This window comes from Thermobia domestica, chromosome 4 (genome assembly GCF_964235325.1).
Source record: "Thermobia domestica chromosome 4, izTheDome1.hap1.1, whole genome shotgun sequence".
In the NCBI taxonomy this organism is placed as follows: Eukaryota; Metazoa; Arthropoda; class Insecta; order Zygentoma; family Lepismatidae; genus Thermobia; species Thermobia domestica.
The window spans coordinates 209,312,425-209,456,603 of NC_137457.1; the positions used below are offsets into that span (position 1 = coordinate 209,312,425).

At 35.0% G+C, this 144,179-nt stretch overlaps 1 protein-coding gene and 1 long non-coding RNA gene across 2 annotated transcripts; one reads left to right on the forward strand and one right to left on the reverse strand.

Annotated features, from left to right (window-relative positions):
- The first annotated feature begins 2,767 nt into the window (after nt 1-2,767).
- On the forward strand, nt 2,768-78,093 carry LOC145683434 (uncharacterized). The gene is made up of 3 exons (XR_014131095.1): nt 2,768-3,054; nt 50,849-50,936; nt 77,818-78,093. It is a non-coding gene; the product is annotated as an uncharacterized LOC145683434 (long non-coding RNA).
- LOC145683433 (uncharacterized) lies at nt 33,056-34,959 on the reverse strand. Its single transcript, XM_081754769.1, has 2 exons — nt 33,744-34,959; nt 33,056-33,415 (listed from the first exon to the last, which is right to left on the reverse strand). The coding sequence occupies exons 1-2, from the start codon at nt 33,812-33,814 to the stop codon at nt 33,076-33,078; spliced, it is 411 nt and encodes a 136-aa protein (XP_081610895.1). The 5' UTR covers nt 33,815-34,959; the 3' UTR covers nt 33,056-33,075.
- Nucleotides 78,094-144,179: the final 66,086 nt, after the last annotated feature.

Below are 144,179 nucleotides of genomic sequence, written 5' to 3' on the forward strand. Positions count from 1 at the left end.
GGCCAAAACCTCGCAGGCCAAAATCTCGCGGGGCCAAAACCTCGCCTGGCCAAAACCTCGCCACCCAAAACCTCGCCGGGCCAAAACCTCGCGCCCCAAAATATCGCCATACCCAAAATCTCGCCTGACCAAAATGTAAATGTTCCAACAGATGATAAGGATGACGGTATAAAAGACGCTGTTTCAGAAGAAGTATCACGGGTATTTGACCAAGTCCCGCGATACCATATGAAAATACTATTTCTGTATTAGAGGATTTCAATGTGAAGGTAGGGCGACAGGATGTTTTGAAACTGGTTATAGGGAAAGAAAGGAAAGTAATGACAACTAACGAGGTTAGTTTCGTGAACTTTGGAACATCCGAAAACTTAAAAGTTTAACAAAAATCTAATAATATCTATGAAAGTATGAAATAATATATGAGTTTTTACGACGTCCCTTGATTATGTCCTATAGGTTAAAGGAGACGTAGATGACCAGGATGAAGGAAATGATCGAATAAAGAAAGTGGGAGGAAACGGGAATAACCCGAAAAAGCCCACGCACACGATGTTTTGTATATTATTATTATTATTATTATTATTATTATTATTATTATTATTATTATTATTATTATTATTATTATTTGTAATGTGGAATTGCATATTAGGAAACACATTGGGTAAATTTTAAAGAAAAGTTTCATTCGCGGCGAGGTTTTGGCCCGGTTAGATTTTGTCCCGCGAGGTTTTGGGCGGCGAGGTTTTGGCCACGCGAGGTTTTGGCCCGGCGAGATTTTGTCCCGCGAGGTTTTGGGCGGCGAGGTTTTGGCCACGCGAGGTCTTGGGCGGCGAGGTTTTGGCCACGCGAGGTTTTGGCCCGGCGAGATTTTGTCCCGCGAGGTTTTGGGCGGCGAGGTTTTGGCCACGCGAGGTTTTGGGCGGCGAGGTTTTGGCCACGCGAGGTTTTGGCCCGGCGAGATTTTGTCCCGCGAGGTTTTGGCCGGCGAGATTTTGGGCGGCGATGTTTCGGCCGCGAGATTTTGTCCGTATACCAACGTAGACAGATCCTTAACACACCTTTTGATGCATTGAAACATCAGCAGTTGCCAATTCAGTGTGTTAATTTATGAAAAATACGATTTCCCTAGTAACCCCTTACAGGGGCCTCATCCGATTAGTTATCGGTGGAAATGAAAAATTCTTTTTTCTGCTCCATACTTTCCAAGCTACTCCAACTAAACAAACTGAAAATTAATGACAGAACATCCATACGTATAAGTTATGATTCAATTAACATATTTTGCAAAAAAATTGATTTACACCTTCGGTTACATGTAGCAACACTGTGTGGTTCCTAGTGTACTTCAATCTATGCTTCCTAGTTTAAAAGTATATACATGAACAAGGCTTCATTTTGGTATAACCATTATTCGTGTATCACTTCAGGTTCAAAAGTTCTACTATCCCAAACTCCGCGTTGCATTGTATATTGGATACCCTGTATATACATACATACATACATACACACTTCCTTCCTTTAAAGTCTTTTTATTTTATTTTTTATTTATTTATTTATTTTTTTTTTCGAAATCTACTCTGAAACGATAGCATTCGGTTTGCCACTACTCGATTTTGGTGTTGTTTGTCACAATATTTTCATACGGATTTATCAGATCATATTACAGTGAAGTTTAGCACATACCTAACGAAACAGCTAAGGGTTACCAGGCATTTATATTCATATTGATTTAGTGTGATTAAGTGGTATGTATTCTCGTCTTCCGGACAAATGAGGTATCATATACTAATTGCTAAAAAAAAAAAAAAAAAAAAACATCCTAAATTTTACGATAGCTTCGTCAATTGACATAATTGTTTAAATAGTAAGGTAGTTAGGGATCTCTTGCCTGTCAGATGTCAATTAACAGATTAATAATTTTTTTCTACAACAAGCAAGACTTTATTTTACATGAATTAAAGACCAAATACAAATTCAATTTATGCTCTTTCGCAGGAGACCAATTCGACAAGCTTGGAGCCTTATATAAATGACAGCGTTTTGGTACTAATGAAAAATACAACTTACGGTATAAATGTTAATTTTCGACCCATGTTGTGTAGATGCTGCAAAAAAATGCTCCATACTTTACTCCGATTACTCGACGAGATGCTGGTTGGTTGCTCAGATGATCCTTGGTCCTCTCCCTTACCTTTTTATATTGTATAAATTTCCTCAGTCAGACCCTGAGGTTCTCCATAACAGCCTTGTTTGTTCACTTAATTACTTTTTACGCTACGTGACTGCCGGAGAACCTCATTAGTCCACGATAAGTGTGACTGTTTATTCAAAAATTCTTTTGTAACCTAATTTAAGTACACATACATTTTTTACATATAATTACTAGAAAACAATGCTAGTTATTTCACTAAACTTTTTTGATATATTCCTTTTTGCAATATGTTGAGCTAACTTTTTTTTTTTCAACTCATGTCATAGTTTCAATACAGTCCCCCACTGATGAGGAACTGTTCCTGAACATCACCGTAGTGTGTGTCACTTCTTTTTTTTTTTTTTTCAACTCACAGTTGTGTAATGAAACTATGACATGAGTTGAGGGAAAAAAAGGAGTGACACACACTACGGTGATGTTCAGGAACAGTTCCTCATCAGTGGGGGACTGTAATGGAACTATGACATGAGTTGAGAAAAAAAAAAGCTCAACATATTGCAAAAAGGAATATATCAAAAAAGTTTAGTGAAATAACTAGCATTGTTTTCTAGTAATTATATGTAAAAAATGTATGTGTACTTAAATTAGGTTACAAAAGAATTTTGGATAAACAGTCACACTTATCGTGGACTAATGAGGTTCTCCGGCAGTCACGTAGCGTAAAAAGTAATTAAGTGAACAAACAAGGCTGTTATGGAGAACCTCAGGGTCTGACTGAGGAAATTTATACAATATAAAAAGGTAAGGGAGAGGACCAAGGATCATCTGAGCAACCAACCAGCATCTCGTCGAGTAATCGACCAGCATCTACACAACATGGGTCGAAAATTAACATTTATACCGTAAGTTGTATTTTTCATTAGTACCAAAACGCTGTCATTTATATAAGGCTCCAAGCTTGTCGGATTGGTCTCCTGCGAAAGAGCATAATCTGAATTTATATTTTGGTCTTTAATTCATGTAAAATAAAGTCTTGCTTGTTATAGAATGAAATTATTAATCTGTTAATTGACATCTGACAGGCAAGAGATTCCAAACTACCTCAATATTTTAACATAATTGTATTTCCTGTTTTAACGCAGTTCGTAAAATTACCTCATTTTATATAATGTAGCTACTATTTTTTCCGTTATGTTATGCGATTTAAAAACTGGCATTTATATACTTAAAGAAATGTAAAGATGAATCGAAAACTAGAACCACATTATGCTTATCATTATCATTATCATTATGCTTATCATATATAACTTCTTGACTCAAAGTGATATTATGATGTAAGTTTCATATTCACAAACATCTTGCTTGACCTTTCATTAACTTGTAATTTTCTTTGATAGGTGTTTTGTTTTAACAAATTACAGGCTATAATCAACGCACAATTTCAAAAATTCAGTTTTAATACTCTTAAATTTGACTTAAATTAAGAAATGTTCATATTTACTGTATTGTAACAGGACAATATGCCTTCAAACAGCAAACACATAATTAAAAGTAGAGGCTGCTCCGGAGGGAAGTCACCGTTAAAAAATTAGTTTTCTTTCTTCAAGTGAGAGAGAAAAGATAACCTAATGGAATTACAAGACGTGGGACTCGATTAGAAACACTATTTTACGGGCCCCAGGTTTCCAACTAACTTGCATATATATATATATATGAAGGGCTTGGAGTAATATAACTTTAAGCCACATTCATACGTATTGTGCAACGAAATTTATCGCTGCACTTAAATACAAATTAATGAAGGCAAGAACACCATTTACGATATTTACTGCCATCTAATCTCAATTTTTGCAAATTTGTCAACAGCAACGGGTAGATTTTGTTTTTACAAATGCGGCTTAGCACTATATTGCCCCAAGCCAATTATTTATCTATCTATCTATCTATCTATCTATCTATCTATCTATCTATATATATATATATATATGTAGGGTGCAAATTACCGGGAGAGATGAGGGGAATTTCCCCCTCAATCACATTTTCTTCCCCCCCCCCAAGAAGTCAGCTGAAGTATATCCACCGGGGATGCTCGCTTCTCCCCCAAACTATGCTCAGTATAACTCCAAATTTCTTCGGAATGATCGATGCAAAACTATTCAGTTTTGGTCATTTCTACTTAAACCTGATTGTCCACTATTTTCAACGTTGTTTAGTTGAACTATATTATTATGACTATGGTTGTTACTTGCAACTGTACCTTCGTACCCTTCAGTTCGTCATCGTTCGTGAATTTGAATGTACTAATTGCGTATAACAAAGCCACATATGGATTTATAAATGTTCTTAGCGGTTGGTCAAGAAGAAGTAAACAAATAGCTTCTTCCACCATACTTGGCGAAGTTCGGACATGCCATATTCATCCTCTACATTTGTATCGATTATCATCTTATTTTAATTTTTGTTATAACATGTTATTTCATTTTCCAGTGTATTCTTTGTTAGTACATGCTCTTCATTCCCTAGTAGTTTGTGTGTATGCAACTCAAAAGTTGCAATTAATTTGTGATAGCAATTTGTGATAGCATAGCAATTACTGCCTTTACAGCTTACGGAAATGAACTTTTGAAACTGTACTCAAAATCTGAGTACATCATTCGTCGTTATAGGTATTCTCTCGTAAGTATATGTTAACGTACACGCTGGGGATTCGCTCCTAGTGAGCAGACATGTTAGTGAAGGTGATTTTTAGGTGAATAAGCGCATAATTGAAGATTTGTTTCAGCATTTGTTAATACGACTGGTTCTCCGTGTCATTGTCCGTGTCTGTATCATAGGTGTCCAAACTCGCGAGCCCGACGCTCGTGAGCTCGGCACTCACGCTCAACCGGGCTCGGGCTCAATAATTGAGCGCGAGCCCGAGTGAGCGCGAGCCCACTTGAGATTAGTGAGCGCGAGCCCCAGTGAGCGCGAACCCAATCGAGAGAAGTAAGTGCGAGCCCGAGTGAGCGCGAGCCCAGTTGAGGGAAGTGATCGCGAGCGCGAGTGAGCGCGAGCCCAATTAAGAGAAATGAGCGCGAGTGCGAATGAGCGCGAGCCCAGTTGGGAGAAGTGATCGCGAGCCCGAGTGAGCGCGAGCCCAGTTGGGAGAAGTGATCGCGAGCGCAAGTGAGCGCGAGCCCAGTTAGGAGAAGTGAGCGCGAGCCCGAGTGAGTGCGAGCCCAGTCCAGAGAGATGAGCGCGAGCCCGAGTGAGTGCGAGCCCAGTTAGGAGAAGTGAGCGCGAGCGCGAGTGAGCGCGAGCCCAGTCCAGAGAGATGAGCGCGAGCCCGAGTGAGTGCGAGCCCAGTTAGGAGAAGTGAGCGCGAGCGCGAGTGAGCGCGAGCCCAGCTGAGACGGGTGAGCGCGAGCGCGAGTGAGTGCGAGCTCAGTTGAGAGAAGTGAGCGCGAGCGCGAGCGAGCCCAATGGAAAATGGCCATCTATGGTCTCTACTAGCCTACCGGCAATCGTGAGAGGTAGCCCGCGGTGGTCTGTGTCACACTATCTGTATCAACCAGTCTCGATGGACTGATTTCTAGTTTCTCATAACAAATGAACGTTTCTGAGAAAATAAAAATGAATTAATTAGGTTTTTAAAAAAATATTTAATTAATCTTAATTTTATTGTTCGTATTTACTTCTTCTTTACTGTCCATCACGTCCTCATTATTAATCTATATTTTGATTAGTAGATCACTAGAGATTTCAGAAATGAGAAGTAGCCCTCAAACCTAAGAAAGCCTAGCCACCCCTGTTGTAAACCTATTCAATATTGTTTTATTTTCAGTTCTTACTCTGGTTTGTCAATCAAGCGCTTTAGTGCTTATCTCATGTTATCAATTTTGAATTCCAAAATTGTATATAGATACTTCATAATTAAAATTTTGAATTTATTCTATAGCTATTTCATACTTACTTTACTTCTATATAAATTGTATCTTAATTTAAAATATCGTATTAAAATATTTAAACTAAAAGTCACTGCGTTAACCATTATGTTAGTCGAGTTAATCTTCTCCCTAGAACTTCTAAGATTATATGTAATAACGTTATAATGATTAAATGTGGGCATACAATAAATTAGAAATTTTATAATGTAAAATTCAATTAAATAGCAATGTACTTGTAATTATAAACCCAGCATTATATCTATCTGCCATTTCATCCTCTGTCAAGATGTCCACTGGCCACTTCCTCCATTAGTTTGGTCTGAAATATTTCCTGCTCTTTTGACCACTCTCAATAATATGTTTTGTTATTTTCTGTGTAAATGATAAGAAGTGACCTAGAAGAGGCCCTGATACCGTATGGTATGGTGAAATTAAGAAGCTGAGGAATGATTTGAAAGAGTGTTACACAAGAGGGAATGTTCTGGAGAAATGTTGAAAGATCTTTATCAAACATTGGATTGACTGACAACGCTTGCAAATAATAGTTATCATGATTTTATATATTATTTTTGATTCCCCAGATAATACAGATAATTCAAATTAAACAGAGTTGTTAGATTAATTTTCCATCTAGTATAAAATAACTTATGAATAAAAATCTATTGCCATTGCTTATAGCCTACCTGATTTGCAAATATATTACAGTACAGTGTTTTCTAGACGACCCCCCCCCCAAAGTTGTAGAATTCCTCCAAAGATTTTTGAAAATACCTGCAACAAAAGTTAAAAAGTCATGAATATCTTCTAGAGTGTTAGATTCTCCTCAAAATGAACAAAATTAGACAATACACTGCTGATGGTTATTTTACAACTTTATCTCACAACGCTTGAAGAGCTTTACATAGTTCATAGTTCATAGAAATGAATCGTCATAGTTCATTTCTATGCTAAAAGTTAATGTTCTAATTTGCAGTTATTCATTGAGAACCTAATACTGCAAAATTCTAAACTTCGGAAATGAAAAATCAAGCAAAATGTTTTGTTTTAAATAGATTATATCTATATCTATCTACATTATAACTCACAGCATTATAATTCTAATTAATGCGCTTATCGTAGTTCCAGTACTCGGTTGCAGGGGCGTAAATAAGGGCCCCGTGGACCCTGCATTGTGGGGGCCCCACACCATCATCAGGGAGCTCAAAATTGTGAAGTGGGACGTAGAGAAGGGGTCCAACTCCACACTGTCTGCGGGAGAGCCCCAAGCTTTTAGTTACGCCACTGTTCGGTTGTGCCATTTGTTTGTATGGCAGGAGAAATCAAATTTATGTCAAGATAAATTTGACTTCCAGTCCTGGTTTCGGAGAGTCGCTTGAGTAATCAATCACATTGAAATTAAGATCAATGTACTAAATACTATGAGGTCAATTCGGAAAAGGACTGCCGTTTGATATCAATGGCATATACTCGCAGATACAAAATGTTTATTATACACATGGGAAAAATATCACATTACATTACTTTTCAACATATTCACCATTCAAATTGAGGCACTTGTCATAACGATTTATAAGGTTTGAATTTCTTCTTCTTCTTCTTCTTTTTTTTTTTTAAGTGACACAACGTTCTTTCACAGCGTGAAGCTTAGGATTATTAGAAATAAGTCACCTTTATCTCTTAACGAAACAAAGAGCATAGTGCAAAATGTCACTATGGCATTACATTTCGTTATATAAAGAAATGAAAAAATAATAATACATTTATACTTGAAAATGTCGAAAATAATTTGACAAATATTATGAGCAATTCTATAATAGAATTAAGCAATGGTTTATAATGAAATAAACTGCAATTAAATGCAGGGTATATGAAGTTAGCAAAAATATTTGCCTCTATATGCTGAAATACAAATTTCTTGAATAGATAGGGAAACTTCACTTTAAAATATACACCATGAATTTGATTCTCGATAGAATCTGAAATATGTAAAGATCATGGGATCATTTATCATAGGATCATTATTTATTCCTCATTTTCTTCAGAGTAAAGCATCCTTTCCAACGGTACCACTCCTTTGTCCGTATTATATACCAGAAACTGGAAAATCGAAGAAAACCGGGAGATTTTACGATTTTTCGAAATTTTTGCGTCCCTCTGATCCGAGCCTGGGTTCACGTAGGGATATGATTTTTTAAAAAGAAAATACGAGTTATGCACACAATACGTGTGCAAAATTTAAATTATATATATAATTTACTGCATCGTTACTATTTGGCCTAGAGTCATGGTTCAAACGCCATTTTTTTCAGTATAACGAACCCTTTCCAACGGTACCACTCACATGTCCGTACCATACACCTGAACCGGAAAAATTCGGGAAAATCCGGATTTTTTAAAAGAATTCCCCCCGAAACACTTCACCACTTTGGCCAGTGGCGGATCTAGCCCGGGGCCGGGGGACCTAGATCCAGGATTCTCTTAGGGAGTGCACCAATAACTACCAGTACATTTGAATTAATTTTGAGTTTTTTAAAAGTACTTTAGGCATCTGTGATGTGAATGAGAAATTCCTTTGGAAGTGCTAAGTGTCTGGTCTCGATGAATTCTTTTCCTTCGAGCTTCAGAAAATTGACTTAAACTATTTATTTTGCAAAACTCACTGCCAGCTTCTGACTTTAGGTAGTGTATATTTACAACGAAATGAAATGACATTTTTGAGTTTTAAGTCCCACGGTTATGCCGGCTAGGCTAAAGGAGACGGTGAGAATGAGAAATGAATGAAATGGTGGAATGAAGAAAGTGGGTGGAAACCTACGCACACGGTGTTTGTCCACCACAAAATTCACTTGGCGAGAGCAGGGTTTGAACCCGGAACCCCATGCAGTAGAGGTGAACACTCTACCACTGAGCCACTGTGGCCGATATATTTACAACGAAGCGGGGGTGCACCTGCATCTTTGCACCCCCCTAAATCCAGCCCAGCCTAGGACCCCAGTTTTTTGAGTCAAAAAATATTTATTATTTATATATGTTTGAAAGTTTATAGTAAAGTCATGATATACCTATCATAGTCTGGGGTCTGGCTGGCTCCCCGATTTTTTACTTTCTACATCCGACACTGACTCTGGCCCGGCCCTGGGTTCACGTAGGGATCTGAAAATTTCTTGAAAATACATACTTACGTACACAATGCATGTGCAAAATTTCAATCTTGTATCTTGAAAACCAAGGAATGAAATTTTTTTTTTTTGAAAATCTGAATTTAGGCCACACACACACACATTTAGCTAACCGGTTAGCATACTTGCCTTTTGCGTGGAAGACCCGGGTTCGATTTCCGGTGGTAGCTCATGTGGTTTGGATTCCACGTTAATCAGTAGGTCCACGTCTCACATAGCCTCGCTGATGAACAGGACATTAAACTCAAAATCAACTCAACTCATATTATAAAAATTTACTGCATCGTTACTAATTGGCCTAGAGTCATGGTTCAAACACTATTTTCTTCAATATAACAAGCCCTTTTCAACGGTATGACTCACTTGTGCGTATCGTATACCTAAAAAAGAAAAACTGGGAAAAATCGGAAATTTTTCTTAAAAAAATAGCCTTCTCGGAATAGTTGCGACCCTCAGGGTCGGGCCCGAGCACACATAGGGATTTTAAAAAAATTAAGAAATACTCAAAGGTGCACACAATCCGTATGCAAGGTTTCAATCTGGTATGTTGGAAACTAAAGGTTTGAAAAAGTTTTGAAATTTCCTTAAGGATAAGTCACTTCCCTCCCTCCCCACTTGGCGTCACCAAGTTGACCATCTGGTTCCAGAATGCATCTGGGGTGTTCTTGACTTAACCAATAAAAAAGCCGGCCTAAATACCTGTTATAGAACCTAAATAAGCGGTCAAAGACAACACTTACGCCATGGTATCTAGATACCATGAATCCAAAAGGTTTAATGAAAAGTTGCGTAGTTATGGATTTTTATACGAGGTATATACAGATGGTGATCAGAAAAATGGAAACACCTGTAGTTGGCAACACGTCAGATGTATAGATCGGCAGTTGTGTCGTGGCGCCCGCAGCGCCGGACCGCTGGTGGCGGTGTGTTAGGTCGGTCTCCATACTACGTCAGGCGCAGTGGAACAGCAGTGTCCAGTGGCTGCAGCAGACGGAGGTAGTGTAAAATGAGAGACCTCTCAGAGTTTCAAAGAGGGCAAATTGTTGGTGCGCGGTTATGTGAAGTGAGTGTGACGGCAGTGGTTACTGTGTCAGGTGTGTCGCGTGGGACAGTGTCGAAGGCGATGACGGCCTACACAACACACGGGAAAACCACATCGGGGAAGCGGAACAGTGGGCGGAAGAAAATCATGAGTGACAGGTCACGCCGGCGGGTATTAAAGCGCATTGTCACGCAGAACCGTCGTGCCACTGCGGAGAAAGTGACGGAGGAACTCAATCATCACCTCCCCCACCCTGTTTCGACAATCACAGTCCGCCGCGAATTACATGACATGAACTTACGGGGTCGTGTTGTATGGGTCAAACCGCTCATCAGGGACCATAAAGCTTTCGCACGCCACAAATGGTGCCGCGACCATTCAATTTGAACCGTTGAGGACGGGAAACGTGTGATATGGTCGGATGAGTCATCCTTCATCCTATTCCCAACCACGGACCGTGTTTATGTGTGGAGAACACCCAAAGAAGCTTATGGTCTGCAGTGTCTCAGCCCAGCTGTGAAACATGGCGGCGGCTCGGTGATGCTGTGGACCGCCATATCATAGTTTTCATTGGGTCCTGTGGTCACACATAGCGGACGAACCACTGCCAATGATTATATCGCAATTTTAGGAGGCCACTTGCATCCTATGGTCCGGATGTTGTTCCCGGACAATGACGCCATCTTCCAAGATGATAATGCAACCATTCACACAGCTGGCGTTGTTGCATCGTGGTTTGAGGAACATCGGGAAGAAGTTCAACACCTCCCCTGGCCCGCCCAATCCCCAGATCTCAACATAATTCAACATCTGTGGTCCGTCTTGGAAACACGACTCCGGCGACGATTTCCACCTCCATCCTCTCACACAGAACTGGCCGATGCCCTGCACGAGGAATGGTGTAAAATTCCACTTGCTACCATTCACGACCTCTATGCCTATATATATAATATTATGTGTGTATGTATGTTTAAATATTTGGGGCAAGAACGTATATTTTATCTTTTAATTTAGTGTCTAAATAGGTAACACCGTTCTATATTTCTTTTCTTTTTTAAACAAACACAATTATATCATTGTCACGGACGTGATAATTGCAAAAGCCGCATAATCGTTCTTTTCCATTTCAAGCTCTTTATTTTACTACGGCGGGAACACAATACGAAGAAACAGGAATTGTTCTTTCACGAGTGACAGGTAAAAACGCGCGCGCACACACACACACACCACAACCAAACATCGTGTCCCTGTTTTTTTCTGAAATAGTTCGCATAACCTCCGAAAGATGTCAGAATCTATTGACCTCTGCGAGAGATATCTCCGAGCGATATCGCCGTGTGTGAATAGAAAATATCTCTCTTGCATATGATAAAAAAATCTCTACCCCTGATGATTTATCATCAAATCTAAATGCCGCCTTAGAGGCCGTTTAGACGTTATGATAAATCATCAAGGGTAGAGATAAATTTCAGAAATCATAACGTCTAAATTAGTTTATCTCATGATATCTCTCCTGCATATGATACGATGCGATAAGTTCGACATGTTCAACTTATCGCATGCAAGCCAGGTATAGCCCCCCGTAGAGAAACAAAGGAATGAATAGGTCACCGCTTCCAACCCTCCTTGGCTGCCAGCTTCTTGGAAGGAAAGTGGGAAATATCTGGTTAAAAACAGGTTTTGTTAAGAATTTGCTTATACCTGTCGTCCAGTGGTTTGTTCTGTTGACAAAAAGGAAAGAAATATCTTTTCCCCGGTTTCTGTTTATGAAATGCGAGGAGACTTCCAAACTACGAAAGCTACAACAAATTAACCGCTTCAATTTGGTTTGCTTTGATATCTGAAGTTTAACCTCGGCTAAAGCAAAGGTAGATCCATAGTTTAAAATGAGATAAAACCGACTAGCACCGGGAATTGAAACCTGGACCACATACATCAGAAGCGACACGTCCTTGATTGAAACCCTTTTCATGTCTTCGAAACAAGTCATTATAACCAACCAGAGATGGCCAACACATCAACCATGGTCTCTAGCCTACCGGCAATCGTGAGAGGTAGCCCGCGGTGGTCTGTGTCACACTATCTGTATCAATCAGTCTCGATGGACTGATTTCTAGTTTCTGATAACAAATAAACGTTTCTGAGAAAATAAAAATGAATTAATTAGGTTTTTTAAAAAAATATTTAATCTTAATTTTATAGTTCGTATTTACTTCTTTACTGTCCATCACGTCCTCATTATTAATCTATATTTTGATTAGTGGATCACTAGAGAATTCGGAAATGAGAAGTAGCCCTCAAACCTTAGAAAGCCTAGCCACCTCTGTTGTAAACCTATTCAATATTGTTTTATTTTCGGTTCTTACTCTGGTTTGTCAATCAAGCGCTTTAGTGCTTATCTCATGTTATTATAATCAATTTCGAATTCCAAAATTGTATATAGATACTTCATAATTAAAATTTCGAATTTTGAATTTATGTATAGTTATTTCATACTTACTTTACTTCTATATAAATTGTATTTTATTTTAAATATCATATTAAAATATTTGAACCAAAAGTCACCGCGTTAACCATTATGTTAGTCGGGTTAATCTTCTCCCTAGAACTTCTAAGATTATATGTAATAACATTATATAATATACTGTTCCATAATTCATGCAATTTCATGTCATAATATATATATATATATATATATATATATATATATATATATATATATATATATATATATAGATAGATAGATAGATAGATAGATAGATAGATAGATATAGATATAGATATAGATATAGATATAGATATAGATATATAGATATATATACAATGATTAAATGAGCGCATACAGTAAATTAGAAATTTTATAATGTAAAATTCAATTAAATAACAATGTACTTGTAATTATAAACCATCATTATATCCACCTGCCATTTCGTCCTCTGTCAAGATGTCCACTGGCCACTTCCTCCATTAGTTTGGGCTGAAATATTTCCTGCTCTTTTGACCACTCTCAATAATATGTTCTTCTGTTATTTTCTGTGTAAATGATAAGAAGTGACCTAGAAGAGGCCCTGATACCGTATGGTATGGTCAAATTAAGAAGCACTGAGGAATGATTTGAAAGAGGGTTGCCCAAGGTGGAATGTTCTGGAGAAATGTTGAAAGATCTTTATCAAACATTGGATTGACAACGGTTGTAAATAATAATTATCATGATTTTATATAATATTTTTGATTCCCCAGATAATACAGATAATTCAAATTAAACAGAGTTGTTAGATTGATTTTCCATCTAGTATAAAATAACTTATAAATAAAAATTTATTGCCATTGCTCATAGCCTACCCAATTTGCAAATATATTACAGTGCAGTGTCTTCTAAACGACTCCCCCCCCCCCAAGTTGTAGAATTCCTCTAAAGATTTTTGAAAATACCTGCAACAAAAGTTAAAAAGTCATGAAAATACCCTAGAGTCTTAGATTCTCCTCAAAATTAACAGAATTAGACAAAACACTGCTGGTGGTTATTTTACAACTTTATCTCACAACGCTTGAAGAGCTTTACATAGTTCATAGTTCATAGGAATGAATAGTCATAGTTCATTTCTATGCTCAAAGTTAATGTTCTAATTTGCAGTTATTCATTGAGAAACTAATACTGCAAAATTCTAAACTTCGGAAATGAAAAATCAAGTAAAATGTTTTGTTTTAAAACGATTATATCTATATCTATCTACATTATAACTCACAGCATTATTAATCTAATTAATGCGCTTATCGTAGCTCCAGTATTCGGTTGCAGGGGCGTAAATAAGGCGCATTGTGGGGGGGGCCACACCATCAGGGAGCTCAAAATTGTGAAGTGGGACGTAGAGAAGGGGTCCCACTCCACGCTGTCTACGGGAGAGCCCAAGCTTTTAGACGCCACTGTTCGGTTGTGCCGTTTGTTTGTATGGCTGGAGATATCAAATTTATGTCAAGATAAATTTGACTTCCAGTTCTGGTTTTGGAGAGTCGCTTGAGTAATCAATCACATTGAAATTAAGATTAATGTACTAAATACTATGAGGTCAATTCGGAAAAGGACTGCCGTTTGATATCAATGGCATATACTCGCAGATACAAAATGTTTATTATACACATAGGAAAAATATCACATTACATTACTTTTCAACATATTCACCATTCAAATTGAGGCACTTGTCATAACGTTTTATAAGGTTTGAATTCCTTCTTTAAAAAAAAAAAAAAAAAAAAAAAAAAGTGACAACTTTCTTTCACAGCGTGAAGCTTAGGGTTATTGCCATATATATAGTATGATTTGTGTCTTATTCCGTAGCTCATTGGGTCCGTGCAAATTCCCATTCCCGCGACCAGTGTTCCAGTTTTCGTTTTACTACTTTTTTTATTTTTATTTTTTCATCGATCAGATAGGACTCCAGTAAAGAGGAAAATATTGTTACAGTTAAAGGTGTGATTCGATATTCTGTTAGTATTTATTTATATATTTATTGTCAAGCGAACAAAATGAAGTAAAATTTTACAAGCGTAAAACTGTTCTAGATTTTACTATTAATAAGTTTACAGCTCAAAAATAAATTGAATGCTCTTCAATTATAGTCCATAATTAGCTATGGTCAAGAAGATGGATTTAAGTTGTTTTGTGTGTGGTCCGCACATTGGCATCCCTCATCTTTAATTCTGGAACTAAATATATAACTAATTTTATTTTTCGTTTAGAAATAAAATAGTCACTTTTAGCTCTGAACGAAACAGAGAGCATAGTGCAAAAGGTCACTATGGCATTATATTTCGTTATATAAAGAAATGAAAAAAAAAAGTATATTTATACTTGAAAATGTCGAAGATTATTAGACAAATATTATGAACAATTCTATAATGGAATTAAGCAATAATTTATAATAAAATAAAACTGCAATGAAATGCAGGTGATATGAAGTTAACAAAAATGTTTGCCCCTATATGCTGAAATACCAGTTTCTTGATCAGATAGGGAAACTTCACCTTGAAATATACACCATGAATTTGATTCTCGATAGAATCTGAAATATGTTAAGATCATGGGATTATTTATCGTAGGATCATAGTTTATATTTCATTTTCTTCAGCACAGTGGCGGATCGAAGGAGGCAGGGTGCGAATTACCGGGGGGGGGGGGGATTTCCCCCTCAATCACATTTTGTTTCCCCCCCAAAGAAGTCAGCTGAAGTATCCCCACCGGGGATGCTCGCTTTCCCCCTCAAACTATGCTTAGTATAACTCCAAATTTCACTGATTTTTGTTATTTCTTGTAAATTTAATCATCTAGCTGTATTTCGAAATGATCGATGTAAACTGTTCAGCTTTGGTCATTTCTACTTACCACCTAATTACCCACTATTTTCAATGTTGTTTAGTTGAACTATACTATTATGACTACGGTTGTTAGTTGCAACTGTACCTTCGTACTCTACAGTTCGTCATCGTTTGTGAATTTGAATGTACTAATTGCGTATAACAAAGCCACATATAGATTTATAAATGTTCTTAGCGGTTGGCCAAGAAGAAGTAAACAAATAGCTTCTTCTACCATACTTGGCGAAGTTCGGATATGTCATATTCATCCTCTATATTTGTATCGGTTATCATCTTATTTTAATTTTTGTTATAACATGTTATTTCACTTTCCAGTGTACTCTTTGTTAGCACATGGTCTTCATTCCCTAGTAGGTTGTGTGTATGCAACTCAAAAGTTGCATTTAATTTGTGATAATTAGCATAATAATCACTGCTTTTACAGTTTACGGAAATGAACTTTTTAAACTGTACTCAAAATCTGAGATATAGGTATTCTCTCGTAAGTATATGTTAACGTACACGCTGGGGGATACGCTCGTAGTGAGCAGACATGTTAATGAAGGTGATTTTTTAGGTGAATAAGCGAATAATTCAAGATTTGTTTCAGCATTTGTTAATACGACTGGTTCTCCGTGTCATTGTCCGTGTCTGTATAAGCATTTCAACTGGAGCGGTTTTTTTTTTTTAAAGTTAACCCTTCATTTTTCCATCTTTTCGCTGTACATTTTGCTGTCCACGCTAATAAAGTTATCTGAAAACCTTCAATGTTTTACTTTATTTGAGTAACGTAGCCCATAGTGAATCAACTCATCTTCAACCTAACAGTAAAGTAATTTTTAAGTGTTGACTTTCTGTGCCCATCACGGAATCGATATTTGGAGGAAAAAAAAAGTCGTGATGAGCACAGCTTTAGCTGGAAGTAGAAGCACAAGCTCGAAATTTGAATTGACAGATTTTAAATATTTGGCCTTCGATTTGACCTTGATGTGAGAAATTGGGACCAGCAACAATCCATTTATTTGATAGGCTAATAACTAGATTTTCTTAAAAAAAAAAAAAAAAAAAAAAATGTCCGGTTTAACTGATAATTTTAGTGGTTTTCACAAGACTGAAGTAGATTTCTTTTCGCAACCTGTATGTATTAATGCAAAGTGGAAGCTTTCAATATGAGTGGAAAAATTAACATATGCTTGTGATCATGGCTATCGCTCGAGCCGAATTATTAACTAAATAAACCTTAGAGAGCTACGGGGACAAGAGTGAGTACAACATTAAAACACGTTCAGAAAGGTTTAGTGGGGTGTGTGTATGTCAGACAATATATATGTGCATAGTTATTGTCGGTAGATTTATTAAATTAATAAATCTCTTATTTATTACAGATGTCACTCACTCACACACACACACAGACATATATATATATATATATATAATATGGGGGGTAGGGCATTTATTGTCTCATTTTGAAATTTGAACCTTCAGACTATGTCCTTTGGCCTAATTTTATCTCCCCCGAATATAGATTATTTAATTCGCACACTGGAAGGAGGGGCTACTATAGGGGCTCTAGCCCAGCCTTGACGCTCAGGTATACACTGGATAAAATGGGGTTCAATTCTGATTTACACTGGATAAAGCTACAAACTACGATTTAGTCCCTTTCTTTATCATATCCTGGATCCGCCACTGATAGAGCATCATTTTCAACAGTACCACTCATTTGTCCGTATTATACACCAGAAACTGTAAAAAATCGAGGAAAACCGGGAGATTTGTCGATTTTTTCGAAATTATTGCGTCCTTCTGGCCCGGGCTTGGGTTCAGGTAGGGATATGTTTTTTTTTTTTTTTTTTTAACGTAGTTATGTAGACAATACGTGTGCAATATTTCAATCCTGTATCTTGAAAATTAAGGTCGGGAAAAAATTTTTGCAAGATATATATATATATATATATATATATATATATATATATATAATATACTGTTCCATAATTCATGCAATTTTCTACAGCACTGGGAGAATATGAAGTTTTCACACTATTAACGTAAAATTTGGCACTCTTATTGAGAAATATCTTAATTTTTTGAATTTCTAAAGGAAATAAGAGAAAATTTCTGTTTAGCCCCTTTTGGGGGTTTAACACAAAAGTTCATTTTCCTTATGGGAGATTCAATGTTAAATTTTGGAAGCAGTTTTCTCCAATAATTATTCGTAAAGATTTTGGGGCAAATGAATTGTATTTGTTACAAAATGCAAAAACACTCATTAACAAAGCTAATAAAGCTGTCTCAAACATTATTTTGGGAAGGCCCACCTTTTGGGGGCAAGGGGCGTAAAAAGGTGGTGGGTGATGTGTTACCAAAATCCCAAAATTTATTTTCGGTGTGCCAGTAAGCGTCAGGTTAATCACGAATGACACATAATTAATGCTCCAATGCTCCTTGCATGTGCCAGGGACTTATATGGGGCTATAGCCCCCTCTCAAAAATATTAAAAAAAAAAACTCCATAAATATCCTTAGTAGGGACATACGACAAGAAGGTATTTTTTGTTAATTGATATGAAATTTGGCGTCACTGTGGCAAAAGAGTATGCGTTTTTCAAATCTGGAATGATATTTTGGTAACGCACCATCTTAGGGGGGCAGAGGGGGCGAAGCATAATTTGGTGGATCTTTATAAAAATTTCAAATTTTATTTTGGAAATTTCAGGAAGCGTTAGATTAATCACAAATGATACAAAATTAATATTCCGATGCTTTTTGCATGTACCAGTGACTGATATTGGGCTACAGCCACCCTTTCAAAATTCATGTAATTTACGATAAATATTCTTCGCAGGGACGTACGGGAAGAAGGTAAATATGCTTTACAATTAATGTGGAATTTGTCATTATTGTAGAAGAATGTTTTAACAAAAGAGACACTGACCAAAGCTTAAAACTTTACTTTATTTTAAATTATAATTTGTAACTGTTTCGGATATCTAGCATATCCTTCTTCAGACACGATCGAAATTAATCTCGATCGTGTCTGAAGAAGGATATGCTAGATATCCGAAACAGTTACAAATTATAATTTAAAATAAAGTAAAGTTTTAAGCTTTGGTCAGTGTCTCTTTTGTTAAAACAATTAATCCAAAGCCATGAATAGTCTTACTAAAGAATGTTTTGATTTTTTTTTTAAATCTTGAATCTAGTGTAAATGAATATCGTCTGTCAGTGTACCAGATTGAGGATATAACTTTGTTGTTTTGTCATCACCGGAATATAATCAAAGATTTTTGCGTTTTTATAAAACAAATTGGACTCTTTTTATAGCATAAAATCACACATACAAGTTACCTGTATATTTTCTGCCCACTTCAGCAAACCAACTCGAACACAAAATGACAATGGAAAATGCCGCGGGTATCACGAACGAAAAAATCTTAATGAGAAGTAATATTTTAAAAGTTAAAAGTGTAATAGGTGACCTTTAAGTTTCAATAATGTTTTCTTTATTCATAAAAAAAGCATATATTTTCCCTACTTCTTCCACAATAACTGTATGATCCCGCTTTCCACGCAGTAGCTTACTCGTATACTGCACTTGTAAGCACGTCAGGAAATCGTATACTACGGACACATGGTTCTTATAAACGTGTTTCTCTTTTCAATTTTTGGCTTTATCATTTCAAGTAATTCTTCAAATAATTTATCCGGCATTCTAAAATAGTTCGTGTACATTATACTGTCTTCAGTCCTGATTACCTGTACGAGGTTAGCATGAATCCCATGTCCGTATCGTCTTCTAATCCAATCTTTTACCCAGACTTTTCGATTTCTTTTCTTTTTTAAACATAAATACAATGATACCATTGCCACAGACGTGATAAAGCTAAAAGTTGCAGCATCCCTGTCTTCCATTCCAAGGTCTTTATCTCACTACGGCGGGAACAAATTAGCGAGAAACAGGAATTGTCCTTTTCTGACTGACACGGTGCTCACACATACACACACACACACTCACAAACAGCGTGGTCATCTTTTGTTTGTCTAGGAGACACTCAAAGTTTCTGAAGTAGTTCGCATAATCTCCGAAAGATGTCAGACCCTATTGACCATGTGCTAGAGATATCTACGGAAAATATCGCTGTGTGTAAATAGAAAATATCTCACCTGCATATGATAAAAAAAATCTCTACCCTTGATGATTTATCATAACGTCTAAAAAGGGCCTTATGAGGAGATTTGTATTACTTGCAATGCATGGTGGCGAATGAGCGGGATATCCTGGAAAAGTCAGGGAATTTGAAATTTCTAGAAAAGTTACGGAATTTTCAGAATTTCTGCTACTAGTCAGGGAAATTTCAAGCTTTGGAAAGCATAGGGCCATTCTGTAACAGCGTAGACATTTTTTTTTAATCACAATTTTTCGTCATTGCTTCTCTGCAGTACCGGTATCAAACATGCTATTTCAGAAACTGTTTTCTACTGCTCCTTCTACCTGTCATTTGGAGCAGACAGTAGTTGACGGAATAATGAAAGCAAAAAAGTTATGTGGAAAGAAAGTTCTGTTAACATTTGATTCAGCAGAGAATGAAACGCAAATATTTTAAAATATTTTGCAAGACATTATTGAATATGTACTTTTTATAATAGTGAATATGTGCTTTTTATAATAGTTGAGGTCATAATGAAAGGAAAATTGTTATATTTGAATGAACAGAGGAAGGAACGTAAATATTGTAAAATCTTTTCAATACTATTTTTCATTTCTTTACTCGAGATTTCTTCATAGTTTCTTATTAAAATACTTAATAAGATACCCTCATTTTATTGTCCTAACAAACGTTGCCAGTAAAGTAGTTTAGATTGATGGAGCTCCTGGGCCTCCAGTATTGGCTAAACGAACCAATATTCCAGTAAAATAGTTTAGAATAATTCAGCCACTGCTATGATGACTACAGTACTTCATGCTACGGACACCCCCCCCCCCCTTGTTTATGAAATCCTGGCTACGTGCCTGGTTCTTATGATTCCGGGACCCGCGCCACTTTGATTCTTCTTTCTCGGTAATTAAAACATATTTTACAGTATATATAGTTGCAAGTAAGAAGACACATAATATGAATTTTGTAATTGAAAATTTAAAAATACAGTATGATAGAAAGTACTAATTTTATTTCATCACTTTCAGCCCAACAAATGAAATTCAAACAATTCGCACCCTGGGTCTTGGTTATCAATACTGCGTCTTATTCTTTGTCTTGTACAGTCAAGTCTTGGTCCTGCATTCCGTAGACTTGGTGGTCTTTCGTGCTATACAAGAGCCAAGAATACCAGTCTCATCGGTACAAATGAAGATCAAGTGTGATTTTGATTATGGTCTTTCATACTATACGGAAAGCAAGAAAATGTGCTCATCGCTACTTGGGGATCACCAAGAGCAAGATTACTATGCACTTCGCCTTGTATATACAATCTTTATCTTGATCTTGTATCGATGTTCTTGGGGCTGGTGAAATGATATAAAATATTCAGTTTAAGGTCCCTCGATTATGCACCGAGCCTAAGGGAGATGGTGATGATGAGAAATGAATGAAATGGTGGAATGAAGAAAGTGGGAGGAAACAGGAGAACCCCGAGAAAACCCACTACACGGTGTTTCTCCACCACAAAGCCCACTTAGCACAAGCTGGGATCGAACCATGGACATCATGCACCAGAGGTGAATTCTCTACCACTGAGCCATCGCGGCCCCCCTTGGTCTTGGTCTTCCATATCCAATCTTTCTTTTGGCCTTGCTTAAACAACTTCTAGTTTAGTTATAAATTCAGAATCCATATTGGCATAGATATTAATATCACAGACGTAAAGTACACACAAGTACAAAAATAAGCACTTACCATAAAAACACTAGCTGCAAGTGTTCAAAATAGATTTATGGTTTCTACAAAATCAATTTAAAATTACTATTTTTAATCAGACAGCTAGTGAAAACAGCAGCTTTCGACTCCAGTCGAGTTTAAGCTCAACCTAAACTCAGTTGACCAAAGTGATCTTACCCGACTCGAACTGACCCGACAACCCGACCCGAACTGACCTGACCCGACAACCCGACCCAAGTGACCAGACCAGACAACCAGACCCGAGCTGACCCGAGAGACCCGACCCGACAATCCGACCCGTTTGAAAGCACTATTTACAACACATGTTTGGTACAAAAATTCAGTAAAGGACAGATTTTTCGCAATAACCAAACTTACACGTTTTAAGTTTATATTTCTAAGATCACAGATTGTAAATCTTAAATTTTCTGGCAATATGGACCAACACTTCTCACTTCCTTCCCCGACAAAAATATACTGTATTTCTCGAAATCAAACTTGAGACTACGAGCACAAAATCGTAATTATTTGATTCGGCTTGCTGGGAATCTCAGTTTGAGGTGATGATAAAGTACCAAATTGATTTGAGTTAGGAACTAGAGATGTCCACATTTCCCGAAAAAACGGAAAACGGAAAATATATTTTCCGGAAACCGGAAAATTGAAAACGGAAGACGGAAAAGTTTCCGGAAAAATGGAAGACGGAAAATTTTCCGGAAAAATGGAAGACGGAAAACTTTTCGGAAAACGGAAGACGTAAAGTTTTCCAGAAAACGGAAGACGGAAAATTTTCCGAAAAACAGAAAACTTAAAATTTACGGGAAAACAAGGGTATAAATTTATCTTATTAAAAGCAACCCACACATGTCACATGTATGTGAATCTATAGACCTACATATAAAAATGAACCGTATGATGCATATTCGCACATCACGCTTAAACGTCTGTACCAATCATGTTCTTCTTTGGTACGTAATTAGATCTTTATCTCAAAGAGGTTTATTACATTTTACTTTGAACACACAAGTACATAATTTGTCAGTGTTGGCAACCTAAATATATTTTTGAATGATTTCTGTACCATTGGAGGTATATACACCAACTTGGCATAAACATAATTCAACACTATAGGAAACATATTGTAGATGCACCCAGGTTCGTCAGTGTTGCCAAGCACTTTAAAATACATTTTTCCTGCATAATTATAGAACCATTTGTTTAATTTCAACTAAACTTACTACATACATGACTTACAATTAATATTTTCAGTTTGGGTACGATTTTTAAAGGTCCCTCGTTACCAAAATTTCAAATTGGACGACACGTTACTTTTGGGCTGCTTTTAATTATCTGCAAGTGATAACTTTGTAACTCTTATAAGTGCACTATTTTCTTATTTTCATATATAAATTCAAAAATTACTAGTTTTATATAATACAATAAAAGTTTTCTTCGTTGAGTATTCTTTTCATTAATGAACGATAGTTTTACTAAAACTAACAAATTCGGAAGTTTAATTCTTGTTTTATTACTATTCAGTCTCAAGATCTGACAACACTAAACTTTTATTAAGTTTACATTATCACTGAACGTCTTGTTGTCGCAATTAATGCTTAGGACTAATGGTTGTATGAACCTGTGTACACGTGAACATCACAGATTTAGAATAAGTGTTTAGTGTATTGTCCATATTAATATAATGAGTGAGTGGAGTGACAGTGAAAAACTTCCAAAGTTCATGGCTCCCAATTAAAGAATTTAGCAAATGAAATTAAGAATTGAGGAACAACAGTGAAAAGTCATACTGAAACGTTATAACGTGTATTTAAGAGCTCACAAAACCGACTGAAGCAAACATGTCTCCTTGGAAATCAGAAAGTTCGACCATTTTATACTATCACCGTTTGTCCAGTTCATTGCACACTGCAGTTCCACTATTCCTTTCGTAATATAGGGTTTGGCATAACACCAACGCCAACAGTCCGAAACCCTGATCGTCGGCAACCAAGACATCTCACGTATTTCCAACTCTAGGTGCTTTCATTAAATCGATATATAATTATCTATATATATTAGGCCTACCTATAGGTCTAATTATGAAAAGTGTATAGCTGCTAAATAATTCATTTTTATGTTTAGGCTATAAATAGTTCAAATCCGCTACTTTTAAAACATAACCTGGGGGGCAAGAAATACTGGAGGGTAAGCTGTCCTAGGAATGGGGATGGGAGGGGTGACATTTTAAAATTGTCAGAAACATCGATATTAGTGTTGAATTCATAATTTTCGGATCGCTGAGATGAATAGTAACAGTTTTCATGAAGTTCAAATTTATACCTGGAACGGAAATGGGAGTGGGAATATGTTTAAATGAATCACAAAGTAAAGTTCGGGTAGGAAAATTTTTGTCCGCGAGCTTTCACGTCGAAAATGGCCTGAAACAAGGCGATGCGTTTTCACCATTATTATTCAACTTTGTCCTGGAATATGGTATAAGGAAAATCAAAGATAGCAACCAGGGCCTAGAGTTGAACGGTATTCACCAGGTTATGGCATATGCTGATAATGTAAATTTAATAGGGGCTGACAGGAGAACAATAGAAAGAAATGCAGAGATCTTATTAAATGCTTGCAGGGACATGGGTTGAGAAGTAAATGCAGAGAAAACTAAATACATGGAAGTGTGTCGGGACCGTAATACAGCAAATTATAGATGCGTTAAAATATTAAATAATTTTTTTGACAAAGTGGATACTTTCAAATATCTAGGATCAATATTAACAGACGAAAATCATATTCACGAAGAAATTAAATGTCGACTGAAAGCAGGGAATTCATGTTATTATTCAGTTCAAAATCTCTTGTCGTCGTGAATGCTGTCGAGGAATTTGAAGCTTAAAATATATAAAACGATAATCATGCCTGTTGTTCTATATGGTTGCGAAACATGGTCGCTTACTCTGAAAGAAGAACATAGACTGAAAGTATTTGAGAACAAGATCCTGAGACGAATATTCGGACCCAAGAGGAACGGGAATGGGGAATGGCGGAAACTTCATAACGAGGAACTACATAATTCATACGGTTTAACAAACATTGTTAGGGTCATCAAGTCTAGGAGGCTTAGGTGGGCAGGTCATGTAGAAAATAGAAACGCTTTCAAAGTCTTGACTGGAAGACCAATCGGAAAACGATCATTAGACCTAGGCGCAGATGGGAGGACAATATTAAGATGGATCGCGCAGAGATAGGAATACAAAGTAGAAACTGGATCCAGTTGGCTAAGGATAGAAGTCAGTGGAGAGCTTTTGTGAACACGGCATTGAACCTCCGGGTACCATAAGCCATAGAGTTGGTTAGTGGAAATGGGAAGTGTGAGCTTCTAAAAGTAATCGAAAATGAGCAATATTAATGTCGAATCCATAGTTTTCAGAGACGCTAAGATGAATTGTGGCACTCTCGGTACTGTTTAAGAAGAAGAAGAAAATTGGTGAAGGTCCCTTTTGAGTTTAATCAATTTGAACTCATATACTAAAAAAAAAAAAAAAAAAAAAAAAAAAAAAAAAGCTAGGCTATTCGTCATCCAAACTGTAGGTGAAAGTATAGAGTTTTTTAAAAATGTGTTTTAGAAACATAACATTTCAACATTTTTTAGCAGCACAATGATATAGGCGCACCACAGAGAAATTTCCCGTGTTTTTTTTCAACATATTCTTAAACTTTTATAAGGATTTTGTTAGATTTACTTACAATTTTAATTTGTTCTGTCTATATTTATTTATTATATTACAAGAACACGTAACTTTGTAAACCCATGAACTTCAAAAGTAGGCCTATATTTCGGACTGCCGTGGCTCATTTGTAAAGCGCTCACCTTCGGTGTATGGGATTCCCGGTTCGATTCATGCTCGTATCATGTGTGCGTTGTGGGGTACAAACAACGTGTGTATGGGTTTTCTCGAGGTTCTCCCGTTACCTCCCATTTTCTTCATTCCACCAATCCTTCCATCATCATTCGTCAGGCTGAGACAATGATTCAAAGTTGCCGAAAGAACTTTATAAGTTCGAATTGAAAACTATATTCAATATAAGTGAAGAATATAAAGCGAACATAAGATAGACACATAAATGGAAACAGCAGTCTGATCCAAGTGTCCTGAAAGCCAAGCTTCTCTTTACTTTTACCATACCACTGTAACCACATTGTTCTTCCAGAGGAAGATAATGTAGCTATAACAGTCTATTTCTTTCGTCAGCTCACTGACAACAAATTAACGAATAAACTAAATGTTTGCGTTAGGTCCAGGAAAATACCTTTCTTATACACACACACACACACACACACACTCATATATATATATATATATATATATATATATATATATATATATATATATATATATATATATACAGTGGCGGATCCAGGATATGATCAAGGGAGGGGCTAAACCATAGTTTGCACTTTTATCCAGTGTAAAGTGGGGTTGAATCCCATTTTATCCAGTGTACACTTGAGCGTCAAGGGGGGGCTATAGCCCCTGTAGCCCTCCCCTTGGATCCGCCTCTGTATATATATATATATATATATATATGAGTGTGTGTGAGTATATATATATATATATATATATATATATATATATATATATATATATATATAAACAAAATAGGATGATTTTAAGAGGACAAGGTATTTAGTAAAGAGTGAAGGACGGAACGACAAGGGTAAAAAATGAAGACATATAATCCGAAAGCAGGGCGTCTGGTAACCTGGGTCAACGCTTGGCTCACCCGCGACCAACCGCGTGACAAAATGGACTACAACCAACGACGGGTTAAGAAAAATAAAAAATGCTACGCGAAACCAAGCAAATGAAGTAATGCTCTTTAACATCTATTGCTATAGAAACGCAATACAAACTTTACAAGGGATAGGAGAGCACAGGTCGAGCAACTCAGCGTAGGGAGCATTCGGATCATTCATATGGACCGGGAAATTCCCAATCATGCGTTTTTCGGGGAATCCCTGATTATGGTGTGTCTGAGGGCAGATCCCTGGCAGGAGTTAAAAGAACTTTAGATTTCACACAGTTCAGTGATCGCTTGTTGAAATCTCGTAAGGTAATAGTCATACGTAAAAAAAAGTGGGGAAGTCTAACATTTGGAAGCATTTCAAACGTGAGAAGAATGCTTTAACTTCAAAATGTGTATACTACTTTTCTGCAGTTAAGTCCAGAAACAGTACTGGTAGTCAGTCTATGGTGCCACATGAGAGCAAGACATCTAACTATAATAGAAGAAAATACAGGGATGGCACGGCCACATTTTCTCAAGATGAAAAAGTTGATGTCACAGAAGTTGTTGAAGTGCGAAGACCTCCAGAATAGAGATGGCCATATTTTCCGGAAAAACGGAAAATATATTTTCCGGAAACCGGAAAATTGAAAACGGAAGACGGAAAATGTGATTTCCGGAAACCGGAAAATCATTTTTCCGGAAATGGCCATCCCTATTAGGAACGTGAACGGAAAATGGAAAACGGAAAATTTTCTGGAAAAGCGGAAGGCGGAAAATTTTTCGGAAAACGGAAGACGGAAAATTTTCCGGAAAAGTGGTAAACGGAAAATGTGATTTCCGGAAACCAGAAAATCATTTTTCAAGAGGTGGCCATCCCTATTAGGAACGTGAACTGCATCAGAATTAAAAATCAGTTCAGCAGCTGATGGCGATGAACTGTGGCCGCCATCATCTTCAAAAGTATAGGAAGCAGACTCTTCTGCTTCAGACTGGTTATGACATCGACTTTCATCCTCTCTTGCTCTTCTCATTGCCCTCCATTCTAATATTTGCGCAGTTTGGACATCCAAAGAGCCAATTGCCATTTTTGTTTCAGTTCTTTAATCAAATAAAAAAACTGACTTCGTACAAGGGAACCTTTCGTTCTTTCGTGCAGTTACTTCGAATAAGCTCGACTTGACTAAACTCGCCTTGCATGTGGTACTTTATTTTGTTGATAACTAACGGCCTGATCAGAACGAAATTTTGATGGGCAAGTAGTCCATCCGCTAGAAATTAAAGATCAGCATATTACGGGACTAGGCTTGGCCAGGAACAAACTCGGTGGACAACAGAGACTGTTCCACAGCTTTGCACACCGGATGCTTGTAAGTCGATTTATCTTAGCTTGCAATGCATATACAAGCACGTATGTATACAAAAGCGCAAGTCCCTGGCCTCTTACATCTCTTTCAGCCTATGATCTCTTCGATAAAATCACATTGAGATATGCCAAGTGAACTGTGTGGATTTGTATACCAGACCAAGAAACATAAAAGCAAATATATATATAAGAAATCTCCATTCGTAGAACTGTGTTCTCTCAAAGACATATCAAAACAAATCTTCTGTATCCACTACTGGGATGAAGGAAACATACGTTGGTTGAAAGTGAGTAATAACAGAAGAGTTACAGCTATTGAGACGAGAAAGTGGTAAGAAATTGTAGAACTCATATAAATATTTCTACCATACATTCACATGGGCTACCTTTTCTACTAACGTATCCTCAAAGCATATAATTAATACCACCATAAGTCATGTGTACCACAGTGTTACTCGCACTTCAGGTTGAGAAAGCCTGCTTTAGAATACGTAACAAATGAGCGCTCTACCATTAAGCCAAGTTGTCCACAAATCAAAGAATGGTACACTTATACTGTGAATTTGGTTCAAATGATATCTTCTTTGTTTCACTACCTCAACTGAGATTTTAATTTTCAAGTGCAAATTTAAATCCTAGCCATTTTCCACTGTTATTAAAAAATGTTGTGTAATGTAATAAATAAATTGATGGCTTATTTAATTCTCTTATTGATAATCATTTCGAAGTTTCCATTTTAAACTTTTAGCTGTAGCATTTGCATAATCTACAATACACGTTTCTATATTTTGATTGTAGAAACCTAAGAAACTGAATCTAACAAAAATTTTTCGCCTTGCCGTGCTGTTGCTTGCCATCAAAAGGACTGAATTTAAACCTACACCCCAGTAATATCTTTAGATTTCTTTGTATTGTTTCAAAACATATTTCGTATAGCCTGTTACACCCTTTCTTTAAATTTTCTGATAATAACATACAGAAATATTTTGTTCTCTGAATATTGCTGGAATTTTCAGCTGTAGTATTTTTTCCATAGGTGTTTCCAAGAACTTTTATAGGGAAATATTACGACTTATTTCTATATGCATGTGCAATATCCAAAAACACACATCAGCACTTAGCATTGTTACATCGAAAAAAACGTGACAAGAATCCTGGCTACTGGACATGCGACATGCTCAATTATTCAATCTTCTGCCTTGAAGATAGAACGTAATTATAGTTATTTAAATCTAATTGAAGAGTAACATGTTATCTAGTTAGGCTTACACCCATGTCAATTATGCAGGAAAACCGAAACAAAGTAGCTTTAATTAGTAATTCTGAGGACCACCAACAAGGATATTCTTTCTATCCGTATGTGCCTTTACGACACACTAATAAACATAGTACTAAGAATTGAGAATATAGTATGTATGCATTTTTAGTATTCACTTCTTGTTTCCTACTAGTCATTCCATTTTCCAGTAATAAAGTTTTCTGATTTTTTCCCCCTGAAGAACAAGCTACATTCTATAGGGAGATATGTGTATTATTTATGTTCCAAGAACAATATCTTATTCAGATAATTTTTCTTTATTATGAAATGTCATTCGAAATGAATTATTTGAATTTTGTGTTTTGTTTTATTAAAAATTTTAGTGGTTTTTGGGCTAATTAGAACATAGATACAATCTTTTATTAGATTATCCTCGAAAAAAAAAATCATCCTCAACATTCCCCTATACTGTTAAACCAAACGTACTGGAAAAAAAAAGAGAGAGAGAGAATACTTTAAAGCAGGCAGTTCAGCAATGGTTTTCATAAATAGGTAATCTATTCCAAATATTTTGCAGGATTAGAGTTGTACAGGTACTTTTTTTTCTCAGAAAATCATAAGCATGTAGAAGTGGAACATAATATCATACCAGTTCTATCATCAAACATCAACACCACCACACGACTTTTAAGTGCAATGTTTAAAATGCTGTCCATCTCGTGTGAAGCTTTACATCTCTAATCGCTATACTAAAGCAAGTCATATATAAATCAATAGAAATGTCAATAAATTGTCTCAGTGTTCTTTCTTTCAATTTATCAACGTTGAGGGATTTGCCCTTGTATGAAAAAGACAAAAAATAAAAAAAAGAAAGAAAGAAAGAAAAGGAAAAAGAAAATCGATCTACGACCGACGATCGCCACTGCAGTGGACCTCATCTCCTATGGTCCACATGTCCAATCGTTCTCTGACACACAACACAATGTGATGGTGCACTGTGCTGCTTTAAGTTTGAACTTCAATGTCATATACTATTCTAACCCACATTTTGTTTGTAAGACACGTAGTAATTATTAGGATTCATAGTGCCAGCCATAAACACTGGACCAATTACATCCATGTAGTAACTGGTATTACCGTAGTAATGTCTTTTTCCAAGAAAATGCATGAGTTTACATTGCTGTAATGCTCTCAATTTTGACGATTGGTATATCTGTTTAATTCAAACTCCATTCAACTATCATACCTTGATTGGAAATTCTTATGCAATTTTACCAAATACATTTTACAAATTGCTGTTATTTTGTTTATATCTCTATCATGCAATAACAGCAGCAAACATCGTTCGTATTGTTTGATTTTCACCTTCTCCAAGAGCAGCCGAACAATTTTGTTATTGTATCGTGTTCCCCAGGTAAGTACTTCTTATAGATATGTTCGAAAGCTTCGCATAATTCTGCAGGCTTTTCTTGTGTCGCCTCTGAAATTCGTTTGCTTCCACATTTTTGCATCACGCGTATTTTGCCGTTTATCTCAAACTTCCTAGGCTTTTGATGTTACGACACCGTATGTTCAATTCTAAGTCAACTGGGTGAGAAACTCCTTTCGGTGGTAAGTTTTGCCTAAAGCGAAAAAAATCTTTAAAATAAAAACCTCCAATATAGGCCTAGATACTCTTCATTCCCCAATTCTTTAACATTTTTTATCAGTTTCATAGAAAGTATAAAATACTAAACTATCATAACTTTTGTTTTGAGATGTTTTTCTTCTTGTCCTGTTCTTAATCTAAACCTATAATATCATAATTGATTTAAAGACGTATTTTTTGACAGGTAGTATCATGTCAAAATTAAAACCACTTCATTGGTAAGTACTAAGTAATTCTACAGAAAAATGTTAGTATTATTCTTTTACTTTCAGAATATTTTGAAAATTGTCAAAAAGGGGGGGACAGGGTTGATAAGAAATCTACGTATCAGGAGTACTTATGTCCCTGCAACGAGAACTTATTTAAAAAGAAAAAAAACTTCTTAATAATAATGCTCTAGTTTTAATATCAACGCATATTTAAATATTAGTATTAGTCTAAATATTGTGCTTTCAGTCACCACTAGTCGTGTGAAACAAAGCAATACTGTTCCTCCTAATTCTAACTTAATGATCATTAAACCTTTTAGGGTCTACATCCCAACGATCATTTTTTCCTTTATCAACAATATTATTAGCGAAGTGTGTCACATACAGATTCAAGACATTATAGTCAGTAATTATATTACTTGCATTAGCACTCGATGCTCTGATTTGAATTAATTGAAAGAAAAATTACATTTGTGTTGTTTCCTAAATGTGCCATTAAATATTTTTAGAAGAATTTTCACGCTCGTTATCCTAACATTCTATACGTATTTCTCATTTTTACTTTCGAGTGACGAAAGGAGACAGGGAACTTTGTGAAAAAAAAATTGAATTCGCGATTTCAACGGATTTTCGTTTCATGGCTCATACATACCGAAAAAGTTATTTTTCGCCTTCTGTCCGTCCGTTCGTCCTTATGTGCATTTACCTGGATCTAGAGATGCAAAAAAGCCGGCTTTTTTGAATCGATGTTTTTTTTTTTACATAAAAAGCCGGCTTTTTTGGGAAAAAAACGAGAATTTTGGAAATTTTGGCTTTTTTCATTTTCATGAGTTTTCTATCTAAATAGCTTTCTTATAGTATATTCTATACTTAGATAAGAATTTCATGACCTAAATGCCATATTTCGCTCCAAAATTCACCATCAAGATGGATGGAGCACATGTTTTACGAATTAAAGCTAACATGAAGAATATTTTAACTTTTGAGTTATCGATATTTTTTCTTCTCGATATCATTTAAGTTTGTCGTCTATTTCATTTCTAAGAGCTTAGTACTCTAGCTTCTAACGCAGAAGTTAAACTTACGTTTTTTCTATATATCCGTCAAAGCGTACGTTTTTCAATATATCCGTCTAACCGTACTTCCACATTTCTGTTATACTGTAGCTGTGCAACGATTTAGCAATAATTTTCCGGATACAACCTTGAATACTAATTTATACAAATAATCAGTAGCGGATTTAGAAACGTACTTTGGGACGGGTTTCTCTGATTGTTTCATTTTCTAAAATCTCCTAATTTTATTTGGGAGGAGCTTGAAGTTTATGAGTACAGGCATAACTAATACTGTATTTCGTTTCGTTTATATATTTACCTTGATACAACCTTGATCATTTTATACTGAGAATCAGTGGCGGATTTAGAAAAGTATTTTGGGAGGGTTTTTTTTTCTTACTAATGTTTAGTTTTTCTAAACATTCGTAATTTTTATTTGATGGCAGCTTAAAGTTCATGAGTAAAGGCATAACTAATAGATATTTCGTTTGTTTTAGACATTCCGTAATTTTAGGGAACAGGCTTCAGTCCGAAAGACCGCCCCCCCTAACCCTCGCAAAACCGTCACTGCTGGTAGTTAGTAATAATAACGATTTAAAAACAATAAGAAATAAAGTCAGCCAACTCACAGTACACGCACTATTTCTACTTCATAGATGGAATGAAGAAAAGTTTTGTCAGAATGGTCGAATGCTGAGTTGAATTCCGGACTTCTCGATAGAAGCGCAAAAGCTCCAGTCAATCATGTTTGTTGTGCAGTTGTATTTATCTTAACTTAAATATATTCCGTAGTCCTTTTTTTGTGTGTGTGTTGGTGGGGTGGGGAGAGTTCCATAATGATATGAAGGGTGTGAGCCAAGAACATGGTAACTGACAAAATTTCAATTGCTGAGTTACGCAGCATCAGATAGGCAGCAACGCATACCGCTTCGTTTAATCCCTCATGTATAGACTTATGTGAAAAATCCGGTGCAACGACATTGCGCAAATTTTTCTAAAGATTAGATCGTTGATAATCTAAGTAATTTATGTCTTATTAACGAGGAGCAGAAAGTGCTGAAATTGCGCAAATTTCCGCCGCGACGTTGCCAACAACAGGATTTAAGGAATTGTGTGAAATTTTGCATCGAAATGAAATGTATAAAGCTATTCCTTTATGAGATATATTTTATTGCATTCTAATATTTACAAAGCAACATACTTATTTACAGAAAATTTCATTTTACAGTTTGAATGCTTGAAATTTAAATCCTACAGCTTTTAAAAATGTCATACGTGCCTTCTCATAGTTTCTCTGCGAATTCCTGAACTCAGCATACTTCCTCATGACAAACTCGCTCCTTTTGACTTCTGCTGGTCTTTGGGCCTTTGAAATTCCTTTTAATATGGACGTTATTTTCATGGCAGTTTCCGTTTGGATCTCTAACAAAGCAGAAATCACCGTATGAATATCAGGAGCAGGGAAGTAAAATTGACTATTATAATGTCTGTGAAAAGCTTCTGGTCCATTTGTCGTCCGACGCATCGTGGATGGTATAGACGCCCACATGACAGGTGGATACCTAAAATTAATAAAATAAAAAGATCCTTAGTTCATGCACACAATTATTGACAATTTATATAAAACACTAAAACATTTATAACACTAGATTCAAGAAATATTTATAGTCTTGGTCCGTAATTTGTTTACAACTATCAAAACCTGCATTTTAATCTACGTCTTACATGAAGACAGAAGAAAATTTCACTATAATTAAGTTGCATTGAGAGAAAATACCATATCAGCACAACCATTAATGTTGTGTTCAAACTAGGACAACAGTTTTTGCAGTATTAAGAGTTATTGAAGCATGTGCTACTATAGATGAAATTCAAAAGGAAGCTACTTACTTGCAACCGTCTTCTATGTAGTTTTCTAGGACGTAATCGGAAAATTTATGCCCTGTATCATCCGGCGTCATTGATATTAGTTGAGTAAAGGCATCTGATACTTCTGTTGGATGTAAATATGGCAACCCAAAAAATGCCTTTATCCATGAACCTGTAAGAAAAGCAATAATAATAATAATAATAATAATAATAATAATAATAATAATAATAATAATAATAATAATTTGTTAGAATAAGCAAGCATTGGGAAAGTAGTGAAATTGATGGATCTTACTGTTGGCTTTATAATTTCTTCATTTCGTACATTATTAGAACAGCAGTTTATTTGCTTTTAAGAATGGTGACTGAATTAAGATTCTTCAGTCAAACAGAATAAGATTCTATTTTCAACTGTATTCTGTATTAATATATAACAAAACAAAGTCCACATGGTATTATTAAATTAATAATAAAGAATAATAGACCATAATAATATCAATAATACCTAGTTCAGATTTTGGATCCATATATGCTTGTCGCAGATCATTGTCGGCTTGAATCCTCCGCCACCATGTTTGTCCCAAATGGAATCTGCAGCCACGAATGTCACAATTTGGAAACACATTCTTGATGGCTTCGTGAGCAGCTGTTTCAAAATCAACGTAAATGATTTTCAAGTCGAATCTACTGTCTAAGTTTCTTATCATCTTCCACATGGCCACATACGTATTCTTGTCTTTCTTCGGCAAAAATGCAAAACATAGAGGTAGATAATATCCATTTTTATATGCATGTATTGTATATAACTGTGTGAAATGCTTAGGAGCATAAGTGAAAGTTCCATCTGCAAATACTTCTAACCCGCTGAACTCACACAGAAAACTGAAAAGAAAATAAGATTAGTGTCAGAAAAGAAAATAGTAAACAAGACTGTAGTGTCATATCGTTAGGTGAAATGCTATGTTACGATATATTTTGTGAGAATCAAAAAAAAAAAAAAAAAAAACTATTTTACTATAATTTGGAAATAAGACGGAAAAAGGAACTTTTCTGTTCAAGCAACTACTTCCTATTCTACTTCTTGATGCTGTAAATGAAACTCATTTCAAAGTTAATGGTTATAAATGAAATTATACTTACTCGATATTTTTCTTACACGTGAAAAGAATTATATTAGCTTCATCATCAACAAAGATGAATCTTTCTCCGTCAATTGCTATATCATCCTGCTTCTGAACCATTTGCTGTATAGCCTCTACGGTGTTTCTGGGTAGACGAGGAGTCACCTTTCTTCGATTTTTATAAATAACGTCTCGGCATCTTTTAATTTCTTTATGATCAAGTGTGTCATGATGTTCCAATTTTGAAACTTCCTGCCTTATAATTTTATTTGGCTTCTCGTTCAATTGTTCAGTGGCTCGTCGCTTACAATTCTCTCTAAGAAAATGCCGTTGAACACCATCTTCATCTTCACAATGATTATGAATATCTTTCCTTTCTAAAACTTCACTTGTATTTTCATCCATTGTTATACTAGCATTACAGCTTTTCTTAGTACATCTGAAAGAAAGGAAATAATAATTAAATCGTATCACGTGTTCTAAACTTACTATTTAAAGAAAAATGTATTCACTATTTCACTGGCAAAAATGTTATATCTTCCATCACCTTTTAACAAAGTATAGGTCCAATTGACTGACATAAATACTAATGCAGGCTTACTTATTCACTTACGAAAGTATAGGACAAATTGCCTGGCATAAATATTAAAATAGGGACTAGACACATATTTTAACAAAATATAGACCCAACTGACTGACATGGATATTAATGTAACTTTCCATTACTTAACAAAGTATAGAAGCAACTGAATGGCATAAATATTAATATAGGTTACATCACTTAACAAAATATAGGTCCAACTTCCCGACATTAATACTAATAGTGTGTTACATCTTTTAACAAAGTATATATGGATCCTATTGACTAGCATAAATACTAATATAGGCTTACAGAACTTACTAAAATATAGGTCAAGCTGACTACTGAAAATACTAATGTAGGCTTTGCATAACTTAGCAAGCTATAGGCTTATATACATGCAAAAATTATGTACTACATTAACTTACCTCCAATTTGAGCCTTTTTTTCCTTGGCGAAAGAAACGATACTTAAAGCCTCCCATTAATACACAAGGTACACCTTTTTCTGTTTTCGTCAATGTAAACTCCATTCTGAAAGTTTCACTTATGTTTCTCCAGTTTATTGCTTCCTGTTTATATTACCCTCCTTACTAAAACTTGCGATTAATTCTCGATCCTGATTGGCTCGTTGTGATTCTCGTTCCTCATTGGCTTGTTCTATTATTGGTTTATTATATCCGCAATTCGTTCGGGGTTTTAACAGAACCTGAGGAGGTCTGACATACAGTTGCTGGTGACATTTGGGAGAGTGCACAACGGAGAAGAATAAGCTTTGCAGAGAAGAATTGCTGAGATGCATTGCTTTCCTGAAGAAGGTGTTCCAACCACAACCAACATAGATACGAACATCAGAGATGCATTAAAACAGCAAAACGTACAGTTCACGAACCTCATTCGTGTCCAAACAAAGGAGGGACCAGCACCCATCTTGAGAATGTTTTCAACATTTGCTCTGGCCATATACGTTGAACACGCTTTGCCGACAGTCGGCTAACGGAAACGCTTTGTTATCTCTCTGGGAGTGAAGCAAATACACAGTAATTAAAGAACTGAGGCCCTTTTCAGGCCCACAAACCAATTTCAGGTCCAAAACCTTTCTAATGTACACTGTCCGGTAAATATCTTCAGGATAAAACAGTTGAGAATGCTCTAAGAGCATTGCCAGAACGAACTTTAAAAGAATGGAGAGATCTAGCGGGAAGGATAGCTGTAATTGTTCCTAGATGTAAAGGTAAATCTTTTTATCCGCACCCTCTTCTCTTTCTCGCAAAAATTAACAAAATATCATCTCTTTATGACTTATAGTTCTCGAGATATGACTGCTTAAATATCTAGAAATTCGAACTTTTTTAGTCAGTATCACGGGAACGGTAAGTCATAGAGAGATGATATCAGTGTTAATCCCTAATAGAACATTAAACATTTTCGTACTGATATTAATTGATGGCCAGTTGCACAGTGGCCACCGGTTACTATTTGCTACCAAAATATTTACCACCCTTTTAGATATTGACCAACACCAATATGACCTCTCTATGACTTACGGTTCCTCAAATAATGCTCCTTAAATCTCTGGAAATCGGCCATTTTTGGCCAATATCATGGGAACGGTAATTCATAGAGAGACGATATTGGTCTTAATCAATACCTAAGAGGATGGTAAACACTTTGGTAGCAATATTAATTGGTGGCCATTGGCCAAACCAGAACTCTTTAAGTTCGTTGAAAACCGCGGCGAGACACAACATTCGACATGCTGCTTTAGAATTCTAACTGCATGTAGGAGGTACACGTAGATATAAGTTGCTGCATCACTCAAGGGGGCGAGCTTTCTTGCCAAGGGGCCCTATTTATCTCTAATACACTGACCACTCATTCTTGTAACAATTTATACGATAATACCTAGGTAATATATAACAAATGTTTCTCACAGCACCTAAGAACAACTAAGACGCAAATGCAAATCTAAGTATCATTTATAGAAAGGTGAAAGGATAGTTATTAAGATATGTGGTAGACACACCTGAAATATGTATACAAGTGCTTGTTTCTGATTGGCCAAAACTGGAAGATATAGACAAATCTTTATTTCTGATTGGTCGAACGTCTGTTCACGATATTTCAAGAGAACTTCTAGAAATATTTATATATATTGTTTATTTTATATATGTTTGTTTTCCTTACAGTATTTCAAAACTATTTGCTTTCAATAACTATATTCTTACAGTTTTAATCTTACAGTTAGATATGATACGGAAAATGAATGACTGGGACACATTCCCCAGTCACCCTCTCTAACGACGCCATTGCACACATATAATATAGATGACTGAAAATGCTATTGTTATCCATTACTTTGTATTTTTTTTTTTTGTTAAAACGACTTGCATTTTGGTGACTGTTTTTATTAGTCGATATACTTATGGTAATGATGGCAACGTTGCACAAGATTTTTTTCGCAATTTCCAATTTTGTTGCCTGCTCATTAAGGCTTTATCTGTGTCAACAGATAAGCGTGGGAAAATTTGCGCAATGTCGGTGCACCCGAAAAATCAGCTTTCCGACTTTCAAAATGGATTGTGCAGCAGAAAATTTCTAATTTCTTAAAATAGTAAAATTATGGGTTACCATGTTCTTATCTCACACCCTTCATGTTCAATCCCTCTTGTTAAAAATACAGAAAACTTGAGGACTGAATAAACCGTGATGGTGCTTATATAAAACTGTAGAATTTCAAGAATATACAAAACCAAAGCTCTAGGTGTGCAGCCTTTAAGTGTATCATATAAATCTAAGTATTTTTCTTATGTTTTATTTTAATTTTATTTTGTTCCAAAAAGAGGGTATGGAATATTTTGAAGTGAAAATACTACGTAGAATTTTGCTACTTATTTGAGTATTTTTTTAAAAGAAGTATTCACTTTTAGGGTTGGTTGGTTTACACCAGCTGCTTTTCTTCTTTTTTTAAAAATAAACAACTGGTTTAAACCGAAAAAAAAATAAAAGGTACGAAAAATGCGAATCGTGTGAACTTTATGGTGACGTTTCCATATATCAAACCATCTGCATTAGTTTTATTCCCTTGCATGCTTATGTGACCTCTTCCAGCATAACCCCGTTGTTGCATAATAACACCAAGGCGAAACAAACTTATTTCTGTCAATATGTAATATAAATACATAAAGCAAAATATCTAAACCTAAAAAAACCTGGTTTAAACCAAAAAAGCCTAGTTTAAACTCCCCCCAAAAAACGGGTTTTTGGCATTTTCAAAAACAACCATGGCTCTTGCCAACCCTGCTTACTTTTGTATGTAGGAGGTTAAAAAAAATCTTATTATATACATTGGTTAATTCTTTGGAATTCATAATGTAAATATGTTGAGAAGTAAAACTGTTTTAAATATCTTTTCGAAATTCATGGTTTATTTTCGAGGTTTTATATTATTATTGGCATGAACCACTAATTAAATGACTTTTTGTGTTGTAGAGAAGCGAAACAAAATCTGGTTTATCAATTTAAAGCAGAATTTTCAAAAAAGCCCAAAATTTCCCAAGCAAAAAAGCGAAGCAGAAAAAACCGAGTTTTTTTCCAAAAAAGCCGGGTTTTTTCCGAGCCCTTGCATCTCTACCTAGATCTCATATCATCGAACGCATCGAGACCAAATTTTAAACTTAATGACTCTTCCTATCCCTAAAATTAAGAGTAATTTACTGAAGGGTGAAAATCAAAATTTGTATGCACTTTTACCCACAGGTACATATGAACTTTTTCTCTTATTTTGATGTGAGGAATGTGAGGAATCATCTCTTAGAGTCTGTTGGTATAGTTCATCAATATCCTATATATCGTCCCTCTCGAGACAAAGGGGCATATCTTATTTTTTTCAACTTTTCCAGAAGACAAGTTTAAAGATCTTATCATAAATTTATTTTATCGTGTTCTATCAAAATGTAATTTGATCTCGTAAGTTACATACCTGACACGAAAGATATTAAACTAAATTTTAAAAGAAGACGATATAATAAATAATCAGAAAAGGTTTAAACTTATCTCCTGGAAAAGTTAAGAAAATGAGATACGCCCTTTTGTCTCGAGAGAGAAGATATGTGGGTGAGAAAATGTTAAAGACCCATTTCGAAGAAAAAAGTGGAAGTGGAAATTTTCCCTTTGGAAACTAAGCTATTCAAATAATAGCATATACTGATTTGTATCGTTAATAGTTATAAGAAGTATCAGTCGTGCAGATATTCAGTTTGTGGAATTCCTGGTGTTGTTTTAAAGTTTTCAAAGATAAAACTTCTATAAGGTATAAATTGTTACGATTACGTATGTACAAAGAAAAATAATTATAATTATAAAAGTACTGCCCATTGCACTAAACTTTTTTACTCGAATTTCTTTAACTAAATCATGTTATGCTGTTATCATACTTGAAACATTTATTTGTCAACTACTAATGAAATTACAAGGCGTTTTCGGAAACTTTCTTTCGAAGGAGACTCATCTCTAAAAGCAACCTACTCCTCGTACATACATTTATTCATGACAAATGGCTTATACCGTTCATTATGGTTATTAAAGAAATGAGGCTCCTAGTTTCAAAATCTGCCACATCCATTTCGCTTAGTTTCGAGTAATCTCGCAAAACATGCAGTGAACCTCCATATACACGCATCCAAAGTCCCATATTTGAACTAGTTTTTTAGTATGAAATATTAAGCTTTTAAACAAAATTCTTTTTCCATGGAATTCCTTTAGATCAAACATATAACAAGCAATATATAACTCAATTTCGGTAAAAAGAAAAAAATTAAAAAATGGATTGGCGGCTTTTGATACTAGGCGCTCCAAATATGTGTTTATGAAATATCAACAAAATCGGATGTGTTGTATTTGAGGAAATTGTCAAAAAGAAGTAAATTGCCCCATGTGGAGACTTGCATGAGAAGTGGTTTGCGCAACATTATATGGTTATCAATAAAGTATTTACTTATGAAATAACAACAAAATTACATAAGTTGTATTCGAGAAAATCGTCCGAAAGGGACGAACCCTCAAGAGTAAACTACCTCTTCAGGATTTTTCACAGAGAAATTACTTATTTCACAATTTAGAGTTATTGGAAATCAACATCAAAAAGTCGGAAGTCATGAGAATATCTTGAGGAAACGCGCCCCTAGGTCAGAGTAGAACTAAAATAGCTTGAAGAGTCGAGAATTTCAAGTATCTGGGAAGTATTTTGACAAGAGACACTTACTGCACCAAAGAGGTCAGGACAAGAATTGTCATAGCCAAAGAAACATCCAACAAGAAAAGATCACTCTTAACTAGCAGGCTCAGAAAAATAAACACACTGCTGAACAAGATCCTCATTAGAGACAGTGTACGTCTGATGAGGATCTTGGCTAGAAGATCGAAACGTCACGTGTAAATGTGTTTTTATATTAAATAAGTGCAGTCTTGTTCAGCAGTGTGTTTATTTTTCTGATTTTATTCGCAAGACGTTGACTATGAGTGTGTGTTAGCAGGCTCAATATTGGACTTAAGAAGAAATTTGTCTCAAGTGCTATATTTGGAGCATTGGACTGTATGGTTCAGAGACTTGGACATTACGGAAGTTAGAGAAGAAATATTTAGAGCTTCGAAATGTGGTGTTGGAGGAAGATGGAGAAGATAAAATGGACAGAGAGAGCTACAAACGAAGATGTTTTAAAACGGATACGAGAGAAGAGGACACTTGTAGCCAGCATCCTTCGTAAAAAGGCCAATTGGATTGGACAGATCTTGCGAAGAAATTGTCTTCTTCATACCGCCATAGAAGGAAAGATGGAAGGAAAGCGAGGAATAGGAAGAAGATGAACACTACTGATCAATGATTTGAGAAACAGAAGAAAATATTGGGAGTTAAAAGAGGAAGCTGAAGATCGAAAAACATGGAAGAAACATTTCCAGGCCTAAATCTAAAATTTTAAAAAAAGAAAGAAAAAACTCTTTAGTCCCAAGACTTGCCGAAAGGCAGAATATTTAATAACAATAATAATAGAGTTATTAATGAAATACCTATTGTCTAAGAAAATCATCAAGTTAACTACCTTTATTTCGGGGGGATAGGAAGAAAATTCCTAAAACTCCTTGGATAGTGTAAAAACTTTAAGTTTAAAATTTGATGCACATACGTTGAATGGTATGGCTTCTAGGCGGATATCCATAAATCAGAATAAATGTATGGACAGACATTCAAAAATCTCTTTTCGGCATATATGACCTATGAAACATGTAAATCCATTGAAATTTCGAATTCGACTTTTTAAATCCACGATTACCATACTATCTTCTCTCGCAATATCGTTGCTCGAAAATAAAAATTTTAATTAATAACTTCTTAGCAAAATTCATCCTTAGTAAAATATCGTGGTCAAATAAGTCGAAAGCATTTGGAAAATCTAAAATATGTAGACTATATAGAATTACCCACTTCTATAAAATTCCTCTTCAAAATCAGTAATAATGCGAGGATGGCAAAACATGATGTATTAATTTGCTTGCCTGTAAAAATGGGTTTTTGCTGCTCCCGTATATTTATGGATTTAGATCTTTTTTCAAGATATCGTGCTTGTAGTTTTAGACACCAAGCTATACGTCCGCGACTTGCATAGAAATGTGCATTAGAAATGTATCCCATTCATTTGTTACACACACACAAACACACACACACACACACACATATATATATATATATATATATATATATATATATATATATATATATATATATATATATATATATATATATATCCTCCCCGATAAACACCACCTTTACGAAGACACTTAAGTGTCGGGTGGGGAGGATTGCGTGCTACAGTGAAATTTAGAGCTGTGTTGGTGGTAGTTCACTACCAGAAGGGCCACCCCTACCGAATTGGTCTAAATGGAGTAGCCAGACGAAGAGTGTTCTGGGAGAAGGCAGCAGTTCTCCAGTAGCCAAGTTGGCGGAAATCATAGTGATTGGTACGGCAACTTGGACATTAGTCCCAGGCGTGGTCAGAGTGACTTTAACGGCTGGGATACTGCGGGGTGGAAGGCAACGGGAAACCACCACTCTATTTTCCCTAGTTTGCTAGCAGCGAAAAGAGAACATATGAACAATGGTCTTTCGCAGGTCAAAATGTAGTTCCGGAGGTAAAATATCCCCCCATTCGGATCTCCGGGAGGGGGATGGCTTGGGAAGGACTATTGGACGAGAAAGTAATAATGCGGGGAAGACAAACAGAGAAAGAGAGACAAGGAAGAGCAAAAGATTTAGGATATGGACATGGAACGTACGTACTATGTTACAGGGAGGAAAATTAGAAAATCTTAAAGAAGAAATGAAACAAAATAATTTAGATTTGGTAGGAGTTTGTGAAGTTAGATGGGAAGGTAATGGGGTATTGAACAGCGAAGGATATAGAATGTTTTACTCAGGTAATGAAAAGGGCGGTCATAATGGCGTAGGAATAATTCTTGGAAAGCGCTTAAAGGAGAAGGTAGTGAAAGTAGAATTTATTGATGATAGAGTTATGATGTTAAGACTTAAAGGAAAAACAAAGGATCTAGTGGTGATACAGACATATGCACCGACGACTTCGCATGCAAATGAAGAAGTAGAGGAAAATTATGAGAAAATAGAAGAAATTATAGATAGGGAGAAGAAGGGTGCATGCTTAATTCTAATGGGAGATTTCAATGCAGTTGTGGGAGAAAAACTGGAAGGTAGTATCGTAGGCAAATATGGTTTAGGCGAAAGAAATGAAAGGGGAGAGGGACTGGTGAATTTCTGTAGACAGAATTCACTAGTAATTGGGAACACTTGGTTCAATCAGCATAAGAGAAGAAGATATACATGGAAATCACCAATAGACGGCGGAAGATATCAGATAGACTATGTTATGATTCAGGACAGGTATCGGAATAGCTTGAAGAACGCGAAGACCCTTCCCGGGGCTGATATTTTCTCTGATCATAATCTTGTGCTGGCCGAAGTAGATATTCAACTGAAAAATGTAGGCAGAAGAAAACTAGGTAACAAAGTGTTGAATACTGAAAAGTTGAAAAACGAGGAAATAAGAAATCTTTTCGCTGAAAAATTCGAAGAAAAATGTTCAAACGAGGAAAGGATAGGCGCAGATAGTAACGCACGGTGGGAACATATTAAACGTTGCTTACAGCAGGCTGCAGAAGAAGCAGTAGGTTACCGCGAACACAAAACTGCTAAGAAACCATGGGTTACAGAGCAGATGTTGCAGAAAATGAGGGAGAGGAAGATGTGGAAACAGGTTGATACAGAAGAGGGCAGAAAGATGTACAGAAAGTTAAATAATGAATTACGAAGAGAAACAGACAAAGCGAGGGAAGAGTTTTACAAAAGAAAATGCGAGGACATAGAAGAATTAGAAAGAGTTGGGAAATATGAGGAAATGTACAAGGAGGTGAAATCTATGGAATTTCGGAGGAAACAAGGGAGTATCATGATGGCAGTAGAAAATAAGAATGGGAAGGTAGTCAGCGAGAGAAATGAGGTCATAGGAAGGTGGAAAGAATACGTTGAAGACTTATATGAGAGTAGGGATAGACCGTGTAGCCTAAATGTTGAAGTGGAAAATGAAGTAGGCGAGGATGATAAAGGATTTAGTATTCTTCGGGATGAGTTTGAAAAGGCTATATCCGAGATTAGGAATGGAAAGGCAACGGGAATAGATAACATACCAATTGAATTCATTAAAAATATAGGAGACAAGGGAAAGAAAGAATTGTGGCGACTATGCAATGAAATATATAAAACAGGAGAATGGCCAAGAGACTTTCTGAAAACGATCATGATACCGATGGCTAAGAAATCGAACCCAAAGAGATGTGAGGATTATAGAACTATTAGTCTCATATCTCATGCAGCTAAAATTCTGCTCCGAATACTGAACAGAAGGTTATATGGAAGAACAAATAAAGATGTTGAGGAAGAGCAGTTCGGGTTCAGAACAGGCAAGGCCACAAGAGATGCTATTGGATTATTAAGGGCGATCGGTGAAAGATTTATAGAAAAAGGGAAAGAGGTGTATGTTGTATTTATTGATCTAGAAAAGGCTTTTGACCGCGTGAATTGGGAATTGTTGTTGGGAGTTCTAACAAAGATAGGGTTGGAATGGAAAGATAGAAGACTCATAAGAAACTTATACATGAACCAACAAGTAAGTGTTAGGATAGGGGAAGAACTGACGGAAGAGAGTGCAATTGGAAGGGGAGTTCGACAAGGATGCTGCCTCTCGCCAACACTATTTAATGTCTATCTAGAAGAGATAGTGAAAAAGAGCCTACATGATGATGATGGCATTTCGGTAGGAGGTAGAATGATTAGATGCATTAGATTTGCAGACGATATGGCCCTTGTTGAAGAATCTGGAAAGAAAATCAATAAAATGTTAGAAAAATGAGAAGGGGCTTTGAAGAATATGGGATGAAAATAAATGTTAGAAAGACAAAAGCCATGGTGATTGGAACAAAGGGGTCTGTGTCAAATATAAAAGTAGGAGGGGAGAAAATAGAACAAGTGAATAGTTTTCGATACCTGGGTAGTGTTCTTAGTAATGACATGAAATGTGAACGTGAAATAAAAGCAAGGATAGGAATGGCGAAAGAAGCCTTTAAAAGAAAGAAAAGTCTGTTTTGTGGGACCTTGAACAAAGAGTTGAGAAAAAGACTCATAAAATGCTTCGTGTGGAGTGTTGTGCTGTATGGGGCGGAAACGTGAACATTACGTAAGGGTGACGAAAATCGACTGGAAGCCTTCGAAATGTGGGTGTGGAGAAGAATGGAAAGAGTTAGTTGGGTCGAGCGGAAAACGAATGAGAGAGTGTTAGAAATGGTGGGTGAGAAAAGAACACTTTTAGATATTATTAGGAAGAGGAAGAGAAACTGGTTGAGACATTGCCTAAGAAGAGATTGTATCATGAGGGACGTCCTAGAGGGTATGGTGGCGGGAAAGAGAGGGAGGGGGCGAAGGAGACTACAATTAATGGATGATATTAAAACAGAAAGATCATACGCGAACACGAAAAGAAATCGAACCCAAAGAGATGTGAGGATTATAGAACTATTAGTCTCATATCTCATGCAGCTAAAATTCTGCTCCGAATACTGAACAGAAGGTTATATGGAAGAACAAATAAAGATGTTGAGGAAGAGCAGTTCGGGTTCAGAACAGGCAAGGCCACAAGAGATGCTATTGGATTATTAAGGGCGATCGGTGAAAGATTTATAGAAAAAGGGAAAGAGGTGTATGTTGTATTTATTGATCTAGAAAAGGCTTTTGACCGCGTGAATTGGGAATTGTTGTTGGGAGTTCTAACAAAGATAGGGTTGGAATGGAAAGATAGAAGACTCATAAGAAACTTATACATGAACCAACAAGTAAGTGTTAGGATAGGGGAAGAACTGACGGAAGAGAGTGCAATTGGAAGGGGAGTTCGACAAGGATGCTGCCTCTCGCCAACACTATTTAATGTCTATCTAGAAGAGATAGTGAAAAAGAGCCTACATGATGATGATGGCATTTCGGTAGGAGGTAGAATGATTAGATGCATTAGATTTGCAGACGATATGGCCCTTGTTGAAGAATCTGGAAAGAAAATCAATAAAATGTTAGAAAAATGAGAAGGGGCTTTGAAGAATATGGGATGAAAATAAATGTTAGAAAGACAAAAGCCATGGTGATTGGAACAAAGGGGTCTGTGTCAAATATAAAAGTAGGAGGGGAGAAAATAGAACAAGTGAATAGTTTTCGATACCTGGGTAGTGTTCTTAGTAATGACATGAAATGTGAACGTGAAATAAAAGCAAGGATAGGAATGGCGAAAGAAGCCTTTAAAAGAAAGAAAAGTCTGTTTTGTGGGACCTTGAACAAAGAGTTGAGAAAAAGACTCATAAAATGCTTCGTGTGGAGTGTTGTGCTGTATGGGGCGGAAACGTGAACATTACGTAAGGGTGACGAAAATCGACTGGAAGCCTTCGAAATGTGGGTGTGGAGAAGAATGGAAAGAGTTAGTTGGGTCGAGCGGAAAACGAATGAGAGAGTGTTAGAAATGGTGGGTGAGAAAAGAACACTTTTAGATATTATTAGGAAGAGGAAGAGAAACTGGTTGAGACATTGCCTAAGAAGAGATTGTATCATGAGGGACGTCCTAGAGGGTATGGTGGCGGGAAAGAGAGGGAGGGGGCGAAGGAGACTACAATTAATGGATGATATTAAAACAGAAAGATCATACGCGAACACGAAAAGGCTAGCGGAGGACCGTGGAGCATGGAAGCTTCTCAGCTGCGGCAACTGACCTGCCAATAAAGGCAGAATACCTATGATGATTATATATATATATATATATATATATATATATATATATATATATATATATATATATATATATATATATATATATATATATATATATATGTGTGTGTGTGTGTGTGTGTGTATGTGTGTGTGTGTATGTATATAGAGAATGAATGAGATTTAAAACGTTTTACGGAACTTAAAAGTAACTTAAATATTGCAATATCCGTGCTTAACACCTACGTTACAAGTTACAATAAAATCTAACGGATGGGTGTGAATTTCTTTAAAACATTTTCCTTTAGTTGCCATTTTGATTTTTTGCTTTGACTTCACAACACTATCAGTTGCTTCTTTCTGTATAGCAAACGTCTTGTGGAGATGTATTCATATAGATGCACCTGAATATAAAAGACAAGTGTTAAAAGTGCTAGAATCGTGTTACTAAGCATAATAAAACATTGTGTGGTTTATGGTAATGTTATGCTTCTGTCACCTGCTGTTGATACTCTAGAGGAAACGATCATTTAAATATTCTGTTTTAATGGAATCTGAAGTCAACGTTCTGTTTTATCCTAACTCGTGGTATGTGATTGCTAGTGCCACTTTTTGCTTTGTTGATTTCATGAAGAATGCGTCATATGTGAGAAACGTGACCTTCCCCTTGGACTTAACTCAGTTGATTCTTGGGGAAATCCTTAGTTTAAATTTATGCAGGGAAAGAAGGAAAAAACATGCAAGTTAAAGCAACAAGATACAAATATAAATAGTTCTAGACGGACACTTGTTCGTACGCATTTGAGTCATACCAGAAGTATTTCCGTTTCTAGTGATACAATCATAAAATGTTTAATACATTCTTTAAGGAAACCGTTGTATTTATAAAGTATTATCGAAAGTTTTAGGAACGTTTTGTTTTTCGTGTGATGATTTTAAGAAAACTTCGCCCTTCTGTTGAACCATGATTAAAGCATTTTTCTTATTATTACAATACTACAGAAAGGAACACACCATTTTTATTTTATTATCTTCAGGCGTTCGTTAACTCTGCTGCTTCAGTCTAGTTGTGTAGCCCAAAATTCTTTATGACCTTTCGTCGCATTTCGTGTCTGTATGCAAACTTGAAACTAGAAAGAGCTACTAGACTGAAAATATTCGAATTATTTTGTTACAGATTATTTTCCTTTTGTTGATGCCAAGTTCCAGTTAATAGGAAGAGAACGTGCACATGCGTTCCTTTACACTATTTTCTTTTGATCCTAAAACCAGGGTCGAGAAGGAGGCACCTGGATACATACTCTGGATTCAGTGTTAATGTGGCCTTAACTAGCATTACTAAGAAAAGTTTGAAAGTTCACTGGAAAAAAAAAAAAAATACAATGAGCATAATACAAATTACAAAGGTACTGTATATCGGAAATTCCAGATATATATACAGAAATATATACTGTATACATATAAATGTAGAGAAAATGTAAGTAAATTATAGAATTACAGTATAATAAAATGTAAAATATTTTAAACTAACATTACAGTTTACTACACGAGAAAAAGGAGATTCATATCTTTATTTTCTGAGCTTATGCTCTTACTGTTGTTAAAACTGTCGCCTCTTTATTTCGACTATTTTCTATATGTTAGCGCAATAAGTATCACATAACACTTAAGCCCATCAAAGAGAAATTTAAAGTGCATGCGTCCCCTAATATGAGACATATATTCAGCTGAAACACATACGCCATATTTGCATACTAGGCTTCTTCTTCTTACTATTACTATTACTATTACTATTACTATTACTATTATTATTATTATTATTATTATTATTATTATTATTATTATTATTAGTAGTAGTAGTAGTAGTAGTAGTAGTAGTAGTAGTAGTAGTAGTAGTAATAATACATAAATAGTGGTAGTAGTAGTATTTATTGATTGGAACTTAAACGTCTCTTTTCACCACCGACGCTATATGAGAGATGGACCTATAATTAAAATGGGAACCAAACACATGAGCGCCCATTGGGAACCGGATCCGGTGATCACTCGTACCGTGAATGCAGTGAATGCGGTTGAAGGCATGAATGCCAAGCACATAGCTCTATTATTATCATTATTATTGATACTAATTAGGGGCGTACAAGAGGAGATGCACCGAGTCCGGATCGCCCCAAACTTCCTAACTCAACATGCATTTGTGCGCTTTCTCAATAACACTATACTTGTTTACCTGGGAAATGATTAATGTAGGGAGAAAATTTGATCTTACGCTTCCTCTGTGTTCTTTCTTTTATAAAAACAATCTAGTTCTATTTTTTTTTTTCTGAAAATGTAGGTAGAAGTATTTTACACTTACTTATCGTCTTTTGGAGTGCAGAATAATACTCTTTCAATACTACATAGACGTAGTGGCTTTTAATATTGGACCCCTCATACAAAAATTTCTGGGTGCGCACCTGACACTGATATTGTGATCTACTAGTGATTTGGAATCTCATTCTCAAGGAAATGCTAAGTATTTGTGTCTCTGAATTAGTCATCATTTAATCGATTGACTGTTGCTTTTAGGAGTGCTAAATACGTGCGCTTTGTTTTTCAGTCCATTTATTTACTGTATATGAAGAAGTGCTTTGTTTCGTTTGAAGAGAACTGGAATTTTAATGGTTTGATTTTACTGATTTTTTCTTCAGGTCTATGTCTTAAATATCTTTCGATTTCTGAAAATTAAATTATATGACCCATAATTTTAATATTTATAAATCAATATTAACTTAAGCAATATTAAATATAAAGTAAACACATTGTGGCAAAGCAAGAAGACTTGAAGAAGAAAGTAACGAAAGTTAAACAATTAGAATTCCAGTTCATTTCAAGGAAAAGAGGATACTTTTTCATATAAATCAATTAATTGAAGAAAGGCACAGGTACTAAACATCTTTAATGGTCATACGGCGTGCCCTAATACGATTGGATGTCTATGTGATGTCCATCAATATTCAGTACTTCTTTTTTATGTGTACAAATACTATGTGCATAGTATTTATAGCTGTTCAAACGACGTATATCTATTCAATATACAGTCCTTAGCAAAGATAGGTATACACGACATTTTCTTCTTCAAAGACGCAAACCTTTATATGAGTGTTTGAATCTCATATAATCTTATCTAAAATAACAACAATTCTTGATGTTCTTGATACGATGCTCTATTAAAGAATTTCGAAAAGAAGTTCATATTCCGGACATTGGAATGAATGCACGTAACTGCAATTATAGCACATTCAAAATCAGAAGTATACAGCGTTCTCTCGCGGCTAAGTGATTAGCATGCGCACCTTACGTGCGGGAGACCCACGTTCGATTCTCAGTGGAAGCTTATAGGGTGGGATCGCACGTTAAGTCCATGTCTCACATAGTCTTGCTGTTGAATGGGATGCTAAACTCCAATCTAACCAATCAGCCAGCGTATACACAAACTGTCTTTTAATTACCATAAATTCCATTTTTGAAATGAGGAGTATGTTTCCTCCAAGCTCCACCTAAGTCATTTTTTGTAATTTTACAGGAGCGTGTATCGCTCTGGTTCTACATTTAATGAAAAATATTTGAACGATATCTTTTATGTATAGTGGTACATAACAACATGCTAAATTTTAAGAAATGTCTGATATTAGATTTAGGCCTAAATGGCGGGAAAATGTTTCATTTCCGTCCAAAAACCACTTAAGTCAGATGTTTTCCTCAGAAAAAATCAGCTACTGCTCAATGATTACACTCTATTATCATTATATGTTGTAAAACATATATAATAATAATAATAATAATAATAATAATAATAATAACTTATGTTTATATTTAATTATACTATGTGCTTATTTACACTAACATGTAAGATTAACATGATTTGTGTGTTTTTAATGATTTTTTTTATTTATTTTAGTTCTAAGATTTATATTTTAGACTTTTATTTTTTTAGTTTACTTTTATATTGATTATATTTTAGTATTTCTTTACCAAGTTTCCGGAATATCTTGATCGCTTTCTTCCCTTCTCTTCCTTCACAGGCTCTAGTAATCCAATTTCCGTTTTGCAGTACAGCTGTATTGTTTTCAGCCAGTCCTAATAACAACGTAGGACTCTCTTGTATACACGGTATATACTTTTCTTTAAATACCTTCTTACTGGTCGTTAACTCTTACAATAACTAATTGTTTTTAAGCAAATTCTAAACTATAGATTAATTTTCGCTCCTAATCTAAAAGTAAACACTAATCAGAGAAATGGTAACAATGAATATCAAACTTTCAAAGCAGATAAATAATACCGACTTTGGAATTAATATTTTTAATGGCTTAGGCACATTTAAAAAATGTGATTTTTTACATTTAATTTCAAGACTACTTATGTGAGTTTTGAGAGGTTATATAGTCAGGCATGTGTATCTATTCCTAATACACAAATAAAGCGCAAAAACCGAAAATTGAAAAAAGTGACTTAGGTGGTGTTTTGAAACAAAGTCCTCAAATCAAATGCGCACTTCGTAACGTTCTCAATCCGGTCTTACTTGAGCATTCTCCAAAACCCTATCTTTCAGCAGGTTTAGCGTCACCCCATACCGCTCAAGCAACCTAGCGTTTCCTACGCCTTTTACTCCGTCCTGTTAGGTCATCGGACCTAAGCCCTACTGTGCCCGTGTAGGACATTATGGGGCGACACTTGATCACCAGCCCAGCTCCAGCAACAACCACCTCAAGAATTACATCGAATGAGGAGTATTCATTATGAGGAGTATTCTATTCCTACTCTCATATACGTTCTCAACATATTCTTTACATCTTCCTAAGACTTCACTTCTCTCGGTGACTATCTTCCCATTCTTTTTTTTTCTACTGCCATTGTAATATTCCCTTCTTTCCTCCGAAGTTTCGTAGATTTCACCTCTTTGTACATTTCTTCATATTTTCCAACTCTTTTTAATTCTTCTGGTCCTCGCATTTGCTTTTGTAAAACTCTTCCCTTGCTCTGTCTGTTTCCCTCCGTAATTCGTTAACTTTGAGTATATCCTTCTGTCCTCTTCTGTATTAAACTATTTCCACGTCTTTCTTTTCATCATTTTTTGGAACATCTGTTCTGTAACCTATAAAGAAAAGGTTTCTTAATTACTCGTTTTTCAACTTTTCTGTATTCAACATGTTGTCTACTTCTTCTCACTACATTTTTCAGTTGAATAACCACTTCGCCCAGCACAAGGTAATGATCAGAGAAAATGTCGGCCTCAGCAGAGGCAGTCGTCTATTGAGGATTTCCAGGTGTATTTTCTTCTCTTGTGCTGATTGAATTGTTTCCAATTACTAGCGAATTCTGTCTACAGAAATTGACCAGTCTTTCTTGCCCTTTAATTTCTTTCGCCTAAACCATATTTGCCTATGCCACTATCTTCCTGTCCTTTTCCCACAACTACATGGTTTTCATAAAGTATGGACGGATTTAATTCGCTTATAATTTACATAAAAATGCTCATATTGAAATCAAATAAAGTGCAAACGGTAGCGGAAGGATTAAAGTTTTACCTGTAATCTGCACCAGCTCAGTTCATTCACCGCTACACCTCCAACTGGGCGCCATTTACGTCCACACATTCGCGTAGGCGGCGCTGGAATCCACTCGCAGCGTTCCGCCGTGTTTGATCCAAAATGCCAGCCACAGATTTTGTCCTTTAAGTTCTCCAAACCACTTGGCTTCTTTGCATAAACTTCCGTTTTCACATGACCCCAAAGCCAGAAATCGCAGGGGGTAAAGTCGGGTGATCTTGGCGGCCACTACGGCCAATCAATCGGTTAGGGAATTTCTTGTCAAGGAACTGTCTCACCTTGATTGCATAGTGAGGGGGTGCCCCGTCCTGTTGGAACACGATGTCGTTCTGGATTCCACGTGCCTCCAGTTCCGGAATGAGGTATTTCTGCAACATATCCAGGTACGAATCTCCATTCCCGGTCTCCTCTTCATAAAAGAACGGTCCAATCAGATGATCATAGGACACAGCGCACCAAACGTTCACTTTATGGCTATCTCTCTCATGTGTCTCAAATTCCTTTGGGTTTTCCGTGCCCCAAACGCGACAGTTGTGTCGGTTAATCTTCCCGGAGACATGGAAGGTTGCCTCATCTGAGAACATGATGGCTGAAAGGAGAACGTCGCCATGTTCCAACTGCTTGAGCATGGCGTCACAGAAGTTGAACCGGATGTCCAAATCTTCATCATGCAGATCCTGGACTATATTGATTTTGTAACCTTTGGCCTTGATCGTCTTCTTGGCTATCTTAAACACGGTTGTCTGTGGAATTCCGAGTTCCATGGACCGTCTAGGAATCGACTTCTGTGGGCTGTTGATGATGCTTTCCCTTACCCTGCTCACTGTTGCAGGCGATGTTGGCGGCCTCCCACTTCGAGGACGGTCCAGGACGCTTCATGTCTCCAAGAACTTCGCATGCCACTTTCGGATTGCACTCTCAGTCGGTGCCGGCTTTTTGAACTCTTTGGTGAACTTTCGACACACCAGAATTGGTGATTTTAGCTCTGCGTACCACAGAACACATTGCGCTTTCTCTTTCACCGACGCCATCTTTGATACGGTAAAAAAAATAGTCTTCTCAGAGGAGTTTTTCATTTATTTATTTCTTTAAAAGACACACACACCAATACAGCTTACAACTTACTTTTAACAGTCAACATTGAAACAACAATGAAAACAACAATGGATGGAATTTGGTAAGAAACTGACCCTTGCCCTCCCTCTCCCTCTCTCAACGTGTTCAGAGTTGCCGCTTATCTAACAGTGTTGCCAAGTAAAAATTTAATCCTTCCGCTACCGTTTGCACTTTATTTGATTTCATTATGAGCATTTTTATGAAAATTATAAGCAAATTAAATCCGTCCAGACTTTATGAAAACCCTGTACATTGAAATTTCCCAGTATAATTACGCATGCACCCTCTTCTTCCTGCCTACAATTTCTCCTATTTTCTCATAATTTTCTCTTACGTCTCCAGTTGTATGCGAAGTCGTCGGTACGTATGTCTGCATTACCAGTAAATTTTTCGTTTTCCTTTAAGTCTTAATATAATAACTTTATCATTTAAAAAATTCTACTTTTACTACCTTCTCTTTTAAGCCCTTTCTAAGAATTATTCCTAAATCATTATGACCGCCCTTTTCATTAGCTAAGTGGAACATTCTATATTCTTCTCTGTTCTACAACCTTCAACAACAACCTTCCGCTCTAACTTCATAAACTCCTACCAGTCTAGATTATTTTGTTTCACTTCTTCTTTAAGATTTTCTAATTTCTCTTCCTGTAACATAGTATATACATTCCATGTTCCTATAAACCATTTGCTCTTGCATGTCTTTCTCTATCTATATTCTCTACATTGTTACCTTCTCGTCCAATGGTCCTTCCCAGGATATACTCCTCTCGGAGATCCGAATAAGGGGATATTTTACCTCCAGAACTATATTTTGACCTGTAAAAGCCCATTGAACATATGTTCTCTTTTTGCTGTCAGCAAATTAGAGGAAAATAGTGTGGTGGTTCCCGTTGCCTTCCATCCCGCAGTGTTCGGAGATCAATTAATCGAGGAGAAGTATATTAATCTATCCTATTACAGAGAATTAGAATGCAGCATGACTGGTAATGTTGGATTTCTTCTCAACGAAAAAACTGGAAAGCAATGAATTGGAGATAGATAGCATATCTAATCGAGTAGCAAGGCTTGTCATCAAACTATTCCGTATACGAAGGAGCTCGAAACATTTTCTTCTGACTTAGGCGCTATTCCAGAAACTAGATGAAACAATAATACAAATCAATTTATTACGCAATCCTATATGTTTAGGGTTGAAATATCTGGGCGCCAGACTTGTACTTTCAGCCGTTCTTGCCCATGAAGCATCGAGCTCTATAGGTCTATATGAGAATAGTAAGTTCGAAAAAGTAAGTATATGAGAATAGTAAGTATCGAAAAATCAAAAATGAAATGAAATGAAATTTTTGAGTTTTACGTCCCACGGTTATGCCGGTTAGGCTAAAGGAGACAGTGACGATGAGTAATGAATGAAAAGTGTGGAATGAAGAAAGTGGGAGGAAACGGAAGAACCCCGAGAAAACCCACGCACACGGTGTTTGTCCACCACAAAGTTCACTTGGCGGGAGCTGGGATCGAACCCGGGACCCCAAGCACCAGAGGTGAACGCTCTACCACTGAGCCACCGTGGCCCCCCTCGAAAAATCAAGTAAGTTTAAACTACATCTTGCCCCCTCCTTCACTTCCTGTAGATCCGCCAATGCATTGAATATTTTTAGAAGAAATTAATTAAAAGATGTGAAACTATTCATGAATGTGAATACATTCTCTCAAACTATTTTATGTCCCGTGTTTACTGCCTCCATTCTTCTGTTGCCAGTGTTTTAATAACCACTTCAAAGTTGCCGACTAAATTAAGCCTAAAGTACATTCTCATCTTTGTAGAGTGATATATGAAGATTATTCACCATTGTGAATCTTGCTTGTTTAACTGACTATTGTACATGATTAGCTTTTATGATCACATGTATTAAAGTATTTCTTCTGCTTAAAGTCATTGATTCCAATAGTGTCCGCTCTTCGACATGAAAGTATTAATTTTTGCACCAGTCATAAATTCTGCAACTCAATTGCTGTAATTTTGCAGTTGCGTCAGTTTGTAAGCCTCGGGAATGCGTAGTCAATGTGTTTTATGTAGATATTTATAGGTAATAAGAGCTATGTTGTTCTTTGTTCCACTAACATGCTATTTATTCTTGCGTATGGTCCATCAGCGTGTCGACTATACGCAATAGTAAAATGTTGTTCCCACTCTAAGATATAAATATACCCATAAAATATATTGTCTCTCACTTCATAATAGACACTTGACACGCAATTTTGAAGAGAAAAATAATATTGACGTTGTTTTCAAACATTCAATTACGTCATAATATTGATGCTCCTTCTGATAGTTTCATGTAAGATCCGGTTCGTAAATTTTGCATTCTTTTTTATTCTAAAATCGGACAATGACTACTTAATCCAAAAACGTCTGCAAATTCAGTTTTAAAGGGTTTGTTCCAGTGGCGCAGGCAGAAGTTCGTCAAGGGGAATACTTCAACCTCCAAAGCTCATATATTTTCAGGTGTTTGTACAACAAAATCTTAATGGACATACAATCATATCTTAATGGAAATGTTTATTTTTACATATGTTGCTCAAAGGCGGCACCTCGAAACCCCCGTTGCGTATACTACTGGTTTGTTTTCTGTATTTTCTGAATTTATATGTATTTTTCATAAGATAATATAATATATTGCGTTGAGTCCAGATAATGTGTAATGTGCACAAAACTAATGCCATTTTTTAAGAAATTAAATGTCGATTAAAAGCAGGGAATTCGTGTTATTATTCAGTTCAAAATCTCTTGTCGTTGCGAATTCTGTCGAGGAATTTGAAGCTTAAAATATATAAAGCAATACCATGTCTGCTGTTCTGTATGGTTGCGAAACATGCTCGCTTACTCTAAGGGAAGAACATCGACTGAAAGTATTTGAGAACAAGATCCTGAGATGAATATTCGGACCCAAGAGGAACGGGAATGGGGAATGGCGGAAACTTCATAACGAGGAACTACATAATTTATACGTTTTACCAACCATTGTTAGAGTCATCAAGTCTAGGAGACTCAGGTGGGCAGGTCATGTAGCCAGGATGGAAGAAAGTAGGAACGCTTTTAAAGTCTTAACTGGAAGACAAATCGGAAAACAACCATTAGGAAGACCTAGGCACAACGGCGCCGACTCCCAAAAATTTATGTGGGTGCATATCAAGGGCGGGACGTGTTAGTCTATATGTTTACAGGGAAGTATCGATGTTTAATTTATTTACTTTTTAGTTAAGATCTATTAGGAACATTATCATAAGGGACTGTGCTGTGGTAAAGTAAAATATACAGGTACTATAAGGATAAGTTGGGGCTGCCCTAGCTCATTCGGTAACACGGCTGACTTAAACGCTAGAGAAACGGGTTGAAACACAGGTTCAAACTAAAAACTTGTGGGTGCAGCGCACCCACAAGATTATTTGTGTGGGTGCCGGAGCCCCGGAGCATCCACGTAGTCGGCGCGCATGCCTAGGCGTAGATAGGAGGGCAAAATTAAGATGGATCTCGCAGAAATAGGAATACAAATTAGAAACTGGATGCAATTGGCTAAGGATAAAAGTCAATGGAGAGCTTTTGTGAACTCGGTATTGAACCTCCGGGCTCCATAGGCCATATAGTTAGTTAATTTTCGAATAAATATCTAGCTCCTAGTTGATCTAATCGTTAGCACTCTCACTCTCGATAAGAGTAATTCTAAGTGCGATTGTCATTATGGGTTGTGATGATGATGATCAAAGTTGTGACGATCAATGAACATAAAAATAAATCTTATGTTGTTATTATAACGGAATTTCGAAGGTACAGAGTAGGGGTTAGGGTGTGAACTTGGACCCACCCAGTGTAATGTAACCACCCCGTATAACTTTACAGTTCTTTTCTGTTGTACTCAATATGTGTTTAATGTTCAGTTATTGTTTTATGTTTATGTTGTCTCCCTTATTCGATCAACCTCATCATAAATTGCTATACAATATACATCTTTCTTTCTTTTTCAAAAGTACTGGTGCGTGAAGATAACTAAATAAGGCCATACAAAAAGAAAACATGAAATTCTAAATTGATTAGAACTATTCATATTGTTGAACTAGTCATGAAATTTGCTCATGAAAATCTGATAATTTTAGTAATCAAGATCAAATTTCATTCAATGAGATGAGGAGTCACTCTTCAATCCTTGATTGAAGAAAAAGGAGGCAAGTGATTGGTAAAGACGAGTAAGGAACATAAACTAAATACAGAGAAATCTTTAACAAGCAGGGCGAATTGAGCCAACCAGCTATTCTGCAAATGCAAGGTGGGCCGACCTTGACTTTGGAGAAATGATTTCATTAAACAACTGGGAGCAGACTATCTTGAAAAATATTTCTGGCCAACTCTTAGGTTCCAATAACTGTTACCTGTACGAAAAATAAATCAATAAAAAATAAATTTTTGAAACAGGACATTTTCTTCTTCACGTTTATCGAGAGGTTTCATAGGCGATTGTGTCCTACGACATAGAAATGAGTGTGGCTGTCACAACATAAAAGTAGCCTCATTTGACGAGGCAATATTTTTCTGTTTCTTTGAACTGTCCAACTTTGAGGTCAATAATTTATTTTATGTATTGTGAAATTTTCATGTTTTGTTGTTTTTCAGTAACAACCTCACTTTTCCACATTTTTGAAAATATTCCGAAGGTAAACATTATACCTAAAATTTCTCTACATAATGCAGTACTTAGAAAATATCCTAAATGGAACCGTTTGTGCTGTCGGTATGTCTTCCATTCTGAAAGATTAAGTGTTGAATTCGATTATGATATTATTGGCTAGAGGGCAAACAAGCAAAGACGAAGGCCACCTCAGAAACATTGATTAGTCTATTAAGTAGTATTTTATTTTCTCTAGAACAGGGGTCACCAAACTGTGGTCAGCGGACCAACACCGACCCGCAAGCACCACCAGTCAGTCCGGCCCACTACGGTTTACTTTGATTAAATTGTGAAGTTTACTAAGTATTATAAATCGTACAAAATAATAATAAAATGTTTTTATACGACCAATTCCTAAGAAACACAAAAAATTACATTGATCATTTTAACTGTAATTAAATATATGAAATTTACCCAAAAATCTTATAATAGGTGGCATATATAGGTAACTCACGTAATGAAATTAAATATTATAATTATGATTAATGATATTTATGTAACTATTACTTTCCACTGACAATTGTTTGCTGTTGCTTATCAAATTTACTTGTGGAAATTATCAGCAGGGACTTCAAATGATCAATTAACTTAGATCTGTATGCATTTTCTTTTGTATATTTCATTTTGGAGAATGTGTAAAAAAAAAAAAAAAAAAAAATCTCCAAACAGAAATATACAAAAATACTTACAGAACCTGTAGAATTGTATTTATTTATAAACAAATGTATAGTATTCAACTAATAAATTTAATTAAAACAATTTTAATATATTTTATAGATTTTTGTTTTAAAAAGTTGTTAATCACCTAAATAATTTATTTTATATGATTGATTATGTATATTACGCATGTATATCAGATGAAATGTAAAGACATACAATATGGTATCTGAACCATAGGACTTCACATAGAAAATTGAAAATTCATCTCCTGTTCTATGGGATCCGAATCAATGACTTCATATACAAAAATCAAAACCACACCTCGCGTTCTTACGATAGGAATGCGAAAAATTCACCTACCAAGAAGCAGTAACAACAAATATATTTATAGCATATCAGTGTTGAGAGTGACCCTCTCTAGCAATGAGCGAATATTCACATGCTGGAAAACTGTTCTATGAACGACTGTGAATGAAGTTCTAATTAACACGTATATTGTTCATGTTATAATCTAGTTTTTTCTTGCTATATAACACAATTTAAATTTTAAATTGAGAGGCTGCTTTTGATCATGAATTCTCTACAATTCATTTTCTGCAATTACGCGCTACAAATGATGGGCATGAAACAAATTGCCAACTATGCTATCATTGCACTTGACAAAGAGGAGAGGATGATAGAATCAAGGGTATCATAAAAGATTTTCTCAAAGAGTCAAGCGTTCTCGACCTTTCTATGATGAAAGAGGCGCACGTACTATACAAGATGCATATACGAAGATGTAGAACTGCCCCAAGTTATCCCTAACCTTGACTAAGGCGTTGACCTGACGTACTTTCCTTCATTAGAACTCGTGTGACCGACATTCCTGTGGCGGGGCTTCTGTCATAACTCAAGATATCGTGTGCTGGTATACAAACACGAGCTACAGAAGTTTTTCTTTCCTCTTTTATTTTTCTCGAGTTTGTGCGTGTTATTTCGCCGTGTACACAATGACACAGACATTGTGAGACAATGGTCGTGATTTTAGTGAGCTTCATTATTCATTGAAAATGTTCTGCTTTTTCTTTCGTCTGCCACTTTAATGACTGTAATAGAGAACACCATGCTTGCTGATGATAGGGGGGAAATATTACATTACTTTGCATTACAGGAGAGGACAGATGTGGCGATATCTAGTTTGTGTAGCGCTTAATGACTAAACATGCGAAACTAGAAATTACTCAACATGCAATGGCGTATTTAGCGGGGCTTCCGGGCTTAATCCCCCCCCCCCGAAATCTTACTATAGAAAGTAGTATATGAAATATCTTGCAGAATTTTCACATTTTCAGGCAAAGTCCCCCCGAAAGTTAGCAAAGCCCCCCCCCGAAACAAAATCGTAAATACGCCACTGTCTATGTGTAAATCTCCAAGTAGGTTACTCATCGCAAGTATTAAAGAAGACACCAACAGATTTCTCACGAAAAAGACACATTATCAAGAGATCTATAGTATTTAAACCATGTGTAACAAACTAATTTAATTGCCAAAAATACTTGATTTTATTTTTTGGGGCTTGCCAAGGATTGAAAGATTCTACATTTTTCGTCGTTGCGTCTGTAAGAAATACAGCCAGAAGGGTTTAAATTTGATAACATGTGTGCGTTTAGCAGGGATGTAATGGGACATATACGGGGTATACGGCGTATAAGGCTCGTAGCCAGCCCAAAAATATAGGGAGGGCGATAGAAGTTAGGGGCGGCCTGATTCAAGTATATTATAGTTCATCACCATATTATAGTTCACTTGCAAGCCTACCGTGAAAATTTTAGGAAACCACTAAAACTTTTGGGGGGACTGGCCCCTCGTCGATACGGATCTGCGGCGTATATCCACTTCATATTTTTTCATGATCCAGCGTATGGCCACCTTAAATTTACGAAAGTATGAGCGCATGAGGGCGTGAGTATACGCTATATTTCTGCAAATGGTCAAGTGTATACTCAGCAAAAGTTCTAATGTACCCTCCATTGCCCCCTTTTGTAAGGGTAATGGCTAACCTTCTTGCTTTCTATGCGCATATGGACAGAGCTTCCCTTCCCGGTAGAGGTGGTAACCCTGTAGATCTAAGTAAAGGCTTAGATCCGGTTTTAGAGAGTAGACAATTGTCTCATTAGTAATGTAAGCTTAAATTTTTGGTAAGTATATTCTATCTTGTCTAAAATATAGAGTATATTCACACCGAATACTTTCTTCCTTTCGTAGTCTAAATTTGATGTGAGAATACGATAAACTGAAAATATTAAGTGGGTATACACCCTATTATATCCTTCCGTCTCATGTACCTTTGGCAATGAAAAAAAAAATTAAAAAAAGAGTTCCAACCAATCCGTCATTGTAATGATACGCATCGAAATCAAGTGCTCTTGTTCTAGCCATTTTACTACAGTACAGTGGCAGCTTCAGAGTTCTATAGGAGTAGAGATGCAAAAAAGCCGGCTTTTTTGAATCGATGTTTTTTTTCACATAAAAAGCCGGCTTTTTTGAAAAAAAACGAGAATTTTGGAAATTTTGGCTTTTTTCATTTTCATGATTTTTCTATCTAAATAGCTTTCTTATAGTATATTCTATACTTATATAAGAATTCCATGACCTAAATGCCATATTTCGCTCTAAAATTCACCATCAAGATGGATGGAGCACATGTTTTACGAATTAAAGCTAACATGAAGAATGTAGTATTTGAGGGCAATTTTAGAGGCTATTTAACTTTATTTTAACTTTTGAGTTATCGATATTTTTTCTTCTCGATATCATTTCAGTTTGTCGTCTGTTTCATTTCTAAGAGCTTAGTACTCTAGCTTCTAACGCAGAAGTTAAACTTACGTTTTTTCTATATATCCGTCAAAGCGTACGTTTTTCAATATATCCGTCTAACCGTACTTCCACATTTCTGTTATACTGTAGCTGTGCAACGATTTAGCAATAATTTTCCGGATACAACCTTGAATACTAATTTATACAAATAATCAGTAGCGGATTTAGAAACGTACTTTGGGACGGGTTTCTCTGATTGTTTCATTTTCTAAAATCTCCTAATTTTATTTGGGAGGAGCTTGAAGTTTATGAGTACAGGCATAACTAATACTGTATTTCGTTTCGTTTATATATATAGCGATAATCTTCCGGATACAACCTTGAAGATCATTTTATACTGAGAATCAGTGGCGGATTTAGAAAAGTATTTTGGGAGGGTTTTTTTCTTACTAATGTTTAGTTTTTCTAAACATTCGTAATTTTTATTTGACGTCAGCTTAAAGTTTATGAGTAAAGGCATAACTAATAGATATTTCGTTTGTTTTAGACATTCCGTAATTTAGGGGAACAGGCTTCAGTCCGAAAGACCGCCCCCCCTAACCCTCGCAAAACCGTCACTGCTGGTAATTAGTAATAATAACGATTTAAAAACAATAAGAAATGAAGTCAGCCAACTCACAGTACACGCAATATTTCTACTTCATAGATGGAATGAAGAAAAGTTTTGTCAGAATGGTCGAATGCTGAGTTGAATTCCGGACTTCTCGATAGAAGCGCAAAAGCTTCAGTCAATCATGTTTGTTGTGCAGTTGTATTTATCTTAACTTAAATATATTTCGTAGTCCTTTTTTTGTGTGTGTGTTGGTGGGGTGGGGAGAGTTCCATAATGATATGAAGGGTGTGAGCCAAGAACATGGTAACTAACAAATTTTCAATTGCTGAGTTACGCAGCATCAGATAGGCAGCAACGCATACCGCTACGTTTAATCCCTCATGTATAGACTTATGTGAAAAATCAGCTTTCTGACTTTCAAAATGGATTGTGCAGCAGAAAATTTCTAATTTCTTAAAATAGTAAAATTATGGGTTACCATGTTCTTATCTCACACCCTTCATGTTCAATCCCTCTTGTTAAAAATACAGAAAACTTGAGGACTGAATAAACCGTGATGGTGCTTATATAAAACTGTAGAATTTCAAGAATATACAAAACCAAAAGCTCTAGGTGTGCAGCCTTTAAGTGTATCATATAAATCTAAGTATTTTTCTTATGTTTTATTTTAATTTTATTTTGTTCCAAAAAGAGGGTATGGAATATTTTGAAGTAAAAATACTACATAGAATTTTGCTACTTATTTGAGTATTTTTTAAAAGAAGTATTTACTTTTAGGGTTGGCTGGTTTACACCAGCTGTTTTTCTTCTTTTTTTAAATAAACAACTGGTTTAAACCGAAAAAAAAATAAAAGGTACGAAAAATGCGAATCGTGTGAACTTCATGGTGGCGTTTCCATACATCAAACCATCTGCATTAATTTTATTTCCTTTTCACCTTTTAATCAAGGTGTCCCATGTTCAATTCTCGGTAGAACCACAACCCTTCTTTCATGCGTAAACAAAGTAGCGGTTCGGATGTCACTTTAAGCGAAAGTCTTCTCCTCGATAACCTCGGTATTACGTAAGGATGTTAAGCCTGAGCATACGAAACGAAACTAAATTGTATATTTCTGCATGCCTGAATGCCTGTTGTTTTATAAAGAAGCCAAGGTTGCTTAAATATACTGATATAAATTGACAAAATTTATCGATTGCCTACGTAGCTTCCAAAATTAGCTTGGATTGTACTTTCAATGATATGTACGCACTAAATTTGTAATTTAATACCTCAGTTTTAGCGTACTGATTATGATACGTTGACCTTTAAATTTTACATGCAGAGCAATAACAGGATTTTTTCCGTTATTGTGTTACATTTAGAGTAATGACGGGATTTTCCCGATGGCTAGGGCGGGAGTTTCTCAATTTAAGAAATTTACTGACCGGACTTCTTTAAGCTTATGTGACCTCTTCCAGCATAACCCCGTTGTTGCATAATAACAACAAGGCGAAACAAACTTATTTCTGTCAATATGTAATATAAATACATAAAGCAAAATATCTAAACCCCAAAAAACCTGGTTTAAACCAAAAAAGCCTAGTTTAAACTCCCCCCAAAAAACGGGTTTTTTGCATTTTCAAAAACAACCATGGCTCTTGCCAACCCTGCTTACTTTTGTATGTAGGAGGTTTAAAAAAATCTTATGATATACATTGGTTAATCCTTTGGAATTCATAATGTAAATATGTTGAGAAGTAAAACTGTTTGAAATATCTTTTCGAAATTCATGGTTTATTTTCGAGGTTTTATATTATTATCGGCATGAACCACTAATTAAATGACTTTTTGTGTTGTAGAGAAGCGAAACAAAATCTGGTTTATCAATTTAAAGCAGAATTTTCAAAAAAGCCCAAAATTTCCCAAGCAAAAAAGCGAAGCAGAAAAAACCGAGTTTTTTCCAAAAAAGCCGTTTTTTTTCCGAGCCCTTGCATCTCTATATAGGAGGGAAGTCACCTTGATAGTAGCAGCGAAACCGGCTCCCTCTCATCTCCGCTTTAAGGCTTCTATTATTATTATTATTATTATTATTATTATTATTATTATTATTATTATTATTATTATTATTATTATTATTATTATGATTATCTTACTTTCAATCCAATTTTTAAAATTTGATGTGAGGCACACATACGAAAATTAAAGCAATAACGAATTCCATTGCAAACTCATATATCCGGTATATGTCTTACAGCACAAAGAATTGAAGTTATTTAAGAAGTGGAAAGCAATCGGCATTGCCAACACTGCTCAGAATTTTTCGCAATTTTAGTGACATACCCGTTAGCATACATACTTTTTGCTAGAATAATTTCACGGAGATGCAAAAACTAAATAATAGTGAAAAGTTAATTAGCTTCATTTTTCGTATATTGACGCAATATTTATCGTCGTGTAAAATAGAGACACAATAATACATTGGTGTTCAAAACTTAAGGACGAAATAAATAATTTAACATAAAATATTGCTTCCTCACTGATAATGAACGAAAGCTGTACAGCACATTTAGTGATGAGCAAATGCAAGACCAAGACCAAGACTGGGGTAGTCTTGGTCTTGGTCTTGGTCTTGCACTGGAATCTTGGTCTTGGTCTTGGTCTTGGTCTTGCACACCCAGTCTTGGTTTTGGTCTTGTTCTTGCATGCAAGAGTCTTGCAATTCTTGCATTTAAGAAATCTCAAGCTTTTCATAGGTAAATTTTACTAAGGATATAGGGGATAATAAACTCTACAATGCGCCAATAGTAACGTAAATATAGTACGGAGATATGTTTTTAAATGTAATATGCGTAGCTTAACTTTCTGTAGGCTAAGTATCATTATAGTGTACAACATAGATCCTTCCTTTTTTAATGGGTGCACACGTTTCACTACTTGGAATATATGGCTAAATCACGTTTCTTAATCTGTTTATATTTTTTTAACAGATCCAACACTCCACTGGTTTCCAAACTGGGGAGGCTACCCCTGAGACGCATGAAAGAAAATCAAGACGGCACAGATTATTGAAATACCATGAATTGCAAAATTACTTTTACACTCTAAAGGCGTCAGATTTTTCTTTTCAACCACGATTAGCTAATCCTTGTATTAATCAAACTTCCAATTAAATATTGAGATTTTGTTTTACTGATTCCAATATGTACTTTATGGGGCAGAAACATTGACATTACGCAAGGTGATGAAAAAATTGCAGGCTTTAGATATATGGGCATGAAGAAAAAAGGAGAGAATTAGCTGTGTTGAACGGACAACGAATGAGAAGGTGTTAAAAAAAATTAGCAGTAGAGAAAAAAGAAGAATTTTAGATATTATTAAGAGGAGGAAGAGGAACTGGTTAGGATATTGGCTGAGGAGTAACTGTATTATGAGGGATGTGCTGGAGGGTATTGTGGAAGGAAAGAGAGAGAGAGGGAGAGAAGGAGATTAGTTGAAGAAAGGTATTAAAACATAAAATTGCTACGTCAAGACGAAGAGACTAGCTGAGGACCATCGAACGTCGAAGCTTCTCAGTTGCAGCAAGTAACCTGCCAATAATAGCAGAAGAGCTATTATAAAGATGATGATATATTTAGCAATATTGACTAAAAAAGAGATAGAGAAAATTAAAATAATAATTATTATAATCAAACCTCTTAATATTTTAGAATAATTTGAGTAAAAACTGAAAACGATTTAACTGTTTATGTCTTTTGTGTAAATTCAATCTATAAAATACTTTTGACCTGCATTGGAAATACAAAATTACGGCATCAAGCTCCAAGTTATTTGAAGTCTCACTTGTGAATATGGATTACTAGTATCAATTACCCACTTCGTTGGGTTAAACTGAAAATAATAATAATAATAATAATAATAATAATAATAATAATAATAATAATAATAATATATTTCGTTAGTCAGTCAATTTTTACTATTAATAGAGCGCTCTCTGATATCGGTCATTTTCAATAAACTTATATATCTCCTTCACCCCCATGTTGTGTGGTACAGCATCGGAAGTGCCATTGTTCATCTCAATGACCTCAAAAACCACGAGTTCAACATTGATAATGGTAACTTTTGATAATTTTATATATCTTGTTCTTCTCCCAAGTTGCGGTGCTGAATTTGCATTTAAACGGGATCGGAAGTATCAATGTTCACCTTTAAAACTATGGATCCGACACTAATATTTGGTCATTTTTGATCATTATTATGTATCTCCCTCTCCTCAAGTTACGAGGCTGAATTTCGTCGTAAACGGTATCGGGAGTGTCAGTATTCAACTCAACGAATTGGAAAACTATGAATTCGACAATAATATTTGTCACTTTCGATCGTTTTTATATATATATATCTTCTTTTACTTCCGCCAAGCTACGGGGCTGAACTTGGATTTAAATAGCATCGGAAGTATCCATTTTTATCTCAGCGACCCCCAAAAACTATAGACTCAATTTTAATATCGGTCATTTTCGATCATTTTTAAATATCTTTCATTCCCCCTCCCCTAAACTGCATCGTCAAAGTGGTATGACAGAAACCACCTCAGGTCCGATCTTCATCTATGTTGAAAATGAGATCGAGTTCGGTCGGGTGGCTCAAGAGTTATTATTTATTTTTGTACATTTTCCATCCCCACCTTCTACCCTAAGTTCTACCGTCAAAGTGATTTGATAAAAAACACCCCAAGCCAGAACCTCATCTATGTTGAAAATTTGATTGAGATCGATTGGCTGGTTCAAGAGTAATGAAGTCACAAAGACAGCACTTATATTTTTAATTATATATATTCCTCCTCCCCTTCCCCTACGTTGCACCGTCAAAATAAAATGACAAAAATCACTCCAGGCCTGAACTTCATCTATGTTGAAGATTTGATCAAGATCAGTGGGGTATTTCAATAGTTATTAAGTTTTATTTATTATATATATATATATATATATATATATATATATATATATATATATATATATATATATATATATATATCCCCTATCTTCTTCCTGCCCTAGGTTCTACCATCAAAGTGAAACAAACTCTAAAAAAAAACTTTCCAGGACCGAACCTCATACATGTTAAAAATTTGACTGAGATCGGTTCAAGAGTTATTAAGTCACAAACTTAGTAATTTTTATTTTTATTGATTTTTATGCATCTCCCCCTCCTCCCCTACATTGCTCCGTCAAAATGAACTGACAGATAACATTCCAGGCTTGAACCTCATCTATGGTAAAAATTGGATCGAGATTGGTCGTTTGGTTCAAGAGTTAAGTTTTATTTATTACTTTATAACTCCCCTTTTTCTCTCCCATAACTTTTACCATCAAAGTGAAGTAATGAAAACACTCCCAGGTCCAAACTGCATCCATGTTGAAAATTTGATCGAGATCGGTCCGCTGGTTCAAGAGATTAGGAGTCACAAAAATAGTCACTTTTAATTTTATAATATAAATTTATGGTAGTATAATGTTATATCGTTCAATCCTCGATGGGCCGTATACCTAAGGAGGCTAAAAGTTATATTAATAAACAATTATTCAATGTATAAGCATCCGCCCATGAAATCAAACTTGCGGTTACATGCACTAAGTTTTTGTCAATGTCATGAAAATGTTATTTCGATATTAGTTTTAAGAGCTCACATTGAAAATTTCCAACGGATGCTTGAGTCTCGGAGCTAAGGCCATACCCATGTAGACCACACCTGTGGTGTACGGTATTACCGATGTTCAATACTACATTTCTCTTTAGTTTTGGAAGAAGAACACCACTAATATCCTTTGAAATGAAATGAAGTATCTAGTTTAACGTCCCACGATTGTGCACCAAGGCTAAGGGAGACAGTGATGATGAGAAATGACTGAAATTGTGGAATAAAGAAAGTAAGAGGAAACGAAAAAATACCGAGAAAACCCACGCACACGGCGTTTGTCCACCATAAAGCTCACATGGTGTGAGATGACGCCTATGTAGCTTGAAAACGAGTAATATCTACAGAAAATGCTAACAACCAATTTAGAAAACGACATACTGTTGCTATAAGCTACAGGGGCAGATCGACTCACACGGATTGCATAAACTACTGGGAACACATTCACTCCAGCAGCATTTTTACTGAAGCCAAGAAATCCATCTCCTTCTTTTTTACATTATATAAAAAAATCAAGTAGTGCCGGTACTTGTGCAAGACTCTTGCGCAAGAGTCTTGGTCTTGGTCTTGCAGGTATGGTCTTCGTCTTGCACCCCTTGGTCTTGGTCTCGCATGCAAGACTCTTGCAAGAACTGCAAGACCAAGACTCTTGCGCTCATCACAAAGCACATTGCCAGAATAGTCTGGGTACAAATGGTGTCCCGTGGGATATATTATGAAACAAAAGTAGTTTATCACAAACATCGGACCAATTATCAGTGATTACTTTCGGTGAATTATCAGTGTATTTCAGGTATTGGTATACACTATGTTATAGGGAATACTTTCCCCTCTTTTTTTGATAACAGTGTTTTCCGGATGTTGATAACGATAAATATGAACATGATAAAACGGAAGGGGGGAGTTGTATGTTGTAGATAAGTATACAATGATAAATGTTATTAGGATGTAGTTGAAGGGGAGTCAATTGCATAAATATTATAATAATAAATTATATACAAAGAATGTTAGATTACGAAAGATAGGACGCCCGGTGCCGGAAACGCGTCGCGTCGCGGAAAAGACTGCTAAGGCGGATGCTTACGCGAATGTTGACCTTGTTTGATTGCACGCACACATGATTACAATTCTAGGAACTTTTTTCTTGTTGATAAGCAGTGATTGATTGTGAACCTTGAGTGGAAAAATAATCTTGAATGTGATGGGAGACTTCTATGAACTTGATATTGTTTGGACGCCATTTTGTTTTAACGTAAACGTATAAATACTTGGTGTTAGGACTATGTTGAATGTATTTCCCTATGGCAGCAATACGAAAGCTATGACAACAATGAAGAAACTTTCCTTTCTCCACCATTGCCACGTAAGAAATCTAAGACTGAATCCCTGAAATCACCTACGAAGTCTAGCAGTTTCGACTCTGTAGAAATTGAATATTTATCATCTTCTGATGATAAGAGCACAGAATCAGTGAAAAAGAAACAAAAGTGTTTAGAAGTTGTATACCTGTCGTCATCATCATCTTCCGATGAAGAAGAGATTAGTTATGCATCATCAGATGAAACAGATAGTGAAGAATCATTTTCACGGGCACCACCCTCATCTCCATCGTTATCATCCACAACATCAAGGTTTTGGAGTTTGAATTGCTGTTGTACTAATTATAAAGTAGATGTGAAGTGAATTGTGAAATCGATTAAAGAGTGGGAGACAGATAAAATTTTAATTTGCGAGGCATGTGCTGAAAAGGATGAGAACCAAATGGGACATGAGTGCCTTTTTGTCCACAAAGAACTAGAAGAAAGAGTAGTGAGGATTTTAATGGATGTTGAAATTGATGAAATTTTTATACGTATGGCAAATTGCACTTGGCATTTGCACATAAGAAATTTTTATGAGACCTATTTTGACATACTTCAAGAAAGAGCTGAAAAATTTATGAGTGAACTGATTGACATTTATGAAACTAAATACAAAAAGAAAGCATATGCGAAGGGATTGTGTAAATATTACGTGTTAAAACTGCATTTACCCATTAGTGAGTTGATAATTTTTGAAATACATGAAAAAAGTATATGTGAAGTGACTGTAAATAGTTACAAAATGTTTTTATATTAGTGTTCTTGGTGATAGTGAATATATTTTTGATGTAATAAACAATTTATTAGTGCAGTTTGTGTTTTACTCTTTAATGCAATCGTAGTGAATCCTGAAAACGTTGATGATTATGTAGTGCAATATTTATCTAATGAAATAATTCGTATTGAGTTGTTTGAAGAAAGACAGTGAAATCTCGAGTATAAACTTTATAAGAAAAACGCGTGAACACTGAATTTGTTGGACAAATTATTCCATTTTTGAATACATTATCCACAAACAAGTTTTTCATATTTCAAATCATGAATTTATTATTCGTGAATTTTGTTTAACTGCATGCGATGATACAGTAAATTTGCATTGCTTAATAAAATCACCAGTAGAATAAAATTTACTAGCGTTAGTCTGTCAAAAACAAATTGATTGTTTAACATTAAACTTACACGGACTAAGTTGGAATAATTTTTAATACTTTCATTTAACTATGTTAATTTCGTGTAATATTATACCGTATCACACATACGTAACCTTGTATATGAACTTTGTAAACAAGATGCAACCTTTTACTGTAAAGGTCCAGAAAAATCAATTTGGATTAAAAAGATTTTTGCATTAGATAATATTATTGATTTAGAAAGTAAACAATGTTTATCATTAAACACATTGCATGCAAACGTGTTTAATCATTTGTGTTCGTTTTATGAACAAAATAGAAAACTTGTGAAAATATCAGGGTGTGCATTTTGTAATGCACAAGAATTATTTTTGGTGGAAACATGTAAGATTTGTACCATAAATTTTTGCATTCGCAACCTTGTAATACTTTGCAGTTTTACGATTGAAAAAAATTTGTTATTAAATGATTTTGTATATAAATAAATAAACTTTTTTATTTTAGATAATTATGTTGTTTTTTAAAAAAATGTTTCTCATCATTTATATAAATATTAAAAATGTTTAGAAAAATTTTTATTAATAGATAAAATGATGGAAAGTAATAGAGTTTTGTAATTATTTTGTTTCGCATTTACATATATTACCTGTTGTCTAGTATTGTTTCATATGTATGCATTATTTTAATTTTATTATCTCTTTTCACATTTTAAGAAATTATTTAAACAGGAACAAAAAGACTTACGTGCGAAATATTTTGAAGAGAAAAAATGAAGATTGTATAAGTAGCACACTATTTGAACTTGAAATATATGTTTTTAAAATTTGCCGAGACAGTGAGACTGGCTTAGAAAGCAAAATACACGTTTGTTTACTAGAGGCAACAGTTGCAACGAAAAGAAACAGTTTTTATACTGCGTGTTATTTGTTGAGAATATTTTGCTGTTTGAAGGCGTGCATTAGTAAAAGTATGAATTGTGCGTGTGAGAAGTCAAGTATTGACATTAATTGTATTAAATTAGCTTTAATTAAGTGCATAACAAACAAAGTTTTAATATGCGGCGGGTACTTTGATGACAGTAACCACATGTGTATTTTAAAAAGTAAACATATGTTGGACTTGGAAGCTTTTAGTATTTTGTCAAAAGATGAAAGTGGAAGGAAATCATGAAAATATATAAGGAATTATAAAATATTCATAGTAAGAAGGATTATATTCTTTTGCAGTATAATTTTCATATAGTTTATGAAAGCATTATATCTTATATGTTAATGTACGATTGTGATTTTCCAAGACAATTAATTTTACATAAAGATTTTTTACACGGGGCTTATAGGATTACAAGTATATAGTTTTATTTCGTTTGTAGAACAGAAATTGTATTGCACATGAGTATTCGTTGAAACTTAGTACGCATGCGCAGTTTGTAAATTTGTAGGTAATTATTTAAGTAGAACAGTATTTGTGAAAATGTGTAGTAGGCGAGTATTTGTTTGTGAGTATATTTCGCCGAGAGAAAAGGAAAAGAAACGTGTTTTACTACAATCATCTCATTCAGATAAATGGAAAATATTATATTCTAATGATGAAGAAATTCAGCCGTTTAAAAGATATTATAGATATGACGATGAAATCTCTTTTGAAAGTGTATCCTAATTCACATATTGAAATTCCTGAATTAGAGAAAATGAACTGCAGGTGCAATCGTTTTAAAGTAAGTGAACTGTGCATAAAAGAACTTTTTGAGAATTATAAATTGAAACAGCCACAACTTTGTAACTCTTGTTCATTAAGGATTCCAGATGGAGAAGTTCATTTATGCCAATTAGCATATGACAATACATTGAAACGTACTGTTTGGGAACTTCTAATTAAGAAGAAAACACTGCCATTGTGTTTGAGCTTTATTTAAACAAGCATTTACTGAATAAAAGATATAAAAGCAACAGGACTCTTTTAAATGGATTTAAGTTATCATACGAAGGTATATTGTTCTCGGTTGAAGTGTTTCTTAAAAAGTTAAAAATATATACGCAAAATAACCAGTGTGTGTATGATTGTATTTCATTTTCTGTAAATGAACTGTGTGTGTTGGATTGTACTTCAAGATGGAAGCCAGAACATAAAGGTTTTATATTATGAGTGTTTTGAAAATAGTAGTGTTTTAGATGAACATGAATGCATTATTTTAGACTATGAAATGTAGTGTTATAATACATAGGGAATTATAGTACACACTGAAACATTTGATGAACTGTATGACATTTTTTCAACACATCATGATACTGAAATAGACTATTGGACATTTAATTATGCTTTATATAATAGTTTATTAAAACTTGAGAATATTCAGTTGATTACAGAACTTTTCTTAGAAAAAGATCTCATTTATAATTTTTAGTTTGTTTCTTTGTGTTACTGAAACCTATACAATTGAATGAATGAAAAACTCAAGTAAAAGTGATAAATTGGAAACACATTTACATGGTATAATGCTTATTGGAGTATCAGAAATACAAAAAAAATATTGTGATAAAATCGTTTACATCTGCGCACATTCAAAACTGCAAAACCAAAATAGAATATAACATTGTATATTTCTTCATCATATATACTTTATTATAATTTTATTCATGATATACGTATTCATTTTTAACTTACGTATATTATCTGAAAAAATTCTTTTGTAAATAAGACATTATTCGGTTAAAAGTTATTATGGTTATTATTTCCTAAAATGTATTTTACCTTTAAAATGTAATCTTGTACCCAGATGCTTTGAAAATATTTTAAAGTAATTAATAACGGTAATATTACGAAGAGTGTTAGCTATATTACATTGTAATAACCACATATTAATTTTGTGAATTTTGCAGAACATTACAGAACTTAAACAATATGTTGCGACACATTTAAAGAATCATCAGATTGTTACATGTTTAACAGAGAAACCTTTCAATATAGTAAGTAAATGCATATGAATATTAGTTCGTTCGTTTCTTGTCTTTTATATTCTCCTTTCCTATCGCTTCGATAGGAAGCTCTGCGAGCAACATAGTTGCGAGTATATTTAAATTCGATAGGAATCTCTGAAAAATCTTTGATTGTGAACCTACAAATAATTCGTTTCTTCCACAAACTTAGAGAAGCTACGATGTGAACTTATTTGTTCTCTTTCGTATTATTTACAATAATACTCCATGTTAAATGGAAGAGCAAATTTTATTTGCGAAAGAAGAAAAATGTTACACAAACTTATCTTTTTATTTACTGGTTTGCTTTCATAGGAAGCTCTGAACAATGTATTGTTGTGATTATTTTATTAGTTCGTTTAGTACGTAAACTTGGATTATTTTTCTTAACATAACACTCTGTGAGTGTGATCATATTAAAATTCCATAGGAAGATCTTAACAATCTTTGATTGTTATTATATTAGTTGTTTCGATTTCTGTTGGAATCTCATCTTATTTTATAAAAGAACAGTAGTAGTGTGATTATATTAAAATTCCATAGGAAGATCATATTTAGTGGATGGTGTCTTTTATTTTCTCGTATTATTTTATGGATCGCTTCCATAGGAAGCTCATTAGAACACATACAGTGTGAACCCGTATTAAGAATTCGTTGTTAAAATCTGAAAATACTAAAGTTGTGATCCTACTAAAGAGGTGACTGTACAAATCACTCTATTACTAATAACTTGAAAGATTTTTACCTACTCATGAACTTTTAAGAATTGTGTTACACAAGCTTTTTGCTTAGTTAAACAAACTTTGACATTTGTTTACGATACGTATAACATTATTTTTCTTGCAGTAAATGGATACAGAAAGTAAGCAACACACTTGAGTAAACTTTAAAAAGAATTTCTTATCAGCTACTAGTAATAAATGAATTGCAAGATAAAAATATTTTTTAAGGCGATAAGAAAAAGACTTTACTGATGGTAAGGAAAACAATTTTAGTACCCTCACAGAGGTTTCGAGTAACTTATTATGAGGGAAATAATTTAATGAAAACGAGATGTTAAATAACGAGTTTCCAAAGGAATTTAACATATGGTGGAAGTAATCAAAAAATTCCGGAAGGAAATTACATTTATGTCAATGTGGAAGAAAAAACTTTACTACCGGTAGGGGAGAAAAGAAAAGAAAGGAATTTCGGAGATTAAGAACTTTTGTGTTGGCGTTAAAGAAAATAAAAAACTTTGAAAAGAATTCTTGCTCAAAGAATAGTCTTAAGAATACTGTGGGGAAGTACAAAGAAAAACCGCCTTCAATAAAATTATAAGGGAAGGAAGTAAAAAGAAATAAATTCTAAGGTAAAAGGATGTTCTTAAAAATAGGAGAAGAAATAATGAAACATTGGAGAAAACAAGATTGCTGTTGCTGTGAAAGAAAAAACTTTGCTGACAGAATGGAGAAAAGAAATTATGTATTATTTCGCAGCCCTGCTGCCCTACAATATGTAAACGACCTTTTATAGGAGAGTTTTCGTAAATGAAAAAGAAAGAATTCTAAGGGAAAAGGATAGTTTTAAGAATCAGGAGATGAATTCAAAGTTATATCACTTCAGTGGGAAAGGAAAACAAAGTTAAACTGTTTGAGTGGGAGAGGAATTCAAAGTTAGTCCGCTTAAGTGGGAAAAGAATTGAAAGTTATGCCGCCTGCAGTTGCAGAGGAAAGCACGGTTATGCCGCCTGCATTCGGAGGGGAAATCAAAGTGACGCCGTTTCACTGTAAAAGGAATTTAAAGTTATGCCATCTGTAGTAAAATGATAAGGGAAGAAAAAAGAAAGTGAACACATTCATTTCGACATCAGGAATAAGAATATTACAATAGTATGCTTGAAAGGATCATAGGGACTATAGAAAATTACAAAAACAAAATGTTCTAATCTTAACCAAATGATAAAATTTTAATATTAGCTGGGAAGTTAACATTTTAGTTTATTGGATAACGTCAGTGATACTTGCCGTTAACATTTTATTCCGAGTTCCCCTAATACATTTAAAGGGATTATTAACTGTGAATCTTAAGGTAAATAAATCATTGGCAATACAGATACTACATGTGTAAGATGGGATATTTTCACATTTACTAACTTTTATCCAGTATACTGTTCACCGCACATATTTCTTATACAACCCTTACAAACCGACTAAAATATATTGACAAACCTTATACTAACTACCAGCCATCATGTAAGCTAAGCACTGTACGCCAATACACATAATTTGAAAGTCAGCCATGTTTTTTTTTAATATTGGAGTCCATTGCCTACTACGTATCCTAACATCCGTTTTGTACTTGCTGTACATCTCTTTTACCCGTCTATACGCACTAATGGATGCTCTCTGTAACATAACCTCGCATGCCGGTAATGCTATGTCATTCTAAAACAGTAATGTATGCTATATGTTTTCATACGCATACTGTGAGCAAGATAACGCCATTGATAATGAATTATTTACGCAGAAAAGAAGAGAATAGCTACAATACTGAGAGTCGTCTTTATTAGAGTTTTCAATCAGCGCCATCTGTTTCCCAATCCATGCGTCAGCATTAGTGTGGCGCGGCACGTATATGTGCCATGTCAAATTCCCACACACAGTTAAAACCGGATTCCGGACGGTCAACGCAACCCGGCCTGCTCCGCGCCTATTGTTATTTCTCGCTGTTCACGAGCCGGGACCATAAACGGGTCGCGGAAAAATGGCGCGCAAAACGGTTTCACACTAACATTTCTTTGTTAACGGCCATATTTATTTCTTCGTACACACAAACAAGTATATTCTACACATTTCTACAGTATACTATGTGCAGTGACATTCAAATGTTCCACGATAGTAGCCGACAATAGGTAAGTTAAAACTTTATAACTTACAAACATTAGTATATGTAATGTGCAAAATATAATATAAATGAAAAGGTTTATATTACCGTACATATACCCTATTGTCTTGTAATACCATTCATATGACTTAATTTTAAATTTTCACGATATTCTGTTACAATTCTACTGATATGACCTATTTTTTAATTTTGATCACATTTATTTGAGATGCTACTGATATGCCTTCTTTATGATTTTGATGTCATAATTCTAATGATATATCCTATTTTTAGTTCACACTAATCATATTATTTGTAAATATACAAATCAATAGCAACATTCAAATATGTTTGTTTTTACTATTTATATTGTTATATTATCCTATATTCTTTAAGTATTATGTGAAGTGCCTTCAATTCTGTTTGTTTTATGCTGAAAAGAAAATTGCCACTTTGGAACTTAAAAACATCCTTAACTTAGATTTTAGGGGCTTTGTTATTCTGGCAACACTGAAATTTCTATGGATGACAACACTGAACATTTTCAGGTTCATATTTTCTGTTGTAGAATAACATTATCTATGATTGTAGTAATTTGCATTTCATTATCTCCTTTCACTTACGAAAAACAAGCAAAAGAAAAATTGTAAATTTTGTATTATTTTTAGTAAGGCGGGCTGTTAAACCTCAACCTCTATCGCGAGGTCTCTTCGGTATGTCTTTACCTTTTACCCTAAGAAGTGGTGTAGACAGGGGAGTCACCCGGATCAAGCCCTCCATTAGTATTGTGAGTTTGAAAGTGGATTCTCCTTACATGCAGTATGTTTTATTTCTTAGCATACGGGGCTTGTAGTTTTACTCCGGATGTAATGCAATTATGTATGTGTGTGTATGTAGTTCTTTATTTCTCGGTAACTGCCGGCTAAATTTAAACCAAATTTGATGTACAAGTACCCAATCACCTAAAGAATAAAAATCACTACATGTGATGGCCGAGTTCGACCGGTGACAGCTTCGGCTCGGCTTGCCTTGTATGGTGTATTTTGTTTCTCGGTAACTACTGGCCGAATATCATGAAATTTGGTACGCAAACAGCCCATTGTCTAAAGAATAAAGATCAATATACCCATGGCCTAAAGAATAAAGATCATTATATATTATGTCTGGGCTCGGTCGGCGACAGGTTCGCCTCAACTTGCCTTGTATGTTCTAGTTTATTTCTCGTAACTACTGGCTGAATATCATCGAAATTTGGTGGACAGGTAGCAAATTGCAATCGTGAGATCCACTGTGTGTTGTACACAAAGGCCCTGAAGGTTGTGTTGTTTGAAATGTAAATATATGTAAATAAAATGGAATTTGAATATGCTAATGAAGTTATTTTTTGAAATGTAAATAATCTTAATGATATGCAAATTTACTAACAAAGTCGGTAGAGCAAAAGTTAGTTTGAACTGATGAAAATATTATGCTGAACAAAATGAACTCAAATTACTTTAGAATTTCCAGCAAATATGAGTATCTAATTTTCAGGGTCATAAAATGCAGTTTTACTCCAGGTGTAAGGAGTCAATACTATCTCCCACTCACGCAACAACATAAAGATGTTGGTCAACCATGTCGTACTGGACTCGGACAACTCCAGGACAGCTGAAAAGAATACATAATATTGGCACAATTTCTACATACCTTAATGGACTTCCTGTGGAGAATGATGCACTCTGATTTCATTGGGATGAATAAATTTTAATATGCCGTAAGCACACGTTATATCACACTGTACACTTGGTTTACAGATGGAAAGAAAAAATATACTGTACTTTTGAATTTTGAATTTCGAGATTGTTTCACCGAAAAGTTCTTTATACTGATTTAGGCCTATCTTTACTTATAATCAGAGTTCGTGCACGTTACCTCATACATTCTGGTCCTAGTTCCTTGTGGTTCCTGTGGATTCCATGTCCTCTTCTTCTTGCGTTGGTCTCACTATCTTCCGTTTCTAGTGAGACGTCGGTCCAGCGATGGCCTTGCTCCTCTTCCAATTGGAACAAGACTTTTCTGTCACACTCCTGTTTCGCCTACGCCTTGTCTTTTAGGGAACAATTGACATTTTCCATTATCTGGTGCCCGCAGTGTAGTTTTCTGTAAGCTGCTCGTTTCGCCTAACTAGCGTGATCCAGCCCGTTAAGTGGCTATGGTACGACTATCTAATTTTCATCAACCTAATACCAAAGGGAAGATGACACTGGCTTTAAAATAACTTGCAAAACGATAGTTCGAAGTTTCCGCTCATTGCGAAACGTAAAACAAAATACAGTTCTGTACCTAAGGACACAGTTGGCTTCTATGAACGTTTATATTGTTAAATGACGAATAGTCTAGAGCATGAATAATATTTAATTGCACATGCAATGTCTATATCTTTGCAGATAGCACACATCACTATTACGAGCAATAAAGCACAGAGAGTATAAGTTCTTCGCGAAAGTCAAAGGTGCATATTGAATATGCTATAGGTGCGCGAAGACTAATGTTTCTTCACTGAAGACCAAATCCGAATTCTCGAAGAGCGCGAATAGTGATATTTCTCCTTCGAAGTGTAGACACGAATTACCTCGATTCTTCCCGCTATTCTCTTTTAACAAACCCTTCTTGTTGGCAAAAGCCTGGGCTCGCTTTCTGCCTACTGCGAATCTTATGGCGGAGGAGATTGCGGTAAGAGGGTGTTTCCACCACAGGGCATTGCACTACCTGACCTCATTATTACACTTTGCCTTGTTCTCACTTTAATTACATGGAACTGGTAAACATTATTTAAATTCTGACACTTGCACTGTCAACTAGAAAGATCAGGCTTTTATTTGATATGCAGCACCTCCTGAACATTTCACAAATAGATATATAAATTAGTTTTAAACACAACGTGCATGCATTGCACTTGAGTTATCCCCTTCCTCACACTTCCTTTATCCGGTGCTGCCACCTGTCGGGATTACTCGTAGGCATTTCACCTGCAACTGAGATTTTCACCTATTTTTCATTGTTTTTAGGTGATTGCACTAATTGTCAACACACAGCATATTAAAATATGTATATACACACAACAATACACATAATATAAACATATGACATGCTGTCATATCATAACAACTTAATATATCATGATTTTATTCGACGTGGGTGCTGTTTTTCTCCGCAGGACGTCTGTTTCTCCGACAAGAACTTTATTGCTCTTACATCTATTATGCATTCCCCTCAGGTTTAGATCGTTGGACTTGCCGTTCTGAGCCGAAATAAGCCTTTCTTTATTTATTTTCTTCTACAGGGAATGCTCTTTTCTTTGATTTTTCTCCTCCAAGTGGGGGGAGCTTCAAATTGCTAGGCCGGCACTGAGCTGGCGAAAACTTCGTTGGAGATGATGCTTCCGAGGAAATAGGTGTTAGATCTGGTCAGCTTCTCATTTGTTCACACCTCTTTGTTTTCGATATTTTCGCATGTGCCTCTCAACTCCAGCAAGCGTTTTTGACAATGACTGTTCTGGACTCGGTGTCTCCGGCTGTCAACGTATCCGACCGAAGTAAAATTGTCGTCCATATCTTTTGTATGTCCTTAGATACTTAAAGTTCAGCCATATGCACCTATACTATGAACAATAGAGTTAGCAATGATGTACCAGTTGCTCAAACTCAAGTGTGTTCTCTTCTTGCAGACAAAGAATCTTGTCTTTAAACTTTTCTCTCTTTTTCTCTGTGCTGGGTTTCATGAGAGCTGAGTTCCCACTTTCCTATGTTTTCCATAAAGGATTTTAACCAGAGCTTGGCCTTGCAATTAAATATCGCTTGCAATCAATATTAATAAAATTCTATCTTATTTCGATCCTTTGCATATTTGAAATGATATCAAACACGAATAATAATAATAATACACATAAAAATGAAATTAACTCTACACTATTACTTCTACAATTAATCCTTTACTTACTACTTAAATCTAAATAAAAATAATTATACATAAACAACACATTTTATACGCAAATTAGGCAAAATAATTATATGCATAAATAAGATCATAATAAGATCATAATAGGGTTTAGTTTACCTGAATGGGAGACATGTTATCATACATTTCAATCTTCAATAAGAGAGCAAAAAGTCTTCCCTGTGCTCATCCAACCGAGAAATGTCTTTGGAAGAAATCAGATAAGGAATTTTGCAGGTGTCCACTCAGCCGTGGACCCAACACCTCTCGTTATCTTTAGATCAGAGTTTTCCTAAGTGATTCCTTGTCACGCATTAAAAATAACAGGGAATCACTAACTAGTTCGTTTTTAAAATACTGGTTCCATCTCGCAGGTTATATTCCTTTTTTAATTTTCTTAATACTGATCATTGGGAATAGTTTATACAAGTATACAAATGTATTTCCGTTCAAGTTAGACTTTTATGTTCTGTTTCTTAGTCCGATTGAAAGTTTAACTTCTCTTTTCAGCACTGACGATATATGTATGTGAGATGGGACCTTAGTGGGATCCGAACCACTACTCAGGTTTGCATTTTCCTGGTTAACAATTTTAGACATCCAAACTATACTATGCATAAATATCAAAAGTCGTATAAAAAGGTTATGTCCGTCCGTCTGTCCTTTCAACGTTGATCGGCATTGGAACAAAAACGATAATATATAGCAGTGATCGAAACGACAATACGTATATACTAGTAGCTCCCGGGGACATTTTCAGTAGATCGCGTTAACGCTCTGGTTGCTAACCTTGATATTCTTCCTTCACTGAGCTGATGCAACAAAGGTAAGAGGCTTTTTTTTAAAAAAAAAGAAAAGTCGGTAGTTCTTTTGGTTATAGCTCACAGTAGGATTTAAAAACGGTAGGTCAAAGCTTCATATCCTTGGCGACCACTGATATATAGCGACAAGCTTTTTTTTTTATTTAAAGAATTGATTTAGGTTTTCAAAGAAAATATGTCATTTTTGCTTTTAACATTCCACTAAAACCAAAAATGGTTGAAGTTTACTAGTACTTCTGGTTTCAATATTGATTTTCATAGAGCAACGACGGTAAGAGATATCGAGAATCGTTTTCCTGTAATCGATTAAGCATACCAGAAATATGTTCCATCTACTCTGTTAACTCTATTCAAATCTGAAGTGGTTAAAATCAACAATTTCTGATTTCGACGTTGATAGCCATAGAATAAAAACCATAATAAATAGGACGTGCGTTTTTGGAAATCGATTCAGTGTTTCAAGGAATCGTACGATTTGCACTTGTAGCAATCTTAAAAACCGGAAGTAGTTATTTTTTCTAGTTCTTCCGGTTTTAATTCCATCACCAAAGATTAGAAGCGGTAAAATATCATGAGTAATGCCTCTCTAATACAAGGTCCTGATTTGAAGAGGGTACAGGAGCAATTGTTTTCCGTTAAGTTTGAGAAACACTTTTTTTTTTTTTTTTTTTTTAAGGAAAATAAATTGTATATTAATATATTAACAAAGAAAGTACAACTCTTGTTTGTGGACATTCTTGACTTCCTGACAAAATCTGAAATGACTCTATTGTTCTCACATGGATTCAATGTTCCGAGATTAAGTTTTATCTGTAATGAAACCAGAAGTGGATGTTGGTGCAATGCTTCTGTTTCCTTTTATGAAAAGCTCAGCATACTGGAACGACATGCTATTCGACTGGCGTATCGAATTAAACTTCCATATCCGACGTGGCTCACGTATGAATATATAGACTTTCCTAAGATCACCGAGCATCTCGCACAACTTCGCCTTAGGTACATAACCTCTCGCATTCAAACAGGCCATCCGCTATTCTTGGATATACTTCACACCGACTCACTTACCGACGCAGCATATCGATACAAACACTCACCTTTAAATATCTTCATATCTATGTATGTGAAACACGAACATCTTCCTGCGGCTGAAAGGGAAATATATGAAGTATATGTCATTGATCATCATCTTCCTCATCTCTTTCCATCTTAGCACAGAGATCCTCATCACTAACAAGGGCTTCCCAATGTGTTCATTAGTTCCGAGCCGCCCCGGGACAGAAGATTTAACCCTGCATCTGTCTTGCTAATATAAATCTGTTTGTGACGTGTAAGCACCTCACCACATTTTTCATAATCATCATTATTCTTTATTCTATTATATTTATTATGTATTGTGATTTCTATTCGTATCTTAGCACCTCAATAATATATCTGCACTTTTCTGTTATATATTATTTCAGAAACAATTTATGAATTTATTATGCATTTAATAATATTTGTGTTTATGATTACTGCACTTTGCCCATATATAATTACCTTGAACTCAATAGTGATACTCTAAACTCCATGCCAAAGAGAGGGCGTAACCCTCTAATGGCTGGGAGTGGGAACATATTTTCTACATGATGAAACTTAATTGATGAATAATGATTTCACTATGTTACCCTATTCTCGTACCCCTTAAAAAAATTAAAAAATAAATAAATAAAAAAGAAGTGGATGAAATATACTTTTCTGATTTCAGCGTTGATCATCATACTGAAAATCATGGATAGCAAGAAACAGGTTTTCATATATATATATATATATATATATATATATATATATATATATATATATATATGAATTGAGGGCCACCAGAATAGTTTTTATCTCCGACTTTACTTCTACTCGTATATTGCAGTGCTGTGCTGAAAAGAGAAGTTAAACTTTCAATCGGAACTAAGAAACAGAACATAAAAGTCTAACTTGAACGGAAATACATTTGTATACTTGTATAAACTATTCCCAATGATCAATATTAAGAAAATTAAAGAAGGAATATAACCTGCGAGATGGAACCAGTATTTTAAAAACGAACTAGTTAGTGATTCCCTGTTATTTTTAATGCGTGACAAGGAATCACTTAGGAAAACTCTGATCTAAAGATAACGAGAGGTGTTGGGTCCACGGCTGAGTGGACACCTGCAAAATTCCTTATCTGATTTCTTCCAAAGACATTTCTCGGTTGGATGAGCACAGGGAAGACTTTTTGCTCTCTTATTGAAGATTGAATTGTATGATAACATGTCTCCCATTCAGGTAAACTAAACCCTAATAGGGTATTGTATGTATATTACACCATCATCCAAATAATACAGTTTGCTAAACTTGGTGGCCTCTGCCAAGGAGAGGCTCGACTCTGATTGTGTACGGTACTTTATTTCTTAGTAACTATTCGCCGGATCTAAAGGAAATTTACTGGACAATTAGCCCATTGTCTAGAAGGAAAGATTACTTTCTTTGGTGGCCAAGCCTGGCTATATAAGGCTCAACTCAGCAACAGAGGCTGTGTTCTACAGCTATGCACGTTGGGAGCTTCCGAATTCGGTTCCCCTTGTTACAATTTATCACGAAGAAAATTAAGGATTAGTCATGTTTCAAAAAAAATCTTAGAAGCTCTTCATTTATCCCTTCATTAGATTTCAACAAATTATTACATACAGTATCCTTCAATCTTTACGATTTCTTCTTCTGTGACATATGTATAAAAATTTACTAACTTCGATTGCAAATAGAGAGCATTAGACAACAACAAAAAAAAGTGTATGATAAATTAAATGTATACTGTTTTTACATTGCTGAACTCCAGCTTTCCCGAATTGTTTGTGTGCTCTACTTTGATGTGAAGGATCCATTACTCCTAGTGGTAGCACTAAAATTATCCATTGTTAATTCAGTATCATGAGGCAATTGGGATACTATCTGAATCAAGAACTATCAAACTCCAGTCCAGGAAGTCAATAATAATGGCGTCTGGGCGGTGATTGGCTAACTATGCATCACCGAGTAGACAGAGCGCTGTCTGGCCGGCCAGAGATTTTTACGGACTGTAGCGAAAGGAAGTTCACAACTTCCCGCTACCTGTAAGTAAATTTCATCAGTTTCTCAATACCGTGCAACTAAAAAAACTGAAAATAATATTACTCTAGACAACCATATGGTGCACATAAGTACTAGTGATAGTGGTCAGGCTTAATTTAGCGCCTAGGCTCCAACCTAGGGCCACATATTTGACTCCCTCTCACCCGCTTTGCATATTACAAAATAAATTGATCCATTTTACTAGAAATTTCCTGTGTGGGCGTTTCTGTATTACATGTTATAATACACTGTTATCTTATAGAGTGTTCCGACCTATAAACGTGCATTCAAGGTGAAATTTTCTATAGTCGTGACCAAATACAGAATTCATTGTGCCGAAAATTTGATCATTGCAATTTACAAAAAAAAGAACTACGAATATATTTTCTTTGACGGAAGGGTCAGGGGCTGACGTATAGTCTTGGGTGTGAGAATATGTTCATTTGGTCTTGTACATGATTATTTGCTTCAAACACCATATTTCTGACCTTTTCAAGCCGGTATATGTAATGACTTCTATATATTGCTTTGCTATATATTATAGGCACGCCATGAAACCTGAAGTCTAAATCCAGTAACAAGATCATAGAGTTTTGTTGCAAGGTATAATTTATGCAAATGTTTATCGCAAAACTGAAATATTCAATCACCAATGGCGACCTGGCGATCGAAAATTCCAACCTGGCGACCAATTTGGTGCATAGGCGTACATGGTTTGGTCTTAAATTAGTTAGGCGCCAGATTCGTATTTGTAGCTGCCGTGGTGACCTGGCACTCCGGATATTAATACACAATAACACACTGTGCAAGGCTATGTGATAATATGCAAAAAAAAAAAAAGAATCACGTAATAGTTTCAACACAATAACTGTGTCTTCATCAGACTTCCACTCCTTCTAGCTACTTGGAAGTTGGTCATCACTTATATACTCTCCGGAGATCAACTTTTAATTACGCTCCGCCCCTTCATTAAAAAGTAACACTTGTGCGGCTTTCACTTCCAGTTTTTAGTTGCACACGTGTCCAATTAAAAGTTTACTTTTTTCGCTGGATACATTCGGTGCTCTAACTATCCTTATTTTCCTTATTAATTTTTCTCTTTCTTTCTTCTTCCTTTTCATTTCTTCTTTTTTAAGCAAAATCTTCTCCCACTCTTTACTTACCGAAAATCCTGCATTCCAATTCATCACCTTGTCTCCTGCCTTCATAATCTCTCTGTCTTCTTTCCGTTCTCTCCTTCTATGACCTCTGCTCCTTCCCACCCTATCCTGTGGTTTGTCTCTTTCTGATGCTTATATATCGCATTATTGTCCCTTTTCAATCTTACATCATCCTGGTGCTGTTTTAACCTTTCTTGCAACTTCTTTTTTGTTTCTCCTATGTAAATTTTGTTACACTTCGCGCATCCTACTCTATATATTACTCCCCTTTGATCTTTGTCCGATATTGCTTTTCTCTTGGTTCTTCTGACTAGTTCAATTATTCTGCTTCCTCCTTTCCTGTACATCCTAATTTCTGCTTTCCGAAGCATTCTCTTTATCTTCTCTGTTTCTTTGCCTAGGCTTTCTATTCCAAACCACTTTTGTTCTTGTCTTCTTCCTCTTTCTTTCTCTCTCTTGCTTTGTCTCTTGTGATCTTATCCTCTTCGTAGTATCCATTTCTCCTTAGTTGTGTCCACAACTTCTTTAATTCTGTTTTCCTCTGTTCTTCATTTGTGTTTAGGTCTCCTATTCTTTCTTCCATGATTTTTATGAAATTCTTCTTTGTACCCTCATCCACATCACTTCGTTTGTGGCAATGCACTCCCGCTGCACACTCTTTTTGGTACCAGGATGTAATAAACTCTCCTCCTTCCGACTTCTTTATTTTCATATCGAAATAGTTTATATCCTTGTCTACTTTTATTTGTGTGAAATGGTATATATATATATATATATATATATATATATATATATATATATATATATATATATATATATATATATATATATATATATATATATATATATATATATATATATATATTAATGCTTGTGTGTGAGTCCCCGTTGATGAGTTTCTCGCTACGCCACTGACATTAAGGCATATCCCAGAAGCGACTCGCAGACCGATCGCTTTAAGGTCGTGAGAAGTAAGTAAGAGCTACCCATTAACACTTTCAATCCTAGGGTTATTTAAATTGACAAAGTCCTGTGTCCTGGAGAAAATAAGGGTTATTTTTAAAAATCACATCTTCTTAAGTTTTTACTCTAAACGTTTGAGACTTTCAGAAATTATGAATAATACTTTCAGAGTATTATGAATAATAATGATACACCTTCTTTAGTTCTCTTTCTACAATGACTGAAATACATTCTTGGATCAGATTCGTCAATAGATAATTTACAAAGCACTCAAAATTACTTTCTCAAATAAAAGAGCGTACAAAATTCAATTTTGGTTGGTATTTTAAATTTTAAATGGACGTGTCGTTCCCGAACGACACTCGGATTTAACGTAAGTTTACAGCCTGTCGTTCCGGAATTACAGTAGGATTGAAAGTGTTAACAATTGGCGGGAGGCTAAAGAAGCGAGTTCGGAAATGGCAAAGATCATAATAGGAATGTGGAATGGAAAAAATGAAATGAAATCTTTGAGTTTTACGTCCTACGGTTATGCCGGTTAGACTAAAGGAGACGGTGATGATGAGAACTGAATGAAATGGTGGAATGAAGAAAGTGGGAGGAAACGGTAGAACTCCGAGAAAACCCACGAACACGGTGTTTATCCACCAGAAAGTTCACTTGGCAGGGGCTGGGATCGAACCCAGGACCCCAAGCACCAGAAATGAACGGAATGTGGAATGGAGATCTTGAGAAGTAGGAAGTAAAACTTATCGAAAACACTGACAAAAGCAGAGTAACATAGCATGTAGCCAAGAGACTAAATGGAAAAGTACGATATCAAAGAAAATACGAAATGAATAAAGTTTACAATACACGGGGAACAATAACAGAAAGAAGACGAAGAAATTGTCTTTAGATAAGAATATGGATAAAGTGGCGGACGAGAAGAGAGTGAGGGATAGAACTATGATAGAGAAGCTTGTGCTAGGGGAAAAAGAAACTTTCAATATAGTCAGTAGTTATTCCCCACAAGTTGGATGTGATGAGGGGACAAAGCAAGAATTTTCGATGGGACTGTTCTACAGAATTGTTCGCTACATTAGTTTATCTTAGCACGAGATTTAATCGGACGATCGAGTGTAAGACGATCAAGATCAGGATATGAAAAGAACACATGGAATATATAGATTGAAAGACAGTAATGAGGGAGGTAAGAACATACTACAAGTAATGGTAACGTTTTATTTTATTACCCTGAATGTCTTGTATAGGGAAAAAGAATAACACCTTATTACATATAAGAAAATGAAATGAAATCTTTGAGTTTTACGTCCCACGGTTATGCCGGTTAGGCTAAAGGAGACGGTGATTATGAGAAATGAATGAAATGGTGGAATGAAGAGTGGGAGGAAAGGGAGAACCCCGAGAAAACCCACGCACACGGTGTTTGTCCACCACAAAGTTCACTTGGCGGGAGCAGGGTTTGAACCCGGGACCCCATGCACCAGAGGTGAACGCTCTACCACTGAGCCACCGCGGTCCCGTTATTACATATAAGAGTAGCACCTCAAAGTCTCAGATCGACTTCATCTTATGGAGGAGACAAACGTATGTGATGCAAAGAACTGTAGAGTAATACCAGATGAGAGTCTAACAGAGCAATACTACTTCGTAGTAGCCAATATCTGCATTAATGAAAAAGCAGAAAGAAGAAGACTCGATTTCTGTCTCATTAAAATTGATTATTGATTTAAAGAGTTGTAAATTACTTCAATAGGAAGTTAATTCCCGTCCACTCTGTTACCAATGATAGTATGACAAAGTCTACACTTGCTCATTGCAATGCAAAAAGTAATGTATTAATATTTTTGGAATTAAATATTGATAATAATTTTATGTATTGGAACTAATTTTATTGGTTATATTTTAAAATTAATTTTATTGGTTATATTCTACAATTACAAAATGTAATATGTTTCTCCAAGAATGTTAGAATACCCCAAACAAATGCTGTGTGGCAAAAGATTAATGTGCATAATAATCGGGGTTCAAACTCAAGTAGAGGTATTTGCCTAAAAAATAAATCCGAGTAATGATCCAGTAATGTGAATCCATTCGTAAACAATAAGATCCATCTGGTTTGATCTACAATATGATCTCTAATTAATCCATCGATTGAATCTTTGAAATGATAAATTTTACCGAAGCTGTTTTGGAGAATATTTGCAGGAACGAAACACAAGTTTTATAATTGCTACCTGTATAAATTAACATTCTTTCATATTATTATGTCCTATATTTCTGATCTGTAACAAATAAAGTTGTAATACACCATCCATGCTTTCTTACCATTCATTACATCTTACAAATAAAATTTATGAAACTCTTCTAAATATTCGAAATTCGTCTAAGTATTTATGTAAAACTTTCTGACATCCCAAATATTGATATTCAATTCATATTCATAAGAAGGCATTGATCGTTTTGGACTTGCCTCTAGTAAATAAGTCGTGATACCTCTATTAGCCCCCTCGAGTTAGTAGTCACGTTTCAGAAAGCCATTTAAACAAGACGAGTTGCTATTTTTGTCAGGTCCTTTACATCTCATACCCTTCATCTCTTTATTTGGCAGTGTCGTGTAGCCCAAAATCTTTAACACAAACTAACATGTATACAAGAATAAAAATAGAGAAAAAGAAATAAATAACTAAATAGACTGGACGATAAGTATGCTGTTATAGGCTCGTGGCGTCTGCTGGACTCTGATGTAACTAGCTGTAGGGTTCCTCTTGGTGACTGATGAGAAAAGTAGTCTGAACTTCCCACATTGGATATGGGCTGTGGGTGGACTACTTTTACAGAGAAATGGGAAGCAGAAAGTGGAGATCTAAAAGGGAAGGCCACAAGGAAAGTAAAGTATCAACATGAGGAAAAGTCAATGCCGCACCTTGACTCACGTCACAACAACAAAACAACAGTTATGTGGTTTTCCTTTACTGAATTTTTATGATCAACATCAATATGTCAACGATCTATAAACAAAGAGTGCTTAATACTTTCTGTCAACTAGGGCAATGTGCTCTTGATATTTACTTTGTTGGTGAACTGGTACTTGTATGAAAGCTCAACAGGATTGCTGTTAGATGTAGACGCACAAAAAGAGACATATACGCATGTCGCGTGCACATATTACACATTCAAAGTCTTGATTGTAAACTATGATTCTGTGTCTGGTCGCTGGTTCTTCCACAAAAGGATAATTGGCTCGTGGATATCAATGCAGACGTAGGTGTTGAATCGTGAAACAGGCCAACGACCTCTTCAGACGAATTTTGTTTGCGTACTTTCTTGACGTAACAGAAGTAACTCATATGAATTATACCCTAGACCATGACTACTTATACAAACAGAGAAAGAAATAATGAGCAGAAGAGCATATAAGAACATGCGTAGAAGAGTTTAAAAAATCAAATGCACTAGAAGTTGTCATGGATCATTGGTAGAGCGTTTACTTCCACTGCAAGAAGTATCTGGTTTGATCCCAGGTCATGTAAACTTGGTAGACAATAGTGAAATTTAGACAAATGTGAAATTTTACCTTCAAATGTACTATGCAATCTATAAGAAATATTGAGAACATTGTATATACTAGGCAGGCTATCCTTTATCCCTCCCTTTTCTTTCTCTCTCTAAAATAAAGTTCAAATCGGTGTTTTTGTAGAATTTTTGGGGTCGCGTTGGGTCAGCGATAAGGCGCTCATCACTGGAGAGTGGGGGTCCCTGGTTCGATTCCAGCTCGCGCCAAGTGGGCTTTGTAGTGGGCAAACACTCTGTGCGTGAGTTTTCACGAGGTGCTCCCGTTTCCTCCCACTTTCTTCATTCATTATCATCGTAATAATCACATTGCGTTGGCCTTATTTTCCTTCACTACTTCGGAACTTCGGAAATATAAAGAAATTATTAAAGTGTAACTGAAGAACGTGTGTAGTGTGTTGTAGAGGCATGGCAGAAACTAGACCTTGTTCTGTTCATGACAAGAAATAAGATCGCTTTTCTTTGCATTTGCTATCAAGATAATTAAGCAGGAACGCTTTTCAGAGAATGTGGAAAAATCCTTGAAAGTCTATGCATTTCATTTCTTCGAAAGCTGTCCCTTAGACTATATATACTGTATATAATATGTATAAATATAATATAAAAAATAGCTTATATATGTATGCGTATATGCGATAGTTCTGTTTTACCTGTTTGTTAGTCTACTTGACAGTTCTAGCTAGAAATTATATGCAAATGAAGTCTTGAAACGAGAAAATGGTTATCAGAACAGAAAATTAAATCATGCTTAGCCTTAGAGAAGCTATAACATTCCAGTTATCTCCGACATTCGATTAAAAAATAATAAAATAAAAAAAAAGAAAATTCAACCCCAACTAAAGTTGCTAGAATTATATGGCAGCTAATATTCAAATAACCTTTTATTTTCTGAGCTAAAATTAATTCATTCTTCGAATAAGATCGCTATCATTTCTTCAACCTACTCATTTAGTCACCTCTGTTGGAGGGAATAATTACACAATATTTTTCAGAATCACAAAAAATAGATTTAAAGAAGTTTATAAAAAGCAAATAAAAGTAGATGAAAATGATATTTAAACGTCACTTACAAGTACGCATAACGAAGCAGACTTACATAAAATATTATACCAGTACGATAGAAGATCAGCAAAAGAATTGGCGCCTCTTGAGAACCGCAATACTCGCACTGATATACATTTACTTAAACTGTAAATTGGAGACACGTATCGAACTGCTTTCCAGTGAACTACACACATGTATATACATAATAAAATCACAAATAATAATATCGAGAATGTAGCTGGACTATAATTAGAGTGAGAAAAGTATCGAATCTCGGACTGTTGAACATTATTCCAAAAGATAATGAGAAAGAAAATGCCAATCTATCCATGGAACTATGGCAATCACATACAATACGCAAGGTATTTCAAGTGAAAATCAAAATATGTCGAATAACAGGATTTTTCAAATATGAACAAAACACCAAAGGAAAGTCCAAGTTAGGAATGTTTGTTCATGAGCTTTCACGTCGAGAATGGCCTAAAACAAAGAACTGGTTGTCCCTAGATTATTATTCAATGTTGTTTTGTAATATACTATAAGGAAAACATAACAACCAAGGCCTAGAACTGAACGGCACTCATATGGTTACAGCTTACCCTAATGATGTCAACCTGATAAGAGACGATAAGACAGCTGCTTAATTCATACCGTTCACCTAACATTGTTAGGGTCATGGAATTTAGGGGGGTAGGACGGAAGGGAAGAAGTAGGAATGCTTTAAAAATTTTAACTGGAAACCCAACCGAGAAAAGACCATTAGGAAGATTTAGGCGCAGATGGGAAGACAATATTAAGATATATCTCACAGAAATAGGAATACACTATCAAGGTAATTGGGGAGAAGAAAGGAAGCGAATTGAGACCATTACTTTAGATACCATTCCGATATTTGCCTGTTGAGAATGAGGAAAACTCACGAAAATGTCACCCGGGATGGCTGACCTGAAAAAGCTTTTACACTTTTTCGACCGAACCGGAAATCGAAGTTTACTTCTCAAAATTTTCTACTGTATCAAGCAAAATTATCTGTATAAACCGTATAATCGAAGGCTACGTTGCCTAATTTCAAATCTCAATTCTAAACTGCACTTGCTCTGACAAGCACAGCAATGGGATGACTTGACTTTCTTGAAAGATGCATTCCCTTTCCACTCTTTCGGTATATCTGCAGCTTTTCTCCGTGAAATGTAGAGATTTATTGCTATGTCCTGACTTCTTGAAACTCACAAATTAATAATATTATAGATCAAAATATACAACTAGAACTAGGATATAGGACTAGATATACAATTCCCAATGAGGGAATGCAAAATTAATTTTAATAAATTCTACAGTCAAAATTTTACTGAGTTACTACTATATTCTGTGGACCAATGTGCAAGGCGCACCTTACTGGTTTTTAATATTTTATATAAATGTATAATTTTAATTATAAGAATTAGTATGCAAATAGAAATATTACAAATACCAGGCCTGGTCCAGGGGCGGATCCAGGGGGGGCGATCGGGGCGATCGCCTTCCCCCAGAAGAGGAAACTTTCTTATTTTATATATATAAATAAAACCCATACCAAAGTTTGGAGCCCTTGAAAGTAGCAGTATGACAACCCACCGCCCCCCCAGAAGTCGGTCCTGGATCCGCCCCTGGCCTGGTCTTAGTTATATTTATAAATAATATATATATATATATATATATATATATATATATATATATATTAGTAGTAGTAGTAGATTTAGTTAACTTGTGTATTTAATTTGTAAAAGACTTGTATATTATGTATGTTAAATAACTTTTCTTTAGGGTGGAAACACTTCTCGCTGGGGTTGTAGAAGCGAAACTTTTTTTCTTTTTTTAAGAGGAAACTTTGGTTCCCCGCGCTCCGCGGAATGTCCTTTAGATAGTCTTCGTAGACTGCTATAAATATGGACGGGAATTGGGTAACAGCTCTTCATTTTCTGGAGACAGCCACTGAATTTTGTGGTTTTAGTAGGTTGGGGGTTCTAAATTGAGGACCTCTTTAGGCTGAAATTCTTTTGATTCTAGCCCTGAACGATGTGGCTGTATAGGGTGGTTCCCAGTGAGAACCAAAGTAGATTCAGTTGATAAGAATACCACTGAGTAATGTGGTCTTAGGTTTTTTTGGTTCTAAGTTGGAACCAAGGTTACAGAACTTAATTTAAGTGGGTTATTCCTGAATAATTAGTTAGTTTTTAGTTAATTTAGTTTTGTTTGAGTTACATAAGTGTGATTTGTTCAGATTTAGGTTGGGAAAATTTGAGAAGTGTTTAGATGGATTTTAGCTAGGGAATATTTAAATTTTTAATTTCTCGATTCCCAAAAGAGTGGGGATTAGGGAAGGAATAGGATAGATTGGACATAAGTAATGTTCAATCGAGCACACAGCGAGTGCTCGTTTTTGTAATATTGTAAGTAAGAATTCTATAGTCGGGATTCTACATTATTGAGGCCTAGTCTTGAAACATAGACGAAGCTGATAGAGAATTTCCTTAGTTAAGAATTTACCTGGGATTCGACGTAAGGATCCAAATTATACCTTTACCTAACCTACACCTAAATTAAATAAATTAGCTAGTCTCCTTATGTGGAACGGAATTCAAGTCAGATGATTTTCACGACAGGGATTTAGGTGAAACACTCTATAAGTGACTTGCAGTGCTGATAGAAACTAATTAAGAAGTGTACTAACAGCTTGTAAGTGAACGCGAGTTAGTAACTCCACAGGCCCATCCCAATTAGTGTTGTATAAACAAATTAGAGATGGAAGCTAAATTAAGAATTCTAGTCAGGAACAATTAAGAGTTATCTTAGAATCTTCATAAACCGAAACACTTTTAATTAGTCAATGAACTAATAAAATTTAAAGGTGTTCTGTGATTTCTATATCTAAAAATTCGTACCCGAGAGATTAATATAATTAAGAGATAAATTCCCCTAGACATTTTATTGTATAAGCGAGTCGAATTGCACAACCTGCTTCTCGATGAGTTAAAGGAAAAGAGAAGGAAGTCCACAAGAGAAGGGTAAGACGATAGATCCACTTAAGACATATAGTGAGGAATACTGAGATAGTATGGTGGAGGTTAAAGAGGGAGAAGATGAATTGAAATATTTCGTTTGATACTAGGTATAATTTCAATTAATTCCCTTTTCTTAATTTCGTTATGGATTTAATTGTGATTTTCTATATAGTGGATTTATTCCTTAGATAAGGACGGGAAGCGTATTGTACGAATAGGACGAGTGTGGTCGCAAGGTGAGGATTTTATCCAGTAGGTTAGACCGCCAGTAAGATATTTATTCGTGAAGATAGCATAAAACGAGGAGAAATTCGAAACAAGAGCCTACACTAATAATAGCAACAAGTAGTATTTATATTATTATCTTTTGAACATAATAATGGATTATTATTAAGTTTAGCAACTCTAAAATATTCTTAAATTGCTTTAGATAAAATTTGCACGCAGGAAAACAAACTACATCGTTTAAAATTACGGCAAAATATTAGAACTTCAATAAATTTACATTGTGTGCTGACATAAACCTATTAGTTCTAACAATTAGATCATAGAATTAATGTAAGGATTAATGGGGCTCTAATCCCTACCAACACATAACTTTTACAATGAAAATAAATAGGGGGGGATATTAAGGAAGAGAAATATAATGAAGGGAATGTCCATGGTAACTCACGTTACGTAATGACGTATATTTTGCAGGATACTAACCACAATAAATTTAAAAGCTCCGTTTTTTTAAAGGAAAGCTGTCATATTTATACAGATAATTACCAAATATCGTCATTTTATATGATATAGCAAACCTAGGAGAAAAGAAAATACTATAGTAACTCACGTTACAAATTTTTTCCCTACATTCAGAACCTATGATTTTTAGTACATTTTCTTTTGTCCTGGCATAGCTATGTGCATGAAATTACTATGTAAGATAGTAACACACACAATTTAATTATGACAAAAATATTAAATTTTTATTTACATTTTATGTCTACTTATTTTAGTGGAATATGCACAGAGTCGGGTAACTCACGTTACATTTGTCAACGGTCTTTTATTATTAAGTATAAACAACATACATTTATAATAATTTGAAATGAGCACAGTTTAATTAAGTTGAACATTGAACTTAACTTTAAGAAAAGGTTTCATCAGTTATATGAAATTTTATTTGGGATACCGACAGAAAAACGTAAGACCTATCTAATAATAAATAAGGCTTATATAATATAATCAACATTAAAATTTAATAGATGAAAGGTAACCTACGGGAAAAATAAGAAAATAATAATTCTCTGAAAAAAATTAAATGATGCCAGCTACATACAACTATATTTTTTTTTATCAAAAGAACAACTTGACTAAAAATTATAACTATATTTCTTTCATGAATTTTTGTCCCTATTTCCGTGGACATACCCTGAAATATATAATAAAATAAGGACTGTAACCATGCTAAGTAAAATATATGAACGAAGTGATCACGAGGTCGCTACAAATATGATTGGGAAAATTTCATAAGTAGTTCCATACTCTGTAAGAACATCGGAACATAGCTAATGCACTGCATTAAAATTCTTTACAGAATAAATTGTAATCACTAAATATTCATAATCGTTTTGTCGTCTTTTACAATTATCAGATAGATATAAGAGTTAAGTTGATTTGTAAAATGAAATCTTTAAGTTTTACGTACCACGCTCATGGCGGCTAGGGTAAAGGAGAGATTGATGATGAGAAATGGATGAAATGGCGGAATGAATAAAGTGGGAAGAAATGGGAGAACCCCGAGGAAACCCACACACACGTTGTTTGTCTACCACAAAGTTCACTTTTATCGGGAGCAGGGTTTGAACCCGGAACCCCATGCACCAAAGGTGAACGTTCTACCACTGAGCCACCTGTTGATCTGTATTTAATGTCCCGTTCAGCAGTGAGGCTGTATGAGACGTGGACATACTGATTAACGTGGAATCCGGACCGCATAAGCTCCCGCCGGGAAACGAACCCTATTGTCCCACGTCAAAGGCTCGTATGCTAACCGCTTAGCAACGAAGAAGCTCCAGACAATATAAGAGTTCGAATTGAAATGAAGAGTGAAATGAAATGTCCAAGAATAGATAATTGCTTTCTGCACTGTTGTTTCTTGTTACATTTCCAAACTGTTCTATGTGTGAGTGATAGAAGTCTATGTGCTTCCGTCTGTCGATAGAAATCATATCAAGAGCGGTAAGAGATACCAAGAAACTTTCTCTGCTTTTAATTTAGCGTTCTAACAATAGGTTGCATCGCCGTCATTCTCTATTTCAACCGAAAGTGCTAGAAATTTACCATGCCCTGCTTCAGTGTTAATTACTATAGAGTGAAAATTGTAAAATATAACGAGAAATGGATTTTAATAGACCTCAAAGTATTAACAAACAAACAAACAAACGAAGTTTACAGTTTGACCTGCATGTATGTTGGCGATTATATTGGTCATATTTAGATGTGGTTTTCACTAATGCAATACCCTATTCTCAAGGAAAGTTCGTACTTATTAATTAAATAAAATGTTAACCTAAAGTATGCGACAACCTGATATTCAACAGAGTAAGAGGAATTGCATATAATTAAGATGTCAGCAATATCTTCGTAGCCTTCTTTCTGCAAACGTTCTAACACTGTTTGGTAATGGATGTTTAGGTAATTGATAACGTCATGACTGTTCACATGCCAGTCTTGCTTGACTGTTACCCGATTATCCTCCACTTTTTCTGTGATTGGTCGCCCACTGCGAGAAGCATCTTGAACATCGAAAGCGGAAAAATTAAAGCACTTAAAAGAAAAATAATCGACTTTAAAAAAATGCTAAAAAGCACAAAATAAAACTTTTAAAAAGAAATATAACCGACTTAAAAATGCAACGGAAAGCAGGAAATAATAATAAAGCGCTTAAAAACAGAAAATAGTTTACTATTATTGTCTATATTTTTTTAAGTCGTGCCAAGCCTGACGTATTAACGTTTCATAAAATCACCACCGAAATAATTTTATATTATACATTAATTTGTTCTGCTTTGCAAAACTTTTTAATAGATTATTCCCTGTTTTTAGTATCTTATTATTTTCTACTTCTCAGGGCTTTTTAAAAGTCGATTCAAATTTTCTTAAATTCTTGCTTTCTTGATTTGGATTCAGCTTGCTATGAACAGGCCTCCTCCTGTGGCCTTATCATTCTACCAAGACAAAAAAATGGTTGAAATCCACAGCAACGTCCGGTTTTAATATGAATTTTTATAGAGCGAAAGTTGCAATACACAGAGGATAACCTTTTTTGTTAAAAATTCTGTTTCCCAGAAATATATTCGACCTTTTCCCTAATCCCTCTATTCAAGTTGAGAATGGGAAACATCTACCGTTTCTGGTTTGAATATTGCTCTCTGTAAGCTAAGAGCGGTAAGAAATTGTTAAACTTTTTTTGGGGGGGGGAGGGGAGACTTTTAATATTGGATTTTTATGAAGCATAAGCGGTAAAAGATAATGAGCATTGTTCTTTAAATATAAATTCGGCATCACAAGAGTAGATTCCATCTGCAAATTGAAACTGGAGCTGATAAATACATCAGTTTTCGTTAGCATATGATACTCCTTTGAGCTTCGAAGTCTACCCTAGTATAATAATGTGAAACGATACTCACGATACTCATCTTTATGAGACATAGCATTTAATTCCTGATTAGTCTACCTGTATACTGAAGTGAAGTACTTTAACAATATGTTATACGGAAACGTGGAAAGTTTCAAATTATTATTATTATTATTGATATCTTCCGTAGTCACTTGAGAATACACACATAACATCAAATGCTGCAGTGTGTGGTATTGTCCGGGTTGTCCTGGTTTGTGAGACTTCATTATATCAATCTTTCCATAATTTACTTTTGTTCTTCATCCTTTTCTTTTAAATTGCAGAACATGAACTGACTGTTTCGTTTCATTTGACTTATACATGATACAAAACGCTTTATTTTTGAGTCAAAAAATCCAATATATTTCAGGCAAACATTTTCTTGTATGCTTTATATCGGGAGTGTAGCCAAACACACAAACTATCAATTCAGTATGATGTGCTTATTCCGTAAAAATACGAAAACTCGATTTAGGGATCGTTCAAAAATTTTGTGGCCCTTGATCCAAAAGTGGTTCAAATTAGTTATTTTCGGTTTCAACGTTTATCGTCATAGAACAAAAACGGTAATAGATAGCTGGAAGTTTCTTGGTGACGATTGGGAAAAATTTCATGATTATAAACAACACTCTACCAAAGCTATAAAGGGATCAAATTTAAAATTACTTCTGGTTTCAATACTAATTTGTGTAGAGCAAAAACGGTAAATGCTATGAGGATGAGTTTCTTTGCTATCTATTCAGCGTCCCAAGAATAGGTTCTATCTGCTCTATTAACCCTATATTCAAACCAAAATTGTGCCATTTCTGGTTTCAATTTTTATAGCAATAGAACGAAAACGGTAAGAGAGAGCAAAAAGTATTTTTTCAAACGTTCAACGTCTCGAAACAACAACACTCTACCAAAGTGGTTCAAAGTGGTTCAAAGTTACTATTACTTCAGATTTCAATACTGGTTTCAATCTTTATCGCCAGACATCTAAAACGGTAACAGATAGCGAGGAGCTGTTTTTTGTAAACTAGTCAGCTTCAAGGCAATATATCATGAGTAGGCACAACATTCTATCGAAACTGATCGTGGTTCAAATTTACTATTACTTTAAATTTGAATACTGATTTTTGTAGAGCAAGAACGATAAATTCTATTAAGGTGCTTTGTTTTTAATCTATTCAGCGTCCCAAAAATATGTTTTATTTCCTTCCTTAGCTCCTTATTGAAACCAGGCGTGTTTGAAATAAACGATTTTTGGTTTCAATCCTTATTGCCATAGAACAAAGACAGTAAGGAATAACACGTAATGGTTTTTTGATATGGATTCAACTTTCAAGGAACATGTCCTCTGAACTTTTTACCCTATTCCAAGTAGTACTTACACATTCACTGCTTCAAGTTTATGTATTGAATTCACTTAGTTTAGAAGTCCCAGTTTCACACTATGAAACGATACTCACTTGTTATTTTATTATTATTTATTTACTTATTTATGATTTGAGGATATCTCAAATTTCAGATATATAAGAATGAACTGATTGGGAAAGTGGAATGTATTATTACGAATTTGCTACGCAATATGTGTACAATATGGAACTTCAGAATTAATTCCACTCACCGAAGAAGAATACATTTGAACAACATTACAATATAATGTTATTGATAGCTTTACAAGAAATCATTATCACTTGTAGCTTTCATTCTACCTTAGTTTGAAGTTCTGACATTCTTATTAGCAAATTAGTATTTCCCACTAATGGACTTCGGACTTTGTTAGTCTACTAACACGGGAGGGTCCCACAAGTTGTCGCTAAAATCTGATTGCCGCATACCACATCTGATAGAGCATCATGAGAAATGAACATGAGCAAAATTTAAGGTGCTATGGAACAGAAGGAAAGGTGCTAGGCGGCTTTAAAATTAGAATATAAAAATATATATCAAGCAATTATAGTAGTTATGGACTTGGATGTACCCAGGGAATCCGGTGAGATAATGTATTTCAGGTGTTGGTATACACTATGTTATAGGCTCCCTATCTTTTTGATAACACTGTATTCCAGATATAGATAATGATAAATGTTAATTGGATGTGGTGTAGTGAGTAGTATGTTGTAGATAACAAGAAAACGATAAATAGGAACAAGATGTAGTGAAAGAGGAGTGAGTATCATATAACTGATAATAATAAATTATACACAAGATAGGTGTCCGAAAACGCGGCGTGGCGCGGGGTGCAGGCGCAGGGGCGCGAAGGGAAAACAACCATGAGCGTGGGCGCGAACGCGTGACGTCACTGAAAATTTTTCTTCAAATAGTACTGTTAAAATTTGAGTGTATAGTTTTGTTAGTCATGGGGAAACAGCAATTGGTTGAAGAACTTGTTGAGAAGCGAAAGTCTGAATATGAGAATGATACATTTTGTAAAAAGAAAGCAAAGATAGAAGACCATCCAGATTTTCCGGATTCATCATTTAATGAAACGCTGTTGAAAGATATGCAAATAATGTAGAAGTTTATCCTTGCTTATCATCAGATAGTGAAGAAACTGATTATTTACCTGATGACGAAGTGTACGAGTTTTCGGAGGATCAATTGGATTCTGAGGCGGAATCACACGAAGCCGTGGTATCAAATGTGGATACGTCGGCACCATCACCTGTTGCATCGGAATTTGCTTGAAACTGTGAATGTCGTGAAAACTATGTGAATGTAAACTGTGTTAGGAATTGTACTGTGAAACGGATTTCCAATGGTTATGTGATATGCTATGCATGTTATTGGAATGATACATTTCAGTGAGCTCATGAACATTTTATTGTGACGATGATATTTTTTGTATACGTGCATGGTCTGTGTTGGCGAGTCCTTGTGTACAGGACGAATTGACTTATATTTATGGATTAACTCATGCTATTCGTCCATTAACAAGAGACTATTTTAATATTACATATGGTGAACTGACGATTGATATGAATGGAAGAGAAGATCTCGTACGCATATTACTTGAAAAAGACCGATTTAATCCCATCAGCGAATGTGACTGAACTATGTTAACAAAATGTCTTGTGAAAATAGTATATGTGTAATTTGAAGTGAAGATCAAATTAGTGAACAGTGTGTTTGGAAAAATGTATACTTACCCTTTAATCCAATTGTAGTGAATCCTGAGAACATTGGCGATTATGCAGTATTTATCCTATGAAATAACTCTTATTGATATGTTTGAAGTGTTTGAAGAAAGACATGGTGAAATCTCAAGTATAAACTTTATGCGTGAATGTTTAAAGAACACTGAATTTGTTGGACAAATTATTCCATTTTTCTTCAACGTAAACATGAAATTTTACCATGTGTTAATGAATACATTATTGACATACAAGGTTTTAAGATTTCAAATCATGGATTTATTATTCGTGAATTTTGTTTAACTGCATGCGAAGATACAGTAAATTTGCATTGCTTGATAAAATCATCAGTAGAATATAATTCATTACCGTTAGGTTGACAAAAACAAATTGATTGTTTAACATTAAACTTACACGGACTAAGTTGTAATGATAAATGCAGTTATACTGTATCACATATACGTAATCTTGTATATCAACTATGTAAACAAGATGTAACCATTTATTGCAAAGGTGCAGAAACATCAGTTTGGATTAAAAAGATTTTTACATTAGATAATGTTATTGATTTAGAAAGCAAACAATGTCCAACATTAAAAGCATTGCATGCGAACATATTTAATGATTTGTGTTCGATTCATGAACAAAATATCAAACTTGAGAAAAAATCAGGATGTGCGTTTCGTAATTCACAACAATTATGTTTTTGTTGGAAACTTGTAAGATCAACAGAATTAATTAATGCTTTTGCAACAATGTAGTTTTTTGTTGCTGTTCTAAATAAAAACAAACGATTTAAAATTGTAAATAAAATTTATTAATCTAATTTACCTGTTTTTCTTTTTAATATTTTGGTTGCATGGTTAAATACAATTTTATCATTTTTTAAAGATTATTTTTATTGAATAAATTTAAAGATGCTTCAAAACTTTTCTTGCGTACAATATGATGATTAAACTGTAAAACCAGATATCCACACAAGATTGAATTTCCATGTTATATGTGGAACTGTTTGTATAATATATTTTACAATTTTTATGTAAAAACGTTTTTATTTCTTTTGGAATTGGTAATGCCAGGCTATCAAAGTAATAGCCTGTTTGATTTTCATCAATGAATACACACCCCCAACGTAAACCAGTAGAATTGGAACTGTCCAAGTTCATTATAAGTCCATCCGGTGGTTGCACATTCTTAAGTATTCTATCAATTGCATAAATTCCAGTAACACTTGCACCAGTGAGTTTACCACGAAGTAACACTTTTATTATATCGTTCATGTATATGAATTTTTCTTTCTTTCTTGAAACATATCACATTTTATACACACGTGCGTATATGTTGGGAGACTTAGAGACATATGAAATATTCTCATGAATTCAATTAACATGTATAAAATATTGACAGATATTTTTATAACTTTAATAATAATTATCAATGGTGCAAACGCCGGGAAAATACTTTTGACACACTTCGTGGTATGACTCCTTGCAACTCTCTTAACAATCAAGCAGTATATTACAATATAGGATGTCTAGCGCACATTTTGTACCAGTAGAATACATGTAATTTAAATGATTAGAAGTTTACAGTCATACTTCTTTTAGCAAAATGATTTTTGAAAGTATTATCGGTATATATATTCCTATCTTTATTAATTTGAATTAGGGAATGAAACTGTCCGTACACGAGTTATAGGTTCAGTTAAATTTTCAGAAAAATAAACTTTGACATTTACAGGTGCATCACGCACAAGGTCCCAAGTGCAATCACCTAATGTTGCTGTAGGTGATAGGATAAATGAATAAAGAGTATAGCTGTGTGGATATTCTTCAGAAGTAATAGTATGTGCATCATTTTATAATATAAACGAGTACCTGAAAACAGAATGATAACTTAGAAGGTACAATTCATTTTTAAAATCGGGAGTAAGGGGGTTGGGAGGAAAAGATTTTGATCCGACCAGTAACTGCAGTTTGTTAACCTTAAAGTGTTGAAAATGAAATGGATTTAGTTCAGATTTTCCATTAAATACCGAATTAGAAACGAAACCAATAGCAAGACCATTACGTACGTTATTCAGGAAAATATTATCAAGATTGTATGAATTATCATTTGCAGGAATAGTATAAGATCTAGTTTGAACTCCTGTAAGAGGATATTTCGTTGTTTCACGACTCATGTTAATATTAATTTCCATTGCTAAATGGGGTTCAACATCTGCACGTCTAATATGTAAAGTTACATTTTTAAGTTTTACCTTTAAGAAGTATTTGCAGGAGACATTAAACAAAAAGCATCTTTAGTACGATGTAATTTTATATGAATACCTACTTTATTTACAAATGCTCGTGACAATCCAGCAATATCTGCATAGAGGGGACCATACATTTCAAACGATTTAATATTTTTAATATAATTAGCACGTTATTGAAAACCTGTATCATCAGCAGTTAATGTATCAAATTGTTTGGCGGTATCTTTGTACCACATACCTAATTTCAAATGTGTATCAGTTGCATCACGGGAATAATTTAATAGTGTTTCAAGGTATGCACCATAAGGATAAAATCCTGATGAAGAAGTAATTAATTTATCATTTAATGAAATTTCAAATTGACTAAAGAATGCATGTAAAAAATTATTTGTTGGTGGTATTACATCATTTTCACCTAAAGGCGTATCATCGGGTTTTGTAATTTTACAACAAACATAAAGATATGCAGTATGAATAAATTCACTTCTTTCACCCGGAACAAAAAATCAATAGGACCATTAGAAGTTAATGTAGAAATTGGATGATATTCAGCACAGGATGAAGACTCAATTTCAGTTTGTGTCATTGGCATACTAAGTAATTCAAAATCATTGGTGCAACATTCTACACTGCTTGAATTGAGTAATGCCATTATATATGTAAATAAATAATATCTATAACACGATTTATTTTCCTTTTTCCTTTTCTTTTGCTTTTACTTTTGTTTGTTCGCTTATGTTTTGTTAGAGGTCCAAATCGAACAATAGCCAGAGATATACGTTTGCATACCCGTCTCTTACCACTTCCAGTTAATAACTGACCAACTTTGTTAACAGCTTTTGTCTTTAAAGTTTCACCAGCTTCTTTTACACATGCGCAAACAGATTCTTTAAACGGTTTATCTTCTAATACATCACCCGCTACTTGCATTCCCGTTTGTAACTCTTGACGACCTAAAGTTTTTGCACCTTGTTTCAGAAATAGTAATGCAAATCGAAATAAACCTTGAAAAAAAACTACCTATACCATGTCCCCGTTGATACACGGGTCCTGAAAAGTATGGGATATCGTGTCCGTAATTTCGTCTAAATTTCATGTTTTAAATGAATTACATTTTATTGGGAGAGCACTTAAAATGAAGTGAAACACTCAGTGTCCCTAAATGAAATGGCAAATTTTGCCCCGCATGGTCTTTTAGTAGTATTTCAATAGTGTTGAAGGAAAATATTGCAAGTGGCAAATAATGAATATCTTAAAATGTTAATGTTCGCACTTTAACGTATTAAATATTTGATATTGTTGCAATACGTAATAATGGTGCTTTTGTATAACCTAAAAACATATTGTATATCAGTATAAATATAAATGTGATGTGGATAACAAATGTCAACGTACGGTTGTTTATTTCCACGAGAATGAATTACAAGATTTCTATTTTCAGGAAAAGCTAATTGCAAAGCTAATGCGGTGACAATGTTACTGATTCAACGCGTTCACTACTATCTAGTTGCGCAATATTTGATAGAGAAAATTTTGTTTTTATACTTTATTTAATTCGTCAATGACATCATGCAAGGGCTGATAATATACAGTTCAATTATACTTTTTGCGAGCCACCATTCTTTATTTTATACCAAATAACATTTTCACCATCGGTAATATTATAACATGTTAAAAGAACTTGTAATTCAGTTAATCCTACATACCAATCGGTTTCTGATAATTGAATATCATTTTAGCTGATTTATAAAATGTGACCGATTTTTTGGGGATACACATTGGTACTAGCATTTGAAACTAGTGTGATGTAAAAACTATCATCTATTCTTCCAGAAATCATTTTCCTTTGAAGCCAAGTGTCAAGTTTGAAGTCCCAAACTGAAATGGCAATTTTAAACAGTGTTCACCTTTTATGTTTACTTCAATCGTGTTAAAATATGATTTTTCAACTTTTACATGATGTGGTGTGTGAAATAGAAAACATTTAACATGTCCGTGTTTCATATTATACCCACTAACTTTACGAAGTATCGGACCAATATTTTCTTGCTATTTCACAATATCAACACAAACATTAATAATGTTTGGTATATGATATTCTAAATTACATGGAAATTTTGCACGTGTTATTAATGGAATTTCTACTTTAGGTTTTGCAAAAACAGTATCGTGAGGATCGGTTGTATTTTCATTTATAAACCCAAGTAATTGGTGTAATCCGTGTCTTATAGCAATTGTACATTGATGTTTTAATTTTAAAGAATGCTTAATGTTAGTTTTATTTTTATTTTTATAATATTTTATCATGCTTACATGTTCCGGAATCATATCTAAAATACATTGAACGGAAGAATAATATCCTGTTGTTATATTAATATAATTAATTTCAAGTTCATCATCAACGATGATTGAATTACAATTTTTTCGTTTTCACGAACATTATAAAAGCTAAATGGTTTATTAAGTTTTGTTAATGCAACATACAATTCTCCCTCACTTAAGTGAAAGGTTGCGCAAGCTTTACTATAAATAATGTGTTATTACCAAAAATCTCACTACTAGTATTTGAAGGCGGAGTAACATAGAAATCATGTTTTATCGTTGAACTCATTTTGAAGACTGAACAGAACTTGTTTTAATCCACGAGCTCATACATGATGGACAACCTAACCATTTTACTTACAGCATACCTTTCTTTCGTTTTAATACTTGTTCTATTAAAAATGTTTTGTTTGAATTAAGATTTACTTTTTATAATTCTTGGGTATAAAGTATACTTTTAGTTTCTTCCCCATTCCAATCTTTTAATTTATACGTAATCGGATTTGTCGGAATACATTAATCAATGATAAAATTTCCTGTGACCATTTTGGTAAATACTCTTTCTCAAACTTATGCTTATATTTACAAACACGAACATAATCACCTGGATAAAATTTACCTGTTAATTCCTTTCTAGTCATTTTATCTCCGTATAGCGTACTGCAAACTAGATCTACATTAGAATCATTTACATTTGTAGCTGCCATTTTAATACTACTACGATACGTATGATTATAATTTTTTACAAATTGATCTAAAACATCTATATAACGATATGTATTTTTAGGAGTAAAATTAACATAAAATTTTTCTTTTAATATTTCTTGTAAACCGCTCTGCTAATGCATATTTAATTTCTGAATGCACATTATAATGATTAATTTCATATTCTTTAAATACACGTTTTACCTGACGATTATAAAATTCTGTACCTAAATTAGTTTGTACACTAAACACGGATAGTTTAATTTTTTTAAAAAAAATTTGTGATTGCTTTTACCATTTCAGGGCTTGTTTTTGTTTTTAAGGGAACACAATACGCGATCGTGAAAAATGTCTATACAATATAAAATATACTTATAATCGTTGTTACACTTTGCGATATTTTGCATATCTGCTAAATCCATTTGTAATGTTTCATTTGATGCACTAACATAATATTGTTTACGTTCAAACACTTTACGTGCTGGTGCATGTAATGTATAGGCATGTTGAGATGCTAACCAATCTTTAATTTTCTTTTTTGGTAATTTAGTTTTCTGTTGTATTGTTTTAATACTTAACAAAGGTGATTTGTATAATCATAGTAAAATTTTGACAATTTTTCTATTTTCACACTTTATAATATTTCCAATGTTTAAATATGTTTGCTACTATTGACGGACTTTCTGATTTTTCAACTTTGGTATGTGATTTTACTATAGGTGTAGAAATAAATTCGCGCGGTACATTAAGATAATCTAATAAACTTTTAAATTCATGAATGTCTATTGGATTTCTAAATATTTCCCTGTACGTACATCATTTATTAAATCTATAATATAAGAACCTAGTATTGCTTTTCTTTGAATACGCACTGTTTCGGATTTTCCCAATGAATTTTGTTCGAACTTGTTAACTGTTTTAATAATAGATCTGTTTTCCTTCGTTGTATTTTCAGTACTGATTGTAAAATAACAGATACAAAGGGTAAAATATAATTATTCTTTTCTTCAGTTGTTGTTATTTCAGGAACATCTTTTTCAATAATAGGTAATGCGATAGGATTTTGTGAAACTGTTGAAGTATAATTTAAATAGTGTTGCAATGCTTGTTGATACAAATTCCATTTTACATCAATACTAAGGTCATTACGTTTTAAAATATTATTCATTTCTTCATCTAAACGAGATTGATGTGAATCTATTGATTTCATATTTGCATGCATCTGTTGCATAGCATTTTCAGGAACTAATACCATTTTACGAAATTCCGATATATCTACCTTTTAAATAAACTACTTGCTACTGCACCAAGTAATGGTCCTAAGATTAGTGGTAATAATGCACCACCTTTCTGTAAAAATTTTCTTTTTCCTTTTAAGTGATGCACGTTGTGCAGATAAATCACATAAGGTCTTTTTATGTCTACGTAAACGTTGCTTCTGACGCGAATTTATAGGATTGTTTCCTTTTATTGTATTTTAGTAACTTGTGAAATAGTGCGTATTAAATCACCGGACGAATGTTGTATCATTTGTTTTCGCTTTGCACTTTTGCATTTGCACAAAGCAGGAGACTATCAATGAGTGGTTTCACCTTCAACATCTAAACGTAAATTACTGAATTACTGTCTTATACTTGCAGTGTTTCGCCAGGAAATATATTTGTACGTAATCGTAATGCATCACTTGTTTTTGCATTAAATCAAATTACAAATAAGTGTGAGGTTCACGTGTTACATCTTCTAACACATTTACTACTTGTTTACTACGCCATGGCATGATTTGTCTAGTTAAAAAGTGTATTTGCAATTTATCACGTGGATTTTATATACTATGATATAATGTGCATTTAAACTTATATCACTTGCATGTTTTCCTTTTGGAAATACATTTTGTACAATGAATATAACAGTTACTTTTTATGATGTGCATATTTTGTGAATAAGTTTGCAAGATCACCATTGGGTTCAGACATTGTCATCTAATATTAACAATGAATTTTCTTGTATTTCAAAAATTATCCATATATGGAATTCCTTCTACGAATCAAATTTGTGCACTTGCATCCAAATTTGGTATTACTGCACCGTAACACCATACAATTTCATTAAATTTTTTAGTAAACATTTCATGGCGTTCATTGAGTAAACGATTCACAAAACAGGTTTTACGTGAACGCGAAAGACCAGGAATTAAAATAGTAGAGGGATATCGACACTTAAACACTTGTTTTAAACTGAACGCATTCAACAATTACTTTACTTTATATACACTCACACTCATTCACAACAAATAAATTAAGGAGAGGAATTAAGAAAATAAATAAATAAATCAATTATTAAATTACGAGCTTCCTTATGAAGCGATCCGTGAAAGATAAAAACGATCCAATTAAAAATGTGTAGAAGAATTTTAATATCATCACACTCTATGAGTGTTACAATAAGAAGAATAAACAGAGTTTCTGCAAGAAACGAAAAATAAAATAATTACAGCGTAGCTGCTCTTATAAGCTTCTATAAGAAGCGATCCATTAAGATAAGAAACGAATGAATAAATAATTAACACATATTGCCACTTATAGCTCAGGCTAAAATTACTGTACATAACCATGAGGTAAATTTCGTGTCTTAGATATAGGTCCAGTATAATGTATGTGGTTAATTCGTTTTCGTGTTTTGTTTACCTCCTGGCGAGTTTTCGTCTCTTTACGTGAAAAGATCCTGAGCTCCCGTTTTCGCACAATACTATTTGGATTCTGTATATTTGTTGAATTCATTTCGCTACTGACTAATGCATAGAAACTCTCAAAGTTCATTTTTGAGAAGTTCTATCATTTTTTGTAATTCCCCTAATTTTGTGTATATATCGAAATTGCTCTGAGGCGTTTTAAGCCTAATACTGTAATTTTAGGGCCCCAATCCAATAAATTTTTAGAAACTCCCACCCTTCTTCTATTTCATCAGTCACATCACTCAAAAAGATTCCAAGCTTTAAGGAAGGTCTCTTATCTTTTCTGCAGGTAACGTAAACATAATACTGTCAGTGTCGCAGTAAATAGCGTTATTAAGTCCTACAGTTACAAGCAAGTCTTATAATTCTAGCCCTGCCTATGAGGTAACAAACCCGGCAAGAAAGGCGTTGGAAAATCGCACAGGCACATTCTCAGTTTCCAGGTCTCTATATATGAGAATAAGATGTTCGTCAACTGGAATAACACTATGAACTTCAAACCGCGGTGTTGTAAGATACCTATGGAACTCTGACCCACTATCAACAATCACACACTTCATCATATCTGTACGTTATCCCCATTTTCCGTATAAAAATTGAGGTACAACTTTGCGCATTGGCCAGATTTCGTCCCAGGTTCGTCCAGGGTTCGTCCTAATATTTTTTTATTTAATTTGATGCCTTCATGGGCATAATAATCGTCAATGTATTTTTGTTTGTCTTCTTCAGTTTTGCGCCCAGTAGGATAAGCTGAAGTTTCCTGCTTCATTTGAAGAAACATATTCACATAGTCTCGGAATAAATTAGGTGAATTCCGGTCTTCAGAACCTATAAGTTCGACTTCCCAAATTTCATATATTTTGACGATTTGATAACCTTTTTCAAGAGAACGGTGAAGGTCTGGTGTACAAAAAGTTCCAGTCATTGCGCGTTCAGAATCGCTATGTATGCAATTGTGAACAATGTCTTCTTACATACATGACCTGTAAAGTCCAAATAGTAATCGACCTTGCGCCACGTATGGCAGAACGGGAAAGAAAGTGTTTTGTTTCGGAGCAATTACGGTATATTTTATAATCCCATTTGTTTTTCCCACATCTGGGAAAACTGGCAGCTTATTCACCTTAGGTGGTCCCACCGGAAGAGGTTTCCTTGCCATGGCATGGCGGTATAACGATGTAATATAGTCATATTTTATCGTTCCATTTTCCGTGCATTCCACACGAAAGACTTGTTTACGTCCTCCGTTGTAGAAACCCTTAGGAATAAGAAATTAGTGCAATGTTCCTTAAGGAACTTTTCCAACTGTACATCTGTTCGTACTTTATCATAGCAAGAGCAGTCCCATATCTCATACAAATTCATTTTTAGATTTTCCGTGAATTATTCACGACGGGATTTCCTATGTTCGTACCTTTTTCGAATGTGTTATACGGACCATGTGCATTATCTACTACGGCACCACGGTTATACGGGAACAAAACTTACAGCCGTGGCAGAAACACCCATGAATTCAAAAACCGCATAAAGCTCGGTGTGGTATCCGTCAACATTATACCTTGCAAAAGACTGCTCTCCATTTCGTCCAGCATGCTGGATTTCTATACCCAATTCGTGTTCCATATATGTTAGCCATTTTATTGCTTTTTCACTAATTTTTGTTTTATGATGGAACCCAGAAGGTGGTATAACAGAGATACTTTCTTGTGGAATATATGATGTACGATACGTTTGCATGGCTAAACTTACAATCGTTGAGGAAATAAGAAAACATTGTTATCCATCCGTTTTCTCTTCTATAATATGTTTAAATTTAATAACAGCTTAGCTTCTGTAGGAATTCTCACATCGTTTTTAGAGTACTCCAGCATTTCGTTTCCCAATCGCACACGTTCTTCGTGCCATGCCTCCAACCGCTGTCTGTCTTAATTCTTCGCGATTAAGGGTCATAGTATTCTATTCCCGGATAGGGTCCTACATAATTTTAATTCTCCAAAGTATTAAACAAATATGGGAAATCTTCCTTCTTTAAATTTCCAGAAAGGCCTAATGTCTTTGGGATTTTTGAGAGCTTCACCCCGAGGAAAAGCAAAGAATCTCTAAAAATGATTTTATTATGAATAGAAATACGAAAAATCTTTTGCCCCTGAATTAAGGTTTTTGGAATAATATGCTGGGACTGAATGAGAGTTTCAAAGAGAAGGTGCTGTCAAAGCGCGAAGCATAATGTGCCACTACACAAATCTAATAAATAGAGGTCTAATAAAATATGCGTAATAAACTGATCAATGTTTTTTATAAAACAAACGACTACCGTTTTCATCCGCAAATGTATTGCAGGGCACATCAATATTTTTGTTTATGCATCCATGGCAAACGTGTCTAAGACAAACTAGGCAAATTTCATGTTCCCGCTCCCTACGCTCATTATTCGGCTTCTGCATGGTTTCTACGTCAGAAACAATATGAAGAAATATCTTGATATGGGTTGGTTTCAGTTTCTTCACATATGTGACCTTCCAGTACATGTTCGCGACATGTACTACAAAAATATTCGCCACATGTATGATCCGATTTCTGTCTTAAATCATAGATTGCATTACAGTTGGTGCAAACGTTAACATATTCACACATACGTTTGCCAACTTTATTACCTTTTAAGTGATTCTCAAAACATTCACCCATAGTAAAGTATCTGTTGCATGCATTACGTTTCATTTTATACATGTTAATATTTTGTTGATGACAATGTTCACAAGATAAACACACTACTTCACACTTATGTGTACAAGTTCTTTCATCATAACCAACTAAACAATTTAAACAATACTTTCTACTTCTTAAAAATGAAGTAATGGTTCTAATCGGTCTAAAATGTCCAATAGTTCCCCTTTCATCGTAATAGATATAAATGGGTTTTGCTCTCTGCATATCTGCTCGCTGTACTTCTGTTTTTGGGTAATGTACTGTAAATTCCCGTATTGTTTCCGGAACTTTCTCATAAATAATAATTTGATAGTTCAGACTCAAATGTTTTTGAAATAATTCAACATTATTAAAATCACATCCACTTTTATCTTTAAAGCTAACACCTGCTTGCGTACGGAGGGCATTAGCTCTTTCTTGTAATGTGTTTCGATCTGGGTCTATTAAATGACATAAATTTTGGCGGTTTTCAATATGCTTAGCTATGCTCCAAACAATACTCTTTGGTTAACAATGTTTGTCCGTATCGCTTCCTGGAAAATGTACTAAATGCTGAACTCAAAATTCGTTCACGTGGAAATATTTGCTCGGTGAGGAATTATTCTACTTTTTCCAGCACCAAACATCACGTTTACTATCTGAAGACGAAACAGGATATGTTCACCTAAAAGGAACTCTTCATTACCATTTTAAACTCTAGTAATGGAAGCTAATATGGAATGTGCAGAAATATCATTGCGACGGCTCTATGGAACTTCATTGCCTTGTTATTCTTACTATTCGAGAAATCAATGTACATCCCAACAAAATCATTAGGTCTCGCATCAATAAGTACATTATTTAATGCGAAGTTCATTAGGTTTTCAATATAGGCCGCAGGATTTCTGATGTCTTGATTTCCCCTGGGCCTAACCGCAATTTCATGTCCCACCAAGTTAAACTTGGTGAAACTATTTCTGCTTTCGAAGTTCCCTTTCCTTGTATTTTGAATATCCTTTGTGCGCTATGTTGCACCATAGGAAGGTAACCAGACGTCCCGGGCTGTGGACACCTCATCCCCTAAGCCCGAGTATTGCGTGAATATTGTACACTTGATTGTTCTATTTCCTCAGCTACAACATACACTTTATTTTGTCCACTTTCAGATAATCCATTAAGCAAGGTCTTAACATAGTCAGAAGTTCCGTATTGATCACGATTCACAACAACTGCTGAATTTTGATTCATGTGTACCATATGCATCGCTAAGTAATTCTTCATTAAGAATTTCATCAATTAAATTAAAATCTTCTTCTTGAAGTGTATTTTTTAATGGTTGACTTTCTTGTTGGGCCGAAGTTACGGGATTCTCAACAAGAGATGGCAACACATTATTATCCGAAATAAATACAAATAATTACATAATTACAAAATTCGGCTACCTCCGCTGCTTTAATCCTATCAACATGACCCTAATTAAAATAATTTAAGCGTACAAATTTATCATGTATCCACTGGTACATAACTTATTCACTGAAAAATCCACGTGTAAACAAATCTACAGTATCGGCACTAGAAATTACGTATTGTAAGATTACAGCCTGGTCGTTTTGATAAAACTGAAAAAGATTCGAAAACAAGGTATCATACTTTTCAGTTCACAGTAGTCCCTGGCGTTGCTTATCCATGATTCGCCACCAAGTCTCCAACACGCGTTTCTTAGTGTGCAGACCTTCAATAACAGCAGGCAGGTAAATCTGATCAATTTCATTGAAGTCGTTTACCTTCGATTAGCCGAGAAATTCCATCTGTAAATATACATAAAAATTTTAAGTACTTTACAAAAAAATAAATAAATACATCAGCAATACAATTTTCTTTTTGAAAAAAGTCATCATCAAACAGCTGTGCTGTGCAAATATTAAAATTCATTAATTCATTAAAAATTAAAAATTCTTGACATGTTTCATCAGCTGAATAATTGAACATGAAAAAATGTATGAATGAAAAATAAATAGATATGTTCGCCAAAATCATTATACATGAATGTATTAAGTACAAATAATTTTATTTCATTCTTAATTCTTTTTCATTATTCAAAATACTTGCATATATGCAAAAACCAATAAGTATAATTTTCATTAACATTAATCTAAGTATTTCATTCAAAATCCTCGTTAATGACAATTCAATCTTAAATGATAAAATATGTATAATATAAATGTACTTAATATCTTCTTCTCATTTAATCTGCTAACTCTGTTGGAAGTCTCACAAAAATTCTTCTTTTCTGCTTTCACTGTTTTCTATCGCTGCCTGTTGCGCTCTCTGTTGTTAAAAATCTTCTTTGTTTATGAACATCTAGAACAATACTGTAGATATTAGTACTAATTGCTTTTTTATGTATTAACTCTGATATCTTTTATATGTAATGATGACATAGGTTAGGTGGTAGACCAGCCTCCGGCTGAAATAAAGAGAAATTCAATTCAATTCAAATCAATTCTATAATAATAAAAATATTAGCTAAAATTTGCACAAGCAACAAAAAAGTCACGCAACTATCCTCACCAGCAAATATATGGTAACATTCCCTGAACAATGTGGTTATATACATTACAAGATAATAAACTGGCCCAAACCAGTTTCAACACGTTTCAGCAGCTGTGCCAACACAAAGAAATTCCTTCAATCACTGATAATCAATTTTTACAAGAGTAGGGGGAGGAAAACAAAGGAATACCACGCCAATGAAAAAGCTTTACTGACAATAACGTAGAAAATACGAAAAAAATCAATCTTTATGCCGGTAATCAAAAACTAATGGTAGGAAAAACCAAACTATTTATTACTTCGCTATTTTTAATGTTTTCGAAACAGTTTCTCTTTATGAACTTCTTTGAAAGAGAAAATGTAAATAAAATGAGATTCCAACATGAATTTTACTATGATCACTCATTTTAGTATTTTCGAAAGTTTCTCATTATGAGCTTCTTTAAAAGCGAAAATGTAAATAAGATGAGATTCCAACAGACTTCGAACTAACTAAAGTTAACAATGAGCTTTTAGTATGATCACACAGTATGTGTTCTGGGTTTGTGTACAAAAGAATCATGGAAAATGAATAACACGAACTTTTGTACGTTCACAATCATACATTGTTCAGAGCTTCTACAAGAAGCGAACCTGAAATAGTGCACAACAAGTGTTTTATAAATAACACGAAAGAATAAATAAACTGCGTTTGCTATTCAAGCGATAGAATGAATAAAGAGAGCTTCCTATGGAAGCGATCTATCAAAAAATATGAAACGAATTATTTGTAGGTTCAAAATCTTTTAGCATTTTCGGAATACAATTCCTCTGAGTTTTCTTTGAGAATGATTCAATTAAAAATGGAACTTTAATATTATTACACTATACCAGTGTTGTTTTAAGAAAAGTAAGCAGACCTTCTATTAGAAGCGATCCATAAAAAATAAGAAAGGACAGTAAGATTGTATTCATGTTACAACAGTTTATTACCCTCAACATTTTAAGTTCCATAAAATGATAAAACTGTGTTATGTAATCAACTGCATTATCATGTACTACGTCCTACAGAATGCACGACATTCACATTAATACTAACAGCTAAGGGTAGGTATCCCGCCCACTGTATCTGCAATGGAGTAATATCATCCCGATACGCATTAATATGCACTGTACATATTTGCTATACGTACGACAATTAAAAACCAAACTAATATATAAATGGCGGGGCATTTCCTAATTCATACGATACATATACCAACCACTACGGCTATTTCCTATACTTCAATACGTACAATACATAAACGAATTAATATAAAAATGGCGGAACGTTAATACTAATTACTAATCAGTATGTTTATTAAGTACTGCATCTATTTGCTGTACATACAACACATAAACACGGATTAATATTTATTTGGCGTAAAATTTTAACGTTTCGTAAGTGTTACTCAGTACATATGTTCACCAGTGGATATGTCCTATAGTTTATGATATTTAGAGGATAAAACGTAGTAAAATAAGTTTGCCGGAAACGAACCGCTAAGACTAATACAAAATGCTGTCCATTACCTACCATTGCACATACTTCCTATACGTAAACACAAACAAGGTACAAAATGTGCTAATGTATGGTTGCTGGCAAAAAATATTCCTTTTACGTTTATACTTACTGGTAGCCATTATATTTTTCTACCAATGCACATATGTAGTATACTTCATGATATATAGCGGATAAAACCGAGTAAAATCAGTTGGCAAAACAGCCGCTGAGGTTAATACAAAGTGCTAGTGTGTATACGTGCAAATGTATACTAATATATGTATAGTGTAAAATGTGCATGTAAGCCTAATACAAAGTGCTAGTCAACCACAGCGTTTATTTTCTCTACATTATTACATAAAACACAAAAATGTTAACATTTAGTAAAATTATACGGCCCATATGCCAACCACTGCGCTTTTATGATATGTTTTATTCCATACAGCGTATTAGAGGTAAAGGTGGGAAATTTACACATTCATGTCAATATTAACTGATATTCCGTATGTTTGCTATAATGATCATATCTGCTACACTTTAATAGATATATAGCATAGAAACGTACTATAAAAATGGGGGAAAGTTTCACAATTAGTAACTGCTAGACTGGCTCTGTGTGTACGTACAATGGTTTACTAATACTTTATTATAGTCACAGATCTCCTATACTTTATTATATACTAATATAAACTGTTCATGCCAATACCGTTCTAATATCAGGTATGTTCGCTATTCATTATGTATATCAATATGTACGACGCATATAAATTAAATTAAAATGTGGCAATACTAAGTGGTAGCTTTTATATTTGTCATCTACCGCCCCTATTTGCTATACATAAAAAATAGAACTAAACTATATGGCAGCCTCCAACCATATCGCCCACTGCACGGCAATACCTATATTATGAAAGGTTGCCATGTTTTATTTTCAACATTACACCTAGTGTGTATTTTGCAATTGCTGATGATATTCTTTTCTCATACAGTACGTTTACTTATCACTCATAAGCAATAATGTATACTGTGTACATGGTACCACTTGCTAACACCAATAGTGTCTTACCTATTGCGTTTACTATCCGCTCTGCCGTGTCGTGACAAAACGCTGTAACTTTGGCGAAGAAGTTTTGCGAAAATGAGCCTTAAAGTTTTCATCCGAAAATGTGATCTGTATCGTGTAGAACCAGTGTAACTAGGCAATAATGGTCAACCAATCAATTTTCACCAAATTTAATCACACAACATGCATTTACGTAACATTACATGTAACCACGTGTTTCCAAAGTCAAGATACACTATTTCTACACGATACAGATCACATTTTCGGATGAAAACTTAAAGGCTCATTTTCGCAAAACTTCTTCGCCAAAGTTACAGCATTTTGTCACGACACGGCAGCGCTATACCTCTATTTTCCGCATCCATAGGAACTAATGAATACTGTGTAAAACACAGCATGCCTTAATGTTAGCTATTACATTTATTACGCACTGTATATCTGCTTTCCACAATATTAGGCAGTATTCTGTATTGTGTATAATATATGATGCCATGCAGCTGTCATCCGCTGCATTTTCTAAACGGCGTGCATTCATATGGAATTTTATTATATATTATGTATAACATAACGCCACTTAACGTTGTCAACCATTATGTTTACTAACCGCTGTAGCATTCATATGTAATTTTCCATACTGTGTATGACATACAATCCCTTCCCAATGTCATTCTTTCCGTTTATTGATCGCTGTGCGTCTATCTTAACCATCTATAAGCAATAATGTACGCTGTGTATAACACAACACCCTTTGCCGCTGCTCTTTTGTTATCCAATTTCCATACTACCCGATCTGCATCTATTTTGCGTTTCCGAAAGTAAAAATGTACGCTATGTATAACATATCACGCCTTGCCGCTGTCATCCATTGTATTTACTATGCACTGTTCACCCATACACAGTATTGTATACTGTATATAGCACAGCATTCATTCGTATGGTCATTTATTGCCATTACTAATCACTGTGCACCTATACGCAGTATTGTATGCTGTATATAGTACAGCACAATTGCTGCGCACATTTATTACCATTACTACCCACTTTGTACCTATAGTAATATTGTATGCTGTATATAGCACAACATCCATTGCTGTGCACATTTATTGCCATTACTACTCATTGTGGAGTCATACGCATTATGGTATACTCTGTATAGCACAAAATCCATTAGCGTTGTTATTTATTCTTATTACTATTCACTGTGCATAAACTTCGCGATGCCGGGCATCTTTGTTTTTAATCTGCGGCTTTGCATGCCATAGGTGGCCACTTGCACAATTATCTCCCACGCATGCTTCAACATCAAATGCTATCTGATAAAACATAATACAATGCCGTCAAAACCCAATATATTTCTATCTTTTTAACGTACCACAGCCATATACGCAATACCGGCGTTATTCACCGCACCGCGACTTAGGCGAGTTGCATATGCTTCATCACGGAATTTCCGCGTACCGCTGCTAACCTTTACACGACAAAAAATGGCGGACACGCAAAATAAAAGGCGCTACCGCACCTATAGTCGCTCTCCGTTCATCGCTTCGTCAACTGTTTGCATTAGTCAAACCGACTCAGCTTAAAACCTGCCAAGTTCTCGTACACAAAAGTATATTCCGCATATATCAAACAAAATCAGTTTACTGTGAATTGAGTAAAATCCTGTATTTTTTCATTCATTCAAAAACATCGTATGCAGTTTCTGTTATACATTAGTATCAGGTACCGTAACGTAAATTGTGTTAACCCGACAATTCAGCAGTGTGTTCTGCCAAAACATAATTATGTCGGTATTAGGTGAATAAAATATTTCTTTTTTATTCCATCCACAATATATAGATGCAATCTTGTTACTACTATTCATAAACTCAGACAAACACAGATACATACATATACGCTCTTCAAGGTATGATCACCATAAAATACGTTACATACTTCTCTCAATACTCCCCTTTCCTCCAACATTCTCATTACACCCATCACTATTCAGTTACTTTAATCATACGTCTCCCTGAGCATTTTCTCTTGTACTGCTAACTACCTCGCGCCATTACTCTTTGATTGACAACAGTACATTGTATTGCGCCGCCTACGGCCACTTTTTCCAATCACAACACTCGCTCCTATCCTCATACACCACTGTTATCTTTGTCTCTTTGACAAGGTTCCTTCCGTCTTAAAACTAGGAAAGCTCTCACCATATTGTCTTAGAAAAAGTATATTTTCTTACAAAAAATAAAGAAAATAAAATAAAGCAACACTACAACCTATAATCGCAATATAATCTGTTAAGTTTCTAACCCAATTTGTGTATGCTATTCTACAAATATATACAATAAACTATCACGAGTATTGTGATAATTATATTGATAATTAAGGTTATTATGGTAGTCATTACCAATTTACCCATATCTATCACTTACTTGTGCTTACCTCAATCATATAGTGTTTATTTACTACATGAATATTAATACTCACTCAACCTGACGTAGGAGAATGGGGTTGTAGTTATTTATGAGAAATACAATGACTACTCAGTAATCTACCTTTTCTATCTCATTTTATTATGTGATCTTATCTACACAAGATGTGGGTGTGACTCTTACAGGGCTAATCTAGAACCGATAAAGATAACGGATTAATATGTGAGTCACCCAATTGTAAATAGATTATTTGCATTATCTCAATGTTCTAAATAACAGACGTGATTTGATTACCCATCAGCAAAACAGTACTAAAACATTATACAAGTTAATTGAGAATTGCAATGGACAATCAAGAATGCATAGCATTACAAGAGAATACTGCTATTATTATTATTATTGTTACTGTTATTATACTACTACTCGGGTTTATCATAACCTACGGTTACGAGGACTGTGAGAATTGCATTACCTGACCATACTGATGTGTAGAATTAAGAAAAACCATAAAATACACAACTTACATGTTCTGGTCCATCAATACTGTTGACTTAACCCAGAAGCGTTAAGACAAGACGATACTCTCGCGTATACTCGAGACGAGACTAAACCGCGATTCGAGATGCGAGCCAAGACCGACCGAGACTCGATCTAAGAATGAACGAGACTGCATCTAAGACTGAACGAGACTGCATCTAAGACTGAACACTGGTTTAGAAACCAGAAGTTTTTTATATTTGCCTCATTTGTTATTTTTCTTTCTCATGTCCTTCCGGGCCAGTACATTCTAGATTATGAAATAATAGTTTTATGACGTATGCATGGAAAACACAGCTTTCACACTTTCACTGAAGAAACTGGTTTGTTGTTGAGTGTTATTAAGTTTCCTGGTGTCCTTCTTCCTGTTTTTAACGAAACCAATAATAACTTATTTTTCACACTTTGGTATTTTTCCGGGTGACATTCACTTTTAATCATAAAATGTATAATCTTCGAAATTATAAAAATTTCGATCAATCTCGATGTTCTCGTGATAAAAGGGGGAAATGGATATTTGTCTCATATTTTCAGTATTCACAAATATATCCAGCACGAAAGAAAATATTAGAGCTCCCTCGTGGCAAAGGGGCTAGCGTACGCGTCTTTGGCGTGCAAGACCTGGGTTCAATTTCCGGGGAAAGCTCATGTCGTTCGAATTATTCCTCACGAGGAATGTTACTGAGAATTTAAAAATAACTTCATTCTTGAAAGGGACGCTAAACTAAAATCAACTCAACTCAACAACCAAAATAAACACTATTCTACAAATATATATATATATATATATATATATATATATATATATATATATATATATATATATATATATATATATTAAAGGTAAAAATGACATTTATCTCATCTTATATTTTTAATATTCACTTCATATGCAAAAAGTTTCTTACCTTCAACGATGAAACACAGCCTTCAAATCAAATTGCAACGTCTATATAACGACAAACAACTCAACATTCGTTGACACAACTCAAATTAAACCGTCTATATAATTACAAAATATTTATAAAAAGACATTTTCCACTTAATATCAATATGAAGTTTGCTCCTTATCCAGAAAGGCGGAGCGATTTATCTTTTTCAATTTCAAACTTACGTCTTTCATCCCACGTTCTCTTTCGACTTATCTCTCCCATTAATATTATAATCGTTATCCGAAAACTTCCGTTTCTCCAAGCAAAACGAAATCAATATCTAATAAGTCCCCCTCGCTTATTATTTACACTTTAGTTGATTGGTCTTCCTATTTGGTAGTATCTAAAACTTCCCTCTGCCCTCGGAAAAGGAAGTTATCAATAGGAGGGAAAAGAGATCATTGTATTTCTGACTATCAAATCAGCATTTTTCAGGAAGTCTGCTCCAATTAAAAGTATCTTACCCGATTAATTATCATACTACAATTCCCTCTAACAAGCTTGATACACATATCATAATTTCCTGTATTCGATACTTATATCTACCCCATTTCAGCAAAATAATAATTATAATTAAGAGGGAGTCTCAGTAATAATTTTAACTCCTGGATACATCCAAGTCCACAACTACTGATTATGTACGTTTAAATTAAATATCTTGAAAACCGTTAAAGCAATCAAACCAAAGTTGCACAATATGATAACACAATGCCCTATCTAAAACCATGAACAGTGTTTCCATAAGTGAAGCAGTGTTACCAACACAGCATAACATATTTTTTGAAATAGCACTATATACAAGTGTGCATAGATTTGAAATGTACTCTTACCACTAAACATAACGGTGAAGTGTAGTTGTACAGTGCTGCACACTATTGGAGTTACATGTGCTGAAAGTGTACAATAGAGAAGTCTGATATGTGGCAACAGAGGGCAATAAAGAAATGCACTAGAAACAAGTGAGGATTTTGCATTATACTTATGTAGCCCCGATGAATAAGCAGACAACTCGCGAAAACAAAATGATACACGCGAGGAAAGAAACACATGCTTTCTAATTCTGTAAACTGGTTCTCGATTATCATATCAATATTTGGAAGAGTACTTTCTTGGTTTCTGTCTTTCGTGATAAGTGACACATTCTTTTACTTCCTCTCCTCTATACCATATGATTATGTTCGTACACTGTAATATTACCATATTCTCATTGGAAATATAATTATTTTATTACTACATCATTTCGTTTCTCGTCGGCCAGGTTAGCCGTGTGGTCTAGAAGGCTAGACAAGTAACATATTAGGCATCATGGGTTCCAATCCCGCCTTGGACATTTTTTGTTTTACTTTCCACCTTACATTTCATTGTGATCTTTCTCTTTCTTAGTGATTTGGATCCGACTTTACTCTCCTACATAGATTCGGAGCTGACCCAGGACGTAAAAATGGCATCACTCAATTTCGTTTTTCAAGTACATCAATATTTTGAGACACTGCTGAAATTTTGCTATGTTATACTATCTGTGTTATGCATTTGAACTAAATTCATAGTATCAGACCCAGATGCCTTTATTAAAATCTGTTGCCACATATCAGAGTTCTCCATCGCACATTTTCGGCACACGTAGCTCCAATTGTGTGCAGCACTGTACCACTACACTTCACTGTTTTGTTTAGTAATAATAGTGCATTTCAAATTTGTGCACACTTGTATATAGTGCTATTTCAAACAAAATATTTTTATTCTGTGTTGGCAACACTGCTTCACTTATGGCAACACTCTTTATGGGTTTCGATAACGCATTGTGTTCTCATCATAATGTGCAACTTTTGTTTTGATTGCTTTAACGGTTTTCAAGATATTTACTTTAAACGTACATAATTCCATGATATAATTTTTTTGAATATTCAAATCTTTGAGCACCGTAGCTCCTATCCTTCTAGTCCAAAGCACCTTAAATTGTGCTCACGTTCATTTCTGATGATGCTCTATCAAATCTGCTATTTTTCAATCAGATTTTAGCGACAACTTGCGGGACCCTCCCGTGTAAGCAACATGGAAGCATACATGCAGGCGTCCTTATAGTTGATTCCAAAGGAAGACGACGATTTTAGCTGGTGCCCTACTTCATAAAACTTCAATTGAGGAATGTTTTTTTCAAAACTCGATAGAGCACAAATTTTGGGAAACGAAGATATATATATATGGGAAAGGTATGCTTTTCATGCTACCAATCGATCTGGGAAATCAGAATTATCAAATCTTGATATGTGCCGTGTGTATAGCATACTAAATCATAAGCGTTTTGTCATAACTCGATAGAGGTTTTGTACAATAATAAAAAAAAAAATGCCATTCCTGTAAAAAGGATATTTTGTGCTGTATCGAGTTTTGAAAAAAAGAATCACTAATCAATGATAAGTTCTATAAAGTAGAGTATCTCTATAAATTCCCTTCCTTTGAAATTAAATCAGATACTGTGCTATGGTGCAGAAGTTGCTATTTTAACTCAATTCATAAATAATTACTCCCATATGGCTTTGACACATCTAAACAATTGACACATTCGGTCTAACAATAGGACAAGCGCTGACTTTTCTAAAACTGGCATTTTGAGTGGAACATAAAGATTTAGGTTTCCTTTATTGTTTCTATATTTGTTTCATTGGAAAGCTACTTAATATTAATAGCTTACAATGCTCCATTTAGTTGAACGAACGTGTCAATAACACAGTCCTACGTCTCCTCGCGCAAATCTCGTGTTATCACATCAATCTTTTTTCTCCCGCCTCCACCGTGTTTGTTCCCACTTGCTGTTATTTCTTATTCAAGTCATTTCTGTTCCTCCTATTTTACGAAGTTCTTTGGGTCATAGTGGCTCATTGGTATAGCGCTCACCTCTAATGGGTAAGGCCTGCAGTTCGATCCCAGCTCATGTCAATTGAGCTTTGTAGTGGACAAACATGTATGCGTAGGTTTTCTTGGGATTCTTCCATTTCTTCCTCCTTTCTTCACTCTAGCATTTTGTTCATTGTCAGGAGGTTAACATGGGACGCTAAACTTGCAACTGATTCCTATAGCCTTCCTTCCCATCTCAAGACCAATGTCTGTACATTTGTAAGTGATCTCTGTTGATTGCCATGACAACTGGTTAAGTTTACAGTATTTGAATATAAGGAAAGGGAGAAAAATTACGTTCGCTGTTCCAAGAGGCAATAAATAAATAAATTGGCTACCCTTGCAAGTTAAGTAGTGGTTAGTAAATTCTCCTTCGTAGTGTAGCTAACTGAAACATTTTTAAATATTTGACCAGTTCTGAAATTGGTTTAAAATTCTTGATAAACTTCTGAAGAAGGAACTTAAGCTGTAATTTGATGATACATATACATAAAACAATACTTCTGCTAAGGAAGATTACAGGCTATACTTTGTGAAACAGGGTACTCAGTAATTATTGCTGTGATGTATAATGTTCTATTTTTATGTTTCATGGTGAAAGTAATAAAAAAATGCATTCTTCACCTGTTTTGTTGCTACTAACAGCACAATGTTCTTGACTAATAGCTGACCATGGTCATTTTCCTTAACCAATTCACCCGTGAGTGTGTTTTCAGTCCTATCTGATGTTCTTTGTTTCATAGAAATCTTCTACATTCCAGTCATGTTTTATTATGGAGTCACTGGAACATCTTTAAAAATATCCATTCTCTCTTTTAACACCCTTAATTAGTCTCAACAGTTCGTCTGTTCTTCATCTCAAAACTGTTCTTTAACTGAGTAAAAATACAAAGCTAATCCCATTTAAGTGCAATCATGATTAATGTGGTTTGATTAATGTTTGATTAAAGTTCAATTAATGTATAGATGAGAACATTTTGAGATTTTTCCATGACTACATATACCTTGGAATAATCCGTTTTAAGTCAGAACTTTAGATTTATAGTCCAGTTAATAAACGTTTTGTGTCAGGACTAATTAGAAACAAGCTGAATTTTTCAGGAACGTTATACCACAATATAAGAAGTATTTTCTGAAAAGTCCCCACTCCTCCCCCTCTTGCTTTCTTCTCTACCTCCCTTAACCCTTTTAGACTCTTGCATTTTTGAGGAAAATGTCTTTCAGTTAAGTAGCTACTACTTCAGTACTATTCCTCCGAGTATCATGAATTATACGTCATTCTCTTCAGAATGAATCATACTTTCAAATAGTATCATGCGCATGTTTGCATGATGTACAACGGAAGGGAAATTCGAGGTAAAATAGAGAACTTTCCCTCCGAAAAATCCTTTTCTTGAAATTTAATGTCCTTTGGAGCAACCCTGGCTACAGATATCTGAATATAATCTACTTTACAAAATACTATGGTCTATATGTGATGTGTGTTCCAAGTTTTATTGCAAAATCTAGAATACTTACGACGGAAAAATATTTCTCAATCCTACTTGACAATACCGAATTTCATACATAAATAAGGAGAAGTGGGACATATATATATATATATATATATATATATATATATATATATATATATATAATAAGTTTCCAAACACAGTACTATATACCCAAGTGTCATGGTTAATACGTCATTCTTTGAAGAATGAAACAAGACTTTAAGTGATACCATGCGCATGTGTTTATATCATAATGTACAAAAGAAAAGTTTTCGGGATAAATATAAAAATTTCCCTCCAAAAATCCTTTTTCAAAATTTGGGGACCCCTGAAGCGGTACCGGATACAGATGCCTGAATATAATCTACCTTGAAAAATACTATTGTCTATGCATAATGTATGTGCCAAGTTTCGTTGCAATATCTAGAAGAACTACTAGGAGAAAAATATTTCTTAATCCTGTTTGACAATACAAATGAGATATTTTCAGAGAATCGAATCCAGTAACAGCACTCTTACCCTTCTAACATACCACGAAAATATGACAAACGGAAGAAAATAAACTCTTAGCTTTAAAATGTATATACACTACTAATAGTCTATGCACGTAAGTTAATATTTTATTTATAACTGTTATGTGAAAATTAATGATTACTATATTTTATTAATTTGATTTTTATTGTATTATTGCTAATTAATATGATCATTTTTTGTTCGAGAAATAGTTCCTACCTTACATTAGGACTGTTATCTATCACCTATGGACCTGCATGTCCTCGACTGGCAATAATCGGTACCTGATTAACAGTGGAAAATAATGTATTTTATACTGTAATAACATCACGGGCCACCCACACAAAACACATGGAATGTAGAAGGTAGAACCAAATATTCTACTTTCTACAGTATTACTACACATTTTATACAACCGGTGTTTAATTGCACTAGTTAACAAAGGTTTTGTTACATAAAAGGAAATACCTGTTCTTAAAGGAACTTTTTGCTCTGAATTCGAATATGCACTCGGTTTTTCTCCATCACGTACGATATTCCCGTAACAGAGGGATTTTCGGGAAAAATCCCTCAAAAATTTCCCTTTTCTTTTATTTTATACCCCAAGATCTTGTCCCCTTGCATATACTAACATAGAAATTATACCTAAGTATACTTTGATTCATATTTAACAAACCCTCCAAGTTTCGTAATAATCGCTTTATTCTTTCTAGAGAAATAAATATGTTTGTATGTATACTGTGTGTACTGTTTATTGCACCTTATAGTAATGCTTTCAGATCTCTTAAGTTGAGGTAAAACGTTTTGCTTTATTACCACAAACACATATATAAAATATAATACAATATAATTTACAAGTGTGACAATTTACAATAAACAATAATACAAATGTACCAAAAGGTCATGAAAAGACAATCAAAACTATCACAATATATGAAACTTCCATTGGGTTACAAAAACGTACACTACTTCCTTCTTTTTTAAGAAATGTTGCATTCTCTAACAAGACCCCAACAATAGTCCCCCATCATTGAAGGATCCCATCGTCCCTGGTACCTTTTCTCCATTGCCATTATATCTTGGTGGAATCTTTCTTCCTGTTCGTCGCTGAGAGCACCTAGGTTAGCAGGAAAGAAGCTGAGGTGGGAGTGCAAAAAGTGGGTTTTTAAAGACATCCTACAACCCAACTCTTTGTATTTCTGTATCATGTCTTGTACGATTTCTGTGTAACTCTCAGCTTTGTTATTGCCCAGAAAGTTGCGCACAACACACTTAAATGCTCTCCAGGCAGCTAGCTCAGCACTGTTTAACTTGCTGTCAAAGCTATCATCAAGCATTAATTTCCTAATTTGGGGACCAATAAACACTCCCGCTGAAATCTTAGCATCACTCAGGTTAGGGAACTTATCTCGCAAATACTTGAAACCTTCACCAGATGTGTCCATGGCTTTGACAAAGTTTTTCATAAGTCCTAACTTGATATGAAGTGGCGGTAGTAATATCTTATTAGGATCTACCAAAGGAGCGTATTTGACGTTGCATTCTCCAGGTACGTAATTCACTCTAGGTTCCCATTCCTTCACTTCATAATGTTTGTCATCAGCTCGGCTATCCCATAAACATAAAAAACATTGGTACTTCGTGTAACCGCACTGCAGTCCTAATAAAATAACAACTACCTTGAGATCACAACATATTTGCCAACAATGGTCCTTGTAATTTATAAGATATAGCAAGGTTGACATGGTGTCATAGGATTCCTTAATCTTCACTGAGTGCGCAAGTGGTATAGAAGGTTTTTTATTTCCATTATGTAAAAGGACAGCTTTAAGGCTGACCTTTGACGCGTCGATAAATAACCTCCATTCTTCTGGAACGTAAGGAATTCCTAGCTCCGCCATCAACCCATTTATATCCGTACATACGCACACATTATCTTGCATTAAGAAATAGCTTGAAAATTGAACATGCCTTTTCCTGTACACTGATATGTTCGTTTCTGCATCCAATAAGTTCCACTGCTGGAGCCTTGATCCCAGAAGTTCCGCCTCTTGTTTTGTCAGGTGCAAACCACGGACTAGGTCATTAAGTTCACATTGCCGGATGAAATGTGGCTCGCGAACACAGTCAGGGATGAACGTTGGATCCTTGGATGTACATGTTGATGTCGATGGTTCATCAAGGTCATGATCATCATCAGAGTCTTTTGGCCATATCTCTTCCCAGTTGGTAGGGGGCTCGGGAAGTGGAAGTTCATCCCCGTGCGGAATAGGTCTAATTGCGGATTTAACGTTGGGATAACTTATTGTGTATTTGCTTTTTTTTAGAATGTCCCTTAACTACTGTGAGACAAAAATAACAATCATCCAGATGGTTGGTGGGTTCTCTCCACACCATTGGTACAGCAAATTTCATGAACCTCCGTTTCCCTTTGGCCCATGCAAGTAAAGTGACGTAGCACGACGCACAAATTATGTTGGGTGCCCAAGTTTTGTCCTGATCTCCCACACGACATCCGAAATATATATAATATGCTAGTTTCACCGATGGCGTAATGGATCTACACTGTCCTTTAACTACAAACTGGCCACACACATAACAAAAACTATTTGGTGAGTTAACACACGAACGCCGTCCTCTTGACGCCATTGTACTGATCACAAACTAAACTTCTGGTCTTAGTTGGGTATAATGCCGTTAAGATCAAACATGAAAGCACTCTTAGCAGCAAAGACAACTTTGAAAGTGAAGTAGTGTTAAACCACACGTCAATATAAAAATGTACAAAACTCCCTCACCAGGTGTCAAGAACACAAGAAAGAAAGAAATGCGCGGGGGTTGGGGGGAAACGATACCGTAGTGGAAAATTCAGACTGCATTAGTTCATTGTTGTCAACAATGAGTCTGTATTCCATTCTTTCTTTCTTTTGCATTCTGTTACATTTGATAAAAAATATTGATAACCATTTCATGAACAAAACGAAAAAACTTGGAGAATTGTATATATATTTATTAAGATATACATATACTGTACGTTTAAAAAAATATACGTTGGAAGTACATTCTATTTTTATACACGTTTCTAATTTACAGAGAGCAATACAAGTGTGTTGTTGACTATTGTAAATACTCATTTTTATGTCTGTGTTTGTAGTAATAAAGCAAATCGTTTTTACCCCAACTCAGGAGATCTGAAAGCATTACTATCAGGTGCAATAAACAGTGCACACAGTATACATACAAATATATTTATTTCTCTAGAAAAAACAAAGCGATTTTTACGAAACTTTTAGGGTTTATTAAATATAAATCAAGGTATACTTAGGTATAATTTCTATGTTACTATACGTAAGGGGACAGGAGCTAGGGGAATAAAATATCTGAAAAAGGGAAGTTTTTGAGGGAATTTCCCGAAAATCCCTCTGTTACGGGAAAACTGTACGTGATGGAGAGAAACCGAGTGCATATTCGAATTCAGCGCAAAAAGTTCCTTTAAGATCAGGTGATTTTTCTCATGTAACAAACAAAAAGTTTAAATTTGTTAACTAGTGTTGTTGACTGATAAAATTCAGTTCAGCTTTCAGTTCAATGTGGTTGAAACAAAATGCTACACTGTTCAGACTCGTCATCATCGAAGTCAATAACATCGTCATACGCAAGAGAATTATCACAGGAAAGTCCATTACAGTGTTCACACAATCTAATAACACATTTCTACATAAAGTTGGTGCAAGATTATTCACAGCTGCGAGAAACGAGACAAAGATCACCAGGTGCAAAAGTCTTAGAGCTTGGTACTGGTATCGAAGCTTTCCTATAACCTGTTCCATCTTCAAAATAACCGTCAAAAATGACAATGACATTTCTTCCGTATATGTTGCGCTCACTGAATTGCGACCTCCACACAAATAAGTGTGGCCAGCAGCCGAGACGATGACCAGCCCTACTGGTAGAATAGAAGAGAAACAACACACTCGAGGCTATATATTGGCAGATAGCACACTGTTATAATGGGGAGTGGGCAGGATTTATCCGCATTTTAATAGGGCATGATTGTGGGTATCCGAGCAATAGGTACGTCAATACCCAGATAGCAATACTTGTCAGATGCGCCCCTTCCTGTGTAATGAAGGTGTGCAAGGAATGGGAAGAAAATTGGATAACGGTCTAAAAGAGATGGGATTACGGGGATGTACCTAACTTTAAAATGTGGGGCGAGTGTCGTGTCAAACAGCTCGTGACAGCCAAAGGAACCATCAATGTCTGGGAATTACGTGACCAATACAATGCTGAAGGCACAAGACCCATATCCCACGCAACTATACTGCGTACACTGACACGCATGCAATTCCACAGCAGATTACACATTCGTCACCCACTCTTCACGACTCATTACCATAGACTTCGTCGCGCTCGGGCACAGGAACACGCTAATTGGACCATGGATAATTGGTGTGTTAGTTCGATAAATCACTGTTTGTACTATTCCTCTCGGACGGGCGTGTGCATGTGTGGCGCCAAGAGCACGAAGCTATGGATCCCTCGTGCATAGTGCGTACTGCACAGGTGACTCTATGGTTTAGGGATACTTCTGTACGCATGGACTGGGACTTTGGTGTGTATGAACCACAACGAGACATCCGTTATGTACCTGCAGGGGTTAGAGAATCACGTATACCCTATAGGTATAATGCAACACTTCTACTCACAAGAAGACGGCATTTTCCAGGACGGCAATGCTTGGTGCCACCAAGCCAGGACTACACTTGCTTGGCTTAAGGAGCATTTCACGGAGCTGTAGTATATGAATTGCCCCCTTAACTCACCGAATCTTAATCCTATAGAACATTTATGTGATGTTGGGAACGAGCTTTTCTCACCATGACTCCTGCCCCAACATCTGTGGGCTCGTTGTGGGATGCCATCAGGAATATATGGTATCAGATCCCCTTAGAAACATATCAACGACTACCAGAATCCATACCACGCCGTGTTCAGGCCGTCCTCTAAGCAAAAGTGGACCAACAAAGTATTAAGTAGGTGGTCGTAATCCAGTGAACATTTACTGTAGTTGCTACAGTTTAAAATAACATTTCCGTTAGTACAAGGAACATAATAAATAAGAAATCCTCCATCAATCACTACAATTGATTTCATTTTCTGCTTCGGTCAACTGCAATACAGCTATAATATATGTGGTTGGACACTTTCTCGAATTTCTCGTTATGATAGTCATAAATCCACTCCATCCTGGCTGCGACTGGAATCCTACAAGCCATATAAGGTTGAGGGAAAAATTGGGCCGTAAGAGATGCTACTTGTTGAAGTTCACTCAAGTCTTCAATGACCAATGAAGAAAGGCCTGTATTTCTCTTTTTCATTGGATGTAAGTACTCTCGGATAGTTGTGGTGTTACAAAAGACTCAATTGGAATTCTCTTAACTGTTATCCGCCACAGGTACTTGACATGACACAATGAATCCTTCCCATAGGACAAAAGGTACCTTTGTTATCAAGACTTCATATATTTACGTCAATATTATCAAAAGTATGATGGAGAAATCGATCTGAATGAATAAATAGGGAGCCAGCGTTGATCATCGATGTTAGGCAGATTGTGACTTCACGGTAAGATTTTCACACTCCCACTGATGAAATGTGTTTATGAAGTGTTTTGAACCGTACAATCGATGTAGATTTAGAGCAAGGCTTGTCTACATGGGTGACAGAAATGATCTAGGACTTACAGCATATATGAGAGCGTGATTTATAACAATGCCCTTACTTTCAGCTTTCTGGGATCCACTGAAGTTATTATTTTGTAACTTGTGATGTAAAAATATCAACACTTTCTGTAATAAGAATCTTGCCCCCCTGAATTAATCATATTCTTTAAATTTGCACTTTCTTAATACACTTTCTCTGTAACTTTTCGTGCACATAGCCTTTTCTTTGTACACTAGCTTCACGAATAGAATGTACACCATTTTTACAACTACAGTGTCTACGTTAAATTCATTTCTAGAAATTACACAAATTAAATCAAAATTATTTTTTTTATATATTATTAATGTTGCTTAGGTTGCTTGGAACAGTATGAAATGACTGCACTCTTGTCAGTGTAATATATTGTACTGAGTGAAGTTTCATTAATCAAAATGATATGGAAATTCAAGTGTAAAATTAGGAACATTACTTTCTACTTTCTGTTATTAATTACGGTAAGTGATTTTGATAAAAAGAAATTGTAATTTTGACAGCTCGGAAATGATTAAATATTGTATAATCACAAAACGTTATAAAGAGTTATTCATTTTAAATTGAAATGAAACACATTTGGGTTTTTATGCAGGCATATTGTATATATTATACTTAAAAAATGACTGTGAGTAATCTTGTGATTAAACTTTCCAATGCTTGCCTTGCACTTGAAAACTGCTATTTTGCAATTAAACCTAACGTAAATTTGTCTGTAGATTTTTAAAAACAAAAATCCAAGTTAATTATGAGCATGTAAACAAAATGTTACGTTCTAGTTAAAGATAAGAAATCAGAATACTAAAGGCATAGTAATATATGCCTACATTCCAAATTATAAATCAAAAACCTTACATAAAAAAGAGCCTACTAGATACTCATTAAATACTACTCACTTTTGCTGCACAAAATCACTTAGCATCTACAAGTTTTATAAATCTCCCACTGAAACTGACGCACGAAGGTTGACAGTGTCAAAGCCGGATTATGGCGCTCGCCTAGCCGGCCCGGCAGAATGACTTTCCCGCACCTGAAATGAAATGAAATCTTTAAGTTTTACGTCCCACGGTTATGCCGGTTAGGCTAAAGGAGACGGTGATAATGAGAGATGAGTGAAATGGTGGAATGAAGAAAGTGGGAGGAAACGGGAGAACCCCGAGAAAACCCACGAGCGCGGTGTTTGTCCACCACAAAGTTCACTTTGCGTTCCCGCACCTGCAGTCATTTGGTAAGGACTCTCTGGACATCGTTCGCATTCCTATAAACCTATTAATAGGTATATCATTCTAAAGCTAATAAAAGAGGCTAAAAGTTTTATTTGAAACATTTTGTTGTAGCGTTATCAGGTTTTTAGTAATAATAACAAAAATGTTGAAAATTATATTGAAAAATCTACTTTTTCAGGAATTTATTTCATTAGCGCCATATGTACTTACTTTATCTAAAAACACATAAGGACATAATTTAAAGAACGTAATGTGAGGAACCTAACTTTAAAAAATCATATTGATACGAGCTGGCTTAATGGGGTTATTGACATTTTAATGTAAATATGCAAATTTTCATGTTTAGGGCCGTGGGGGGGAAGCAAGAGGGGGAGGGTTGGGGACTTTTGAGGATATACTCCGCTTGTGATGTTGTAATAACTGGCAAAGTTTCAGCTTGTTACTAATTAGTCCCGACAAAAGCCTATTCTTTGCCTTTATTGAGTGGACTATTAGTATGTTTCTGTTATGCTACACTAGCAGCGTTCACCCCGCTTCGCTGCGGTCACCCCGGAACGCAATAAACTTTGTTACTTAGATAATTTTTACTTTTTCGCTTTCAAATTGCAGTAGATGTTAACATTATAGCGCCTGTCATTTATGTTAACCCGCCGAGTGACACGGTCATGCGGGTTGCATATAAATACGTTTATTTTTACCTATGATGAACTAATAACAAAGGATTTGTACGTATGGACACTTGAATGGTCAATTATCTCAAGACACTGGTAATTAAAAATTAAAGTGATATGATAAAAACCATCTAGGGTCCAAATCCTAATAACCCCCCAAAAATGAAAGAAATTGGTTCAGCCGTATTAGCGTGATGAGCGGACAAAGGATTTTGTACGTTCTCTTTTATATATATAGATGTAACTAATGTGAAAAAAGATCATCGGAATAAATTATTGACTGGCAATGCTAGGTCCTTACAGAGACTCCAGCAGTGATTGGACGAAGTTAATCTTTGACGGGTTCAAACTGTGGAAGTAGTTTTTGGAATCTGCAACTCAGAGTAGTACTCAAGGATGATTAAACAGGTATTATTCTGCATCCGAAAAAGCGATAAGTAGTCGTAAAATACTTCCACATATATTTTCTTAAAAATAAAGAAATAAATAAAAATAAAAAATGATACAACTAGATTGCTTTTATAAGAGAAAGAGCACAGATGAAGTGTTAAGATCAAATTTTGATGCTACATCAATAATTTCCCTGTTAAACAAATAAAGTTTTATTGAGAAAGTGTACAAATGTATGTTGATTTAGAAAGTTTTGGAGGGGGAACCCGGTGGAACCACTGTGGTCGCGCCCCTCTTGGTCCCTACAAAATATTGTGAAAGGAAATTACAATTGGTGCCATCAATTGGTTATTAGCGCTCCTTTAAACTGAGTTAAAATGATGAAACACGTATTTCAGTTTTTTTTTTTTTTTTTTTTTTTGCATTTGTTTTAGAAGGTTGCAATTATTACATTAAGATGTCCATATTTTGGAATTTCTTAGAGACATGAAATTCGGTATTTAAATTTTTCATTTAAAGTAATTACATATGTATTAAAATAATTACATACAGTATCTTATATTTGACCTAGAAGGGCAGAAAAAAGGTGTAAAGAAAAAGGGGTAAGGTTTACAATTATGTGGAACCCCTTAACGTTAGTAATGAAATTTAGTATTTAAAAGTTTAACTTATAATAATTAAATATAGTTTCTTATACTTGACATGGAAGGGAAGAAAAGAAATGGGAAAAAAAGAGGGAGAGATTGCAATTATTATAATATAATCGTATTTTCGAATCCTTTAAAGTTAGTCATGAAATTTGACACCTGAACTTCTAATGTAAAATAATTAAACACATTTTTTAATACTTCATCTATAATGGAAGAAAGGGGTGATTAGTTAAGATACCCACATTAGATGCTCGAATTTCATCCTGGGGCTTCAAGTTCAGATAAATTCTATACAGAAGAAGCAGAATAAGAAACACAACACATTGCCCGCAACAACACGTGCGGGTATTTGTTAGTATATTATGCAAATCATTATAGCATCCAAATATATATAAAAGCATACAATAAGTAAAAATTGCACTGTGAAGAGAAGGCTTTACTATTTTCGGAAAACTGAAGAAAAACTCTTGAATGCGTTTCAGATCGAATAGAAATTTATATTCTGAACTTACTCATATAAAATACATTGTCCTTTTAATGCCAAAATCATGTCAAAGCCCTCGTAATGGTATGTATTGTTTTTAATGAATGCTTTGGGCTTCTTGGAACAATGAGATACGGTAAGAGGCAAACCTCCTCCTCTGTAGTTGCAACATTCTTCAGTTTAAGAAGCCCGAAAATGCACCTATGCATAGTAGCTCATTGTTCACTGTTGAGCCTTGCGTCAACTTGTGTCAGCTATCATTTCTCATTTCCAATGAAGGCACAAAAGAATAACTATTGGGATATAGATATGTTGCAAGACTGGGAGGGGGGTTAAACCTACGTCGGCTTGTATGTACGAATATTACTTTGCCCTGGGGGAAAATGAATATAATGGGGGAAGATGGGAGTGGAAATTTCACACCACCCTGCAAGACTAAAGAAAATACATGCATTTCTTAGTAACACAAAAGATAACATGTTGGATAACAAGTTAACAAACTATAGAACATCTCTGTCTTTTCTGACACTTCATGATAGTTCCTGCGGAACTATGGATCTTTATTTTACACTACAAGTACTGTACACGCCTCTCATTCTTTGCAAAATGTCCTCTCCTCTTTTTGAACCAATGACGAATCATAATACAGTGTATATAGGGTCAGGTAAAGTTTAAAACAAGCATTTGACATCTGTCAAACGTCTAAATTAAACTTCACGTTGTTTCGCATGCATTTTTTGCTTCTTTTTGGAATGATGATGATTTTGTTTTACATCCCTTTTCTTTGTGATGGATGTGCTAAGATGGGTGTTAGGTACAATGCCCATGAACAGTGACCGTCCTTCAACCATCCAAAAGAGGAATAAACGAAGTGAAGAAGAAACTAAAAATGAAAATAAATCCAAAAGACAGTGGTAAAAAGGGAAGAAAAGGTAATTTTATCTTCTCTTAACAAAGAATTTTAAACGAATTCTACTACTAATACTAAAAGGTAAAGCAATATCTAAAAAGTAATCATTAAACGAGTTGTAGGTACAAAGACCCTTTATAGAAAAAACTGACGGTAGTGATTGTACGTAATTCGTGTCCAAACTTTGATTGGATTTTTTACTTTTTCTTTTGGTGGAAGTTCACAAAAGCTTTGACGCGTGATCTCATACTAATCTTTAGTCAACGAGCTGAAATTTGAGCGACAAGGTAGCTTTTTCACTTGAAAGTGTGAGAAAAAGTACACAGAAATGTATACTTTGTATGTCATCTCCCATTTTTTTCAACTGAATTGATTGATTGTAGATGTTACACCTTTCTTTAGCACCAAGGCTATAGCCCATGAGATGGAACTTACTACTTAAAATGTGATACGAGTCATTACTCGGGTTTGTATCTGGGGAAAGTACTTCCACCAAAAATCGAACCCGCGACTGAGTGAAAAAAGAAGAGAAAAAATAAAATAAATAGAAAAACAAGCCTGTTGCATTAAGGTGCGCAATTGAATGGAAATTTGAATAATTGAGGGGTGTGGGCGAAAAAACTTAACAAAATCAAGAGCAAAACTGTTGGAGGAAAACCGTTTAAAGTTATCAAGTAATGTGCAAAATCTCATTTTCTACGTACGTGCTTGAATTTTCCATTTTAATTATTCCTTATTTAATGATTTTTCGTTCTTAAATTGTCAATAATTATTGTGATTATTTTTATTTTAAGCTGAGTGCATCTGGTAAATAGAAGAGTATGAGCATTCCTCAATCGTTTGTTTTCAATATTTTTTGTGCTGATAAACAAGTACACTAGGCTATATGCTGGTATAAAGTTGGTCCATAGGATCCTTTTAGCACATAATTTTTATTTAGTCATAAATATAAAATCTTTGAAAACATTTAGTCAAAGTATGCTTCATTCGTACCAATGGATGAGTCAAGTAACTTTGTCACTTCCATTCTATTAGAGTGCAAGGTTCCAAAATTCATATTGTCAGTTCCAAGCAATACGACTCTAGGTAAAGGAAGCATTGACCGGTGTGCGTTTTACTTAATTTTCATATAAATAAGTTTCTTCACTTTCCTTATCTTTGATCCATTTCCTTCAAAGATCCTTCTTTGGGAAATTTTTACAAATATTACAATTCTTCCTTTTATGATAAAATTTATAAGGCAACGTAAAACGTGGCCATTGTATGTTTCATATGCAGCTCTCTGAAGCCCTCTGGAAACAAAACAAAACAAAACACAAATACTGAAAGTATTGTCGAAAATACACCATGATTGACTCGTTATGTTCATCTCCCATCGACTCCAAAGTGTTTTTATGCTAGTTTCAAAGACTACCTTACTCTTGGAGTCAATATTTTTAAAAGAATATTTTGACACCTTCCGAGCTGACAAAGCATTTTTTCACCAGCAAAAAACATACAAATGGTTAATAAGATGGTAGTCAGTAGAGAACGAGCTTTGTGAGTATGGTGGATGAGACAGAACTTCAAATTTCAACTCTTTCAGTTTTTGTAGAGTTACGCGCGAAACATATGGTTGTGCATTTTCATGGAGAAGAATTATGCCTTATCTGTTTACTAAAGCAGGTTCTAAGAACAAACATTTTTGATTCACAATAGCAATATTTGATAGTAAAACTGTGTAATAATGGTTTCACCCACCTCTAGAAAGCTGTAATGGGTAAATTGTATTTGACTTCATAAGTATTACTTTCTTTGGGTGCAAGTTTCGATTGGGTGCAGGAGCGGATTAAGGGTGGAGCCAATGGAGCCCAGGCTCCGGGACCCCCAAACTCAGGGGACCCCAAAAGATCCCTCTCTTTAATACTAAAATATAGCAATCAACTTATTATATTTTAGGCTTCAGTCCCATGCTAACTTTTTTTCCCCGCTCGCTACGCTCACCGTATCGCTAAAGTTAAGTCTTCTTTCACCAGTGTCTTCACGATACTTATTTTGTAAGGGAGTGAGCTATTTTGGGCCTCTATTACAAACCAAATTATTGGCTTGTGATGGCAATACCTTTGAAATTCCTCTATCATTTCAATGTCATTATATGGTATAATAGAATCCTTTGCACCAGTGTTCGAAGTGGAAAAAACAGAGCGATTTTATTACGATTTTGACTCGACATACCAGCTATCTAAATTTTGAAATACAGTGAGGGTATATTGCCTACAAGATTGTATTTCTATTTACATAAGGACTCAAAACAACGGGAGAACTTTTCGTAATTACGGATGGGGCATGGAGAGGATTTGCCTCGCCCCAACTTTCTGCGAATAATAAAAAAAATTAAAATACCCTTATGTTGTATTATAGAGAATTATACACGAAAATACTCCAAAACCGATTTTTTTTAAATATTAATAATTTTTAAACAATTCCCCGCGGTAGACGCCCGGACTCCAGTCGATTGAGGTATTCCAGAACCCCCCGGAAGATTGTTATCCAATTATTAGAAGCACGCAAAAATACGTTCTAATGAAATTATATAAGCTCCATCAATTTAATATGCTTGACACCACACAACTAGACGCTTATGCAAAATACGTTTTTTTTTTATTCCATGAACTATATTTTTTTCTCGTAAATACCGAACTCAGTTATGTATTTCTTTAACATTGTAGACACAAAAGAGGTCTCGGCGAACTCATAACAATACTTTCCGATTTCAGTTTACATGAGTCGCCTCAATACACGGCCTTTGTTTGGATTAGGCCCATGCACAGGCGTGCGCAACGTGAGTGCCATGGGTGGCTTGGCACCTCCATTAGACAAAATATTTTATGTAGAATTATTACAAACTGAGAAGAGAATGATCTACATTCTGCTTCAGAAAATCACATTTAACTTCCGCGTGCCAAATATGACATGTTAATTTTATAATAGTTAACAGTACAATTATTTTTTTGTGAATTAAGAAAGTTAAAGAGTGTATGCACTATGTTCGTAAGGTGTAACGATTGACTATCACATACCATTGTCCCTGCATCTGCAATGTGGTGGCGCAAGCAACGCGTGTCTTATCTCCCTCCCATTCCCCTTTGCTCTACTCACTCACTACGGAAACGTAAAGAACTTAATCGAAATTTTTATAATTTCGAAAATCAGACTCCAATATTATTTTAGTGTATGATAATGTCGCCTTGAACAAACCAAGTAACATAAATAAATTATTATTGGCAGAGTAACATACTTGAAGAAGGACACCAGAAAACAACAAGCAATTATATAACAAAAACATTTTGTTTTGTAGAAAATGAAAGCAGGTGCTTTCCCGCATACATCACAAAAACTATTATTTCATAGTCTAGAATGCACTGGTTCTGAAGGACATGAGGAAAAAATAAAAAATAAGGCGTGTATAAAACCTTCTTGTTTCTAAACCAGGGTATTCAGTATTCAGAGTTTCAGCAATTGAGACTCGGTCGGTGGAAGTCTCGTCTCGTATTGTCAAGTCGAAGAGTATCAGGCAGGTAGGTGGTGCAATTGTAATTGACCACCGTAGTAACGCGAAGAAATTGTCGTCATTGCTAACATCGATGGATCAGAACATGTAAGTTATATATTGCATGTTTTATATATATATATATATATATATATACTCCTATGCATAATTATGGCAGGGCAGTACAAGTCATTTGATAATAAATCATGGTAAAATGGTGTTAAACTGATAGTTAAAAATACCATTAACACTACCAATTGTTACCTTGGTAGTACAGTAATGAATATTTATAGTTTTTACTAATTGTCACTCAACCTATTGCAGGAGATTAGGATTTAAAGAGTAACCTATGAGCAAACATAATAATTATATGGTAATTAACCTACGCTATTTCATTTTATTGTATTGAATATTAATATCACAAAGTGGATGCGTATCTTACAGGGCTATTTTAAGCCAGATACAATTATTAATAAGTATGTGGGTCATCCACAGCAAGAATATAGTTCTACTACGTGAGATTTATGTATAATAATTGCTACATTGAGATACAATACCTAGGTAAATTACAGAGTGAACTTAGAGGCATTATGCTTGTAAATAGGGGCGGATCCACGGGCGGCAATCGCCCCCCGCCAAGAAGAGAAAACTTTCTTATTTTATATATATAAATAAAACCCATCCCAAAGTTTGGAGCCCTTAAAAGTAGCAGTATGACAACCCATCGCCCCCCCAGAAGTCGGTCCTGGATCCACCCCTGCTTGTAAACAGACATTTAAATGATTTACGAGAATAGCTTTTCTTCCAAGCAATTTCCAAAATTAAATGTAATAATCATTATAATTGCAACAACTGTAATAATTATAATAGTGGTAATAATGTAAAATACAAAACGTCATAATAGTTTCGGGTTTGTCATAACCTACGGTTATGAGGATTTGAATGACTTGTACTGCCCTGCCATAATTATACATAGAAGTATTAAAAAAAAAACATGCAATATACAACTTACATGTTCTGGTCCATCGATGTTAGCAATGACGACAATTTCTTCGCTTTACTACGGTGGTCAATTACAATTGCACCACCTGCCCGATACTCTCCGACTTGACTGACAATACGAGACGAGACTTCCACCGACCGAGTCTCAATTGCTGAAACTCTGAATACCCTGGTTTAGAAACAAGAAGTTTTTATACACGCCTTTTTTTTTTTTTTTTTTTTTTTTTTTTGTCGTCCTTCAGTACCAGTGCATTCTAGACTATGAAATAATTGTTTCTGTGACGTATGCGGGAAAACGCTTTCACATTTTCCACAAAACAGAATGTTTTTGTTATATAATTGCTTGTTTTTTTCTGGTGTCCTTCTTCAAGTATGTTACTCTACCAATAATAACTTATTTGTGTTACTTGGTTTTTTTCAAGATGACATTATCATACACTAAAATAATATTGGAGTCTGATTTTCGAAATTATAAAAATTTCGATTAAGTTCTTTACGTTTCCGTAATACTAAGGAGCGGTGCCAGTCAGTCGAGTGGAAATTGTAGAGCAGCAAACAAATGCAAGCGGATCCTGTGGATGTTAACTTCTGCTAGTTTCATTATAACATTGATTGTTCCTCGTAAATAGTGTACGGTAGTTCTCAGTAAAATGAAAAAAGTAGCAAGTTATTTTCCTCAGTTAACCCAAAGAGATAAAACAGACGAACAAACAGTGAGTAATGAAAAGTCACCGGGTGAGCAGTCAACCCGCACCTTCTTGCAGTTGAGGGTAAGTTTAAATTATTTCTACTTTTGCACTGTATTTTTACGCGAAAAAATGAGTACCTGAATTTTGAAACAAAACCACGAATAGATAAATAAAAGAAATATTTTGCGGCGAATGTAATGCGACACGAGAGGCAAACTTAGCAAAGACTGCTCTGTTATCGATTTTGTCAACAATGGAAATCAACTGCAAATTGCCTTTACGAGTATGGAGAGTTCGAATTACTCCCCTCTCCGCACCTTCCGCTGATAGTAGGGGAACAAAATTGATAAAGTTGCACAGAAAATGAATCCGTAGGAAATTCATTGCGAAAAGCGGCAACAGCTGTTTTCTGTAAGTCCTTGCATCTAAGACTTAGAAAAGTATTGTTGCCAACATAACAAATAGGTGTGTTGGTCGCCATATTGGATTAAAAATGGCGGATCCAAAATTCATATAATACTTAAATTTAATTGATATATTGGCATGTGTGGATAGAAAATTAAAGATTTAAACATCTATAATGCATTAGAAACTAAGAAAATATATAATACAGAAACATTTGAGGCCAATGAAGGTGAAAGTGCAATACCAAAACGTTATATTAATTTATTTCATGTTTTAGTGAAGATGACACTCCAGTGACTACCGTTGGGTTTTGTCCAATTCTGCCAGCACCAGCTTCAGATTGTGATACGATTTAGACAGCTATAATGAAATGTAAGTTGATTTCACAACATTTGAGCCATCAGCACACTGTCGTAACATTTGATCAGGTTCTTTACTATAAAGCAAATGAGTTGGTATGGTCGGATAAAGAAGAAACCTGTGGCGTGATAATTACACGTGGTGGAGTTCACATGATTCTGGTGTACTTGTCAGCTCTATGCCATCAGTTTGCTGGTTCAGGACAGGAAAACTGTTGCATTGAAAGTGGAATTTTCTCAGAAGTCACATCGTCAAATGTAATAAAAGGTAAAATGTATAACTGTGCAATCAGAGTTGAGTTGAGTTGATTTTAGTTTAGCGTCCCTTTCAGCAGCGAGGCTATATGAGACGTGGACCTACTGATTAACGTGGAATCCGAACCACATGAGCTCCCGCCGGGAATCGAACCCGAGTCTCCCACGCCAAACTGTGCAATCAGAGATCACAAACTTATCTTTGAAGCTATTTGGCATATATTGACTAATGAATTTGTGGGTTGGTTGAACAATTCAGATGGAGGATGCGAATATGATGTAGATGAATACGCATTAAGAATTGCTACACCTTTCAAAACAATGGAGATTATGAACAAGTCAGAAGCGCAGTGAAGGTGTTAACGTGCAATCTTTCAGCATTTGTATCAAAACTACAGGAATTTGTAGATGAGTATGTAGGTCAGTTAACTTTTAGATTTTGGTTGCCCTACTTGGAAGCAGTGAATACATTCCTCTACTTTCTAAGAGCTGAACGTGAAGGAAACTGGCACAAGCACTTAGAAGCTTTCGAAAATATGTTGCCTTTGATTGCTGCTCATAACCATACAACCTACACCAGATAGGATCCAATGTAACTTACATGCATGCGAGATTTGCCACACTTTGCCCCAGAAGTATATGCAGAGTTCACTGACGGTCATTTTGGTGTCAAAGAAGTAAGAAGTAGGGGTTGTCGTTTGTAAAGATAGCAACTGATCAAGCCAGTGAACGTAACAACAAGATTTGCAAGGTAGCAAATGGCATAATAAACATTAGTCGAACTGAATATGCCAGACAGCGATAGGAACTTAGTTACAATGAACTTAGACATCTGGCTGAAGCGATAAATCAGATCTTCGACATTGACATTCACACATCGTTCATCCTCAATGAACAACCCAAGAAACAAGTAGAGAGGGACATCACTGATGTATTAGTAATAAAAGAACAACGTGTGCGCTTTCAACTGTTTTGTCATATCAACAATGATTTGAGAGGGATATTAACAGAAGATGCAATCCCGGAAGATACTAAATGCCCGGAAGATACATGACATTCTTAATGCTTTTGAAAATGGCAAACGAATTAATTATACTATCATTAAAACACATCTACTTCCAGAATCCCAACCTTATCTGTTTGAAACTATACCAAAATCAAACCAATAAACATTAAAAGACATTACGTCACAACGAAGACAAAAGTAAGACATCTGGAGTCTATCACACAAGTTAATCCGCGCTAATTACATACATAGCCCGATGTCCAAATGTAGATGTTCGATTTCTCCTACAATCGAAAATCCTTCGATTAGTTGTTTGAATATCGTCCATCACTGCTCAGATCGGATTTTTCACCTATCATTGGTTATAAGTATAGACCGAATGTTTAGGCACTAAAAACCTGGAAAATAGGCAGGCAAACAGGCACTTAAAATTTAAAAAATAGGCAGTAAAATGTAACTCGAAATAATCAAGATAAATACTCAATACCATTAAAAAATAGATTCAAGTCATAGATAGTGTTCAAAGAATATAGAAATATACTTGTATGTTAAAGAATATCCTCTTTTGCTGTATATACAAAAAGGAGGCATGTTATGCATTCCACATACTGGGTGAACCTGAAAGATGTGCACATACTTCGGGAGGTGATTCGTGACATGAAAAGAAGACAAAAAGTGCTGTTGCATGTTGTCGAATTCTGCATCGTGTTCGAGTGACAGGGGTGCCAACTTGGAATCGAAAATCGAATCCTGACAATTGGAACGGGACATAAAGGTGTGCACATATTTCAGGAGGTGATTCGTGACATTCAAGAGGACTTTTGTCTCCTTTTCATGTCACGAATCATCTCCCGAAGTATATGCACATCTTTGAAGTTCATCCTGTATAGCTATATATTGCAACGTACCACATGCTTGTGTTTACAAACACATAATATACGTAAATATGTGTGTATTATGTTACATAAATTATATATTTTCCCAATGAAGGCTCAGTTTGAAGAAAATGCATACAATCGGCAATATTAGGCACTAAAGCAATTATTTAGGTAGTAAAGGTCGAAATAGGCAAAACAGGCAAAATAAAATTGGATTAAATCGAAACTATAAACCCCCATATAAACTTTAAAACGTTATTTTTGATCATATCTTTAATATTAAAGAATAGGCATTTTGCCTAACATCCGGTCTCTAGTTATAAGGCTGCTTTATTTTAACTTCTAACAAAGGATACAGCAGCCAATGCAAACATAAAGGATCTTCAGAGCTCAGTAGCACTGATTATTGATGATATGGCTTGGGCATGAGGTTAGTAAACCAAAGAGCGGTAAAACGTTTGGAGACTTTGCAGATTCTTTCACTGAACTTTTTAAAAATTATTCAGCAACATGCACTAGGATTGACGTTTTTGAGACACGTCTCTCAGTCTATTAAATCAA

Bases quoted from the DNA above. Each gene is read 5' to 3' on its own strand.
- LOC145683433 (XM_081754769.1), bottom strand. From the start codon at position 33,814: ATGACGCCGGATGATACAGGGCATAAATTTTCCGATTACGTCCTAGAA. The intron at 33,416-33,743 runs GTAAGTAGCTTC...TATTAATTTTAG, and splicing joins TACATAGAAGACGGTTGCAA to GTATCCACCTGTCATGTGGG.